The sequence below is a fragment of the Primulina eburnea genome, chromosome 18, assembly GCF_022965805.1.
Source record: "Primulina eburnea isolate SZY01 chromosome 18, ASM2296580v1, whole genome shotgun sequence".
NCBI lineage: Eukaryota > Viridiplantae > Streptophyta > Magnoliopsida > Lamiales > Gesneriaceae > Primulina > Primulina eburnea.
Window position 1 is genome coordinate 19,983,345 of NC_133118.1, and position 144,179 is coordinate 20,127,523.

Here is a 144,179-nt window from a genome sequence, read left to right on the forward strand (position 1 = left end):
TGGCATAGTTTGCAGCAGTCCTTAGGTACGACATTACACCTGAGTACTGCTTATCATCCTCAGACAGACGGACAGTCAGAACGGACTATCCAGACTCTAGAGGATATGTTGAGAGCCATCGTGCTAGATTTTGGCATTGGTTGGCAAGATTCTCTACCTCTTTGCGAATTTTCTTACAATAACAGCTATCAGACGAGCATCGAAATGGCACCGTTTGAAGCTTTATATGGCAAGAAGTGCAGATCTCCGCTATATTGGGATGATATCTCAGAAATACCAGAACTGGGGCCAGATATGATTCGTGACATGACAGAGAAGGTGAAACTCATTCAGAAGAGGATGAAGACAGCACAAGATCGACAAGCTAAGTATGCCAATATCAGACGTAGATCGTTAGTATTCGAGGCAGGAGATAGAGTATTCTTAAAGATTTCTCCATTCAGAGGCGTTGTTCGATATTGCAAACGCGGGAAACTATCTCCTCGATACATTGGTCCTTACGAGATTCTTGAGAAGATTGGCGATCGAGCTTATCGACTTGCACTTCCTCCTTCTCTATCCGGAATACATGACGTGTTCCATGTGTCAATGTTGCGAAGATATATGCCAGATATTTCTCATGTCATTCAACCTGACGAAGCTGAACTTGATCAGACTTTGAGCGTGGAACAACCGATACAGATCCTTGATCGGAAAGAAAAGAAACTCAGAACGAAGAATATTCCACTTGTGAAAGTTCAGTGGAGTCGTCATGGCATCGAGGAAGCGACTTGGGAGACAGAGGCAGGCATGAGACAGAAACACCCCGAGTTATTTATATGATGTAAGTATTTAGTCAGTTTTTGATTTTAATACTGTCTTAAATACTTTGATTGATTTATTCAGTTCGAGGACGAACTTATGTCTTAGAGGGGGAGAAATGTAATGCCCTAGATTGAATATGAATAGACAGAAATTGAGAAATGTAATGCCTGAGATTCTGGTAGATAGTTGAATACGAAACGTAAGAACAGACGGGGCGAAACGATGCGATAAAATATGAAATTTTATTTTGCAAGACCGCACCCGCGGTCTGGCAAGCACCGTACCCGCGGTGCAATGGGCAGAAAGTTAGTAAAATTCCCGTAGCCACACCGCACCCGCGGTAGAATTAGACCGCACCCGCGGTGGTTACATGACCGCACCCGCGGTCGATGCATTATGGAAAATATTGGAACTGCCGTGGGGTGCGCTCCTTAAGTCACCGCACCCGCAGTCATGCGTGGAACTTGAAAAATAAGGACACCTGCTCTTACCATGCAAAGATGATATATGTGTCTTCATTTCACCTATTTCAGATGCTGGAAATCGAGGGAAGCACAGAAAAAGGAACAAGGCTTCTTTCTTATTAAAATTGATTTTGGGCAAGATTTAGCCATCCGATTTTCATTTCAAGTGAAGATTTGGATTCCTCTCATCGTTAGCTACAAAGTGATGTAAGTTTCATTTAATTTCAGCATGGTTCGGATTTTAGATGTTGAGGAAATTGGAATATGATAGTTATATTATGTTCTTGACGTATTGAGAATGATATATTGGTAAATGGATCGAAGAACTGATATCATATGCAAGTTTTATGAATTTCAGCATGTTTAAACGTAAACTGTACCGATTTTGAGTATGGTTTTTTGAATATGATTGGATTATGAGTTGAGGATGTTATAGTGTTGATATTTGTTGAGGTTGGACTGACCGGTATTAAGAATATACGTCGTTATGCCGTCAAAGTCTATACCGAGATTGATTATTGATAGTGTAGGTATTGACTAGAATTATTAATTAATTGTATATTTATTATACATTGCCATTTCAGATTTGATTGACAGAATTGATACCAACTTCGAGACTACAACAAGAAAGGTATAGTACATGTTTTGTTTGGGGAATCACGACTCAAATGAGATCACATTTGAGTTTCCCAACCAAAATCACATACTTGTTTCATTGTTTATATCTAGACATGATTATTATTGTTTATAGATTTGTTTATAGATTTGTATACAAATCTTGCTATGCTTTGTTTACAGATCATGTGGCATTGCATTAGAATGATTATGCTTGTTTACAGATTGTGTATTCATGCATTAAGATAGGACAGTCTGGAGATCAGGCAGACTTCTAGACGTTCGGCGATATCACAGCTTAGGGGAAGATCACCGCCCCTATTGTAGACGCGGATACAGATCAGGCCGAAGTCTAGGAATAAGACGTACAGCACCTCGATTGGGAGGGTAGGTGACAGACAGTGACGTCTTATTCACAACGGGATCCCTAGAGTTCTAGTCGAGTCGCGTCTAGACATGATTAGACTCGCATTGCATGATTATATATGCATGACATTCATATTAGCATGTTTCATGTTTTAGATTGTTTTACTGCATGTATACATGTTTATACTGGGATTTGTTCTCACCGGTTTTCCGGCTGTTGTTATGTCTGTATGTGTGCATAACAACAGGTGGGGCAGGATCTGGGTCGAGACAGAGATGATCGTGTTAGCGTGGAGATCTCGGGCGTAGCAGATGGACCAGTAATTGTCTTTTATTATGTACTGTCTTTTAATACTGGTTAGTTGAGGGCATACAGAATAAGTCATGTATATTATGTTTGTATGTTGTAAATGAAATAAAGATTGATGCTTGTTTAATTACATGTGATTAAATGTAAAAGCGAAAAATTGACCCACGTTTTAGAATAATGATCCATTTAATCCCAAGAAAAAGAATTAGAGCCCGGGTCCCCACAAAGTCCATGGAAATGTGATCCCATTTTCACTCAGGAATGGACAAACTCAGTAATAATCCTCCTGGTTTCTTTCTTTCTGCTTTCACCTGCTGGCAATTCAGACATTTGGAAACAAATTCGGCAATGTCAGTCTTCATTTGTTTCCACCAGAACTGTCTCTTCAAATCGTTATACATCTTTCTGCCACCAGGGTGAATACTGAATCGACTGTTGTGCGCTTCTGACAATATCTGTCGTCTCAAATCTGAAATATTCGGCACAACGAGACGATTATTCACATACAAGACGTTGTCATGTACCTGATATTCTTATCGATGTCCTGTTCTAACCATCGATACTGATTTCTGTACATTCTGATCAACTTTTTGAGCTGCTTTAATTCTCATAATCAGCTCTGGTTCTACTTGCACCATATAAAGTCTCAACGGTCTATAATATGTTTCAAATTTTCTAATCCAGACAAACAGCAGTCTTCTATCAAATTTGAAACACCAATCGTCGATAAAGATAAAGAACATACCTTTCGACTTAGTGCATCAGCTGCTGCATTAGACTTTTCTGGATAGTATTTGATTTCACAATCAAAATCTTTAAGCAAATCAAGCCATCTTCGTTGTCTCATATTCAATTCAGATTGTGAAAACAGATATTTCAAACTCTTATGATCAGAATATATCTTAAACTTCTCCCCGTAAAGATAGTGTCGCCATATCTTTAATGCAAAGACAATGGCTGCCAATTCTAAGTCATGAATTGGATAACGGGTCTCATGTGGTTTAAGCTGTCTTGAGGCATAAGCAATAACATGCCCTCGTTGCATCAGCACACATCCCAATCCTCTGTGAGAAGCGTCGCAATAAACCACAAAATCGCCAGTACCTGACGGAATAGTCAACACCGGGGCACTGGTCAACCTCTTCTTCAACTCCAGAAAACTGGTCTCGCATTCTTCAGACCAAACAAATGGAGCATTCTTTTGAGTCAGCTGAGTAATTGGTTTAGCTATACTCGAGAAATCTTTAATGAAACGGCGTTAATATCCTGCTAAACCCATGAAACTGCGAATTTCAGGTACTGATGTCGGTCTTGGCCAAGAGATCACGGCTTCCACTTTACTGGGATCAACTGATATACCATCTCCAGATATAATATGACCCAGAAATACTACCCGTCTTAGCCAAAACTCACATTTCGACAGTTTAGCATATAATTTCTCAGCTCTTAAAATTCGCAACACAGTTCTTAGATACTCAGCATGCTCACTCATATTCTTTGAATAAATCAAAATATCATCGATGAAAATAATCACAAAATCATCGAGATATTTCTGGAAGATACGGTTCATCAATCCCATGAATACATATGGAGCATTCGTCAAACCAAATGGCATGACAATAAATTCATAGTGTCCATACCCGGTTCGAAATGCTGTCTTTGAGATATCAGAATCTCTGACTCTCAATTGATGATATCCCGATCTCAAATCAATCTTGGAATATACTGAAGAACCCTGCAACTGATCGAATAAATCATCAATACGAGGAAAAGGATATTTATTCTTTACCGTTGCCTTGTTCAGTTGCCGATAGTCGATGCAGAGTCTCATCGAACCATCTTTCTTTCTTACGAATAGTACTGGAGCACCCAAAGGAGAAACACTTGGTCTGATGTACCCCTTGGCTAGTAAATCTTCCAGCTGATCTTTCAATTCTTTCAATTCAACTGGTGCCATTCTGTACAGAGCTCTAGAGATCGGTACTGTACCTGGCATCAGTTCAATGCTGAAGTCTATCTCTCGGACTGGAGGTAATCCCGGAATCTCATCTGGGAAGACGTCAGCAAACTCACGTACCACTGGCAGATCTGCCAATGCTGGACTCGACTTCAGTAAATCTACTGAATATACAAGGAATCCTTCTGCTCCTTTCTGTAACAATCGAGTCATAGATAATACGGATACTAAAGGAATTCTCGATCTAGAACTCTTCCCGTAAAATTTCCACTCTTCAGCCATATCTGGTCTGAATCTCACTATCTTGTGGAAACAATCAACTGTCGCTCTGTACTTGGTCAGCATATCAATACCGATAATACAATCAAAGTCAGACAATCCAAGTACGATGCAATCTAACTCAATCTCATGCCCGTCATACTGTAGCATACAATGTTTAACCGAATTCACGGATATCAAACCCGTCCCCAACGGAGAAGAGACAGACACTACAGTAGCTAACGACTCTATAGGCAATGCATGACTCAATGCAAATCGTTCAGAAATAAATGTGTGTGAAGCACCGGTATCAATCAGTACGTAAGCAGAGTAACCACATAAAGAACAGTTACCTGCCACAACGTCGTCTGGTGCTTCCTGGGCCTGCTCCTCTGTCAAAGCGAAGACTCTGGCCTGCTGTCTAGGAGGCTGACCAACTGTCTGGCTTCCTCCTGGCCTCTGCTGTGACTGAGCTGGCGCTGGCTGGAAGGTATGAACAGCAGCTGATCGTCTCTCAGTCTGTGCTGCTGATCCCGATGACTCGGCCCCCTGAGTTCTCTGCAAACCTCTCTGTGGACACACTTTAGCAAAGTGTCCCGGCTGTTTACAGAAGTTGCAACTACCAGTCACTCCCTGGCATTGCTCAGTAGCATGTCTTCCTCCGCAAGTCTTGCAATAAACTCCAGTGTAACTCTGGCTCTGTCTAGAACCACCAGAGCTGGAAGAACTGCTGCCAGATTTCTTAAATTGCTTTCCTCTGGCTTTCAAAAATTCCTTCTTTCCTCCACTACTGCTGCCACCCTCGAATCTGGGAGGTGGTTGCTGTGATCTTGGTGCTGGAGGCACAAATGAAGCCCCTTTCTGTCTCATCAGACCGGCTTCTGCTCCCTTGGCTCTGTTCAGGGCATCAGTAAAATTATTCGGTCTCCCTGTGTTCACCAATGTGAAAATATCGGGGTTCAAGCCATTGATGAACTGATCAGCAGTAGCTTCCTCGCTATCAGCCACATTTGGAGCAAATTTCAGCAAGGAGGAGAACTTGGATACATATTCTTCTATGTTCATCTGTCCTTGCTTTAGATTGGAAAATTCCGCCCCCTTGTCCTTCCGGTACGACACTGGAAAGAATCGTTGATAAAATTCAGTTCTAAATATATTCCAGGTAATATTCGTACCTCTATGCTCCATGGCTCTCTTTCTCGTAATCCACCGGTCCTTGGCAACGTCGTGTAACTGGTGTCCAATCAATTTCACTCTCTTCTCATCTGTATACTCCAAGGATTCGAACAACATCTCTATATCATCAAGCCAACTCTCGCATTCCACAGCATTCTCGGTTCCTTTCAAGTTCGGCGGATGAAATGATTGAAATCGTTTCAGTAACGTTTCCATTGGAGTCGGTGTGACATCCATTGTAGGATTGGATGTACTTCCCTGTTCTGGTACTCGTCTCGGAGGCATATCTAATAATCAAATAGATTAGTAACAGATACAACAATTCTGTTTCAATCCTCCTCCGATCATCTTACTGCTGATCTAGAATCAGTACTGATCCAATCTCAATAAAACATATTATTATATCAAATCAGATAAGCAAGTAACATGTAATAAGGCAGTAAGACATGCTAGCATTCAAAAGCAGGAAAGAAAACCTCAATCTACCCCGCTCACTAGCCTCTTCTATCTCAATCTAAAGGATATATCGCTCTGATACCACCTGTTGTGGGGACCCGGACGCTAATCATCTTTTAAATCGTCATTGGGACTAATCTAATCAATTATGATAAATAGGGTCTAAATTTTTTTTTTAAAATGCGGAAGGTAATGGAGTCAAACTCCTATACATATCAGTATAAAAGTATAAATCTGATAAAATATACAATCATACATACTCAGGTTCAACAACTACTATCAAGTGTTTAAACCCTAGCTCTAGTCCAAGTCCGGTATCACCACTCTAATCTCGGTCTGTCTTCACCTCTGTGACCCTGTACCTGTCCCACCTGTTGTCATGCACACATACAAACAAGACAACAGTCGGATAACTCCGGTGAGATATAAATATCCCAGTATAAACAATGTATTAAATGCAATCATATAAAACATATATAAAAGCATAAACAAACATCAAACATGTATATAATTTGATTACATGAATCAATGACTCGTGATCTATTCTTATCTTAACTCAAATCTAGGGATCCCAATCTAATTTAGACTTTGGTATTCTGTATCGAGTGTCTGAGATATACGTCGATCTACATCTAAGGCTCTTCGATACACCGTAAGTCTAGAGTCTTATCGGTTCTGAGAAAGACTTGGCGGTTCTGCCCTAGCTAGGCTGATCTGCCCTAGACACGGACTCTGACTCTGTTCTAGGTCAATACCTTAACATATCAATCTTATAATCTGCAAATATCAATGCAATAAAATAAAGTATGTGATTTAGGGAAACTAAAGTCAAACCTAACTCGAGTTGTGCAATCCCGAATCAACATTTATTTATACCTTTCTTGTTGTCGATCTGATACAATCAAAGTCTTGATTCAAAGTCTGTCACTGTTCAATCTGGCAATGACAATACCAATATTCTGTATCAATATTCTAATCAAATCACAATGTCTCTGTTTTATCAAATTCTGACAGTACAACAGTACAATCCTTCGATATCAGTGATACCACACCAGTATATACTAATACCAATAACTTATAATCAACCACTGTACAAATCTGACATCACATCTCAGTCATTTCATTCTGAAAATCATAACAATTCCATATTCAGTCCGTTTCTTAATCTGACTTCGATTCTACGCTGTCTAACATGTCAAGAACAGCATGTATGACGTGTATTCAATTCTAACAACATCATATTTTCAAAACATGTCAAAACGTAATAAAATTTACGTTCAGTTGTAGCCTGCGTTGATAGGAACACAGTACCGAAGTCGGATTTAAAATCTAACGGACGGATTGATCAAAAATCGAATTTTGAAATCAAAAGCACTTTTCTTCCTCGGCTTCGTTTTCTTATTTTCTGAAGAAGATTCGCATGTTTATATATATATATATATACAATTCGCATGCCAAGAGAAACGTGGCAACTTTCCAATTTGCATGTCTCGCGCTCGAGCGGACATACAGTTCCGCCCGGGCGCGGAACTCTCGGCCCTTTCATTTATACAAGCGCGCTCGGGCGGATAAAAACTTCCGCCCGGGCGCGAAGTGTTCGAATTTCTTGTTCACTCATTGGCGCTCGGGCGGACAAAGACTTCCGCCCGGGCGCAACACTTTCGGCCCACATCTTGGCTTTTCATATTTCTTTGTCCAATATAATCTCGGACTGGCCCGACTATAACCACATTAAGTCATAATCAATAATCTCATATTAATCTAATTAAAATCTCGGGCATTACATTAGTGGTGGACCTAATTTTGAAGGAAGGTGTCCATTTGAGCAAGGAGTGGTGTTGGAAGCTTGTAGATTGTCTAACTTCAAGAGTCAAGTTGTTCACAACTTGTTTAGAGCCAAAACATCAATCCTTGTGATTGATAGATAATTTTTCTAAACACACTATGAATGTCATTTCGTGTTTTATTGTATTTGCTACACATTAATACATTGAGGTGCTCGGTTTGTGCATTGAAAAATATTTTGAAAGTTTCGTTGCGCATTTCGGGCACCTTAAACGATCCCTTTCACATGTTTCCATGCCAAATTTCTTAAGCAATTCCTTTGTATATTTAGTCTGACAGATAAAAATACCAGTATCCGGTTCCTTAACTTGCAGACCAAGGAAAAATGTCAGTTCACCCATCATACTCATCTCGAATTTTCCCTGCATTAGCTTGGCAAATTTCTCACATAATTTAGGGTTATTTGACCCAAAAATAATATCATCAACATATAATTGCACAATTAAAATATGATCATTCTTTGTGAATTTGAATAGAGTCTTGTCAAATGATATAATAGTAAAATCATGATCAATTATGAATTTTGAATAAGTTTCATACCAAGCTCTTGGAGATTGTTTAAGACCATATAAGGCTTTGTTCAAATGGTAGACATGATCAGGAGGAGAGTCATTAACAAAACCCGGTGGTTGTTAAACATATACTTATTCCTGCAACTTACCATTTAGAAATGCACTCTTCACATCCATCTGGTAGACTTCAAAATTCTTGAAAGATGCGTAGGCAGGTAACATTCTGATTGCTTCTAGTCTTGCAACTAGGGCATAAGTTTCATCATAATCTATTCATTCTTCTTGCCTATATCCTTGTGCTACAATTCTCGCTTTGTTACGCACAACTGAACCATCTTCGTTCAATTTGTTTCTGAATATCCACTTTGTACCTATAATGGTTTTAGAAACTTGTCTTGGAACTAAGTTCCAGACATTGTTTTGAGTAAATTGATTTAGCTCTTCTTGCGTTGCATTTATCCAGTTAGGATCATCAAGAGATTCATTAGTTTTCTTAGGTTCCAGTTGGGAAACGAAAGCAGAATGAACAAATAAGTTGAATATGTGACTCTGAGTTCTTACCGAATCAGATGGATTACATATCATCAACTCTGGTGGATGTGATTTCTTCCATCTGTATTATGTATTTATTGCATCCATTTCAGCGACTGCTTCAATTGGCAACTGAATATTTTCTTGAGTTTCATTTGTTGTTGTATCAGTTGGTAACTGATTGTTATCATTTTGCTCCACCAACTGATTATCAAGAAAAATTTCTTGTTCAACTGATTGATCCAGCACCTCTGGTTCTGGTGTTTGAAGGATATTTCGATCAATATGAATCTACTTTTCATTATCATCCTCCAAAATGATATATGTAAAGCAATCAATTAGCTCAACTGGATTAGTTGTCTTATCAGTTAGCACAAATTCATCAAAAAATACATGAATAGCCTCTTCTACATTCAAAGTGCATTTGTTAAAAACTCTGTAAGCTTTACTAACTGAAGAATATCCCAGAAATATTTCCTCTGCAGATTTAGCATCAAAAGCTTTTAAATGATTTTTGTCATTGTCAAGAATAAAACATCTGCAGCCGAATATTTTGAAATAAGAAACCACACTTTTGTGTCCATGCCAGATCTCATATGGTGTTTTCAAAGTATTCTTATTAATCATTGATATTTTCTGAGTGTAACATGCAGTGTTTACTGCTTATGCCCAAAACCTTTGAGAAATACCAGAATCAGCAAGCATTGTTCTAACTGCTTCTTTAAGGGACCGATTTCTTCTCTCAGCTACACCATTTTGCTGAGAAGTTCTTGCTGCTGAGAGCTCATGCTTGATTCCAATATTTTCTAAAAATTGTGAAAGATTTTGATTAATGAATTTCGTTCCTCGTTCAGACCTTATTCGATCAATCCTAACTGATTTTTCATTTAATAAGCTTTTTAAAAGTTTAATCAATTGTGAAGCAGTTTGGTATTTGAATTTGAGAAAAATAACCCAAGTATATCTTGAGAAGTCATCCACGACTACTAAGGTGTATTTCATTCCACCTAAGCTCATTACTGGTAGAGGACCTAAGCTGATGACTGGTATAGAACCAAAAAGATCCATATGCAACAGTTCTAACCATCGTGAAGATGATTTACAACCCATGTTTTTATAGTAGATCTTACTTGTTCACCAAACTGACATGCTGATTTATCGTTAGAAAAATCTATTTTGGGCAAACCAGATACAAGATCATGGTTACTCATATATGAAATAGATTTAATGTTTAGGTGGTTCAATCTCTTAAGCCACAACAAGTTTTTAGAAGATTTGAAAGCTTTAAGACAAACTGGTGCATAAGGTTAGTCGGTCCAACTGACTTTGTAGGTATTCCCACAACGATTGCTAGTTAGGATGACCTCATAAGTTGAGTCTCTAACTGAACAAGTGTGTTTGTCAAACTGAACTGAAAATTTATTATTGCATAACTGACTGATGCTAATCAAGTTATACTTCAAATTCTCAACTAATAAAACATCTTTAATAGTAAAGTTACCATGGATAAGCTTACCCTTACCTACAGTTTTACTTTTGGAGTTGTCTCCAAAACTGATGTTTGGACCAGTGTATTTAATCAGTTGGGATAACAAACTTGCATCCCCTGTCATATGACGCGAGCAACCATTGTCCAAATACCATGTTGATTCTTTTTTTTCACCTGTCACCTGCAATCACATACAATATATAATCTTGTTACCCACAACTATTTGGGTCCTAAACTGATTAGTCCTTTAGGAACCCAGACTTGGATTAGTCTAACTGACTTTTCAATTGCTGTGTTCCAGATAGTTTTTCTCGGCTTGTGTGTGCTTGGTGTGTAGTGTGCAGACAGAGCAATATGAGTTTTAGCCTTCTTCAACTGGATATTCAGGCGATATCTTTTCTGAACTATCTTTTTGTTATAGTAATTAGAATAACCATATGAATAGTTCAAGTATTTATTACTGAAACTTTTTGATGAATGACTTTGTGGATCAGTTGAAATTTTTTGGCTATAAATGTAACGCCCCGAAAATTTAAAGGTCCACGCGAACCACATGCATGAAATTATTAAATTCTCCTGTGTTTTAACTAAATGTTTTTATTACATAAATTAATTATGTTGTGTATATTTTAATGTTTAAAATATATTTTTCTACATTGTTGCATTAAAATGTATTTTTAAAGGTTATTCGAGTTGCGATCGAGGAACGGAGACCGGGGGCTGAAAAAATAGAAAATGTTTTTATTAAATAATTTTTTTTGATTATTTAAAATATGGGTGATGCTTTTTCTTATTTTTAAAAATAAGGGGTTTTGAGGTGATTTTATACGTCGGGACGTAAATTTTATCGGTGTTGGTTTTTCAACTAAAATACGAGCTTTTTGGCAACCCGGCTAATAAATTCACAAATTTATTTAAACAAAACTTTGTTAATATTTTATGAAATCCTAATTAAAATTAATGGGCTTAATTTAGTGGCTTAATAGGCATAAAGCCTAGTTAGTAAATTAATTAGTATTTATTAAGCTAAAAACCGACACTTTGCAAAAGAAAACTCACTGCCACCCACTTTTTAAATTCAGAAACTCTCCCCAAAAAGCACACAACACACATGGTGCACACACACCACAAAGAGAAGGAGTTTTCGAAGGGTTCAAGGGGAAGCTAGCCAAGGTTTCGATCCGTTCTTCGTCGTCAACGGTTTTTCGTGCGTATAAAACGCAAAGACACGCCATAATTCTCTTTTTACTCATCTATCACACCATAATATTTATTTAATTTAGTTTTGAATGAAAAACAAGTTGCACCCTTGAACATTTTCGTTCATGCATCTTCATGAATTTTTTTAAAGCTTGATTGTGTTCCAAAACATTATATATATGTGCTAGAAGGGGCTGCCATGATTAGGATATGTTATAGGAATGTTTTGCATGAGTTTAAGGAGTCATAGAACTACAAAAAAAGCCGCAACTGATAATAGAAACAATTCGGGACCGAAATCGAAACGTCTAGATCATGGTGCTCGGTTTAAGGGAATATCGATGCATGGCCTAGCTTGGGTCACAGCTGTGTCTCGGCTAGGGGCTGCAGAGGAGTTCTAGCAAGCTAGGACTCCACCTGAACGAGAGCGGCAAGGGGAACGCGCTAGTGATTGCTGTTGCGCAGATGGCTAAGGGGCTCGGCCTGAGGGCTTGGGCTGGGGTAGGTCAAGTGGTTAGGGTCCTAGGAGAGTGCTTGGGGGGCTGGTTCAAGGGGTGGATTGATGGTTATGTGGCTAGCAACAGAAAACGTGAGGGATGCATCATAGAGTCACGCGCAGGGGGCTTTCTTGATTCAGGTGCTTCGTGAGCGGGGTCCAGGGCTTGGGCTGGTCTGGGCAGGATATGGGCTTGGTCCAGGGGTGGTGAGGGTCGGCTGGGCTCGGGTGTGGCTTGGCTGGAGGTGACCTAGGTTGACTAGGAAATTAATAGCGTGAGTTAGAAAAAAAGGTGCAGATTTTGGTCTCGGTTCTAGAAGGTTTTTGAGCTGGCCAGGGCTGGGTTTTTGGGCTAGGCTTATTCAGTAGGGTCCCTAGGTGGGTTGGCTAGGTTTTGGCTCAAGGTGGCTCGAGTAAATTAGGAGATGGCTCGGTGCATTCAATAAAGGGTCTAAAACGGAAATTAAAAGGCAAAAATACAATCCATGGGTCCACGGGTGCAGATCATGACTTGGAAGGCTAGAATAAATCATAAAAAGGTTATGTTAAAAATTTGGGATCAAAATAACGAGTTTTGGATTTATTCAGGATTTAATCTCCGCACGAAACGTTAATTAACGAGTTAATTGAAACGCCTAGTTTTAGATCTTATAAAATTATTAAAATTAGATTTAAGCCTAAATAATTATTAGAAGTCTATGTTTTTAATTTGGGAATTTTATATTAAGGTTTGGTTTAATTCGGGATTAAAACGCGTTAATACGTCTTATTTAAAGATTAAATTAAAAGTCCTCGTTTTAGGCTAAATAAAAATACGAGAAAATTCATGTAGGCTTAAATAATTATTGGGACATGTTAGAGTCAATGAATTCAAGAAAAATTCAAATTCGAGAATTTTACGTCTAGGGGTAAAACAGTCTTTTTACACCTAAAAATTAGTAAAGGTCATGGCAGTGCCCTAAATGTTGTTTTTATGATATTATGATTATTTTTAAATGTTTATGAAATGTTCATGATTAAACTATGATTTTTAAATGTCTATGAGATTTTTATGAATTAAGGAAGACATTTAAAAGACATGTTGCATGCTTGGTTTCAAAAACAAAATTATATGTAATGCATGATTTTTTTTTTAAAGTGATGAGAATAAGAAACGTTGAAGGAAGTGTAGTTATTGTGACTATTACATGGTTACATTGGAAGATATCGTGAGGGTTATGGTCCAAGTGGGAGCCCGACGATCGTACTTCTATTGTTACCATTGAGGATATGAGGTATGAGGTAAGAATGGGAATATCGTGAGGGGAGAAGGCCCCAGAGGGAGCCATTTATGAAAAATCCTATTTTTCACTGTTTTATGTTGAATGTATTACCTATTACTTGTTACCAAGATTATGGTGTGTTGAGTCTTTAGACTCACTAGGTGTGATGGATGTAGGTGAGGTTAAGGGAGGTCTTGACCGATGATTTGACTGGATTGATGGTACATACAACCCGAGGACCAGCGCTTCTACTTCTTTCGCATTTACGATTTATGACTCATGTTTTTTGTTAAAAATTTTAAGACTATTTATTTATGCTTTTTGAGAGATTTTTGAGAGGTTTAGTATGGGCTATACTTTTCAAACTTATTGCTTTTTAGGTTTGGTAAAACAAGCGACGACTTCATTTTATGACTATTACACTTGATTTTAAAATGTTAGACGGTTGGTATTTTGTTTTAAGGGGTAAAATATTTTATAAAAATATTTTCATATAGTAAATGTGCATGGCCGAAAATTGAGTAAATGTGCATGGCCGAAAATTGAGTGTTTAAAAAAAATTATAGTATTTTTAAAGGAATAAAAAGGGCAGACGTTTCAATAACCAATACCATACCCTCAAGCCTTGCTCTTATTTTCAAAAAATTGTATAACTGGTTTACTTGGCTCTGGTTGTTCTTGTACCATAACCAATTTTACAAAGTGAATGTATTTCCGTTTGTTCTTGTTCAGTTTTGGCTGAGTATCAATGGTGGAATTTTCATCTTAGTTGCTGAATCCTAAACCAGTTTTATCAGTAACTGATTTTTGTTTATCTTGTATTTCAGCTAATGCAACAGATGATTTGTTTCATGCTTTAATAAGATCAGTCTGCTTTGAATTTTCAAGCATCAATTGTTGAATCATTGATTGATTCTTGCTTCTTTCAGCATTGAGCTCAGCAATCTCCCTTTTAAGACTCAACAGATCAACCGATTCATCAATTTCAATTTTATTGTCTGAGGAATCAGTTTTCTTTGCTATGGCCTCAAAAGATAGGGCAAGCTTGTGATACTCATTTACCATGTCATGAAGTGTAGAAATGACTCCATCTTGTGTGAAATAAGTTGAGCTATAAAGTCAAATACCTGTGGACTGGTTGACTCCAATCTTGTGTGGGGACCCGGGCTCTAACTCAATTCTTTCTGGGATTAATTGGATCTTTGTTCGAAAATGTGGGTCATAAAAAAAATTTCTTTTAATATGCAATCGAATGTAGATAAACAAGCACAAGGTTTTTATTTATTTTATCTCCACAAACATAATATACATGTCTTGTCCAATACATATTCAACAAACCAGTATTCGAATACAGTACATGATCAAGAGTACAAACTACTAGTACATCTGCTATGCCCGTGATCACCACACTATATCCATCTCTCATCTCTGTTGCGACCCAGATCCTGCCCTACCTGTTGTTATGCACACATACAGACACAACAACAGCCGGAAACTCCGGTGAGAACAAATCCCAGTATAAAACATGTATATATGCATGTCATGTTATTGACTACAGAATCATAATATATGAATCAGTAATTATGATACATTAGTAAATACAGATAAAGCAATCATGCATATAATCAATAACAATACGTACCATAATCTAGGAAACGTAAATCATATTATTCAAACTCATATCTTGACTCAACTCGTGTCTAACTCTAGGGATCCCGGTGTGAATAAGACGTCACTGTCTATCACCTACCCTCCTAATCGGGGTAACGGTACGTCTTATTCCTAGACTTCAGTCATGTCTGTATCGAGTGTCTACACACGGAGTCGAACTGCTCCATTATGACGATACTACTGAACATCTAGTTTGACAAATCTGTCAATGACTCCTATCTCAAGGCTTAAATACAATTCTATAAACAAGGCATAAACATTCAGAATATAAACATAACCTAGTATGTGATTTTGTTGGGAAACTCAAATTGAATCTCATTTGAGTTGTGTCTCCCCAAACAAAACATGAAATATACCTTTCGTTGTTAAACCTTTATCGGTGTCGAGGTCTCGATGTCGAAACGTGGCAAGATGAATCTGAAATGGCAAGGTTCAATAGATACAAAATCAATCTTCAACTCAATCAATACCTCAACCAATATATATACGTAGCAACACTCATTCTCGGTACATTTCGACGGCATAACGACGTGATCTTGTAATACCAAATCAACTCAAATATCCATACTCCATCTCCATAATTCATAACCACTATCATATACACTTGAAACTCTCAAATTCTGCATAAGCTCAAACATATATATGCTGGAAATTCATAAAAATTGCATATGATAACATTTCTTCGATCCGTTTTCGATTCTATAACATCTATGATCTAAATAACATATATTCACAATCATATCAGAATTTCCCCAACATGTCAACTTCAAAACAGGCTAGAAAGACATAAAAAATATACCCTTTTGAAGCTCTTGGTGCAAGGAACGTAAATCCGAACTCGGAATTAAATTCGGGTAATCAAATCTTGTAAAACTAGAAAGTTAAACTTGAAAGAACTTGCTGAATTCTCTTGGCTTCTCTCGTCACTTTCTGTTCCAAGGGAAGGTAATGAAGACAACACTATATATATCTTGCATGGTAACAAACACATGGCTCCTTCTTTAAATTACACGTCTCGCGCATATGCGCGACATCACTCGCGCATATGCGCGAGACCTACGGGTCTCGGCAATAAAATTCCCAACTCCTCGCGCATATGCGCGCGTTATCTCGCGCTTGTGCGCCAAAGTCTCTGGAGGTGTCGCGCATATGCGCGCCTTATCTCGCGCATGTGCGCCAATGTCTCTGGACGAGTCGCGCATATGCGCGCATTTCTTCGCGCATGTGCGCCGATGCTACTGGAATTGTCATGCATATGCGCGCATTTCTTTGCGCATGTGCGCCAGCTGTTCTGTCTTATTTTAAATATTTTCCCCTCTCACCTTATGTCTTTCCTACTCCTATCTCATTTAGTACTTCCCGTTGCATGTCATGCATACCCATATCTTCCGAGTCTCATATCAATGAAGACTAATAATCTCGAGCCTTACATTTCTCCCCCTCTAAGAAATGATTTCGTCCCCGAAATCACAAATCATTCTAATAATTCAATTATAATAGGCAATATAATCAAACTGAAGAAATACTCACATCACATAAATAACTCGGGATGTTTATGTCTCATATCTGCTTCTGTCTCCCAAGTTGCTTCTTCGATGCCATGACGACTCCACTGGACTTTCACTAATGGAATAGTCTTCGTTCTGAGTTGTTTTTCTTTTCTATCAAGAATTTGTACCGGTTGCTCAACGTAACTCAAAGTCTGATCAAGCTCGGCTTCATCAAGCTGAATGACATGAGAACTATCTGGCATATATCTACGTAACATCGAGACATGAAAAACATCGTGTATCCCCTGTAGAGAAGGAGGAAGAGCAAGTCGATAGGCTCGATCACCAATCTTTTCAAGGATTTCGTAAGGACCTATGTATCTAGGCGAAAGCTTCCAACGTTTACCAAATCGAACAATGTAAGGCCCAGGAATTACAGAATTAATAATCAAGATTATTAATCGTCAGTAACGTGAGACTCGGAAGATATGAGAATGCATGACATGCAATGAGGGAAGAAAAGACATGAGGAAATAGGGTTTGCAAGACCGCACCCGCGCCCTGAACAGGAGTGCACCCGCGGTCATGCAATTGTGGATTTTGGCAAGAAAGGCCGAAGCCACACCGCACCCGCGGTGCAACCAAGACCACACCCGCGGTTGAGTGGCAGAAAGTTGGGGGTTTTTGGAAATGGCAAGACCGAACCCGCGGTGCTAGCCAGAGCGCACCCGCGGTGCTGACACCGCACCCGCGGTACAGAACAGAGCGCACCCGCGGTCTAACGTGTAATGTAAAGAATGAAGCCACGTTTCAAAATTTGCATGCAGTATATATATAGATGATTGACACGTGAAATTCATCAGGAATTCAGTCAGGAGGGCGAAGCTTTGGAGAGAATTTCCTTACGCCTTTTAAAGTTGCGATTGTGAGAAATCCGTCTATCAGAATTCAAATCCGACTTCAGTTCTGTATTCCTCTCGACACGAACTACACAAGGACGTAAGTTTTGTTACGTTTTGAGATGTTTTGAAAATATGATGTTGCTAGAATCGAATATGATTCAGATACGGTATTTCTACTGCTGTAGACATTATAGAATTGAAGTCAGATTAAAGAACAGACTGTTTCTGTAATTGTTATGATTTTCGAAAGATATTGACTGAGATTTTGATATCAGAATTTTGTATTACTGATTTTGAATATACCGATATTGAGATTATGAGTTCCAGTATTATATTTGGGATGTTCAGAATTGACGGGGTTATTCAGACTGTATTGTTATGCCGTCGAAACATCAGTGTTGATTTAGATTGATCAGATATAATATTGATTGAGATTCATGGGTATACTGTTGATTTTGATCAGATTGTATACTGAGTTGAGTATTGATCAGAACAGATTGTGAATTGGGTTATTCACTGACACATTGTATTCGATATTGTCATTTCAGATTAGATATGGACAGATTTGAATACAGGTCATCGTCTTCGTCAGACCGGGACGACAAATGTATAATTCACGTGATATTTGGGAAGATATAACTCAAATCAGATCTTATTTGAGTTTCCCAACTAAATCACATACTAGACTTATTGTTTATTTTTTTTGATATGATTATGATTTGTTTATAGAATTTTATTCGAATCTTTTAAGATAATTATGCATTGGTTACAGATGGTTATGAATTGCATTTGAGATAGGAAAGTTTGACAGAAACAGTCAGATTTCTAGACGTTTGGTGTATCGTTACATAGGAGCAGACACCGTCCTATTGTAGATTATTCGATACAGATATGACCGAAGTCTAGGAATAAGACGTACGTCACCCCGATTGGGAGGGTAGGTGACAGGCAGTGACGTCTTATTCACCCCCGGATCCCTAGAGTTATAGTTGAGTCGAGTCTAGACATGATTTGACTAGAACTGCATGCGTTTATGGATGTGGTTTCATAGACTATGAAACCCGTTTTTATTGCTTTCAGTCATGATAGCATGTTTTTATGATTTGATTGGAGTTGCATGTTTATCAGATTCGAGTTGCATGCTTATTTGATTTGATTTCATAGATTATGAAACCTATTGCTTTTAGTTTTATTCATGATAGAATAATTCATGATTTACTTTGTGTATATACATGCTTACCATGTTTTATACTGGGATTTATTCTCACCGGAGTATCCGGCTGTTGTCTTGTTTTGTATGTGTGCATGAAAACAGGTGGGGCTGGATCGGGGTCAAGAGGATGATGAGAGAAGAAGAGTTAGCGTGGTGATTCCGGACTTACTGTAGATTTGGTTTATTACTTGAACTTAGTAACCGAACCTTAGACTTAGATTGTACAGTATTGTACTTTTATACTGAAATGTATTTTATACTGAGATGTATATTATTTAGATTCCATTACCTTCCGCATTTATATTTTAAAAAGAAAAATTTTTAGACCCTGTTTATCAGAACTGATAATTAAATCCCAACGATAATTAAGAAGATGATTAGCGTCCGGGTCCCCACAACAGGTGGTATCAGAGCCATAGTTCCTTTAGACTAAGATAGTCAGAACTGATAGATCCTTTAGACGGAGATAGTCAGAGTTGATAGATCTTTTAGACTGAGATAGAAGAGAATGAGCGGGGTAGATTGAATTTTCTTTCCTTGCATGTGATTGCTAGCATGATAATTATGTTAATGTTGATTTACATTGTGTGTGCTAGCATGATTTATTGCTTTCCCTATTACATGTTGTTTGTTTTCTGAGTTGATTGCAGCATGTAATTACTAAGCCTGAATCAGAACCGAGTCTGGATCAGAGGTATATGATTAGAGGAGGGCTGAGATAGATTATATAGATTGTGTATTAATTTGTTTGATATTCAGATATACCGCCTCGGAAAATTCCAGAAAGGGGTAGTACTTCTTCTGAACAGTTAGATGCATCAGAAACTCAGATAGAAGTAAAGTTGGCAGAATTTCAGTTATTACAGCCGCCGATTCTGAGTGGTACCGAGACATCCGAAGATTGTCAGAACTGGTTTGATGATATAGAAATACTATTCGATTTACTTGATTGTACAGATGAACAGAGAGTTAAAATGGTGCCTTATCAGCTACGAGAAACCGCCAGGAATTGGTGGATTACCAGTAAAAGAATGTTGGAGCAGAGAGGTACAATGATTTCGTGGGAAATATTCAGAACTGAATTTTATCGAAGATTTTTCTCCGTTTCCTACCGGGAGGACAAAAGAGCAGAATTTGAGAATTTGAGACAAGGCCCATGGAATATTGACGAATATGTGGCTAAATTCTCTACCTTACTGCGTTTTTCTCCTCATTTAGCTGGAAATGATGAAGATATAGTGAATCAGTTCATCAGAGGGTTGAATTCGGAGGTAGTTGCATTGATGAATTTGCAGCGACCTTACCATTTTGCTGATATCTTGAGTAGAGCGAAGAGAGCAGAGGCGAGTCTGATTAGACAATTAACAAGGTTGTGTGTGAAGCAACCCCAGACACAGCAATCCCCTCTCCGAGTTGATCATGGCAGCACGAGTGGAAAGCAAGATTTGCTGAAAGCTCGGAAGAAACCATTTAAGAAACTAGGAAGCGGTTCATCTAGCTCCAGCGTTTCTGGTCCAAGCCATACTGGAGTGTATTACAGGAGTTGCGGAGGGAGACATCCCACCGAGCAATGCCAGGGAGTGACTGGTAGATGTAATATTTGTGGACAGCTGGGACACTTTGCTAAAGTTTGTCCCAGAAGCGTTCCCGAAGATTGTAGGGAACAGAGTTCAATTGAAAACACAGATCCATAATTCACAACAGGTACTATTATTTATGATTATATTGCATATATATTGATATACACTAATGCATTTGTTAAGAATATTTTTGACTGAGTTGTATGGAAATATGTTGTATCTGTTGGGTTTGTATGTACTGTAGTATTGATGTCCTTGTTTGTTGAGGAAATGTTGATATCTGTATATATTGTATACTACAGTAAGATAAGAATGAAATAGAGATAGATTATGATGTACTTGTGTTTTCTGATTTGAACGCATTATTGATATGTATATGCTGAACAAGTACAGACATATTGTAGAATTTTTCCAGAAATGGTAAGAGTCGGATCAGAGATGACTGATCAGTGGAGATACCACGATAAGGATTCTAGATTTAGAATTCCTTTGATATCTGTATTGTATATGACTCGATTAATACAGAAAGGAGAAGATTGAATCCCTATGTATTCAGTAGACCTACTGAAATCGAGCCTAGCATTGACAGATTTGCCAGTGATATATGAGTTGGCTGATATTGCCTAGATAAGAGTTCAGATTTATGTGATCTCAAAAAGATAGACTTCAGAAATTGAATGGAGATTAGGTATGGTTTGTATGTTAGATTCAGTACAGAATGATATTGAATATACAAAATAATAAATACCGAATTGAAAGAGTTGAATATCTGGAGATGGTAGTGAATATTCTGAGAATTAGAATTATTGTATACAGAAACTATTCAGATAAGAATTCCGCTGGAAACAGATTGTATTCAGAGTAGGTGATATCTGAAATTAGTATACAGATTGACTTTGACACAGTTGCGGTTATGATCAGTGACTGAAAGATATGGAGATCATGAATATCAGAAATGTCAGAAATTTATGGTGTCTGATTTGACAGATTATCTCATTCAACTGTTGTTTTGTATCTGCTGGTGTATTGTTATGGTTTTAAATCAGTATTCGTGATATCTTATATTGGTTGGGAGCACATTTTATTTGCAGATAAGATATAGCAGTTGATCAGAATGACATGAAGATATTTACCAAAAATCTTGTTTTATGAGTTCATTGAACTCACTAGATCTGTATAGGTTACTGATATTTTGTATCTGATTTGATATTACTGTTATTTTGAATCCGTATATGATACAGATCGTTGTGAACCGTTGAGAATATCTATAGTTCAATTGTATCAGAGTTAATTGGAGAGGTACAGCTATCAGAAATGTGCTCAGAATGTTCAGAACTTGATTTCGATAATCAGAATAACAGATATGTGATTCTGTGTTTTGTATTATGAATGATTATCTTGTGATATCAGAATGTTTCAGAATTGTTAACATAATTTGATATCGACAGTCAGAACAAAATACCAGGTAGGTATTTCTTCTTTACTTTATGTTATTAACTGATTTGTTTATGTCAGTAGTTCGGATCTGAAATCACAGATAGGGTCAGAAATGCGCTGTAGTGACTTCAGTTGTCATGTTTGTGACTGAGATTGTATGATATTCGAACAGATAGAGTTGATATAGACAGATTAGATCAGTGGTGTCAGAATTTGTACTGAAATGTTGGCAGAAATTTGTACTGATATGTCTAAATCGCTAACAGAAAAGACAGAAAGATAGAAATCAGAAGATTTATTACAGAATTGTATAGTTCTAAATAGAAATGGAAGTACATTTCTATAGCTTTCGTAATGAAATTACCGCCATTTTCTACATATTGTGATATAATATGAGTGTGGTTGATAGAGTGTTCAATCTATACTCTATTAGTTTGAACAAGATGACGTACAAACATGACCAAATGACACAGATCAGTGTCAGAGACATGAGCAGAAAGATCAGAATGCTATAGTAGATTATGTCAGATTGTGATTTTGCTTGAGTTTGTATTCGTGACCGAATATATCATGAACTCTCTCTTAGATTGTTTCACAGATTGGCAGACTGTCAAAACGTACTATCCAGCTATGGAAGATATCCAGAGAGCGGTAGTGCTGGATGTTAGCACTAGTTGACATGAGGTATTGTTACTTTATGGGTAATTGTGTGGTGCTAACTATCAAAAGAGTATTGAGATAGTTACAGATGACGCATTGTATAGTGAGTACTACAGAGTCCTTATAAAGAAGATTCAGAAAGAAATAAAGATAGCTCAGAAATGACAGATTTAAGAGACCAACGTCGGATGATAACGATTGGTAATTGAAGCTGAAGATAGTATATGTCTTTGATAGGAATAAACAGATTTGCTAACAGCAGATGGTCCTGATATGTGACGAGTTGTAGATTGGTTTATATAGACGTTATAGAGCCAGTAATGAGAGATTGATTCTATCAAAAGGACTGGATAAGTATTATGACATTATACTTAGTAAATTTCTATTCTAGATTGGAATCAGATATTTGAGTTTTGGTTTAAACTCTGTTATGCATTTCTTCTGCTATCTCTGAATTGATGGTTATGAGTTCGAGGACGAACTTAGATCTAAGAGGGGGAGAAATGTAAGGCCCAGGAATTACAGAATTAATAATCAAGATTATTAATCGTCAGTAACGTGAGACTCGGAAGATATGAGAATGCATGACATGCAATGAGGGAAGAAAAGACATGAGGAAATAGGGTTTGCAAGACCGCACCCGCGCCCAGAACAGGAGTGCACCGGCGGTTATGCAATTGTGGATTTTGGCAAGAAAGGCCGAAGCCACACCGCACCCGTGGTGCAACCAAGACCGCACCCGCGGTTGAGTGGCAGAAAGTTGGGGGTTTTTGGAAATGGCAAGACCGCACCCGCGGTGCTAGCCAGAGCGTACCCACGGTGCTGACACCGCACCCGCGGTACAGAACAAAGCGCACCCGTGGTCTAACGTGTAATGTAAAGAATGAAGCCACGTTTCAGAATTTGCATGCAGTATATATATAGATGATGGACACGTGAAATTCATCAGGAATTTAGTCAGGAGGGCGAAGCTTTGGAGTGAATTTCCTTACGCCTTTTAAAGTTGCGATTGTGAGAAATCCGTCTATCAGAATTCAAATCCGACTTCAGTTCTGTATTCTTCTCGACACGAACTACACAAGGACGTAAGTTTTGTTACGTTTTGAGATGTTTTGAAAATATGATGTTGCTAGAATCGAATATGATTCAGATACAATATTTATACTGCCGTAGACATTATAGAATTGAAGTCAGATTAAAGAACAGACTGTTTCTGTAATTGTTATGATTTTCGAAAGATATTGACTGAGATTTTGATATCAGAATTGTGTATTATTGATTTTGAATATACCGATATTGAGATTATGAGTTCCAGTATTGTATTTGGGATGTTCAGAATTGACGGGGTTATTCAGACTGTATTGTTATGCCGTCGAAACATCAGTGTTGATTTAGATTGATCAGATATAATATTGATTGAGATTCATGGGTATATTGTTGATTTTGATCAGATTGTATACTGAGTTGAGTATTGATCAGAACAGATTGTGAATTGGGTTATTCACTGACACATTGTATTCGATATTGTCATTTCAGATTGGATATGGACAGATTTGAATACAGGTCATCGTCTTCGTCAGACCGGGACGACAAAGGTATAATTCACGTGATATTTGGGAAGATATAACTCAAATCAGATCTTATTTGAGTTTCCCAACTAAATCACATACTAGACTTATTGTTTAATTTTTTTTTGATATGATTATTATTTGTTTATAGAATAGTATTCGAATCTTTTAAGATAATTATGCATTGGTTACAGATGGTTATGCATTGCATTTGAGATAGGAAAGTTTGACAGAAACAGTCAGACTTCTAGACGTTCGGTGTATCGTTACATAGGAGCAGACACCGTCCTATTGTAGATTATTCGATATAGATATGACCGAAGTCTAGCAATAAGACGTACGTCACCCCGATTGGGAGAGTAGGTGACAGACAGTGACGTCTTATTCACCCCGGGATCCCTAGAGTTATAGTTGAGTCGAGTTTAGACATGATTTGACTAGAACTGCATGCGTTTATGGATGTGGTTTCATAGACTATGAAACCCGTTTTTATTGCTTTCAGTCATGATAGCATGTTTTTATGATTTGATTGGAGTTGCATGTTTATCAGATTCGAGTTGCATGCTTATTTGATTTGATTTCATAGATTATGAAACCTATTGCTTTTAGTTTTATTCATGATAGAATAATTCATGATTTACTTTGTGTATATACATGCTTACCATGTTTTATACTTGGATTTATTCTCACCGGAGTATCCAGCTGTTGTCTTGTTTTGTATGTGTGCATGAAAACAGGTGGGGCTGGATCGGGGTCAAGAGGATGAGGAGAGAAGAAGAGTTAGCGTGGTGATTCCGGACTTACTGTAGATTTGGTTTATTATTTGAACTTAGTAACCGAACCTTAGACTTAGATTGTACAGTATTGTACTTTTATACTGAAATGTATTTTATACTGAGATGTATATTATTTAGATTCCATTACCTTCCGCATTTATATTTTAAAAAGAAAAATTTTTAGACCCTGTTTATCAGAACTGATAATTAAATCCCAACGATAATTAAGAAGATGATTAGCGTCCGGGTCCCCACAAACAACGCCTCTGAAAGGGGAAATATTCAAAAATACTCTGTCTCCCTGCTGAAATACTAACGGTCTACGTCTGATGTTCGCATACTTAGCTTGCCTATCTTGTGCTGTTTTCATTCGCTTCTGAATTATCTTCACCTTTTCTGTCATGTCATGAATCATATCAGGCCCCAATTCTGGTACTTCTGAGATGTCATCCCAATACAGCGGCGATCTGCACTTCTTGCCATATAAAGCTTCAAACGGTGCCATCTCAATGCTTGTTTGATAGCTATTGTTGTACGAGAATTCACAAAGAGCTAGTGAATCTTGCCAACTAGTACCAAAATCTAGTACTACAGCTCTCAGCATATCCTCTAAAGTCTGGATAGTCCGCTCTGACTGCCCGTCTGTCTAGGGATGATAGGCCGTACTCAGATGCAATGTCGTACCTAAAGACTGCTGCAAACTGTGCCAGAAATGAGAAGTAAATCGGGGATCACGATCTGATACGATAGACTTCGGCACCCCATGCAATCGGACCACCTCTCTGATATATATCTCTGCCATCTGATCATGTCGGTACGTCATTCTGTATGGAATAAAGCAAGCTGATTTGGTCAGTCTGTCAATAATGACCCAAATTGCATCACAGCCCCGGGATGATCGAGGTAACTTCGTCACGAAATCCATGGAAATGTGATCCCATTTCCATTCAGGAATAGACAAACTCTGAAGTAGAACTCCGGGCTTCTTTCTCTCGGCTTTCACCTGTTGACAATTCAAGCATTTAGACACAAATTCGGCAATGTCTGATTTCATCTGTTTCCACCAAAACTGTGTCTTCAAGTCATTATACATCTTTCTGCCACCAGGATGGATACTAAACCGACTACAATGTGCTTCTGACAATATCTGCTGTTTCAAATCTGAAATATCTGGCACAACAAGACGGTTATTCACATACAGAACATGATCAAGTACCTGATATTCTGACAAATGCCCTGATCTAATCATCTGAATCGACTTCTGAATATTCTGATCAGTTCTTTGTGCTTCTTTGATTATCATAATCAAATCTGGCTCAACTTGAATCGAAGCAAGGCGTAATGGTCTACTATCTGTATTAAATGTCAATCCAGACAAACAGCAATCTTCAACTAAATTCGAAACACCTATCGTCGATAAGGATAAAGCACATACCTTTCGACTCAAGGCATCCGCTGCTGCATTTGATTTCCCTGGATAGTATTTGATTTCGCAATCGAAATCCTTCGATAAGTCAAGCCATCTACGCTGCCTCATATTCAACTCTGATTGAGAGAATAAATACTTCAGGCTTTTGTGATCAGAATAAATTTCAAATTTTTCGCCATAGAGGTAATGACGCCAAATCTTCAATGCAAATACGATAGCCGCCAATTCAAGATCATGAATTGGGTATCGAGTCTCGTGAGTCTTCAACTGTCTTGAGGCGTATGCGATCACATGTCCTCGCTGCATAAGAACACATCCTAGCCCTCTGTGGGATACGTCACAATACACAACGAAATCACCTGTACCTGAAGGTATCATCAATACAGGAGCACTGGTCAGTCGTTTCTTCAACTTCAAGAAGCTAGACTCACATGCTGCAGACCACACAAAAGGCGTACTCTTTTGGCTTAATTATGTAATTGGCTTTGCTATACTGGAGAAATCTCGGATAAATCGTCGGTAATAGCCTGCTAGACCCGTGAAATTGCGTATCTCTGGCACAAAAATACCATCTCCAGATATGATATGCCCCAAAAACATAATCTGTCTCAGCCAAAACTCGCACTTTGACAATTTAGGATATAATCTCTCATTTCTCAATGTATGTAATACAATTCTTAAGTACTCGGCATGATCAGTCTCGTTTTTCGAATAAACCAGAATATCATCAATGAACACAATAACGAACTCATCTAAATATCTTTGAAAGACACGCTTCATTAATCCCATAAACACCGCTGGTGCATTCGTTAAACCAAAAGGCATGACAATAAATTCGTAATGTCCATACCTGGTTCGAAATGTTGTCTTTGGTATATCAACATCCCGTACTCGCAGCTGGTGATATCCGGATCTCAAATCAATCTTTGAATAGACGGAAGATCCCTGCAACTGGTCAAATAAATCATCGATGCGAGGCAATGGATATTTGTTCTTCACCGTCGCCTTGTTCAGTTGCTGGTAGTCAATGCACAATCTCATCGAACCTTCTTTCTTCCGTAAAAATAGAACTGGTGCACCCCAAGGAGATACGCTCGGTCTGATGTAACCCTTGGCCAACAAATCTTCAAGTTGTGCTTTAAGTTCTTTCAGTTCAATAGGCGCCATTCCATACGGAGCTCGAGATATGGGCGCTGTACCTGGTATAAGATCGATGCTGAAATCTACCTCTCGAACTGGAGGTAACCCTGGAATCTCGTCTGGGAACACATCAACAAACTCACGTACTACTAGCAGATCTGCCAATACTGGGCTCGATTTCAGTAGATCTACTGAATAGATAAGAAACCCCTCTGCTCCTTTTTGCAACAATCTGGTCATAGTCAAAGCAGACACTAATGGAATCCGAGATCTGGAACCCTTCCCGTAGAATTTCCACTCGTCAGTCATCTCTGGTCTGAACCTGACAATCTTCTGGAAACAGTCTACAGTGGCTCGGTACTTGGTTAACATATCAATCCCAACAATACAATCAAAATCAGCTATCCCAAGTACAATACAATCTAAATCAATTTCATGTCCCTCAAACTGTAGTACACAATGTCTAACTGAAGTCACAGATACAAGACCACTTCCCAACAGAGAAGAAATAGACACTATAGTAGCTAAGGACTCAACAGGCAAAGCATGCAATAATGCAAAGCGCTCATAAATGAATGTATGAGATGCACCTGTGTCTATCAAAATATAGGCAGGATAACCGCAAAGAAAACAGTTACCTGCGATCACATCGTCCGGTGCATCTTGAGCTTGCTCCTCTGTCAATGCAAACACCTGAGCCTGTTGTCTGGGAGGCTGGCTCCCTGTCTGGCTACCTCTGGCTCTGGGCTGTGTCTGTGTAGGAGTGGGATGAAAGGAATGGACAGACGAAGCTTGCCTCTCAGGCTGAGCTACTGATGCAGAAGACCCTGCACTCTGAGATCTCTGTAGGCCCCTTTGTGGACACACCCTAGCGAAATGTCCCTGTTGCTTACATATGTTACATCTGCCCATCACACCCTGACACTGCTCGGTGGCATGTCTACCTCCGCAATAACTGCAATACACACCTGTGTACTCGGTACTCTGGCCAGGACCTCTTTGTCGTGACCCGCTGGAGCTCGACGAACTGCTCCCTGATCTTTTAAACTGTTTTCCCTTCGCTTTCAACTGATCTTTTCTTTCACTGCTGCTACCACCGCTCTCAAATCGAGGAGGGGGTTGAACTGAAGGTAGTGGCGGTCTAGGAGTCGGCGCAACATAAGGAATGCTTCGTTGCCTAAGTAATCCAGCTTCCGCTCCTTTGGCGCGATTCAACGCATCAGTAAAGTTGTTAGGTCTACCGGTGTTCACCAAGGTAAAGATGTCTGGATTCAAACCATTTATAAACTGATCTGCAACGGCCTCTTCATTCTCGACAACATGAGGAGCGAATCTGAGCAATGACAAAAATTTAGCAACATACTCCTCGATGTTCAGTTGTCCCTGCCTCAGGTTGGCAAACTCGGCACCCTTGTCCTTTCGGTATGACACTGGGAAGAATCGCTGATAGAACTCAGTCTTGAACACCTTCCAGGTAATCTGTGTGCCACGGTGCTCCAATGCTCTCTTCATAGTGATCCACCAACTCTTTGCTACGTCTTGCAATTGGTGCCCCACTAATTTCACTCGTCGATCATCAGTGTACTCAAGGGATTCGAATAGCATCTCGATATCCTCTAGCCAACTCTCACATTCGACTGCATTTTCTGTGCCTTTCAGTGTCGGTGGTCGGAACGACTGAAACCGTTTAAGCAAAGTCTCCATCGGTGTAGCAGTCACGTCCATCGGATCACCGGATGTACTACCCTGTTCTGGTGCCCGACCTGATGCTGGTTGCGGTACTCGTCGAGGCGGCATATCTGAATATCAAACAAATTAATACACAATCTATACAATCTGTCTCAGCCCTCCTCTGATCATATACCTCTGATCCAGAATCGGTTCTGATTCAGTCTTTACGAGTACATGCTGTAAGTCAATTCAGATAACAATACAACATGTAATAGGGAAAACAATAAATCATGCTAGCACATCATAAAGCAAGGAAGATGACTCGATATACCCCGCTCACTCTATTCTATCCCAGTCTACAGAACCTACGGCTCTGATATCACCTGTTGTGGGGACCCGGGCTCTAACTCAATTCTTTCTGGGATTAATTGGATCTTTGTTCGAAAATGTGGGTCATAAAAAAAATTCTTTTAATATGCAATCGAATGTAGATAAACAAGCACAAGTTTTTTATTTATTTTATCTCCACAAACATAATATACATGTCTTGTCCAATACATATTCGACAAACCAGTATTCAAATACAGTACATGATCAAGAATACAAACTACTAGTACATCTGCTAAGCCCGTGATCACCACGCTATATCCATCTCTCATCTCTGTTGCGACCCAGATCCTTCCCTACCTGTTTTTATGCACACATACAGACACAACAACAGCCGGAAACTCCGGTGAGAACAAATCCCAGTATAAAACATGTATATATGCATGTCATGTTATTGACTACAGAATCATAATATATGAATCAGTAATTATGATACATTATTAAATACAGATAAAGCAATCATGCATATAATCAATAACAATACGTACCATAATCCAGGAAACGTAAATCATATTATTCAAACTCATATCTTGACTCAACTCGTGTCTAACTCTAGGGATCCCGGTGTGAATAAGACGTCACTGTCTGTCACCTACCCTCCCAATCGGGGTAACGGTACGTCTTATTCCTAGACTTCGGTCATGTCTGTATAGAGTGTCTACACAAGGAATCGAACTGCTCCCTTGTGACGATACTACCGAACATCTAGTTTGACAAATCTGTCAATGACTCCTATCTCAAGGCTTAAATACAATTCTATAAACAAGGCATAAACATTCAGAATATAAACATAACCTAGTATGTGATTTTGTTGGGAAACTCAAATTGAATCTCATTTGAGTTGTGTCTCCCCAAACAAAACATGAATTATACCTTTCGTTGTTAAACTTTTATCGGTGTCGAGGTCTCGATGTCGAAACGTGGCAAGATGAATCTGAAATGGCAAGGTTCAATAGATACAAAATCAATCTTCAACTCAATCAATACCTCAACCAATATATATACGTAGCAATACTCATTCTCGGTACATTTCGACGGCATAACGACGTGATCTTGTAATACCAAATCAACTCAAATATCCATACTCCATCTCCATAATTCATAACCACTATCATATACACTTGAAACTCTCAAATTCTGCATAAGCTCAAACATATATATGCTGGAAATTCATAAAAATTGCATATGATAACATTTCTTCGATCCGTTTTCGATTCTATAACATCCATGATCTAAATATCATATATTCACAATCATATCAGAATTTCCCCAACATGTCACCTTCAAAACAGGCTGGAAAGACATAAAAATTACACCCTTCTGAAGCTCTTGATGCAAGGAACGCAAATCCGAAGACGGAATTAAATTCGGGTAATCAAATCTTGTAAAACTAGAAAGTTAAACTTGAAAGAACTTGCTGAATTCTCTTGGCTTCTCTCGGTCACTTTCTGTTCCAAGGGAAGGTAATGAAGACAACACTATATATATCTTGCATGGTAACAAACACATGGCTCCTTCTTTAAATTACACATCTCGCGCATATGCGCGACATCACTTGCGCATATGCGCGAGACCTACGGGTCTCGGCAATAAAATTCCCAACTCCTCGCGCATATGCGCGCGTTATCTCGCGCATGTGCGCCAAAGTCTCTGGAGGTGTCGCGCATATGCGCGCCTTATCTCGCGCATGTGCGCCAATGTCTCTGGACGAGTCGCGCAGATGCGCGCATTTCTTCGCGCATGTGCGCCGATGCTACTGGAATTGTCATGCATATGCGCGCATTTCTTTGCGCATGTGCGCCAGCTGTTCTGTCTTATTTTAAATATTTTCCCCTCTCACCTTATGTCTTTCCTACTCCTATCTCATTTAGTACTTCCCGTTGCATGTCATGCATACCCATATCTTCCGAGTCTCATATCAATGAAGACTAATAATCTCGAGCCTTACATCTTGTGTCATCAGCCATTAGACACTTAAATTCTTCTTCATCATCACTGGAGCAGCTCAAGCTCACAGATTTTGAATCATCACTGTCAGATTCTGCCCATCCTAACTTGCTATCCTCAGCTAAAAGCACTTCACGCTTCTTTCTGTAAGATTTATTGTCAACTTTCGATCTTCTCTTGTGCTCATAGGATTTCTTTCCCTTTTCAGTTTATCCTCGACGGTTCTTCTTAGGCTTTGGACAGTCAGCAATGAAATGACCAGTTTTGCCATAGTTGTAGTGTGGGGACCCGGGCTTTAACTCAATTCTTTTGGGATTTAATTGGATCTTTGTTCGAAAATGTGGGTCAAAAATTTGCTTTTAACATTAAGTCAAATGTATAGATAAAGCATGACATGTCGTCAACTGAAATAAATAACATAATGTACATACATGTCTGTCTAGTACACCCATACACTATTATTCGAATCTCAAATACAAGTAGTTCAAATCTAAACAGAAACTACTGGTAATCTGCTGCTACACCCGGCATCACCACGCTATCAACTCTCTCATCCTCGTCGTGACCCTGATCCTGCCCCACCTGTTGCCATGCACACATACAGACACGACAACAGCCGGATAACTCCGGTGAGAACATATCCCAGTATAAAACATGGATGCATGCAATGTAATAATCATGTACAAAAGCATGACATATGTATCAAGTAACATGAATATAAATCTAAACATGTAGAAGAATACAAATCTGTATTCAACATTCAATCTTGACTCGACTCGTTTCTAATCTAGGGATCCCGGTGTGAATAAGACGGTCTGTCACCTACCCAACCACTCGGGGCAACGGTACGTCTTATTCCTAGACTTCGGTCAACTCTGTATCGAGGGTCTACACATATAGCAAATCTGCTCCTATGCGACGATACACCGAAACGTCTAGTTTTGGCAAATCTGCCAATATCTCCTATCTCAAGACTCGAATATAATTCAATAAACAAACATTACATAATCAATGTAATAACAATCTAGTATGTGATTTAGGGAAACTCGTATCAAATCTGAATCGAGTTGTGCAATCCCGTGACCACATGAATTATACCTTTCTTGTTGCACCGTCTGTGTCGAACCGAAACTCGAATACCAAGTAGCCAATACAAATCTGAAATGGCATAGTCAAGGTGCACTCTATCAATATACATCTCAGACAACTCAATAAACATAGCTGAAATCGGTTTCAATACAATTTGACGGCGTAACGGCGTAATTCTCGGTACCGGTCAACTCAATCTCAACAAAACAATATATACAATAGCCACAACTCATAATCTTCATAATATACTCATCAAAACACAATATAACATGCTCAATTCTTCCAATCAATATCGATATACATGCTGGAAATTCGCAAGGCTCATATACGGTGTCCGAAAATCGATCTGATAACAAATATACGATGCTCGGTATACCAAGAACACATATTTCTAACAACATCATAATTTCCCCAATACATAGATTTCGAACCATGCTGAAAATAATCGAAACTTACGTCCTTAGCTAGCTCTTGTTGCAAGGATCACAAATCTGTACTCGAAATTAAAATCTGATAGCTAGTTGTTGCGTAATCTCAATTCTAACATGAACAACTTTGAAGAAAACAAGAGGGACTCTCGGTGCTCTTTAGCAGCTGAAATGAAGAATGAAGATTCAGCAATTTCGTATATATATACATGCCATGTGTCAAGCCAAGAAAAGGAGGTGGATCTCTCGCATGCAGCACCGCAGGTGCGCTCCTCTTGTACCGCGGGTGCGCTGTGCTCACGGCGAGATCATCAAAAATTGCAACACTTAGACCGCGGGTGCGGTCCTTACATGACCGCGGGTGCGGTCTCACACCGCGGGTGCGGTCGTGCTAGCACCGCGGGTGCGGTGTCTGTTCGCATAATTTCACTAATTTTCTACCACCTACACCGCGGGGGCGGTAGTACTAGCACTGCTGGTGCAGTGTAACTTCGGCCATTCCTTCAAAAATCTCATTTAAACGTCATGCATTCTTACCTCTATGAGTCTAGCACCAATGCCAGTTGATAATTCTCGAGCCTTACATTTCTCCCCCTCTCAGACAAGAGTTCGTCCTCGAACTCATAAGCAAGTAATCATGCAAGTATATACAAAACTGTAAAGTCACAATGGGAAGAAAGACTCACATCATAAGAATAACTCGGGATGCCTCTGTCTCATCTCAGACTCTGTATCCCAAGTTGCTTCCTCGATGCCATGACGACTCCACTGAACTTTCACAAGCGGAATGGTCTTGGTTCTGAGCTTCTTTTCTTTCCGATCAAGAATCTGTATCGGTCTTTCAACGTAGCTCAGAATCAGATCTAACTCGGCTTCGTTAGGCTGAATGACATGAGAATCATCCGGCATGTATCTGCGCAACATCGATACATGAAAAACATCATGTATACCGGACAGTGAAGGAGGAAGAGCAATTCTGTAAGCTCGATCGCCAATCTTCTCAAGGATTTCATACGGACCGACGTATCTAGGAGACAACTTTCCTCGCTTGCCAAATCTGACAACGCCTCGGAAAGGTGAAATCTTCAAAAATACTCTGTCTCCAACTTCGAATACTAACGGTCTGCGTCTGATATTGGCGTACTTCGCCTGCCTATCCTGTGCTGTTTTCATTCTCTTCTGAATGATCTTCACTTTCTCGGTCATCTCACGAATCATATCAGGCCCCAACTCTGGTACCTCAGATATATCATCCCAGTACAACGGAGATCTGCACTTCTTTCCGTATAAAGCTTCGAACGGTGCCATCTCTATGCTCTTCTGATAGCTGTTGTTTTATGAAAACTCACACAACGGCAATGAATCTTGCCAACTAGTACCAAAGTCTAGTACTACAGCTCTCAGCATGTCCTCTAAAGTCTGGATAGTCCGCTCTGACAGTCCGTCCGTTTGGGGGTGATATGCAGTGCTTAGGTGTAAAGTCGTACCCAAAGCCTGCTGCAAGCTATGCCAAAAGTGAGAAGTGAATCGTGGATCACGATCTGATACGATCGACTTCGGCACACCGTATACGATGCTCGGTATACCAAGAACACATATTTCTAACAACATCATAATTTCCCCAATACATAGATTTCGAACCATGCTGAAAATAATCGAAACTTACGTCCTTAGCTAGCTCTTGTTGCAAGGATCAAAAATCTGTACTCGAAATTAAAATCTGATAGCTAGTTGTTGCGTAATCTCAATTCTAACATGAAGAACTTTGAAGAAAACAAGAGGGACTCTCGGTGCTCTTTAGCAGCTGAAATGAAGAATGAAGATTCAGCAATTTCGTATATATATACATGCCATGTGTCAAGCCAAGAAAAGGAGGTGGATCTCTCGCATGCAGCACCGCAGGTGCGCTCCTCTTGTACCGCGGGTGCGCTGTGCTCACGGCGAGATCATCAAAAATTGCAACACTTAGACCGCGGGTGCGGTCCTTACATGACCGCGGGTGCGGTCGTGCTAGCACCGCGGGTGCGGTGTCTGTTCGCATAATTTCACTAATTTTCTACCACCTACACCGCGGGGGCGGTAGTACTAGCACTGCTGGTGCAGTGTAACTTCGGCCATTCCTTCAAAAATCTCATTTAAACGTCATGCATTCTTACATCTATGAGTCTAGCACCAATGCCAGTTGATAATTCTCGAGCCTTACATGTAGCAAGCATTAGGTTCTTCTTTGGAGTAATTTTTCTGATATTGTGTTTGGAAATTTCCTTGATTTCTTCTCATAAATCTTCCAAATTTTTTGACGAATAATGACATTGTGTCATTACTTAACTGTTCAGCGGATTTTTCGACTGAACCAGTTGGTTCCAGTTCGACAACAGTTAAGGCAGTTGTAGCAGCTGATGTAGAAGGTTCCCATTCTCAGTTTGTAGCTCAAACTCGTAGGATTTTAAGTCAGCAAAAAAGTCATGAAGTTCAACCTTGTTCAAGTCCTTTGATTCTCGCATTTCCATGGTCTTAACGTCTCATTCCTTGGGAAGACCTCTAACAACTTTCAGTGTCACCTCTTTATTTGAATACAACTTTCCATGTGCATTCAGTCCATTTACTATGCTGCTGATTCTTTCATCATATTCATGCATGGATTCTCCACTCTTCATCTTGATATTGTCAAACTTTTGAACAGCAACAGATAGCTTGTTCTCTTTGTTTTGCTCATATCCAATGTTGGCTCACTGCAGCTCCGCCTAAAACCTTGCTTATAAAATAAGAATAAACCTTGCTGTACCAAGCTGTTGGAGCGGCCATAAAGAAAGAGCCTTTTTCAGCTTGGGGACTTTCTTTTCTTGTCTTTTCACAATGAATCCAGGGGGTTGCTTTATCTTCTAGAAGATGACCACTGTTGAAGGCAGATTTGATTTGACATCAAGTTGATACACCTTCCATCCTTTTTGAGCAGCCAATGCTAAGATAGCTCTAACTCTTTCTTTTCTTGAAACTGGTGCAAAGGTTTCATTATCATCGACTCAATACTGCTGTGTGTACCCCTTTATCTTCTTGAAGATGACCATTCAGGATCTTCCTATCCTTGAGTTAGAGCTCTATCCTTTAATGGTAGCTATGAGTCATGAGTTAAATGATATAGAGTAGATATCTTCCTTAATGGTATCTTAATAGGGCTCTATATGATTTATAAGGGCTTCAAAGAGAGCTATAAGAGTCTTTAAGGGCATCCCTAATGGTATGAGAGGGTTCTCTCTTCACTCCTGCTCAAGTATTGAAATTCAAACGAAAATCCAGTATCCCGGAGGTGAGTTGGAAGCTGAGGAAGCCCTCGTGCCCGGAGGGGACCCATAGTCTCGCACATTCTATGAGCTTCACCCCTCAGATGTCACTCCCCGTATGCAATATCGGTCAGCCATAGACCCCCAGTTACTGGATCTAATCCTCCACGAAAAGTAAGAAATTCCGCATATTTTGACCAGGTGAAAAATCAGGTTGCTCCCTCGGCAAAACTTGGATAAAGTTGAGCCAAAAGATCGCGATTCAAGATAAATTCGTGAGGAAGCGGTATCTCTTTAGGATCTACTCCAGCATTTATAAATTGGTTAATCATTATAGATTCTACATCTTGAAACCAAGCCAATTTTGGGGCCGCTTTATGATAATGAAACCAACTAGCAAAAAGCATTAATGCTGCAAAGATCAACCGAGATCCAACAGTGAACAGCTGCCAAAAATAAAAACCGCCTGGAAGTCTGAGGACCTTTAAGTACTGTACTCTACCTCCGAACCAGCAGCCTTCGCACCAAGCAATACCGCCCTTGTCCTTTTCCTTTCTCCATTCCGCCTCCTTCTTTGTTTTGTTCCAATAGAGTTTAAGGCAAAGTGGTTCGTATGCCTACTTTACCTACTTGACGAAAGGGAACGCACTTTGTTTCGTTTCCGTGTTTATGGATTGGATCGTTCCTGCCAATGAAATGAACGCGGAGCCCGTTCCGAATGCTTCTCCGATCTGGAAGTTCTCGCGAAGAGAATAAGATGCTGCTCCCCCTCACTCTGTCTTTTATTTTCCGCCTTGCTAATCTTCCCCTATAACGCGAGCCAGGAGGAAGAAACCTAAGAGAAGAGGCTACTGGTACTCAACATATATTACGCTTTAGAGCTCAAGGATATAAGTAATTGATATAGATAATAAGGCTTATGGGATTAGATGGAAGTACTTGTATGTACGAGAGCGTAGCTCCCCCCGCAACGAGGGCTGCCTCTCCCTCTAGTTCACCTCCCGGATATCGGTATGAAGGGGAAAATGAGCCATCAGACCACTTTTCACATTCATACCAGTAGCTGTATCCGGAATGGAGCCACCGTCGATCGAGTATAGAATGTCGTCTCTTCCTTTGTTATAGAGATCGACGAAGAGGCCGCAGCGGTCCTTTTTCTGGTACCTGGGAAACCAAGGCAATGTATTCGATCAGTTGCCGGCTTTATATTTCAGGGCTTATTTACTCCCCCGCAGCCTTCACAGAACTGAATCAGCTTTTCCCAAATTTCCTTTGCAGTTTTGTACAATTATATCTTGTAAAAGTGACTTTATCCAGCGTTTTGTAGAAGATGTCTTTGGCCACGTCGTCCAAGTTGTATTTTCTCTTGTCTTCAGCTATCCATTCTTCTTGGGGTTTTTCAACACGATGTGGTGCCCCATCAATTATCGCTACAGCTGTGTTTGCCTTCAATATCTTCATGGGTCCATCTGTGATAATGTACTACATATCATCGTCTTGTGCAGCTAGATGAGCGTGCATTCTGATTTTCCAATCAACAAAGTCTTCTCTGGAGAACATTCAAATTTTTTTGAATCAAGACATATTGAACAACTTGTATATAGAAATATTCAGGAACAATATTCAACTGCTCTGTTACCACTTTATAGGATCGGTTTAAAGGAAGAAAAATGTTTAGAAAGGGGGGTTGAATAAAAACTTGTGATTTTCAAAACCTTTTCGACTAATGAGTCAGTTTAGTGATAAACTGATACTCAGGAATCTTGTAAACTAAAATACGAAGACACAAGATTTATGGATTTTCGGAGATTTCAAACACTCCTACGTCACCCCTTCTATCTGAAGGATAGGATATCCACTAAAAGACTTTGATCGATACAAATGATTGTATAGACCCACTTCTGTTTTGGACTTAACAATGCGAAACTTAAAATCTTTGTTACAAACTTGTTTACAGTACTCAAAAGAACTAAAGTATGCAACACAACTGATTTCTACAAGATCTAATGTTACAGTTTGTGTTGAAAGCTCGAAGTATAGCCTGAAAGCTATGAATGTATACAATAAGTTTGAGCTTCGATGTTTGCAAAGATTTTGGCAGAGTAACTGAATCGATAGATGTTCAGAGTTCAAGAGTACAAAAGTTCAAGAGTTCTTTTTCAGTTGCTCTTCTCTGCTATTTATAGGCTTCCCTCTAGCGGTAATATTAAATACAATTTGAATCTTTCTATCTGTTTCATGTCACGTCAACTATAACGACCATGGGATATCCCGATCTTGGGCTCCCTCAGGGGCCTTGTCCCATCATGGGTTCCCACTGGGGCCTTTTCCCTCACGGACTTTCCCATGCTTCATTACTCATAGAGCTTCTCTAGCCTAGGCACTAGAGCTTTTACCTTCCCAGGATTCGAACCCAAGACCTCCTGGACATATAGGTCATGGCAAAGCAATCCTTGTACCACCCAAGATCGGGATAGCCCATGGTCTTTACAATAAAGACGCCTTTTTTGTAACTATCATGGGCCATTAGGCTGAATCAACATGGGCCTCGGCCCATACCCACGCACCACTACTGGTCATGGGTCTTTAGGATGGTCCAGCATGGGCCTTAGCCAATGCCCATGTACCGCCACTCATAGAATATCCCACTCCTTAAAATTTGTTTCTTTCGCTTCCCCCAACAATTGAACCCAGGACCTCCAGGCTTACGTACACAGATTCTTAAATTGTGGGTACCAGTTGGGCTGAGGAATGATCGGAGACAATTAAGATGTTAAAAATTTAAAAGCTAAATTTTTATTTTCGTTATGAAAATATTTATTTTAAATAATTTTAAAACTTTAGTAATTTTCATGCATGCCGTTTACATGGAACTTCAAATTTTTTGGACATTACATCAACTTTCTTCTGACAGTCGTACACTGCAGCTTTTCTGACATGCGGCGATCCCACTACTTATTGCAGTCAGATTTTGTCGGTTGTATGTCTTAAGTGATGATGTGTACAGCTGAGGGATCAGCTGATAGAATGTAGTCGATAAACTCTCAACTGTTTGTAGTAACTGATCAGTAAGTTGTCTGCGTAGTTCAGTTGCTGGTTCAGTTGCCTTCAGAAATCTGCATATTATCCTTCAGTTAATGGCAACCGATAGTTTTCATATTTAGATCATTTATTTTTCTTTTATATCAGTTTAGATGCTCATTTTTTCTAACATCTTAAATTCAGTTTCCAACACTTTCCATTTTCTCCAATTTCAGGCAGTTCCTGCAGTTTTTGAGCGAAGATCATTGAGAGTGAGAGAGATTCCATCTCAAGTTGAGAAATGACAAATGAGTCATCCTCTGCGGTTGGCAAGTAGGAACAAAATTGTTCCTCTTCAATTGAATCACTGCTCAGAGTGCACTTTCCTTCATTTCTAATTCCAAGAAGTCTCTACGAAGCATAGCGGTTTGAACATAAGATGCTTCTGTCCATTCCATTATGGAAAGTTCAAGTTTGGCAGCTTCTTTGATCTTTACGGTTTGAATAAGTGAGTCGGAGGTTCTAACCGTTCGAAATTCAACCAATTTTTAAAAAATTTCCATTTTCTGCCGAACCATCTCATTGACTTGTTCGCTTGTCAGCACAATAGAAGTGTGAACATTATTGTATTTTGGTGGATCCTAGATCAAAGCTTCTTCCCCTTTTCTGTAAGATGGAGGATAGGAATAATAGAGAAGGAGGATGTGATCTCAGGTTCAACGATCTTAATCCATTTGAGTTTTGTTGCTTTAATTGCGGGGATCAGAGGAGGAACCAACAGTGTAGAAAGATGCTTGATCATCTTAATTTTTGCAACTTTGGGATTTTTTTAACATTTCTTCTTAAATACTTGTGAGACCGGTACGTCATCCTTCGATTCGTCATTGTAACTGGATTTTGAAACCAACTTTCTTTTAGTGCCCTTGGGAGGCATAGGTGTTTTATTTTGCTAAACAAATTCAATTCCAGACTCTGTTTTGGCAGACAATTTCCTCATCGGTTGGAACATTTTTCTCTATAAAATTTTCAATTGTTCTCCAGATGTATAATTTGGCAATAGAAGTTTGTTTCATGTTGAACCAAGATATTAGTCTATCGCCCAATAAATGACATGAGCCGTTGGTGCTCTTCCGATCAATTTTGCATCCAGCATAATCTGCGTCTGAATATCCTAAAATATTTAAACTTGAATCTTTGGGATACCAAAGACCCATATTAGTAGTACCTATAAGATATTTAAGAATACGTTTAACAGTAGTCTAATGTGATTGCATACTATTGGCTTGAAAACATGCACATAAACAAACTGCAAACATGATGTCTGGCCGGCTAACGATCAGATACAAAAATGAAACAATTGATCCCCGGTACATGGTTGTGTCTGTTGAGATTCCCCCTTAATCTTTGTCCAATTTTATTGATGAGCTCATTGGGACAGCAGCTTTAGAGCATTTCTGTAACGTCCCAAAAATATGAAGGTCCACGTGAACCACATGCATGCAAGTTATTAAATTTCTTTGTTATTTTATTAAATTGTTTTAAAGCATTAAATGCTTGTTTATTTAATTAAATTATGTTTAATTATTTTTATGCATTTTATGCATAATTATTGCATGGTAGAATTTATTTATTTCATTAAATCGTGTTTAACTATTTTATGCATTTTATGCATAATTCATGCATGCTAGAATTTAATTCATGATTTATTTTAAAGTTCACGCATTAGGGTTTCTAGGTGCATTTCACGTTCGAACAAGGATCGGAGACCGTAGAATTTTCAGAGAAACTATTTTATTTAATGATTAATTTTTATTAACTGATATAAGGTGTTTTTAAGGCTACTTTTCAAAAATGGTATTTTTCTGGGTATTTTTACCCGCATGATTTTAATTTTTAACGGTACGCAAATTTTATCGAATCGGGTGACTTTTTAAGGGTTCGGCTAATATTTACAAAATCTTTCCAACACGAAATATTTTTCGGGAGAGTGTTTGGATTTAATGGGCCTACTTTAAAGTTTGTTGAGCTTAAATATCTTTTTAAACCTTTAAAATAAATTTAAGAGCCCATTAGTTGGTTTGTTAACCATTTTTATATTATATAATTTACCCTAAACACACCTTCACCTATACCTAATAGTTTCCACCAGCCGACACCATCGTTTTCAGAACCCCTCCCCTCGGCTTCACCCCCCAGCAGCTGAAAGGAGTGGATTTCTTCACCATTCTTGCAAAGAAAAGTTTCCCCGGTGTCTCCTCCGTCTCGTTTCGTTCATCAACTACCTAAGGCACGCTTTGTATCATTTTTTTTCTGCATCCTACACGTTTTATATGCTGGTGGTTGTATTTATGCATGAAAAGTTTCGATCTATCCTAGTACATGAAGAACCTTTCGATTTTCCATGAAATTATTGTATTATTGTGATGGTTGTTCACGTTTCATATATTTCTGTGCAAGGGGCTGTGGGTTGCTGATGCTAGAGGGTTGAACCATGTCTCGGTTTAAGGAACTTGATGCTAGAGTCGAGTATGAGAGCAGGTAGCCGTCGGGTTCTAGGTGATTTCGCTTCGGCCGAGCTTCGGGCGTGCCAGCGATCATGTGGGTGGCTATGGGTTGTATGGGGCCGTGGTTGTTATTCTTGTGGCTCTAGAGGGATCTGAGGGTGGTCTACTTGAGCTTGGTTAGTGGTTGATTCCATCGGGTTGCTAGGATCGAAACTTGCGAGACAAGGGAATAGGGTCTTCGGTTGCCATGGTGTAAGCGATCATTTCTAGATTGGTTTGCTCGGCAGCTTTATGTGTCGGCTAAGCTTGGTTTAGGAGGTCTCTTAGAGCCTTAAGAATGAGATTAAAATGCTGGACAGGTGGGGAGATTGGAGGGGACCGAAAGGTAATGGGATTGGGGGCCATGTGTTGAAATGGGATTTTAGAAAAGGGGTGGCCGAGAGTTAGTGGAGTTCTGGAAATTTCAGCCGTGTGGTTAGGGGTTAATGACATGGTTTTAAGAACATTTTAGTGTTTTTAAGGATGGTAAAAAGGTTGGGAAAAATTTGGTACAGTTTCGAGTCGATTTGGGTTAAAACCGGGACCTCGGTCCAAGTTTAAAAACGAATCGATTAAATTGTAGTATGGGCTCGAGTTTACGTCTAAGAACGCTTTTTTTGGGACATTTTAAGGAGTTTGGTAAGCTTCGGGTCAATTTTAGAGGTCCAGGGTTGAAACGAGAATTTTTTTGGTTTCCAAGGGCAAAATGGTCATTTTGCACCCGGAGTGAGATTTTGGTCGTAGCAGCGCCCTGAGCACAAATTTATGATGTTTTAAATGTTTATGCATCATGTTCACGATTTTTAAGATTTTATGAAGATATACGCTGCATGCTTGAATTTAAAGAAAATTGCATACGTGCACAATTTTTATAAGTGATGTAATTGATGATGTTTTGAATGATGGGAATTAGTTGTGACTATCGAAGTATATGTAAATGTTTAAGATGTATATGTAAATGATGATGATGATGATGATGATGATGATGATGATGATGATGATGATGATGATGAGGCCTAGGCATAGTGGATAGGTAATCCTGTCACTGATGTCCGACAGCCGCCCGGTACCGCGGTTCTATGTATGATGGATCCATCGTAAATGATGATGTACGATAGTCACCTCTAATGAACTGAATTCACCAATGATGAATGATGAACGATAAACGATGAATGATGAATGATGATTAACGATGAGCTGTTTTGACACGTCATGATTTTACACGACACGTTTATGTTACATTTTTAAAGTTCATGAAAGGTATGTTGAGTATGGTATTTTTCACTGCTGTGTGCTATGTATATGTATTTGCTATTAACGGTGCAGGTGTGTTGAGTCTTTAGACTCACTAGGCGTGTGTGATGCAGGTGAGCTTATTGATGAGGGGACTGAGGTGCGGAATTCTGAGTAAGCAGACCTGGTGCGGTGACACGACCCGAGGACCGCACGTTTTTCGGATAATGATTTTATGAGATTTGAGTAGACACGAGCAGTTTACACGTTTTTATGATACGCTGTTTATTTTCAGGATTTTACTCGTTTATTTTATTTATGAATGATTGTGGGCCGAGTTGGCAATATTTGAAACGGCTATATTTTTACTATCTATTATTTACGATTACTTTTAAATGTCATATTTTTCAGTAGGGTTATATGCATGCAAAATATTTAAATGGTATTTAGAAAATGAGAGCTTTTTAAAAAAAATAAAAAAATCAAACAATTTCCGCACTTTTATTTAAAACGGTAGACGTTTCAGTTGGTATGAGAGCAAGGGTCCTGTATAGGGTTGTGCCGCCGCCAGCTTCTGCAGCTCAGTATTCAAGCCTCAAGTCAGTAAGCTTTTATGTTTTAAGGTTTTAAATGTTTTTAATGATATCACCTGCATGTTTACATGATATACGGTTTTTAGTGATTTACCGTACATGTTTATCTGTCGTTATGTTTTGAGATTAGATGCTTTAAAAAAAATTTATTCATGTTACGACGTGAAATGAAAAATTATATGATTTTCATGCATGATGGCTTTGTGGTGGAATTGAACATGAATAAGAATTTTGCTATTGGGCATTAGGAAAGGTTGGAAATGATTTTTTCTATATTGATTTTTGGGTTAGTAAGTACTGATGTTATACTTGTGGGTCGTAAGTTAAACTTGACAATTATGAATGCTTTTGGTAGCATGTAGGTTTTCTAAGAAAAATATGATGGTTCATGGTTACTAGTTGAATTAATTTTTAGGATTTCATGTAATGAATGACGAATCGAAGACTACGAAGATTTTTGGAAGTATAAAAACGTGGAATTTATTTAGGATGCATGCTCTATATAGTGGGATTTAAGGATTGAATTGCATGAATTGAGAATTTTAAGGACCTAATTGTAATAACCAATAATTGAGGACTTAAGTGCAAAAATAAAATTTAAGGGACTATTTTCAAATTTCCGAATTTTGGGATTAAATTCTGATTTTTGAGAATTTTAAGGTTTAATGAGGCAAAAATCGAAAATTTTATGGGGACCAAAAATGCAAATTTCGAAGAGTTGTAGGGTTAAGAATGTAATTTACGAGAACAATAAGGGCCAAATTGCAAATCTCGAAATTCTGAGAAACATTTGGGATGTTAAATATTTATGGAAATGTAAGATTGGTTATGAGAATTAATTATGGGTTTAATAAGATTAAAATTATTGAAATTTATGATACGGAGAACCTATAAAATAGAATAAGAAACGCCAAGAACTTATGGGTAATTGTTGGATTCTTGAGATTAAGGAAAAATCGGAAAATATTCGAGAAAACTAAGAACTAATTTTACAATTTTAAGAAATTGGGGGATTTGTTTAGCAGTAAGTGAAAAGCGAATGGTTTAATTGGCCGAAATTTTTGATGATTTAGATTTGAAGGAATATTTGGAACCTTGAGATATCTGGGTGATAATGTTATAAGAAATGATATTCAAGGACATTGTAGAATGAGTCAATCTTGGGCTTGAGAATTTAAGTGTTAGTGAAATAATGTTGTGACAAATTAAGAATTTAAAGTGATGGCTATCTAAGGTAAAGTTGATCGGTTAGTTAAGTTATAAGAAAAAATATTCAGTTAGCAAAATTTTGGGAACTTAAGTTTTAATCATGACATTAAGAGTTAAAATTATATCTTTGTTGGAATCTAATATTTCTAGAAATTTGGGTATGATCGATGGTTAGATTACTTGATAGACGCATATAAGAATTGAGGTAGACATCTGATTTTAAGAAGTTTTTGAAAGCCATTAAGGAACATGAGAATAAGTGAATATGTGTGTTGGAGTGATACTATTCATTATTATTTGGGTTGAGTAAGTTTGAATTTCAAGTTTTTGAGATAAGTGTTTATACGGAAATTTTGGGTGAAAAAAAAAAAAGAATGAGTTGTGTTCAACATAGGTTACCAATGGACGAATGTTAAGATTTTTATCGAGTAATCAACCTAAAATCTTGATATTGGAATTCTAGAATTCTAGGGGTTATAAGCAAAGTTGATTACTAGAGTTAGTCCAACATTAACATGGGATAACTTAGTAAGTTTTATACGCTGGAATTAATTAAGCATTGAGGATACATAAGTATGAGACATTCATTCCAATGAGGAAAGTCCAAGGGTCTTAGGCCTCAACCTTATTGTAATTGGGAAGATAATAGTTTAAGCATGTAATTGATGCCAGAAGGGTTTTATTATTAAGATAGAAGATGGATATTGTATATTTTGGGTTTTATGGATTATCACTACTCGAAGTTTAAGATTTGCGACAATTTAATATTTGGGATGTACTTGTAAATAATTAAGTTATGTAAGTTTGGTGCCGTAAGATAAAGATTCGATTCAAGGATCTTAGACTAATAATATTATGGGGTTGAGGTAAGGTTTAACATTTAAGTGTATTACCAAGGGTAGAAGTCAATCGGTAAATTTTGGTGCTAAGGTTTCTTGAGTTGAACTACATAAATGTTAATGTAATAGATTGATGAACAATATGGGCATAGTATAAGAAAAGTAAGGTGCGACAAGTTTGTACACCCATCTCTAGTATGAGAAATTGTGAGATAAGTCAAAATTTGAGGCCATAGTAGAATAAAACTAAGTTACCATAAGTTGTTCTAAGTTACGATTCGCAAACGAGGATTTTGGTAGGCAAACTTAATTAGGATTGAGTAGACATAAGGACACCTTAAGATTTATTATTTCATCAGAGTAGCGCCGCGGAAGCGTGTACTATTGGGATACTAGAACTAAGTTTAAACTTTTCGATTAACAAGGATAAGCGAATTTCGAGGACGAAATTCAATTTAAGGGGAGAAGATTGTAACGTCCCAAAAATATGAAGGTCCACGTGAACCACATGCATGCAAGTTATTAAATTTCTTTGTTATTTTATTAAATTGTTTTAAAGCATTAAATGCTTGTTTATTTCATTAAATTATGTTTAATTATTTTTATGCATTTTATGCATAATTATTGCATGGTAGAATTTATTTATTTCATTAAATCGTGTTTAACTATTTTATGCATTTTATGCATAATTCATGCATGCTAGAATTTAATTCATGATTTATTTTAAAGTTCACGCATTAGGGTTTCTAGGTGCATTTCACGTTCGAACAAGGATCGGAGACCGTAGAATTTTCAGAGAAACTCTTTTATTTAATGATTAATTTTTATTAACTGATATAAGGTGTTTTTAAGGCTACTTTTCAAAAATGGTATTTTTCTGGGTATTTTTACCCGCATGATTTTAATTTTTAACGGTACGCAAATTTTATCGAATCGGGTGACTTTTTAAGGGTTCGGCTAATATTTACAAAATCTTTCCAACACGAAATATTTTTCGGGAGAGTGTTTGGATTTAATGGGCCTACTTTAAAGTTTGTTGAGCTTAAATATCTTTTTAAACCTTTAAAATAAATTTAAGAGCCCATTAGTTGGTTTGTTAACCATTTTTATATTATATAATTTACCCTAAACACACCTTCACCTATACCTAATAGTTTCCACCAGCCGACACCATCGTTTTCAGAACCCCTCCCCTCGGCTTCACCCCCCAGCAGCTGAAAGGAGTGGATTTCTTCACCATTCTTGCAAAGAAAAGTTTCCCCGGTGTCTCCTCCGTCTCGTTTCGTTCATCAACTACCTAAGGCACGCTTTGTATCATTTTTTTTCTGCATCCTACACGTTTTATATGCTGGTGGTTGTATTTATGCATGAAAAGTTTCGATCTATCCTAGTACATGAAGAACCTTTCGATTTTCCATGAAATTATTGTATTATTGTGATGGTTGTTCACGTTTCATATATTTCTGTGCAAGGGGCTGTGGGTTGCTGATGCTAGAGGGTTGAACCATGTCTCGGTTTAAGGAACTTGATGCTAGAGTCGAGTATGAGAGCAGGTAGCCGTCGGGTTCTAGGTGATTTCGCTTCGGCCGAGCTTCGGGCGTGCCAGCGATCATGTGGGTGGCTATGGGTTGTATGGGGCCGTGGTTGTTATTCTTGTGGCTCTAGAGGGATCTGAGGGTGGTCTACTTGAGCTTGGTTAGTGGTTGATTCCATCGGGTTGCTAGGATCGAAACTTGCGAGACAAGGGAATAGGGTCTTCGGTTGCCATGGTGTAAGCGATCATTTCTAGATTGGTTTGCTCGGCAGCTTTATGTGTCGGCTAAGCTTGGTTTAGGAGGTCTCTTAGAGCCTTAAGAATGAGATTAAAATGCTGGACAGGTGGGGAGATTAGAGGGGACCGAAAGGTAATGGGATTGGGGGCCATGTGTTGAAATGGGATTTTAGAAAAGGGGTGGCCGAGAGTTAGTGGAGTTCTGGAAATTTCAGCCGTGTGGTTAGGGGTTAATGACATGGTTTTAAGAACATTTTAGTGTTTTTAAGGATGGTAAAAAGGTTGGGAAAAATTTGGTACAGTTTCGAGTCGATTCGGGTTAAAACCGGGAGCTCGGTCCAAGTTTAAAAACGAATCGATTAAATTGTAGTATGGGCTCGAGTTTACGTCTAAGAACGCTTATAAAAATGTTTTGGGACATTTTAAGGAGTTTGGTAAGCTTCGGGTCAATTTTAGAGGTCCAGGGTTGAAACGAGAATTTTTTTGGTTTCCAAGGGCAAAATGGTCATTTTGCACCCGAAGTGAGATTTTGGTCGTAGCAGCGCCCTGAGCACAAATTTATGATGTTTTAAATGTTTATGCATCATGTTCACGATTTTTAAGATTTTATGAAGATATACGCTGCATGCTTGAATTTAAAGAAAATTGCATACGTGCACAATTTTTATAAGTGATGTAATTGATGATGTTTTGAATGATGGGAATTAGTTGTGACTATCGAAGTATATGTAAATGTTTAAGATGTATATGTAAATGATGATGATGATGATGATGATGATGATGATGATGATGAGGCCTAGGCATAGTGGATAGGTAATCCTGTCACTGATGTCCGACAGCCGCCCGGTACCGCGGTTCTATGTATGATGGATCCATCGTAAATGATGATGTACGATAGTCACCTCTAATGAACTGAATTCACCAATGATGAATGATGAACGATAAACGATGAATGATGAATGATGATTAACGATGAGCTGTTTTGACACGTCATGATTTTACACGACACGTTTATGTTACATTTTTAAAGTTCATGAAAGGTATGTTGAGTATGGTATTTTTCACTGCTGTGTGCTATGTATATGTATTTGTTATTAACGGTGCAGGTGTGTTGAGTCTTTAGACTCACTAGGCGTGTGTGATGCAGGTGAGCTTATTGATGAGGGGACTGAGGTGCGGAATTCTGAGTAAGCAGACCTGGTGCGGTGACACGACCCGAGGACCGCACGTTTTTCGGATAATGATTTTATGAGATTTGAGTAGACACGAGCAGTTTACACGTTTTTATGATACGCTGTTTATTTTCAGGATTTTACTCGTTTATTTTATTTATGCATGATTGTGGGCCGAGTTGGCAATATTTGAAACGGCTATATTTTTACTATCTATTATTTACGATTACTTTTAAATGTCATATTTTTCAGTAGGGTTATATGCATGCAAAATATTTAAATGTTATTTAGAAAATGAGAGCTTTTTAAAAAAAATAAAAAAATCAAACAATTTCCGCACTTTTATTTAAAACGGTAGACGTTTCAATTTCTCCTATCAGACTTCTTTAGCATGTCTCTTGTGTATTTAGCTTGGGTAATGAAGATGTCATTTTCTGAGTGTTTGAATTGCAGTCCTAGAAAGAAGTTTAATTCTCCCATCATGCTCATTTCAAATCGATCATCCATTAACTTGTAGAATCTCTCACACAATTTAGGTTTAGTTGATCCAAATATAATATCATCAACATATTTTTGCAAAACCAATGAATGATCATCTTTTGAAAATCTAAACAGTGTTTTATCAACTGATCCAATCAAGAAGTCATGATCAAGTAAGAATTTTGTTATAGTAGCATATACAATGCCCTTGGTGTTTTTTGTAGTCCATATAATGCTTTATCTGATTTATAGACATAATTAGGATGAGTGTGACTAACGAAGCTACGCATACTTCCTCATTAAGTAAACCATTTAAGAATGCTGACTTAACATCATTTGATATATCTTAAAATCTTTGAATGTCGCAAATGCAAGAAATATTCTAATTGCTTCTAATCTTGCAACAGTGGCAAATGATTCATCAAAGTCAATACATTCCTCTTGTCTATAATCTTTAGCAACTAGTCTGGCTTTGTTTCTAACTATTGAACCGTTCTCATCCATCTTGTTTCTAAACACCCACCTAGTACCAATTATATGAAGATTAGCAGGTCGAGGAACTAAGTGCCAAACTTTGCTTCTTTAAAAGTGATTAAGTTCTTCCTGCATGGAATCTATCTAATTGGTATCATTTAATGCATCACCGATTTTCTTAGGTTTTGAAATGTCTACTATTCGTTTTTCTTAAAATATACTAAAAATATTTTTTTAAACCCTTACTACCATCGGTCGAATTACTCCAATATTTCTATATAATATTTTGCACCCTTTTAAAATAATAAATCCAACTAGTATTTAAAAATCAAAGAAATATTCAAATCGTATAACACTTTACCAAACTTGAAAACTTTATTTGAAAAGTATAGCTCATACAATAACATCTCAAAAACTTCTCATAACATAAATAAAAATTCATAAAATTATCTTTAAAATAATCTTAAAATCATAAATCATAAACTAGTGCGGAAAACTAGCGTCGGTCCTCGGATTATGTGCACGTTCAGTCCAGTCATATCAACCATCAAGACCCCCATCAACATTTTTATCATAATCACCTGCATAAATCACAATTATTGAGTCTAATGACTAAACACACCATAATCTTGATAACAAGTAATGCATATACAGATCACATACAATAGTGAAAATACTTGTACTTAAAATATCGTTTTCATGAAGATGCATAAACTTTAAAAAAAATCATTTTCGTAAACATTTCATGATGCTTAAAATTTAAATAAAAACTTTTTCATAAACATTTCATCAAAATTATCATAAACATTCTCAATATTGTATTCGCCTAGAATAAAAAAAAATGACGTTTTCATTTCGTAAACATTTTCATATACTCATAAACATATTCATATGAACATGCCAAACTTATAACTCAACCTTTTCCTTTTCCTTTTCCTCATTTCATAACATATATCCTTTCATCATGAGCATATACAGTTTTCCTTTTTATTGAATTCAGATCGTTAATTGTGACTTTCCTCATCCTCAAAAAGTCGATGGATCCATCAACATGTAACCACAATACTGGGCGGCGGGGACACCAGAAACACTCTCACCAGTCAAATGGGCCTTGCCCTATCCTCATCGAATGGAAATACAATCGTCGGGCTTCCTCTGGGGCTTTCTCTCATAAATGGGCTCCCTCTTAGGTCTTTTCTCTCACGATATCCCTATTCTTATCCTCATATCCTCAATACTCACAATTAATTCACATTCTCCAATGTTTCACATTTTCATCACTTTATAAAATCATGCATTTAATTTCATTTTCCTTTTAAAAACAAGCATACTACATATCTTTTAACATTATCGTTTATCATACAAATTCTTAATCGTTTAAAATAAACATTTTAACTAATTATAAATCCATAAACATTTAAAATAAAATTTTAGCATCATAAACATTTAAAATAACATTTTGACATATTAAATCACAAACATTTAAAATGAACATTTTGACATAAAAATCTTTAAACATATAAAATTTCATAAACATTTAAATTATTCATTTTAACATATAAAATTCCATAAACAACTATAACTATTGAAAATAATATTATTAGCACATAAAACCGCATTCAGGGCACTGCAATGACGTTTACTAATTTTCAGATGTAAAAATTACCTTTTTGCCCCTATACTTAAAATTTCACGTTTTGGACATTATCTAAATTCCATTGACTCTGACATTCCTTCGAGCAACACCGCACCCAAGCCGCACAAGCCCCTGGCCCGACTATCTCACTCTCGATTTTAGTCCAAACCTCACAATCCGCATAATATTTAGCGTCTCATATGCCAAGAATACAAACGGTCAAATTCACATTGAGTTCAACTGGTCAACTAGTCAGCAGCTCAACTGGTTCAGTGGCTTAACTGGTTGAGTTCAACTGGTCAGCAACTCAACTGTTTCAGCTAAACTTGTCAGCAGGTTAACTGGTTAGGCAGCTCAACTGGTTAAGTCAACTGATGTGCTGAAATCAGTCTTACTGATTTCATTTTGTGCAAAACCAGTACATTCAATGTCATTTATGAGCATCCTTTGACTTTTTAAAATGATCTATAGATCATCATCTTATCTTTCCAAGCATACTGAATCGCTTCATTCCAACAACTGGGCTGAAAGATATGACCAAAATACCGCAACTGATCATAACGGAAAAGTGGTTAATGTTGAATTGCCACCTGGTACCATTGTTACATCTGAGATTAATCAATCGACCGATGGATAAAATGATGTTCATAATTAATAAATGTAATTCACCCAAAAGGAAATGTATATGATCATGTTTATGAGGAAAAGGAAAAGTATATGATGAAATTAAAAGGTTTAAGTTCATGTCAAAGATATTTTATTAAAATTATTTTCACTGTTTCATTAAGTTGTATTCGTATTGCTAGTTACTATGGTTAAGGCTTGCTGAGTCATTAGGCTTACTAAATGTGAATGATGCAGGTGATGATAGTTATTGTTGGAACATTTAATGTTCGCAATCTTGATTTTGACGTTAACAAAACTTGTTATTTAGTTTATAATGATTTTACCTAAGTGCGCAGAAATTTAAACTGACTAGGATTCGAACTAATCAGTTATCGATCAAAAACTGAAAATATCGAAGAATGCAAACTGAAAGTACCAACTGATTAATCGAACTGAACCAATTCAACTGATGAATCGCAAACCAATTCAATTGATTGTCCAGCTGTCACGTGATTCAGCAGAAGACCTTCAGAAGCCCAGCCAGCTGATGAAGAGTTTAACTGATGAAAAACCCAGATGACCAGTTCAACTGAATGAGTGAAATCAATTCAATTGACGAGTCAACTTATTTCACCAGCCCAACTGAAGATCGGTTCTAATGACCAGTTCAGAGCATCATTTAAAACCAATCAGTTGCAGAACTCGACAAGCTTATTCAATGGGATTCAGTTTTGCACAAAGGTACAAAAGCATTTGTACTATCAATAGTACAATAATGAATGTTTCAGCAAAGCTTAAAGACAAAATGTTCCAGAACGGCTGTCGGAAAAGTCGAGACACAAATTTAAAGGAACGTATTCAAGCTGGAACGATCACATGTGATGAGTCTTGATGTACGGTTGCATTGCTGATATAAATACAGACCAAGACCATCAACAAATACATATGAACGAGAGGTGAAAAAAGAGAGAAACGAAAGGCATGCTTATTGCATATTAGCTTACAAAGAAGCAATCCACCCAGTCGATAGAACACTTCAAAGTTATATCAGCTTAATGTAGAAGCTTATTTCCCTCGGTGTGTGAGAACTCCTTTTTTGGTGTTTTCATAGGTCAGTTCTCACACACATACTCACCACCACTCATATATCGTCTTGCACAAGACGTAAAAATTGTGTATGTAGTGTTTGACACATAGACGTTGAACAAGTGTTGGTTGGTAGGTAATGCCTTTGGACTAGACTAAGAGTTAAATTAGGCAGTGGGTAAGTACTAAGCTAGGTGGGTTTGTAAAGGGTGTAGTATAAATCAATTTCTTCTAGTGGATCCTACCCGAGGTGGTAGATGGTGTGACGTAGGAGCAGTTGAAGTCTCCAAACATCCATAAACATATCTTGTGTACCAACTGATTAACCGTATTTTAAACTGGTTTCATTAGTTCAGCTTATATCAGTTCAGTTCTGTCCATAGCTGAACTGATAGAAGCCAGAACTGATTCCCCGCGTTTCAGTTGATCCGTTTACAAAAGTCATTTATTTTTAAAATCTTTCAGTTTTTCTTAACGAATGATTACTTCGAGTGTTTTCCGCTTGGTTTGAAACCTAACTCGATCTAATTCACTAGTGTATACATTCTTATAACACGAAGTATTACAGCTCGTTGAGAATATTGTGTTTGAAGCACCCTCGTAGGGCCCGAACCTATCCATCGGTTATGTTGATATGGGAGGACTTTATGGTTGAACTGACTAGGCTGATGGTGCACTTAACCCGATGACCATTGCAAGTTTTTCCGCACTACTATGATTAGTACTTTAAAGATTTTATTACTTTTTATGCTTATGAGTGGTTTGAGAGGACTTAAGGTGTTTATGATATTTTTGAAAAATGCTAGTCTTAGGTTTCGTTTTATGGTTTACGATTTTATGTTTTAACTGGACTTTTAGATTTTTGAGTAAAATAGTTTGTTGAGTTATTTTAAACGGTACAAGAAATATATATATATATATATATATATATATATATATATATATATAATTTAAAGAAAATGAATAAGAGACATTTCATGTAGTGACCCGTTCCAAAATCACCTACTAATCAGAACTTAAGCATGCAAACTTAACACTAAAAACTGAATCAGGTAAACAGCGGAAAAACAGTAATACAACCCAATCGAAAATCTGTAAGTAAAAATACTTAAACAACCAGATCGAACTAAAAAGATCCAAAACAAATACCAACAACTACAGGTCAACCTCTGCCAGCTCCCTGTCCACTCCCTCCTGGACCGTCCAACCTGAGACCTGCCCCATCGAATAGGGTGTCCAAAACAGAGATAAACCGAGGACGTGAGCATAAAACGCTCAGCACCGAAAGCATGAGTATACAAGACTATGACATGCATGTATGCAAAATGTACTGAATACCAGGATCTGGGTATAACGAAATACTGCTCAGGTAAATGACGTCAAGGTATGTAGCACTCTGCGCCGTCGCACCAGGAGGTGGCTCCCATACCAAAATAAACCTGTGGATATACCGGTGACCTGACCACCGTCGGCCAACGGGGTCCAACCATCCACAACAAACGAGGGCTGAGCACCCTCTCAACAGGCTATCTCAAAGATAATCAGGCCCAATATGATTATGCAAATGCCGCATAATAAACCATGCATCATATGACAGATAATAATGCAACATATAAACATGCAACACATAGTAAAGCATACTCAATCCTGCTATCTCGGATAGTACTTTCGTACCTCAAACCAGTAGATCCTAGCAATCAGCCCTAGAACCAAGCATGCGTCCGTAGTCAGCCCACTGATGCCGCTAGCTCCCAACTAGAGCACAGCTCCGCTACAAAACCAGTAGCTCCTCGCTAGTGCCTGAACCTCGGGAAAAGACTAGAAACCTATCGGAAACGACTAAAACGCTCTGGAACACTCGGAATTGGCGAGTTAGAAATGAAGCCTCGCGCCTCTATTTATAGACAACGATCGGACGATCCGATCCACTTCAGACGCTCCGATCCGTAACACTTCGGACGATCCGAACCCGGTTCGGTCCTTCCGATCCCACCGAAATATAATTAATCCAATAATTAACTCAAATTAGGCATCGGGATACTACATTCTCCCCCTCTAAAAAGGATTTCGTCCGCGAAATCGAGTCTGAAGAATGACAATCTGAACAACAATACATTCAACTTAAGAATGAATTACAACTGAAAATACAACTGAAATTACAATTATAACTGAAAATATTACAACTAGAACAACTCTGGATGCTCTGACCGCATGCGACTCTCTAGTTCCCAAGTAGCTTCTTCAGTACCTCGGCGCTGCCACTGCACTAAGACAAGAGGAATAGTCTTATTCCGCAGTACCTTATCCTTCCGGTCTAAGATCGAAACCGGTCTTTCCACAAAAGACAAATCCGGATTCAGCTGAACTTCTGTCGGATGCAAAACATGAGACTCATCCGCTACGTATCGTCTCAACAAAGACACATGAAACACGTTGTGAACACTAGACAGATACGGTGGCAAAGCTAATCTGTAGGCCAAATCTCCCACGCATTCTAAGATCTCAAAAGGACCAATGAATCTCGGAGATAGCTTACCCTTCAGTCCAAATCTCAGAATCCTCCGGAAAGGTGATACCTTGAGAAACACTTTCTCGCCTGCATCAAAATGAAGAGGTCTGCGCTTGGTGTTCGCATAACTCGCTTGTCGATCCTGAGCGGTCTTAATCCGCTGTTTGATCACAAGAACTTTGTTCATGGCCTGCTGAATCAATTCTGGACCCTCGACCTGTCGTTCTCCGACTTCCTCCCAGAACAGAGGAGTACGACAACGTCGACCATACAATGCTTCAAACGGAGACATACCAATACTCCTATGAAAACTGTTGTTGTATGCAAACTCTATCAGTGGCAGATGATCCTGCCAAGCTGGCCCGAAATCCATCACACAAGATCTCAACATATCCTCAAGAGTACGAATAGTCCTCTCTGACTGACCGTCAGTCTCTGGGTGATATGCAGTACTCAAACTCAAGGTAGTACCCAAAGCTTGCTGAAAGCTGCCCCAAAATCTAGAGGTAAATCGAGGATCTCTGTCACTAACGATACTCACGGGCACACCATGAAACCGTACAATCTCCTGAATGTACAACCGTGCCATCCGATCGAAAGTGAAATCTCTGTTATACGGAAGAAAATGGGCAGACTTGGTAAGCCGATCCACTACCACCCAGATAGCATCTCTATTTCCCACAGACATAGGCAAGTGAGTCACGAAGTCCATCGTGATGTGCTCCCACTTCCACTCCGGAATAGGAAGATTCTGCAACAAACCTCCAGGTCGTCGATACTCAGCCTTCACTTGCTGACAGACTAGGCACTTGGAGACATACTGATAAACATCACGCTTCATACCCTTCCACCAAAATCGAGTCCTCAAATCCTTATACATCTTGTTGCTCCCCGGATGAACACTCAACTTGCTACGATGAGCCTGGGACAAAATCTCCTCCCTCAAAGTGTCATCTTCCGGTACAACAACACGACCAGATAAGCACAAAAGACCCTCGGACTGATAGTGGAATCCAGAAGTATTATCTCCATCAGCCAACCGAGCTAATTTCTGAATCTTAGAATCAGACATCTGAGCATCTCTAATACGAGAATACAAAATTGGCTCAGACAAAATAGTAGCTACACGGATACTCTCTGCTCCCTTCCGATGCTTACAATTGAATCCCATCGAGCAGAAATCCTGAATAATCCCAGATACAGCACCAGTCTGAAGAGCAGACAATCTCACCTTGCGACTAAGAGCATCGGCCGTGAGATTTGCAGATCCTGGATGATACTTGATCTCACAATCATAATCTTTGAGTAGATCCATCCAACGACGCTGACGCATGTTCAACTCGGCCTGAGTGAACAGATACTTCAAACTTTTATGATCAGTGAAAATCTCAAATCTCTCACCATACAGATAATGACGCCAGATTTTCAAAGCAAAAACGATCGCTGCTAATTCCAGATCATGAACAGGATAATTTTCCTCATGAGGCTTCAACTGCCTCGACGCATAAGCAATCACATGCTCATTCTGCATCAAAACACACCCTAGTCCCTGCAAAGAGGCATCGGTGTAAACACTGAAACCACCAGATCCAGACGGTAAAGCCAAAACAGGCGCAGATGTCAAACGTCTGCGAAGTTCCAAGAAACTCTCTTCGCACTCTGATGTCCACTCAAATGAAACATCTTTCCGAGTGAGCTGAGTGAGTGGCTTAGCAATCTGAGAGAAGTTGACAATGAAACGGCGATAATACCCAGCCAATCCTAGAAAACTGCGGATCTCGGCTACTGTCGTCGGACGCGACCAGTTCAATACCGCTTCCACCTTGCTCGGGTCAACTGAAACTCCCTGGCTAGAAATGACATGACCAAGGAATACAACCCTGTCAATCCAAAACTCGCATTTACTCAACTTCGCATAAAGCTGATTCTCGCGAAGTGTCTGTAAAATAATCCTCAAGTGTTGTAGGTGTTCTTGCTGATCATGCGAATAGATTAAGATATCATCTATAAACACCACAACAAACTTATCCATGAAATCCCGAAATACTCGATTCATCAGATCCATAAAAACTGCTGGTGCATTCGTCACCCCAAAAGGCATAACCAAAAACTCATAATGCCCATACCGGGTCCTGAATGCAGTCTTCGATATATCTCCCTGATGAACTCGAAGCTGATGATAACCAGACCTTAAATCAATCTTGGAATACACAGAGGTGCCTTGCAGTTGATCAAATAAATCATCAATCCGTGGCAACGGATACTTATTCTTGATCGTAGCACGATTCAACTGCCGATAATCTATGCAGAGCCGCATAGAACCATCTTTCTTTTTGACAAAAAGAACTGGTGCTCCCCACGGGGACACACTGGGTCGAATATACCCCTTGTCAAGAAGATCCTGCAACTGCTGTTTCAATTCTTGCATTTCCGATGGAGCTAGACGATAAGGAGCTCTAGAGATTGGTGCCGTGCCTGGCACTAAATCGATGCCGAAATCCACTTCCCGAACGGGAGGAAAACCAGGAATCTCCTCGGGAAAAACATCCGGAAAATCGCAAACCACAGGAATGTCACTGACACCGACACTACCTGCGGATGAATCAATAGCATAGATAAGGTAGCCTTCCCCGCCCGACTTTAAAGCACGACAGGCTTTCAGAGCAGAAACCACAGGCATCGGGGGTCGCGCTCCCTCTCCATAGAAAAACCAACTGTCGCCCTCAACTGGACAAAACTGCACGAACTTCTGGTAACAGTCCACAGTAGCTCTAAACACAGTCAGCACATCTATTCCCAGAATGCAATCAAAATCCTCCATCGCAAGAATCATCAAATTAGCAGCTAAAACATTACCCTCAAACTCTAGAGAACAACCCAAAACTAGACGTTTAGCTAGCACCGATTGACCCATCGGTGTGGAAACAGATACCACAACGTCTAAAGAAGTGAAAGGCAACGCATGACGCTTAGCAAATCTCGCACATATGAATGAATGCGATGCACCAGTATCAATGAGAACGTAAGCAGGTAATCCACATAATAAAAACAGACCTGCGATAACTCTCTCGTTCTCCTCAGCAGCCTGATCCTGGTTAAGAGCAAAGACCTGCCCTTGAGTACGCGGTCGGAGGTTAGAACCCTGAGTAGACTGTCCCTGCAGTGGCCTCTGATGAACTGAAGCCTGAGAACCAGATCCTGATCCTCCGCCCGTCTGTGGACAATCTCTCTTCATGTGGCCCATCTCACCGCACCTGTAACAAGCACCCGCAACCTTGCGACAACGCTCCGTCGGATGATCCTTCCCGCAATGCTGACACGGGCCTTTCTTCCTCCCAAAATGGTGAACTCCCCCAGATCCAGAGGAAGAAGAAGTAGATCCAGCCTTTTTAAATGTTTGGGCTCGGGGACCCAAAGAACTAGTAGGACGAGCAGACTGCATGTCTCGACCCCTCAGCAAACTGCCCTCAGCTTGGCGACAACGGTTCACAAGGCCTGTTAGAGTAGGTGCACGTCGAGCCAAGTGTTGGCCGAGTGTTCACAATGAAACTCTATGTATAAGCAGTCTTTATTTTAATAATATTTGAAATTATTATTTTGGCAAATCTTTATCTGTATACCCATGCTAGCTGCATAGATAAAGCCCTTGAATATACGAATAGTAGAAAGAATATGAGATGCTCATATGATGAGTATCATGAAACTCATATTTGTAATACTGTATATTCTAAACGGTTCCTAGTCGATTCAGCCGCCACTAAGAAGGATATAGGCCGCTCGAGTTAGAGACTAGTATCTGCGATGTGAGTACCATGTTTCATTGGTAGGGGACATTGTGATGTCCGAACATGCAGATAGGTGCTCCTTGTAGAGTGCACTGAACAACCCTCCATAAAAGGACTTTCCAAGTGGTTCTCACTTATCGAGTGGAAAAGTCCTGGTTTATGGTTGTACAGAATTAGTCCTTATGACCCGGGACAACATTGAGACTCTATGTGCTAGAATTACACTTTGACTTGTTTACCGACTCTCATGGGGTCATCAGGTGGCAAGGTTGGGTGTTCTGTCGAAACACATAGGAGTCGATGCATTGTAGTCGGGGATTCACCGCTTACCTTCGGGTATGGATATCCTATGTGTTATCATGTGTATGTAGATCGAAATCTCTGGCCAGAGTATGGTTGTAATTATGAAAGGGGTTTCATAGATTACACCATCGATGCAACTACGACATGACACATAGTATCGATTCATTGGACAACTCTCGATAAACCAATGGTTGTCGAATCGATCGGGATATATGAGTTGAAGGGACCGTACTGTACGCTAACCATAATTGAATGGTTCTTGCAGGCACTATCATGTGATACCTAGGGAATCACGTAAGCGATGCTGCTAGGCGTTTAACGTGATTGGTTGGGTACTATCAGACTTGAGTTCTGACGTTCTTACTATCAAGGAGTTGATAAGTAAGAATGGAGCAATTGGGGTATGCTCGAATAAGGACATGTTTAGTCCGAATCACATAGGGATGTGAACCCACGGCTAGTTGTATCAATGAACCATTGAGGGCCACACAAGTACTAGCTTTGTAAATCCCGATGAGAAGTAAAATAGTTCAATGTGTTGAACGGCTTATAAAGGAGTTTATAAGCGTAAGGAAAATTGGAGGTATGACTTCTATAAAGGAGAAAATAGTTCAATGTGTTGAACGGCTTATAAATGTGTTTATAAGTGTAAAGAAAAATAGAAGTATGACTTCTATGAGAGAAATATAAATTTTAATTTATGGAAGTGTTCCTAGATTAGAATTTGGCCAAGTGACTAATGTTTTTGAAAATTGTGATTTTCATAAACATTATTATGGACTAAATTAAATTAATTCAAGTGTTGAATTAATTAAACACTAGTGGGCCTAGTAGAGCCCAAATAATTAAATTAATTCAAGTGTTGGATTAATTAAATAATGTTGAGTCTTGTAGAGCTCAATTAAAATAATTATTTAAACTAGTGGGACTTGAGTAAATTCAAGTAATGTTTAATTAGTCTCAAATATGTTTGAGATAATTAAATTTAGTCCAAAGTTTTTAATTTGATTAAAAACTATATTATATGCATGCATGGGAGGTGAAGGGTTGGAGATTACTTTTGAATAAAATAATGGCATGGCATGCTACTTTTCACTTTTGCTTTTTGCAACACCTAGACAAGGAAATGAATTCATTCTTCCTTCCCTCCCAAGTGAGCTTGGCCGAAATCTCTAGCACCATTTCTCTCCCATTTCTCTTCTTTGTGTTCTTGAATTGTTTAAGAACACACACTTCTCTTTGATAAATCCTCACATTTTTCTAGTGCAAATTGTGAGGGGATTTACCTAGTTGGTGGTGGGCTTAATTTTGGAGTAAGGAGGAGGCTTGAAGATCTTCATCCATTCAAGAGCTTTGTTGCTAGTCAACAAAGTTGGAGCCACAATCAACTTTTTAAAGTTGATAGGTACATTTCTTTAACATCCTTTGTATGGTTTGATTTTTGTAAATATTACACAAGATTTTTCATGGGGTGGCCGAAATTATGCCTCAAAATTTTCGAATTTTTGCTTCCGTTGCGTTTCCGGCCACCGTAACCGGTCCTCTTTCAAGTGGTATCAGAGCTTAGGTTACGGATTTTGTGTAATATTTACGTAATATTATGTTGAGATCGATTTCTAACCGCTTGAGAAATTTTTTTTTGTGCATGTATTGATAGGGCCGAAAATTTTTGAAGAAAACAAAAAAAAAAAAATAATTTTTTGGGCTGCCCGAGGGCTGCCCGAGGGGCTGCCCGAGAATTTCGGGCAGCCGAGGGGCAGCCCAAGGGGCTGCCCGAAATGTCTTTTTAAAATAAAAAAAAATTTTTTTTTGTTGTTGCCGGAATCCGGCGACGGAGCTCCGGCGACGGCGATGACGGCTAGGGTTTCCAAAAGTGTTTTGGTTAATCCAAGTGTCATGGGCCTTGAGATGTTGGGCCATTGGATGGCCAACATAATTTGTGAAATTTAAATGGGCCAAAATATTTTTGGTGTAAAATGGTTTTTGGGCCCTTAAGTTTAAATTTACAATTGTTGCACATATTTTCTCATAAAATAAATAATTGAAGTAGGACTTTAATTATTTATAGTAAATTGTGATTTACAAGAAATTCGATTATAAATAAATTAATTTGAAAGTAGACAAAGGTGTTTGTATACTTTGTTAATTTAATTTATAATTGTGGCGGTTAGTGATTGGATCAAGATATATAATATTGGATCAATTAATTATAGTGATAATTAATTGATGGTGTATGATATGTGATATTATGCATGAAGGATGATCAAAAGCCCAAGCCCAATTTGCTAGGTGTATGCTAGGATATTTGTGTTGAATGATTGTAATAATTATCAATTTATAAAGTGGGCTTGGTTTATGGCCCGTTCCCACCCCCATGAGATGTATCCCTATGTGCCATGGATATTTAATTGTAAATATTAGAATAGGTGAAGATCAAGATTGGAAGATGGTGGCCTTGGTGATTATGAAGATCGAAGACATGTAATATTGGATGCTAATGTAATAATTTAGTTGCATTGCATCCCGTGCATTTACCCTAGGATTGGACCTAGGCCCGTGTTTGGCTCACACGGGCCATTAGTGTTGGGGCAATTGATCATCCTTGTACTGTTTTCTATTTATAATATATGCATGATATGTTATAAATAATGAGTATGTGCGTTATTATTATTATAATAACAAAGTTGCATGAATCCGGCAAACATACGATCAAACATGGCGAGCTTTTAAAATAAAATTAATGATGAGACCTTTCAAAATTAAAACCCCTCATTTTGAATAAGATTCAAAATTAATATCAAGCCCGAAAAGGGGAATTATAAATTTGTTTATAATTTCCTTGTCTTCCATCGACAATGGGTGCATGATGAACGCTACCCGTACTCGGGGCTCGGCTCATATTATTGAGGGGGCCCTGGGTGCCGGAAAGCTGTGACATCCATTGACATGGTGATGTGAACTACGTGGAACTCCCATGATTTCGGCTCATATTATTGAGGGAACTCATGGCGACCGTCCATTAAGGTTCAATATCGATGGGTTAGGCTTGACACGTAAAGATGAACGACGTCATATTATTGGGTCCTAATCAAACGTGAGACAAAAGTATACGTAGAGGGTTGCATGGCGATGCAATTGGAAACTACCTTTTAGGAGTTGTGATGGCCGATATTATTCGGGATCACAATTCGCTAATTGGACCTTACGTACCTACTGAGGAAAGTGTTTCCCGTTTTCACTAGAGGGTAGTGAAAGATGTCAAAACAGTGGGAGTAAAAATTTATAAAGTTAAAGTCCATACTTTATATCTTACCAAATATTTTAAATAGTCATCAACATTTATCTGTTTTTTACTTTTCAGTACAAATCAACAATGTCTTCGATGCGCAATTCGATATCTATAATACTCGACAAACACATATTAACTGGACCTAATTACCTCACTTGGCTAAGAAATTTGAAAATAGTCTTAAATTCGGAAAGGGTAACATATACACTGACTCAGTCGCCCCCTGTTGAGGCTCCGACTGACTGCAATCCTGAGGAATTGCAGGCTTACAAGGAATGGTGTGACCATGACTTGATAGCCAGGTGTTATATGCTGACTTCTATGAACGATGAGCTACAGAGGCGTTTTGAGGGTGCAAAGAATGCTGCTGACATTCATTTGCACCTCAAGGAGCTCTTTGGAGAGCAAACGCGTCCTCTTAGGCATGCAACCGTCAAGGAGCTGATCACTTTGCGCATGCGAGATGGGGCCTCGGTCCATGAGCATGGCCTAAAGGTGATCGGGCTCGTGGACAAGCTCGTTGGCATGGATTTGATCTTGCCTTCGGAGTTGACCACCGACGTGTTGCTGTTATCGCTGCCTAGCTCATTTGATCCTTTTGTGGTGAATTTCAACATGAACAAGATGGAACCGACCCTTGAGGAGTTGGTGAACATGCTTGTTACGTTTGAATCCACCATCAAGAAAGAGAAGTTGGTTCTTTATGTGGGTTCTTCATCTGGTACGAAGATTGATCCACATGGGAAGGGAAAGAAGAGTTCTTTCCAACGTCCCGAGAAGAACGTGCCCCTGTTGAGGCAATCTCCGAACCCTGTTGAGGCAGCCAGACCAGTTAAGGCTGACAAGACTAATGATGTATGTCATCACTGCAAGAAGCCTGGACATTGGAGGCGAAATTGCAAAGAATATCTTGCCCAGAAGTGTTCTGGAAACGGTATGTTCTAGATTTAAGTAAACATTTTAATTAACTCTACTTCTTGGGTATTAGATACCGGTTGTGACTCACATCTCTGTAATGGGTTACAGGTGATGGGAAGAAGTAGGAAGCTTAAGGAAGGTGTGACCTTCTTGAGAATGGGCAATGGAGCAAGAGTTGCTGCCAAGGCTATTGAGGATGTTTACTTATTGTTGAACAATAGTTTAAGTTAATTTTGTGAGATGTTTTGTTTGTACCTAATTTTGTAAAACATTGTTTCCATTTCTATTATGATAAAAATGGATATTCTTGTTTATTTAGCAAAGGTGTTTGCAACATTTACATGAATGAATGTTTAATTGGTACTTGAAAACTTGAAAACGATCTCTATAACTTAAAATTAAAAGATATTCTGCTAAATGTCCATTCAAAGGCAGACACCATATGAGATATGGATGGGTAAGCCTCCCAAATATTCTTATCTTAGAATATGGGAGCCCTGCTTATGTGAAGCAGGTAAGTGGGAGATAAATTGGATTGTTGATCCATTTTATGTTACTTTGTGGGATATCCAAGGAATTAAGATTGGATATCATTTCTATCATCCCCTAGAAACAAAGGTGTTTGTTTCTTGGAATGCAACCTTTTTGGGAAAAGGATTTTCTATTGGATAGAAAAAGGGAGATGATAGAACTCGAAGAGGTTCGAGAGACACCCACAACGATAGAACCCACACCCGAAGAGCCAAGAGAGGAGATACAAGCTCCTAGCAGATACGAGAGAGTCTCGAGACCACCTATGAGGTATGGTCAGCTTCTTGAAGAAGGCCATGATGAGCCTAACCATGGATGTGATCCAAGGACCTTCAAGGAAGCGTTATCTGATGCCGATTCATCCAAGTGACTTGAAGCAATGGAATCTGAGTTGAATTCCATGCATTCGAACCAAGTGTAGGATCTTGTGGATCCACCTGAGGGAACTGTTCCCACAGGAACTTGGGGCGGATGGGAAGGTATTGACCTTCAAGGCGCGATTGGTGGCAAAAGGATGTACTCAAAGACAAGGAGTTGACTTTGAGGAAACCTTTTCCCAATCGCAATGTTCAAGTCCATAAGGATTTTATTAGCCATAGCTGCATAGTATGACTATGAGATATGGCAGATGGATGTCAAGACAAACTTTCTTAAATGGGGATTTTAAGAAAATTATTTACATGTCTAAACCTGAAGGGTTTACATCTATCGGAAGTGAGCATATGGTATGCAAACTTCAGAGATCTATTTATGATCTAAAGCAGGCATCTAGGAGTTGGAACCTCAGATTCGACAGTACAATCAAATAGTTTGATTTACTAAGAATCATGAGAGACCCTGTGTGTATAAGAAGGTCAGTGGGAGTGTTGTGACATTCCCGGTATTTTATGTTGATGACATTCTACTCATTGGGAATGATGTAGGAATGTTGCAATCAACTAAGATATGATTAGCGAGTGAGTTCTCGATGTAGGACTTGGGTGAAGCATCTTTTGTATTGGGATACAGATCTATTGAGAAAGATCGAAAAGATGGCTTGGTATCACCCAGTCCACATACATGATACCATCGTGAAGCGGTTCTCGATGAATGAGTCCGTGAGAGGACGTCTACCTGTGTGTCATGGCGTGTCCATATCCAAGTCTGTCTCCCAAGACAGATGCAGAGATAGTGGCGATGACACGCATTCCGTATACTTCGGAAATTGGTAATATCATGTATGGGATGATATCTACACGTCCTGACGTGGCATTTGCACTATGTGTAGTGAAAGGATATCAATCGAACCCTGGTCTTCCACACCTGAAAGCTGTGAAAGACATCCTCAAGCAGTTGAGAAGGACCAATAAGTTGTTCTTGGTCTATGGGGTAGAGAACTGAAATTGGAAGTCTATACCGACTCTAGCTTCCAAAGCGATATCGATAACTCGAAGTCAACCTCTATTTTGTATTCATGCTCAATGGTGCTGCTGTCTCTTGGAAGAGTTCCAAGCAAGACAATATTACGGATTCCAGCACAGAGGCCGAATACATTGCTGCATCAGATGCAGCAAGAGAGGCTGTTTGGATAAGGAATTTCGTCCAAGAGTTGGGCGTCATTCCTAATGGAGTTGCTCCTGTCCCGGTGTTGTGTGACAACACGGGAGCTTTAGCTCAAGCAAAGGAGACAAGGTCTCATCAGAAATCCAAACTCGTATTGAGAAAGTACCACATCCTCGGAGAGATTGTGGAAAGAAGAGTAGTGTCTATTGACAAAGTCGGCTCCGCAGATTATGTTGTTGATCCACTAGCTAAGCCTTTACCTGGACCATTATTCGACAAGCATCGCGAATCAATGGGTTTTATGCATATAGGTAGTTGGCTCTAGTGCAAGTGGGAGATTGTTAGAGTAGGTGCACGTCGAGCCAAGTGTTGGCCGAGTGTTCACAATGAAACTCTATGTATAAGCAGTCTTTATTTTAATAATATTTGAAATTATTATTTTGGCAAATCTTTATCTGTATACCCATGCTAGCTGCATAGATAAAGCCCTTGAATATACGAATAGTAGAAAGAATATGAGATGCTCATATGATGAGTATCATGAAACTCATATTTGTAATACTGTATATTCTAAACGGTTCCTAGTCGATTCAGCCGCCACTAAGAAGGATATAGGCCGCTCGAGTTAGAGACTAGTATCTGCGATGTGAGTACCATGTTTCATTGGTAGGGGACATTGTGATGTCCGAACATGCAGATAGGTGCTCCTTGTAGAGTGCACTGAACAACCCTCCATAAAAGGACTTTCCAAGTGGTTCTCACTTATCGAGTGGAAAAGTCCTGGTTTATGGTTGTACAGAATTAGTCCTTATGACCCGGGACAACATTGAGACTCTATGTGCTAGAATTACACTTTGACTTGTTTACCGACTCTCATGGGGTCATCAGGTGGCAAGGTTGGGTGTTCTGTCGAAACACATAGGAGTCGATGCATTGTAGTCGGGGATTCACCGCTTACCTTCGGGTATGGATATCCTATGTGTTATCATGTGTATGTAGATCGAAATCTCTGGCCAGAGTATGGTTGTAATTATGAAAGGGGTTTCATAGATTACACCATCGATGCAACTACGACATGACACATAGTATCGATTCTTGGACAACTCTCGATAAACCAATGGTTGTCGAATCGATCGGGATATATGAGTTGAAGGGACCGTACTGTACGCTAACCATAATTGAATGGTTCTTGCAGGCACTATCATGTGATACCTAGGGAATCACGTAAGCGATGCTGCTAGGCGTTTAACGTGATTGGTTGGGTACTATCAGACTTGAGTTCTGACGTTCTTACTATCAAGGAGTTGATAAGTAAGAATGGAGCAATTGGGGTATGCTCGAATAAGGACATGTTTAGTCCGAATCACATAGGGATGTGAACCCACGGCTAGTTGTATCAATGAACCATTGAGGGCCACACAAGTACTAGCTTTGTAAATCCCGATGAGAAGTAAAATAGTTCAATGTGTTGAACGGCTTATAAAGGAGTTTATAAGCGTAAGGAAAATTGGAGGTATGACTTCTATAAAGGAGAAAATAGTTCAATGTGTTGAACGGCTTATAAATGTGTTTATAAGTGTAAAGAAAAATAGAAGTATGACTTCTATGAGAGAAATATAAATTTTAATTTATGGAAGTGTTCCTAGATTAGAATTTGGCCAAGTGACTAATGTTTTTGAAAATTGTGATTTTCATAAACATTATTATGGACTAAATTAAATTAATTCAAGTGTTGAATTAATTAAACACTAGTGGGCCTAGTAGAGCCCAAATAATTAAATTAATTCAAGTGTTGGATTAATTAAATAATGTTGAGTCTTGTAGAGCTCAATTAAAATAATTATTTAAACTAGTGGGACTTGAGTAAATTCAAGTAATGTTTAATTAGTCTCAAATATGTTTGAGATAATTAAATTTAGTCCAAAGTTTTTAATTTGATTAAAAACTATATTATATGCATGCATGGGAGGTGAAGGGTTGGAGATTACTTTTGAATAAAATAATGGCATGGCATGCTACTTTTCACTTTTGCTTTTTGCAACACCTAGACAAGGAAATGAATTCATTCTTCCTTCCCTCCCAAGTGAGCTTGGCCGAAATCTCTAGCACCATTTCTCTCCCATTTCTCTTCTTTGTGTTCTTGAATTGTTTAAGAACACACACTTCTCTTTGATAAATCCTCACATTTTTCTAGTGCAAATTGTGAGGGGATTTACCTAGTTGGTGGTGGGCTTAATTTTGGAGTAAGGAGGAGGCTTGAAGATCTTCATCCATTCAAGAGCTTTGTTGCTAGTCAACAAAGTTGGAGCCACAATCAACTTTTTAAAGTTGATAGGTACATTTCTTTAACATCCTTTGTATGGTTTGATTTTTGTAAATATTACACAAGATTTTTCATGGGGTGGCCGAAATTATGCCTCAAAATTTTCGAATTTTTGCTTCCGTTGCGTTTCCGGCCACCGTAACCGGTCCTCTTTCAAGGCCCTCATACGATGTCGGATCATCGCAGACAACAACTCGATCATAAATCTCCTGATTGAGGCCCTGAAGAAAATGGTTATACTTGGCACTAGCATTGTCACTGACATGCGGTACATACGGAAGCAACTCAAAGAACTTCTGCTGATACTCATCAACAGACAAGCTTCCCTGCTTCAGATTGATCAACTCAATCGCCTTGGTCTGCAGAAGAGCTGGCGGAAAGTAAAGCAGCATGAAATCGGCTCGGAAATCGGCCCAAAGAACTCGACCCTATCGCTGGACTATCGGTGCAGAGGTAGACCTCCACCACTTACGCGCACCACCCTCCAGCAAGAAATCAAGGGTATCCATCTGCTGCTCCGCCGAGCACTGAAAAGTCTTGAAACAGCTCTCCATCCTCTCAAGCCAGTTCTCCGCAACATCCGGAGTCTCACCGCCCGAAAGAGGTTTCGGCCCCATCTGCAAGAACCGATGCATGCTAAAACTCCGAGGCTCATCACGACGGTGATGACGGCGTTCTCGATGCTCTCGGCGACGCTCCCGATCGTCGCTGTCTCCCCAGCGTCCAACGCTACCATGACTACTAGCATCATCGTCATAACCAGACATCTCTTAGCTACAAAAGTTACCAGAGATTAAACCCAAAAAGAACAGTTCTAAATCCCAAAATCTTAATGCATGCTCTGATACCATAAATGTAGTGACCCGTTCCAAAATCACCTACTAATCAGAACTTAAGCATGCAAACTTAACACTAAAAACTGAATCAGGTAAACAGCGGAAAAACAGTAATACAACCCAATCGAAAATCTGTAAGTAAAAATACTTAAACAACCAGATCGAACTAAAAAGATCCAAAACAAATACCAACAACTACAGGTCAACCTCTGCCAGCTCCCTGTCCACTCCCTCCTGGACCGTCCAACCTGAGACCTGCCCCATCGAATAGGGTGTCCAAAACAGAGATAAACCGAGGACGTGAGCATAAAACGCTCAGCACCGAAAGCATGAGTATACAAGACTATGACATGCATGTATGCAAAATGTACTGAATACCAGGATCTGGGTATAACGAAATACTGCTCAGGTAAATGACGTCAAGGTATGTAGCACTCTGCGCCGTCGCACCAGGAGGTGGCTCCCATACCAAAATAAACCTGTGGATATACCGGTGACCTGACCACCGTCAGCCAACGGGGTCCAACCATCCACAACAAACGAGGGCTGAGCACCCTCTCAACAGGCTATCTCAAAGATAATCAGGCCCAATATGATTATGCAAATGCCGCATAATAAACCATGCATCATATGACAGATAATAATGCAACATATAAACATGCAACACATAGTAAAGCATACTCAATCCTGCTATCTCGGATAGTACTTTCGTACCTCAAACCAGTAGATCCTAGCAATCAGCCCTAGAACCAAGCCTGCGTCCGTAGTCAGCCCACTGATGCCGCTAGCTCCCAACTAGAGCACAGCTCCGCTACAAAACCAGTAGCTCCTCGCTAGTGCCTGAACCTCGGGAAAAGACTAGAAACCTATCGGAAACGACTAAAACGCTCTGGAACACTCGGAATTGGCGAGTTAGAAATGAAGCCTCGCGCCTCTATTTATAGACAACGATCGGACGATCCGATCCACTTCGGACGCTCCGATCCGTAACACTTCGGACGATCCGAACCCACTTCGGACGATCCGAACATTGCATGTCTTCCACGTGTCCAGCCACCTGTCTTCGGACGATCCGATCCACTTCGGACGATCCGAACATTGCATGTCTTCCACGTGTCCAGCCACCTGTCTTCGGACGATCCGATCCACTTCGGACGATCCGAACATTGCATGTCTTCCACGTGTCCAGCCACCTGTCTACGGACGATCCGATCCACTTCGGACGATCCGAACCCGGTTCGGTCCTTCCGATCCCACCGAAATATAATTAATCCAATAATTAACTCAAATTAGGCATCGGGATACTACATTTCAGCTAATAAGAAACTACTTATAGTTAATTACAAATTGTCGGATGTAGCAATATCTAATTCAAGAGTTTGTCTAAATACTACTTTTATTCTCATTAAAAATATTTCTACCCCTGTTATATTAGGAACAACGTTTTTCCAAAGGATGTTTCCTATTAATAAAATGAATGAAAAGGGTTTATATACTAATATTAAAAGAAATGTTTTGTTTTTTCCATTCACAATAATACCAGTTTTAAAATCTATCAATATTTTATAAAATAGTTAATAACAAAGAAAATTTTGTTACTTCTGATAGAATCGGTTTGGGGGGAAATCGTTGATTTACAATAGCTCGGTTTTTGAAATATTGAACACTGATGAATTAAATCGAGTTTGGTTTTCAAACAAAACGGAAGACACTCAAAATAATCCTTCATAGAAACCGATTAAACATTTTATAAAGCATTTAAAAAATATTAAAGTTGATTGAGTTAAAATATTTTGGTTGAAGCATTTTATCAAACACTTGGTTTGCAATATTTTGGTATTTGAAGAACACATAAAATGTTTCAGCTATTTATATTTAAAACAAAGGTAATTTTAAGTAAAATCAATAAATAAATAGACACAAATTTGTTTATGGATGTTCAGAGACTTTAAATGATTCTACGTCACCCTTTTTTTCCCTTGTGAAGGATCAACTAAAAGACTTTGATTTATACAACACCTTGTACAAACACATTTCAATTTAAAACTTATTTCTTGCCTAATTGAAACTCCCAGCACACTCTCGATTGTAGGTCGACGCAACCTCACAATCCGCATAATATTTAGCGTCTCCTATGCCAAGACTACAAACACAATCTTTAATGTATTTGTCTGAAGACTCAGTCAACTAAACTTTGAAGTTCAACTCTCAAGTATATGTGTGAGTTATTATGTGTGAGAAATCTATCCTTTACAGTGTACATATCAAATATATCCTCACACAAGGGCATGTGCTCTCAACAAGCTGATTTCGTCATGTTAACTGACCATGCTTTGAATCTTTTCAAAGCCTCTTATTTGATCTTCAAGATGTATTTATAGGCCCCAACAATGATATATACCTTAAACACAAGAATATGACTTTTTTGAAATTTTATGTACTGTTTCTGAAATTGCAACAGTAAAATTCACCTTGATGGACAATTTGTCGAGCCTAAACTAGTCAAGTGGTCAACTATTCAGCAGCTCAACTAGTCCTGCAGCTCAACTTGTTCATCAGCTCAAACGGCCAGCAGCTCATCTGGTTCAGCTCAACTGGTCAGTAGCTCAACTAGTGTGCTAAAATCAGCCTTGCTGTTTTCAGTTTGTGCAGAAGCCGTATATGCATCATCATTTATCAACATCTTAAGCTTTGATTCAAATTTGGAATTCTGAAGATTATTTATAGATCATCGTCTCCTCTTTCCAACTCATACTGAATTGCGTCATTCTAATAACCGAGCTGAGAGATATGGCCAAAATACCGCAACTGCTCATACAAAATTGATTGCTGTTTTTGTGAAATCCATTTGATCATTCAGCGATCAGTTTGACCTAGAAAACATCCGAGTTTGTCCAATTGACGTGCAATACGACTTGTTCCAAATTACTTTTTCTAGTTGGTCAAGTTCGAAGATCTTCATTTGAATCATCTAATTAAGAGACATCATCAAAAACCGAAACTCACGAGAAATTCAGTTTATTTATTGTGTTTACAACTTCACACGTGAATAATATGTTAGAAATACAATAACAAGTTTTGTTAACATCAAAATCAAGATTGCTAACATAAAATGTTCCAGCATTTTTCCCCTTTTTTTGTGAATCAAAAAGTTATATTTTCGAAACATTTTAAGCACAAAATTCTTCCACCACCCCTCAATATTTAAAAATAATCCATCAATTATAATTATAATGAGTTCTCCCCCTATATTTTTGAAAGTTTGAAATTTATAAAACTAGATGAGTGACTAACTAATTTTCTCCATGGCTCATTTTCTGCTGCAGCACATATGCCCTGCCTTCAACGAATAAACAATAGGCTGAAAATTTTATACTGCCGTAATCCTCTACGAGTCTAGTTTTCAAGTCAAAAAATAGTTTGTCATTAGGATATTCAATCAAGGAGAATGTCATTTTTCCCACGGTCACTGCAAGCTGTACGAAAATTCAGTTTTGCATATATATGTTTAAAAAATCTGAAATTTTTGAATTTTAAAGATCAAGATCAGTTTCAATGCCCTTTCAAGAACAACCGCTATGATACCAATTGATAGGATCGGTTTGGAAGAAAATCGTTGAGCTACAATAGCTCAGTTCTTGAAACATTGAACACTGATAAATCTAATCAGGTTTGGTTTTCAAACCAAGCAGAAGGCACACAAATAATCTTTCGTAAAAATCGATTAAATATTTTATAATGCATTTAAAATATATGCCAATTGAATGGGTTAAAATATTTTGGTTGAAGAATTTTATCAAACACTTGGTTTGCAATATTTTGGTATTTTAAGAACACATAAAATGCTTCAACATTGTATCTTTTAAACAGTGGAAATTATCAATAAATACAATAAATAAATAGACACAAATTTGTTTATGGATGTTCAAAGACTTTAAATGATTCTATGTCACCTCTTATTTCCCTTGGGAAGGATAAACTAGAGGACTTTGAGTTATACAAGACCTTGTACAAACACATTGCAACTTGTGACTTATCTCTTGCCTAATAGAAACTCCTATCACACTCTCGATTTTAGTCCACAACCTCACAATCCGCATAATATTTATCGTCTCATATGCCAAGAATACAAACGGTCAAATTCGCTTTGAGTTCAACTGGTCAACTAGTTAGCAGCTCAACTGGTTCAGCGGCTCAACTAGTTGAGTTCAACTTGAAAGCGGACCGGTTACGGTGGCCGGAAGCACAACGGAAGTCAAAAATTTTATTTTTCATGCTAGAAATTTCGGCCACCTCAATGTTTATGTGCAATATTTACAAAACAAACAAAACATACATAGGATGTTTAAAAATTTACCTATCAACTTTAAAAAGTTGATGTTGGCTCCAAATTAGTTGACTAGCAACTAAGCTCTTCTTATGGAAGACAAGTCTACAAGCTCCTCCTTCTTGCTCCTAAATCAAGCCCACCACAAGCTATGCAAACCCCCTCAAGTTTTGCACTAGAAAAACTTGAGGATTTTTCAAAGAGAAGATTTTATTCTCCAAAAATGAAGAACAAAAGGGAAGAAAAATGGGAGAGAAATTTTCTCAAGATTTCGGCCAAGACAAGGTAAGGAATGAGGGAGTGAAGTCTAGACTTGGGTGTGGGAAAAGTGAAAAAGTTTATCCCCATGCCATGCATTATTTTATTAAAAAGTATTCAAAGTCTCTTCACCTCCCAAGCATGCAAACCCTAGCATGTCATGTATATATTATGGTTTTTAACACATTAAAAAACCATGGACTAAATTTTTAATTATCTCAAACATATTTGAGATTAATTAAATACTACTTGAATTTATTCAAGTCTCACTAGTTAAATAATTATTTTAATTGAGCTCTACAAGACTCAATATTATTAATTCAACACTTGAATTATTTTTCAATTATTTGGACTCTACTAGGTCCACTAGTGTTTAATTAATTCAACACTTGAATTAATTTAATTTAGTCCACAATAATGTTTATGAAAATCACAATTTTCAACTACATTATTTACTTGGCCAAATTTTAATCTTAGGAACACTTCCATAAATTAAAATTTATATTTCTCTCTTAGAAGTCATACTTCTATTTTTCTTTACGCTTATAAACACATTTATAAGCCGTTCAACACATTGAACTATTTTACTTCTCATCGTGATTTACAAAGCCAGTACTTGTGTGGCCCTCAATGGTTCATTGATACAACTAGCCGTGGGTTCACATCTCTATGTGATTCGGACTAAACATGTCCTTATTCGAGCACACCCCAATTGCTCCATTCTTACTTATCAACTCCTTGATAGTAAGAACGTCAGAACTCAAGTCTGATAGTACCCAACCAATCACGTTAAACGCCTAACAGCATCGCTTACGTGATTCCCTAGGTATCACATGATAGTGCCTGCAAGAACCATTCAATTATGGTTAGCGTACAGTACGGTCCCTTCAACTCATATATCCCGACCGATTCGACAACTATTGGTTTATCGAGAGTTGTCAATGAATCGATACTATGTGTCATGTTGTAGTTGCATCGATGGTGTAATCTATGAAACTCCTTTCATAATTACCACCATACTCTGATCAGAGATTTCAACCCACACATACATGATAAACACATAGGATATCAATACCCGTAGGTAAGCGGTGAATCTCCGACTACAATGCATCGACTCCTATATGTTTCGTCGTAACACCCAACCTTGCCACCTGATGACCCCATAAGAGTCGGTAAACAAGTCAAAGTGAAACGCTAGCACATAGAGTCTCAATGTTGTCCCAGGTCAAAAGGACTAATGGTGTACAACCATAAACTAGGACTTTCCACTCGATAAGTGAGAACCACTTGGAAAGTCCTTTATAGAGGGTTGTTCAGTGCACTCTATCAGGAGCACCTATCTGCATGCTCGGACATCACAATGTCCCCTACCAATGAAACATGGTACTCACATCGCAGATACTAGTCTCTAACTCGAGCGGCCTATATCCTTCTTAGTGGCGGCTGAATCGACTAGGAACGGTTTAGAATATACAGTATTACAAATATGAGTTTCATGATACTCATCATATGAGTATCTCATATTCTTTCTACTATTTGTATATTCAAGGACTTTATCTATGCAACTAGAATGGGTATAAAGATAAGGATGCGCCAAATTAATAAATGCAAATATTATTAAAATAAAGATCGTTTATACAAAGAGTTTCATCGTGAACAGTCGGCCAACACTTGGCTCAACCTGCACCTACTCTAACAATCTCCCACTTGCACTAGAGCCAACTACCCATATACTTTAGACCCATTGATTCGCGATGCTTCTCGAATGATGGTCCTGGTAAAGGCTTAGTTAGTGGATCAGCAACATTATCTGCGGAGCCGACTTTGTCGATCGACACTTCTCCTCGTTCCACGATCTCTCTGAGGATGTGGTACTTTCTCAATACGTGTTTGGACTTCTGATGAGACCTTGGCTCCTTCGTCTGAGCTATGGCTCAAGTGTTGTCGCACATCACCGGGATAGGAGCAACTCCATTTGGAATGACGCCCAACTCTTGGACGAAATTCCTAATCCAAACAGCCTCCTTTGCTGCAGCCGATGCAGCAATGTATTCTGCCTCAGTGGTGGAATCCGCAGTACTGTCTTGCTTGGAACTCTTCCAAGAGACAGCACCACCATTGAGCATGAATATGAATCCGGAGGTTGACTTCGAGTCATCAACATCGCTTTGGAAGCTAGAGTCGGTATAGCCTTCCAATTTTAGTTCTCCACCCCCATAGACCAAAAACAACTTATTGGTCCTTCTCAAATACTTGAGGATGTCTTTCACAGCTTTCCAGTGTGGAAGACCAGGGTTGGATTGATATCTACTCACTACACTTAGTGCAAATGCCACGTCAGGACGTGTAGATATCATCCCATACATGATACTACCAATAGCCGAAACATACGGAATTTGTGTCTTCGCCGCTATCTCTGCATCAGTCTTTGGAGACATCTACTTGGATAGGGACACGCCATGACACATTGGTAGATGTCCTCTCTTGGACTCATCCATCGAGAACCGCTTCACGATGGTATCAATGTATGTGACTGGGTGAGACCAAGCAATCTTCTTGATCTATCTCTATAGATCTGTATTCCCAATACAAAAGATGCTTCACCCAAGTCCTGCATTGAGAACTTACTTGCTAACCATATCTTTGTTGATTGCAACATTCCTACAGCACTCCCACTGACCTTCTTATACACGCAGGGTTCCTCATGATTCTTAGTAAAACCAAACTCTTTGATTGTACTATCGAATCTGAGGTTCCAGCTCCTCGATGCCTGCTTAAGACCATAAATAGATCTTTGAAGTTTGCATACCATATGCTCACTTCCGATAGATGTAAACCCCTCCGGTTGAGACATGTAAATCTCTTCCTTAATATCCCCATTAAGGAAGGCTGTCTTCACATCCATCTGCCATATCTCATAGTCATACCATGCAGCTATGGCTAGCAATATCCTAATGGACTTGAACATCGCAACTGGAGAAAAAGTTTCCTCATAGTCAACACCTTGCCTTTGAGTATACCCTTTTGCTACCAATCGCGCCTTGAAGGTCAATACCTTCCCATCCGCCCCAAGTTTCCTCTTGTAAATCCATTTACACCCTATGGGAACAGTTCCCTCAGGTGGATCCACAAGATTCCACACTTGGTTCGAATGCATGGAATTCATCTCAGATTCCATTGCTTCAAGCCACTTGGATGAATCGGCATCCGATAACGCTTCCTTGAAGGTCCTTGGATCACATCCAAGATTAGGCTCATCATGGTCCTCTTCAAGAAGCAGACCATACCTCACAGGTGGTCTCGAGACCCTCTCGGATCTTCTAGGAGCTTGTATCTCCTCACTTGGCTTCTCGGGTGTGGGTTCTACAACTGTGGGTGTCTCTCGAACCTCTTCGAGTTCTATCATCTCGCCTTTTCTATCCAATAGAAATTCCTTTTCCAAAAAGGTTGCGTTCCTAGAAACAAACACCTTTGTTTCTTGAGGATGATAGAAATAATTTCCAATGGAATTCCTTGGATATCCCACAAAGTAGCATAAAATGGATCGACTATCCAATTTATCTCCCACTGTCTGCTTCACATAAGCAGGACACCCCCATATTCTAAGATAAGAATATTTGGGAGGCTTACCCATCCATATCTCATATGGTGTCTTGTCAACTGCCTTTGTATGGACATTGTTCAACAACAGTGCCGCTGTTTCAAGCGCATATCCCCAAAAGGATGGCGGCAACTCCGTGAACCCCATCATAGACCGAACCATGTCCATCAAAGTCCGGTTACGACGCTCCGAAACACCATTCAACTGCGGTGTAGCGGGCTGAGTCCACTGCGAGAGAATCCCATTCTCTCTAAGATACTCTTGGAACTCGGCACTCAAGTACTCACCACCTCGATCCGATCGAAGTGTCTTGATGCTTCGTCCCAATTGTTTCTCTACTTCACTTCTGAATTATTTGAACCTTTCAAAGGCTTCAGACTTGTATTTCATCAAATACACATACCCATACCTCGAAAAGTCATCGGTAAAGGTGATGAAGTAGGAATGCCCATGCTTAGTGGTGATGCTAAGCGGACCGCACACATCGGTATGGATCAAATCCAATAACCCTTTGGCTTGCTCCGCATGGCCCTTAAAGGGAATTTTGGTCATCTTTCCTTTTAGACAGGATTCACAAGTCGTGAGAGCATTAATATCGGACATATCAAACATGCCAACTCCCACTAGCTTGTTCATCCTTCTTAGGGAAACATGTCCTAATCGAGCATGCCATAATTGTGCCGAATTAAGAGTATCTTGTTTGCGCTTATTTGTTGTTGTTATCGTTTGGACATTGTTAAGTGGAATATCTTTTAATTTTAAGGTGTAGAGATTGTTTTCAAGTTCACCCGTACCAACTAAACATTCATTCTTGTAAATATTGCAAACACCTTTGCCAAATAAACAAGAAAATCCATCAATATCAAGCATAGAAATGGAAATAATGTTTTTAACCAAGTCTGGTACATACAAAACATCTCTCAAAACAAGCTTAAAATCATTGTTCAATATTAAATAAACATCTCCTACGGCTTTGGCAGCAACCCTTGCTCCATTGCCCATCCTCAGGAAGGTCTCACCCTCTCGGAGCCTCCTACTTCTTCCCATCACCTGCAAATCATTACAGAGATGTGAGCCACAGCCGGTATCTAATACCCAAGAAGTAGAATTAATCGAGATATTTACTTCAATATAGAACATACCCTTGCCAGAACCCTTCTGCGCAAGATATTCCCTGCAGTTACGCCTCCAATGTCAAGGATTCTTGCAGTGATGACAGATGTCAACAGTCTTCTCAGCCTTGGCTGGCGCGGCTGCCACTACGGGACTCGGAGTCTGCCTCTTCAAGGGCTCGCTCTTCTTGGGGCGCTTGAAAGAACGCTTCTTTCCCTTCCCAGGTGGACCGGTCTTCGTGCCAGATGAAGAGCCCACATAAAGAACCGGCTTCTCCTTCTTCATGGTGGACTCAAAGGTCACAAGCATGTTCACCAACTCTTCAAGGCTGGGCTCGAGCTTGTTCATATTGAAGTTCACGACAAAAGGATCGAAAGAGCTAGGCAGCGACAGCAGCAGCACATCAGTGGTCAACTCCGATGGCAAGATCAAATCCATGCCAACAAGCTTGTCCACGAGCCCAATCAACTTTAGGCCATGCTCATGGACCGAAGTCCCATCTCGCATGCGTAAAGTGATGAGCTCCTTTACTGTGGCATGCCTCAAAGGCCGAGTTTGCTCACCGAAGAGCTCCTTGATGTGCATATGAATGTCAGCAGCATTCTTAGCATCCTCGAATCGCTTTTGCAGCTCATCGTTCATCGAAGCCTGCATGTAACACTTGGCCTTCAAGTCATGGTCGCACCAATCCTTGTAGGTTTGCAGTTCCTTGGGACTGCAGTTATTCGGAGCCTCATCAGGGGGCGACTCAGTCAGTGTGTATGCGATTTTCTCCGAGTTCAAGACAATCTTTAGATTTCTTAGCCAAGTGATATAGTTTGGTCCGGTTAGAACGTGTTTTTCGAGAATTACAGAAAACGGGTTGCGAATTGATGACATTGTCAAAGATTTGTACTGAAAAGTAAAACAGATAAATGTTAATGATTATTTCAAAATATTTAATAAGATATAAAGTTTGGACTTTTACTTTATAAATTATCGCTCCCACTGTTTTGACATTTTCACTACCCTCTAGTGAAAACGGGAAACACTTTCCTCAGTAGGTACGTAAGGTCCAATTAGCGAATTGTGATCCCGAATAATATCGGCCATCATAATTCCTAAAAGGTAGTTTCCAATTGCATCGCCATGCAACCCTCTACTTATACTTTTGTCTCACGTTTGATTAGGACCCAATAATATGACGTCGTTCATCTTTACGTGTCAAGCCTAACCCATCGATATTGAACCTTAATGGACGGTCGCCATGAGTTCCCTCAATAATATGGGCCGAAATCATGGGAGTTCCACGTAGTTCACATCACCATGTCAATGGATGTCACAGCTTTCCGGCACCCAGGGCCCCCTCAATAATATGAGCCGAGCCCCGAGTACGGGTAGCGTTCATCATGCATCCATTGTCGATGGAAGACAAGGAAATTATAAACAAATTTACAATTCCCCTTTTCGGACTTGATATTAATTTTGAATCTTATTCAAAATGAGGGTTTTTAATTTTGAAAGGTCTCATCATTAATTTTATTTTAAAAGCTCGCCATGTTTGATCGTATGCTTGCCGGATTCATGCAACTTTGTTATTATAATAATAATAATGCACATACTCATTATTTATAACATATCATGCATATATTATAAATAGAAAACAGTACAAGGATGATCAATTGCCCCAAAACTAATGGCCCGTGTGAGCCAAACACGGGCCTAGGTCCAATCCTAGGGTAAATGCACGGGATGCAATGCAACTAAATTATTACATTAGCATCCAATATTACATGTCTTCGATCTTCATAATCACCAAGGCCACCATCTTCCAATCTTGATCTTCCACTATTCTAATATTTATAATTAAATATCCATGGCACATAGGGATACATCTCATGGGGTGGGAACGGGCCATAAACCAAGCCCACTTTAAATTGATAATTATTACAATCATACAACACAAATATCCTAGCATACACCTAGCAAATTGGGCTTGGGCTTTCGATCATCCTTCATGCATAATATCACATATCATACACCATCAATTAATTATCACTATAATTAATTGATCCAATATTATATATCTTGATCCAATCACTAACCGCCACAATTATAAATTAAATTAACAAAGTATACAAACACCTTTGTCTACTTTCAAATTAATTTATTTATAATCGAATTTCTTGTAAATCACCATTTACTATAAATAATTAAAGTCCTACTTCAATTATTTATTTTATGAGAAAATATGTGCAACAATTGTAAATTTAAACTTAAGGGCCCAAAACTCATTTTTCACAAAAATACTTAGGCCCATTTAAATTTCACAAAATATGTTGACCATCTAATGACCCAACATCTCAAGGCCCATGACAATAAGATTCTCCAAAACACTTTTGGAAACCCTAGCCGTCATCGCCGTCGCCGGAGCTCCGTCGCCGGATCCTGGCCACAACAAAATTTTTTTATTTTTTTTATTTTAAAAGAAACATTTCGGGCAGCCCCTCGGCTGCCCGAAAAAATTTTTTTTTTTTGTTTTTCAAATATTTTCGACCCTTGTATATCTTGAACCAAAAATTTCTCAAGCGGTTAGAAATCGATCTCAACATAATATTATGCAAATACTACACAAAAAACCGTAACCTTAGCTCGGATACCACTTGAAAGCTGACCGGTTACGGTGGCCGGAAGCGCAACGGAAGTCAAAAATTTTATTTTTCATGCTAGAAATTTCGGCCACCTCAATGTTTATGTGCAATATTTACAAAACAAACAAAACATACATAGGATGTTTAAAAATTTACCTATCAACTTTAAAAAGTTGATGTTGGCTCCAACTTAGTTGACTAGCAACTAAGCTCTTCTTATGGAAGACAAGTCTACAAGATCCTCCTCCTTGCTCCTAAATCAAGCCCACCACAAGCTATGCAAAACCCCTCAAGTTTTGCACTAGAAAAACTTGAGGATTTTTCAAAGAGAAGATTTTATTCTCCAAAAATGAAGAACAAAAGGGAAGAAAAATGGGAGAGAAATTTTCTCAAGATTTCGGCCAAGACAAGGTAAGGAATGAGGGAGTGAAGTCTAGACTTGGGTGTGGGAAAAGTGAAAAGTTGATCCCCATGCCATGCATTATTTTATTAAAAAGTATTCAAAGTCTCTTCACCTCCCAAGCATGCAAACCCTAGCATGTCATGTATATAATATGGTTTTTAACACATTAAAAAACCATGGACTAAATTTTTAATTATCTCAAACATATTTGAGATTAATTAAATACTACTTGAATTTATTCAAGTCCCACTAGTTAAATAATTATTTTAATTGAGCTCTACAAGACTCAATATTATTAATTCAACACTTGAATTATTTTTCAATTATTTGGACTCTACTAGGTCCACTAGTGTTTAATTAATTCAACACTTGAATTAATTTAATTTAGTCCACAATAATGTTTATGAAAATCACAATTTTCAACTACATTATTTACTTGGCCAAATTTTAATCTTAGGAACACTTCCATAAATTAAAATTTATATTTCTCTCTTAGAAGTCATACTTCTATTTTTCTTTACGCTTATAAACACATTTATAAGCCGTTCAACACATTGAACTATTTTACTTCTCATCGGGATTTACAAAGCCAGTACTTGTGTGGCCCTCAATGGTTCATTGATACAACTAGCCGTGGGTTCACATCTCTATGTGATTCGGACTAAACATGTCCTTATTCGAGCATACTCCAATTGCTCCATTCTTACTTATCAACTCCTTAATAGTAAGAACGTCAGAACTCAAGTCTGATAGTACCCAACCAATCACGTTAAACGCCTAGCAGCATCGCTTACGTGATTCCCTAGGTATCACATGATAGTGCCTGCAAGAACCATTCAATTATGGTTAGCGTACAGTACGGTCCCTTCAACTCATATATCCCGACCGATTCGACAACTATTGGTTTATCGAGAGTTGTCAATGAATCGATACTATGTGTCATGTTGTGGTTGCATCGATGGTGTAATCTATGAAACACCTTTCATAATTACCACCTTACTCTGATCAGAGATTTCAACCCACACATACATGATAAACACATAGGATATCCATACCCGTAGGTAAGCGGTGAATCCCCGACTACAATGCATCGACTCCTATATGTTTCGCCGTAACACCCAACCTTGCCACCTGATGACCCCATAAGAGTCGGTAAACAAGTCAAAGTGAAACGCTAGCACATAGAGTCTCAATGTTGTCCCGGGTCAAAAGGACTAATGGTGTACAACCATAAACTAGGACTTTTCCACTCGATAAGTGAGAACCACTTGGAAAGTCCTTTATAGAGGGTTGTTCAGTGCACTCTACCAGGAGCACCTATCTGCATGCTCGGACATCACAATGTCCCCTACTAATGAAACATGGTACTCATATCGCAGATACTAGTCTCTAACTCGAGCGGCCTATATCCTTCTTAGTGGCGGCTGAATCGACTAGGAACGGTTTAGAATATACAGTATTACAAATCTGAGTTTCATGATACTCATCATATGAGTATCTCATATTCTTTCTACTATTTGTATATTCAAGGACTTTATCTATGCAACTAGCATGGGTATAAAGATAAAGATGCGCCAAATTAATAAATGCAAATATTATTAAAATAAAGATCGTTTATACAAAGAGTTTCATCGTGAACAGTCGACCAACACTTGGCTCAACGTGCACCTACTCTAACACAACTGGTTCAGCTAAACTTGTCAGCAGGTTAACTGGTTAGGCAGCTCAACTGGTTAAGTCAACTGATGTGCTGAAATCAGTCTTACTGATTTCATTTTGTGCATAACCAGTACATTCAATGTCCTTAATGAGCATCTTAAGCTTCAATTCAGACTTTGACTTTTTAAAATGATTTGTAGATCATCATCTTATCTTTCAAAGCATACTGAATCGCTTCATTCCAACAACTGGGCTGAACGATATGACCAAAATACCGCAACTGATCATAACGGAAAAGTGGTTAATGTTGAATTGCCGCCTGGTACCATTGTTACATCTGAGATTGATCAATCGACCGATGGATGAAATGATGTTCATAATTAATAAATGTAATTCACCCAAAAGGAAATGTATATGATCATGTTTATGAGGAAAAGGAAAAGTATATGATGAAATTAATAGGTTTAAGTTCATGTATTCATGTCAAATATATTTTATTAAAATTATTTTCACTGTTTCATTAAGTTGTATTCGTATTGCTAGTTACTATGGTTAAGGCTTGCTGAGTCATTAAGCTCACTAGATGTGAATGATGCAGGTGATGATGGTTATTGTTGGAACATTTAATGTTCGCAATCCTGATTTTGACGTTAACAAAACTTGTTATTTTGTTTATAATGATTTTACCTAAGTGCGCAGAAATTTAAACTGACTAGGATTCGAACTAATCAGTTATCGAGCAAAAACTGAAACTATCGAAGAATGCAAACTGAAAGTACCAACTGATTAATCGAACTGAACCAATTCTACTGATTAATCGCAAACCAATTCAATTGATTGTCCAGCTGTCACGTGATTCAGCAGAAGACCTTCAGAAGCCCGGCCAGCTGATGAAGAGTTCAACTGATGAAAAACCCAGATGACCAGTTCAACTGAATGAGTGAAATCAATTCAACTGACGAGTCATCTTATTTCACCAGCCCAACTGAAGATCGGTTCAAATGACCAGTTCAGAGCATCTTTTAAAACCAATCAGTTGCAGAACTCGACAAGCTTATTCAATAGGATCCAGTTTTGCACAAAGGTACAAAAGCATTTGTACTATCAATAGTACAATAATGAATGTTGCAGCAAAGCTTAAAGACAAAATGTTCTAGAACGGCTGTCGGAAAAGTCGAGACACAAATTTCAAGGAACGTATTCAAGCTGCAACGATCACATGTGATGATTCTTCATGTACGGTTGCATTGCTGCTTTAAATACAGACCAAAACCATCAACAAATACATATGAACGAGAGGTGAAAAAAAGAGAGAAAAGAAAGGCATGCTTATTGCATATTAGCTTACAAAGAACCAATCAACCTAGTCGAGAGAACACTTCAAAGTTATATCAGCTTAATGTAGAAGCTTATTTCCCTCGGTGTGTGAGAACTACTTTTGGGTTGTTTTCAGAGATCAGTTCTCACACACTCACCAGCACTCATATACCGTCTTGCACAAGACGTAAAACTTGTGTATCTAGTGTTTGACACATAGACGTTGAACAAGTTTTGGTTGGAAGGTAATGCCTTCGGACTAGACTAAGAGTTAAATTAGGCAGTGGGTAAGTCCTAAGCTAGGTGGGTTTATACAGGGTGTTGTATAAATCAATTTCTTCAAGTGGATCCTACCCGAGTTGGTAGAAGGGTGACGTAGGAGCAGCTGAAGTCTCCAAACATCCATAAACATATCTTGTGTACTAACTGATTAACCGTATTTTAAACTGGCTTCATCACTTCAGCTGATATCAGTTCAATGCTGTCCATAGCTGAACTGATAGAAGCCAGAACTGATTCCCCGCGTTTCAGTCGATTCGTTTACAAAAGTCATTTGTTTTTAAAATCTTTCAGTTTTTTTTAACGAATGATTACTTCGAGTGTTTTCCGCTTGGTTTGAAACCTAACTCGATCTAATTCACTAGTGTATACATTCTTATAACACGAACTATTACAGCTCGTTGAGAATATTGTGTTTGAAGCACCCTCGTAGGTGCCCGAACCGATCCATCGGTTATGTTGATATGGGAGGACTTTATGGTTGAACTGACTAGGCTGATGGTGCACTTAACCCGATGACAATTGCTAGTTTTTCCGCACTACTATGATTATTCCGTACTTTAAAGATTTTATTAATTTTTGTGCTTATGAGTGGTTTGAGAGGACTTAAGGTGTTTATGCTATTTTTGAAAAATCCTAGTCTTAGGTTTCGTTTTATGGTTTACGATTTTATGTTTTAACTGGACTTTTGGATTTTTGAGTAAAATAGTTGGTTGAGTTATTTTAAATGGTACAATAAATATATATATATATATATATATATATATATATATATAATTTAAAAAAACGAATAAGAGACATTTCAGCTAATAAGTAACTACTTATAGTTAATTACAAGTTGTCGGATGTAGCAATATCTAATTCAAGAGTTTGTTTAAATACTACTTTTATTCTCATTAAAAATATTTCTACCCCTGTTATATTAGGAACAACTTTTTTCCAAATGATGTTTCCTATTAATAAAATTAATGAAAAGGGTTTATATAATAATATTAAAAGAAAGTTTTGTTTTTTCCATTCACAATAATACCAGTTTCAAAATCTATCAATATTTTATAAAATAGTTAATAACAAAGAAAATTTTGTTACTTCTGATAGAATCGGTTTGGGGGGAAATTGTTGATTTACAATAGCTCGGTTCTTGAAATATTGAACATTGATGAATTAAATCGAGTTTGGTTTTCAAACAAAACGGAAGACACTCAAAATAATCTTTCATAGAAACAATTAAACATTTTATAAAGCGTTTAAAATATATTAAAGTTGATTGAGTTAAAATATTTTGGTTGAAACATTTTATCAAACACTTGGTTTGCAATATTTTGGTATTTGAAGAACACATAAAATGTTTCAGCTATTTATATTTAAAACAAAGGAAATTATAAGTAAAAGCAATAAATAAATAGACACAAATTTGTTTATGGATGTTCAGAGACTTTAAATGATTCTACGTCACCCCTTTTTCCCTTGTGAAGTGTGACGAACCGTACTTTTTACTACTTAAAATTTGCGGAAAAATTTAAAAAACTTCTTAAATATAAACATCCATGCGGTCGTCAACTCATCGTTCATAAAATATCTTTGAAATCACCCATCACCAATAAAAATTTTTGCTATAAGAAAAGCTTGCTCAAAACATCTCGCATCAAAACATAAAATCAGAGTATCAATATTTTCATGCTTAAAATCTTAAAATAACGTGGGCGGTCCTCGGGTCTAGCCTTTTGCTTAGTCCAAGCCTGCTCCTTGATCCTCACCCCTCGCCTCATCATGATCATCCTCACCTGCATCGATCAAGTCTAGTGAGTCTAAAGACTCAACACGTATAAACTAGAATAACAAGTAATACATAATAAAATCGCATGCAACTTTAAAATGGAACATACATACTTGAAATTTGAGCTAGCATACATACATAGACGTGCCATAACGTGAAAGATTTCATAAACATGCTTACATACTTGAACATACTTAAACATACATAGCTTCATCATTTTGCGTAGAGGATGTTTCAAAGCAAGTGACCCATACATAATAAACGCCTGATCAGACTAAACCACAATACTGGGCTGACAGGGACGTATCCACTGCCACATACATGATATCCCCGTTCATAATTTAACGGGCTGATTGGTCCCCGATCTTAATTTAACGCTTTACAATCACGATCTAAATCCGTTCATAATTTAACGGGCGGATTGGTCCCCGTTCATAATTTAACTCTTCCCAATCCGAAACATAATTTGGTCACAAGACATTTAGCATACCTCAAAAACTTGAAATATTTTCTTTTGCACGTCAACATACTTACTTGGCGTTGAAGGATTCATTGGGTTTCACTTGGGGCCGCTACTGCACATACTAACATGAATTTTAAATACTTAACTTGCATGTCTTAGACGTAGGTACTCCAGCTCACCACCAAAGTGAATAAGTAGTTTTTGACATTCTAGTTCGCTCCGGACTTGACCTCGTTTAATCATCGTACTAAACTATGACATAAACCACAAAACAAATCCTATATTTTTACATAAATAAATTTCAACCATAGTGCTAAACCATGATATAGAACCCCGAAGCAAATCCTAAAAAAAATAATAATTTTTTTTTAAAAAAGGGGTACACTAACCCGGGGTCCGTGTACGGGTCCGGGTAGGCACTGGAATTTCGTATTTTTGAAGGAAAACGGACACAGACCCTGTGTAGGGGTCCGGGAAGGGGTTTGGGTAGGCACTGGACTGGCAAACTCACTAAAATTCTCTAACTTATTCATTCACCCTTTCAATCCAAGCCTAAGGACCATGAACCAACACCTCAAGACTCGTCCAAGGATGTTATTACATTGATTCAAACCCATACAAGCACCCCGAACGTTCCCAAACATGGACAAGTAACTTTAATACAACAATAACCCGCAATTCGGCATCGTTTCACTTCCTACGACTTCTATTACATCCCAAGCCAATCCCGACCCGAACGAACCACCAAATAACACCTAAATACATCTCATAACATATCTAAATGCAGTAGCACAAGCCCTTCGATGCCCAACTAAGCCTGCAACAAATAACTTCAAGAACATATCACTAACATAATTTTCAGGAAACGCAATTTGAGCAGTCCCACGAAAACGGTCATAACTAACTCAATTTTTATCCAAATATTTTGAATTTTATATCAAATCGAAGGTATCGAACAATTCTACAATTTTTACGTTGAAATTTTTCTCAGAATCATGACCGAAAAGTCATAGTTTTAAAAATTATAGAAAAAACGAGTTTTCAGATCTAAAATTATCTCAAAACCGATCCGAACCGTTTTCCGCTCAAATGACGAACTTCACACATATATTTTTACGCATAAACAACGCAAAACATAATATGACATGTTCGATGCAGCAAAAGAAAGATTATACGTGCCTTTTGATGATAAAATTTACCGAAACGGCGATACCGGCGCGGGAACTGAGGGAGGATTGATCCGGGACGACCGTGGCGCTAAAATTCTTGAATAAAACCATCGCAAATTCGCTGGGAATTATAGGGGGAAGTGGGGCGGCTGCTAGGGTTATTTGGAACCTAGGTTTTGCTCTCTCAAAATAATAAAAATCTGAATTAAAACTTGTGTGTGTGTGTTAGCCGATATTAGTGTGTGAAAAGTGTGTGTGTGTGTGGCGTGAGTTAGTGGTGTGATTTAGGGATAATAAATTGTTTAATAATAAATTAACCACTAATTAAAAGTTAGTTTAACACTAGCTCCTCAATTCCTTAGAAATAAAATACATACTAATTTTTAAATAAACTCCTTAATTAAAATAACACACTAAAAATGCTAATTTTAAAAGTTTAAAATAATCAAATCACCTAGTGATAAAATTAGACTTTTAAAAATACTAAAACTAAATAAATCATTCAAAATACCCCTTCCTAACTTAAAATAAAATTACCGCATTTTAAAATTGCCAAAAATCATCATCGTTATTTTCCTCGATCCCGCCTCGGATAATCGCCTGAAACATGAAACTCGAAAAAAACATAATAACGTGCATCACATAAACATGAATAATTTAAAGTAATGTATTTTCATAAATCATGTATTGCTAAAATCAATTTATATTTAGTTAAATGATTTAATAATTATATAAATGCATGGGTTATACGTGTACTGAATTTGGGCACTACATGAAGGATTAACTAGAAGACTTTGATTTATGCAACACCTTGTACAAACACATTTCAACTTAAAACTTATTTATTGCCTAATTGAAACTCCTAGCACACTCTTGATTGTACGTCGCAACCTCACAATCCACATAATATTTAGCGTCTTCTATGCCAAGACTACAAACACAATCTTTAATGTATTTGTCTGAAGACTCAGTCAACTAAACTTTGAAGTTCAACTCTCAAGTATATGTGTGAGTTATTGTGTGTGAGAAATTTATCCTTTACAGTGTACATATCAAATATATCCTCACACAAGGGCATGTGCTCTCAACAAGCTGATTTCGTCATGTTAACTGACCATGCTTTGAATCTTTTTCAAAGCCTCTTATTTGATCTTCAAGATGTATTTATAGGCCCCAACAATGATAAATACCTTAGACACAAGAATATGACTTCTTGGAAATTTTATGTACTATTTCTGAAATTGCAACAGTAAAATTCACCTTGATGGACAATTTCTCGAGCCTAAACTAGTCAAGTGGTCAACTATTCAGCAGCTCAACTAGTCCTGCAGCTCAACTTGTTTAGCAGCTCAAATGGCCAGCAGCTCAACTGGTTCAGCTCAACTGATCAGTAGCTCAACAGTGTGCTAAAATCAGCCTTGCTGTTTTCGGTTTGTGCAGAAGTAGCATATGCATCATCATTTATCAGCATCTTAAGCTTCGATTCAAATTTGAACATCTGAAGATTATTTATAGATCATCGTCTCCTCTTTTCAACTCATACTGAATTGCGTCATTCTAATAACCGAGCTGAGAGATATGACCAAAATACCGCAACTGCTCATACACAACTGATTGCTGTTTTTGTGCAATCCATTTGATCATTCAGCGATTAGTTTGACCTAGAAAACATCTGAGTTTGTCCAATTGACGTGAAATACGACTTGTTCCAAATTATTTTTTGTAGTTGGTCAAGTTCAAAGATCTTCATTTGAATCATCTAATTAAGAGACATCATCAAAAACCGAAACTCACGAGAAATTCAGTTTATTTATTGTGTTTACAACTTCACACGTGAATAATATATTAGAAATACAATAACAAGTTTCATCAAAATCAAGATTGCTAACATGAAATGTTCCAACATTTTTCCCCTTTTTTGTGAATCAAAAAGTTATATTTCAAAACATTTTAAGCACAAAATTCTTCCACCACCCCTCAATATTTAAAAATAATCCATCAATTATAATTATAATGAGTTCTCCCCCTATATTTTTGAAAGTTTGAAATTTATAAAACTAGAGGAGTGACTAACTAATTTTCTCCATGGATCATTTTCTGCTGCAGCACATATGCCCTGCCTTCAACGATAAACAGCTTTTTATCGTGCATAAATAGGCTGAAAATTTTATACTGCTGTAATCCTCTACGAGTCTAGTTTGCAACACAAAAAACAGTTTGTCATTAGGATATTCAATCAAGGAGAATGTAATTTTTCCCACGGTCACTGCAAGCTGTACGAAAATTCAGTTTTGCAGATATATGTTTAAAAAATTTGAAATTTTTGAATTTTAAAGATCAAGATCAGTTTCAATGCCCTTTCAAGAACAACCGCTCTTATATCAATTGATAGGATCGGTTTGGGGGAAAATCATTGAGCTACAATAGCTCTGTTCTTGAAATATTGAACACTGATAAATCAAATCAGGTTCGGTTTTCAAACCAAGCGGAAGACACAAAAATAATTTTTCGTAAAAATCGATTAAATATTTTATAAGCATTTAAAATATATACAAATTGAATGAGTTAAAATATTTTGGTTGAAGAATTTTATCAAACACTTGATTTGCAATATTTTGGTATTTTAAGAATACATAAAATGCTTCAATATTGTATCTTTTAAACAGTTGAAATTATCAGTAAATATAATAAATAAATAGACACAAATTTGTTTATGGATGTTCAAAGACTTTAAATGATTCTATGTCACCCCTTATTTCTCTTGGGAAGGATCAACTAGAAGACTTTGAGTTATACAAGACCTTGTACAAACACATTTCAATTTGAGACTTATCTCTTGCCTAATAGAAACTCCTATCACACTCTCGATTTTAGTCCACAACCTCAAAATCCGCATAATATTTAGCGTCTCATATGCCAAGATACAAACGGTCAAATTCGCTTTGAGTTCAACTGGTCAACTAGTCAGCAGCTCAACTGGTTCAGCGGCTCAACTAGTTGAGTTCAACTGGTCAGCAACTCAACTGGTTCAGCTAAACTTGTCAGCAGGTTAACTGGTTAGGCAGCTCAACTGGTTAAGTCAGCTGATGTGCTGAAATAAGTCTTACTGATTTCATTTTGTGCAAAACCAGTACATTCAATGTCATTTATGAGCATCTTAAGCTTCAATTTAGATTTTGACTTTTTAAAATGATTTGTAGATCATCATCTTATCTTTCCAAGCATACTGAATCGCTTCATTCCAACATCTGGGCTGAACGATATGACCAAAATACCGCAACTGATCATACCCAACTGATTGCTATTTTTGTGCAATAATTTTAGTCATTCAGCGATCTGTTTGACATAGATAACATACGATTTTTCCCAACTGACATGAGAGATTACTTGTTCCAATATTAATTTTCAGATCAGTCGAGTTGGTGGATTGTCATTTGACTCATCTAGCTGAGAGATATCATCAAAAGTCCGAAGCTCGCTATAAATCCCGTTTGGCTAAATTCAGTTTCAGTTTTCTTCTTGTTTTTGCAACTTCACACGTGAGTAATATGTTATAAATACAATAACAAGTTTTTTTAACATCAAAATCAAGATTGTGAATATGAAATGTTCCAACAACTTCATTAAAAGATGAAATTCTTTTTAAAAATATTAGAGAAGAAATTAATTATGAAAAAATTCAAGAAAAAATAAAATTATTTCAGAAAATATATCTAAAGAGATATGAGCAGGGGTTCCTAATGCTTTTTGGAATATGAAAAAACATCAAGTAAGTCTTCATTATACCGATGATTTTACTGATGATAAAATTCCTACTAAAGGAGGCCAATTGCTATGGGGCTTAGACTTTTAAAATATCATAAAGAAGAAATAGATAACCTTCTTAAAAATATATTAATTACACGAAGTAATAGTCCTTGGAATTGGCCAGCATTTTATGTAGAAAATGTAGCTGAATTAGAAATAGGGCTCCTAGACTTGTTATAAATTATAAACCACTTAAAAAGTCATTAAAATGGATAAAACATCTAATACTGAATAAAAAATATTTATTAAACAGATTATTAAAAGAAAAATATCTCATTTGATTAAAAATCAAGTTTTTGTCAATTTTTTTTTAAAAGAAGAAGATAAATATAAAACAGCTTTTACAGTTCCATTTAGTCATCATGAATAGAATGTTATGTCATTTGGATTAAAAAAATGATCAAATGGAGTTTCAAAATATTATAAATGAAATCTATAATCCATATATAGATTATATCATAATTTATATAGATGGTCTTCTTATTTATTATGATACTATAGATCAACATTTTAAAGATCTTAATATATTTATTCAAGCCATTAAAAGAGCGGGCTTAGCAGTCATTAATAAAACGGTAAAACTTTTTAAAACTAAAATAAAATTCTTAGGCCATTATATTGAAAATGGAATAATGATTCCAATAGAAGAGCAATTGTTTTTACTGATAAATTTTCTAATAAAATCACTGATTTATATCAATTACAAAGATTTATTGGCAGTCTTAATAATATAGAGATTTTTATAAAGATCTCGCTCAAAAATATAAATTATTATTTCAAAGGTTGAAGAAAAATCCTGAACCACATACTAATAGTCATACTTTAGCAATACAAAAAATAGAAGAAAGAGTTAAAGAAATTCCATGTTCAGCTATTGCTAATCCTGAAGCATTTAAGATAGTTGTAATAGACATTTCTGAAAGTGGATAACGAGGATTTCTAAAAAAAAATGAATAATGATTGAAAAGATATTCTTGTTAGATATACATCAAGAATAAGGAATAATACTCCAAAAAATTATTCTATTAAATTCTTTCTATTGTTAAATGTATCACTAAATTTGAAATTGATCTTTTTTTAAAAAAATTATTACGAGATGATTGCAAATCAACAAAAGATATTCTTTTAAAAAATGTAAAAATTGTAGCATCTAAACAGATTTTTGCTAGATGACAAACTATATTAGCAGGTTTTGATCTCGATATTATAAATATATCTGAAAAAACTAATTCTTTACCAGATTTTCTAACCAGAGAATACAAGGATCCAACCTGGAAGGCTGTCTTAAAAAGACAAACAATGGGGAAAAATGTAGCGCCCTTACCCAAGCCACTACTAAACAGATTAATAAACATGCAACATTAACTTAATAACAACAATTAAACAGCGAAAACCAAATACTTAATCATCTTACAACCCAAATGAAAAAAAAACAATAACAGCAGTCTTAAACATTAATACAACCACAACGAAAACATAATTCTGAATGAGAAAACGATAAACCACAGAAAACCTCCAGTGGATCACCACCGAAAACACAACTGCTCTAGCCACTGCCCTGGTCATCCGAACCGTCCAACCTAAGATCTGCCCCATGGAATGGGGTGCCCAAGATGAAAAAAAAGGATGTGATCGACAATCGCTTAATACGAGAATATACGAGTATACAAACTGATATGATGCATGTGAAATGCATTATGCTCGGATATCAAGGATCAAGTCAAGAATCTCATGCTTAGTCTAGAGGCGCATGAGTGTGTAGTCTCTGATCTGCCCTAGGCATGTTTTGGCTCCTACACTCATCATCAAGACGTGGACCTACACTGTCCAGGTCATCAAAGCCTCCGGGTACCAACGGACACTGTAGCTCTCGATGCCCCATCGTCCACAATACAGAATAGGGCTGAACGGCCCCAACAAACGAGGTATATCTCAAAAGATATTAGTCTCAACATGATATGTCATGCATAATATGCCAAAGTAGTAAAACATGTATCATGCAACAAATAAATATGCATCATATAAATGTGTATATTATGTTGGATATCTCAGTCAGTACATCACGTACCTCACTAAAACAATCGACAGAAAGCTCTGAACCTAGACAATACCAATATAATGAAATCACTATCAAACTAGATCAAACATGCTACAAGTTCTCCTTAATGATCCTTAAATCACTATTTAAGGCTTTAGGATTATACCTGCGTCCGTCGTCAGCCCACTAATGATGTCTCGATCTCAGTTCACCCTAACTTCCCGAAACCAAAGTGTACTGGAAACTGGATAGAAAACCTAAGTTATATTGCTAGAACTCTCTCTAAAGAATGCGTTGTAGGAAATAAAAGAATTCAGCTTCCATTTATAGATTGAATCCGGACTATTTCAGAAAATACGAATCAATCTTATATGCCACGTGTCAGAATCTCATTTGTCTAGTTGGATTTCTCAAGAAAATGTAATCTGAAGTATATCGGGTTATCCATTTAAAATTCTGTGGATCCCAACAGCTTGATCCCGAATTATCAATTCCTTAATAATACTTAAATAACAACTTTTTAATTATCTCTTAATTAATACTTCATTCAAAACACGTAATAAAAATCTCCTAAATAAACCTATGACTAATAAAAGAGTTAATACAGAAAAGAATAATATTCATTTGACAGAGGATAAATTTGATCCTATTACAGAATTTGCAGATGATAATACTTTCTATGATATCCAATACTATCATAATGCAATATTTGCATTAAAGTGTTCTAAAGAAGAACTTAAGTATCCATTTATACTTTCTGGATACTTAAATTGTTTTCATGTTGATAATCAACTAAAATGTCTGTCATCTATTCATATAGCTCGAAGCTATTTAAATAAATATTTACTTTTAATTTATGGAAGAAAAACAAGATATTATTTTGAAACAATTCTAGTTGAAACTAGATTTGCTGAAATTCAACATATGGATCGAGCTAGAGACTGTGCATTTTCTAAAATGAGTATTGAAAAGGTAATACCAGCTGCTAATTGGGATTTGCCTTTAGGACAAGCTCGACAATTAAATACTTTTCATGTTATGCCTAATATGTATCATTATCATGATTATATTCAGGCATGTTATAATATCCTTATATATGAACATTCTAAAAAAAACATTCACGATGGATTAAAATTCAACTAGATGATAATAATCAATTGTTACCCACCTGATTTAAAACTGTTGAGGATCGAAGTTGAGTTTAGAGGGAGGGGGGTGAATAAACTCTACTCGTTTTTCGTTCTGATGAGGTACTAAAATCCTGTTAAGGATAGTAGTTGATCTTGTGCGAATAATTTCACCTGATTACAGTAAAACGTGCGGAAACAATCTGATGAAGTAGTTGGAAAAACAATAAAGCAGTAGACAACAGTTGTTTATGGAAGTTCGAAGATAAACTCTTCTACATCTCCCCTTCTTCTGTTTCCAGAAGGTATAACTAAAAGACTTTGGATATTACAGTACAACACTTGTACACACCCACTTCAGAAGGACTTACACCTCAGCCTACTGAAACTCTTAGTTTCTCAACTCACAAAAATGCGAAACACAAAGTTCTGAAAAGACTCTTTTCAGATTACAGACTCTTCTGATAAAGTATACGTAATGTAAAGATTGTGAAGAGTGTAAGAATTAGTAGCACATGATGATCTTTAGAAGATCAGATACAAGCTATGAAGCGTGTGCTACTTTTCTTTGTGTTGAACTTTTAAATGCTCAAGGAATTCTGATATTCGACTGATAAGACAGTAGCTTTGTTCCTTGAAAATGATATTATGCGAAGTGTCGTGTCGAACAAGGATTTAATCCAAGTATATATAATCGACTGAGTTCAACGTTCACAATCAGAGAAGTCTTCAGATAACTGATACAATCAGCTTTATTACCGAAACAAGTTCTTGCAGAAAAGCTATAAAACAATCAGTCTTGTTTTATACTTAATTGGGTAATATGCATTAAATGACTCCGTATAGTATTTAATGCTGCAATTAATACTAGTACTAGGAACTCTTTAACGGTAACAATTAAGATAGCAATGTTAGAAAACATTCTCTACTGGTTTGTATTGTTATCCCTTTTCTACTGGTTTAGTTTTACTAGAGCAGCAGCTACTGATAAGCTATTCTGTTGATCTGGTCTGCTGGTCTACTGGTTTTAGTTAACATCGCCACAATAAAATTCATGTCTAACAATTTCCCCCTTTGTGGTGATGCCAAAACCTAAACAGTAGAAAGTCGTTAAGTAAATCAGATAATTATTTAAACAAACGGATAATGTTAATAACGCATTAAAGTAAACAAATCAATCGGTTCCAATGTCCCTGTAAATTATTTCTTCATTTTGAGGTTCTTGATCTCTTCTGTTAGAAGGTTCAGCCTCATCTTTTGTTTGCCTAGCTTCTGCTTGATCTCCTCTATCTTCCCCCATTTTGGCATCAGCGGCCACCACATGGGTAAAGAGATCATTCAGTCTGCCGGAAATATTTTGAATGCCATCGGTTAGCATCTCCAGATACGGGGTATGAGAAGAGATGCGATTATCTAAGGAAGTGATAGATTGATTTTGAGAGTCAATCTTGGCATCCAAAAGTTCCACAGAAGTAGACAGTGATCGAAAGATATCATCATGCTCAGTGATTCGAGTGAGTATATCATTTTGAGCAAGCATGATGGCGTTGTGAGTTCTTGATATAGCTGATCTGAAAACGGAGGCTTCAGCATACATCTTGTCCGAGGTCTCCTTAGTGAGATAGATGTATTTCCCCATTCGCTCTTGGAAAGATTTAGCACCACTGAATTCCGCAAGGTTTTCACAAGACATACGTTTAACTAACTCAGAGATGTTGTTGAGGTCGGTTTGTAGACACTGAATCTGATGTTCGAGGTTGAATGCATCTGATTCCGGGGAAGGGGTTCGTTCAAGAATACGTTGTTTGATCTCAGAAAGACGAGAATTCGTCGCAGTCAAAACAGGGAGGGAGACAGTCAACGCAGTAGAAACAGGAGGAGCAGCCATCAATGCAGTAGGAGGAGTAGGGTCTGCTGTGCTTTCTGCTGGAATTGCAGAAACAGTAGGTTCAACAGAAACCAGAGGAAGAGTAATATCTTCAGTAGGAATGGCCAAGTCAGAGGCCAAAGCTTCTTCCATTGGTGCAATAGTAGCCTGTGAATCTGAAGGTGCTTCAGTAGAAGGTGCAGAAGGCTGTTCCAGAAGAACGTTCATTTCTGCTTGATGATCAGCAGAAAACATCTTTAAATTCGGCAGTAAAGAAGTAGCATCTGGTTCTGCTAATTGTTGCCCTGGGGTAGGAGAATCAGGGGGTGGCAACGAAGTAGACGGTGCTGCTTCTTGAGTAGTGGAAACAGTAGGGACAATTGATTCAATGACTTCCTCAACTGAAGCCAGTTCATGCACGGACAATAGTGATGAGGACTGAATGGGCCTAGCCGGAGATGAAGGAGTACTAAGAGCAGAAGCCTTTGGGGAGGCTGTAGTCCTTTCCTCAACTGTCTGATTCTGTTGAAAGATCGGGACAAGACCAACATGATAGACAATAGGCTCTCCAAAGCCTTGTTCTTGAGCAAGAAGTTGCTCACTCATCTGCTTGAACCTGTCAGATAGAATCATAATAACATTTTGATCCTGAACAGCAGTAGGAACAACATGATCAAAATTCGATTGAAGAACTTTCAGAACTGATTCTAATTTCTGACATTTCAGCTGATCGAGGATAAAATTTCTTCTTCGCAGGGCCTCGATGACATTTTTTGTTTTTGCCAGCCGAAAAGTCTTTCTTTCTGCGTTCATTATCTTGCTATAATTCCCTTTTGTTTTGAAGTAATCAAAAGAATTGAATAGTCGGACAGTATGCCATTCATCAAAGAATTTTATGTCATCGTTTGCAGAGGTCTCAATCTCTGCTAGATGAAGATCAACGCCGGTAGTGACAGTGGTTTTGTGACTAAAAACAGGTGGTTCTTCCACCATTTTCCCTTTGCCTTTGTCAGTAGATGAAATAGGCGCAATAGGTCGGACAGCAAAAGACCCGCTTGCTGGTTCCCGAATAACGATTCCAGATGTTGGCTTAAAAGCAGTAGCAGTAGAAGGTGCTGAAATGGACGCAGTAGCGTGTGCAGTCGAAGAAGCAGGTGATCGAGCAGAAGGAACCGCTTCTGGAAAGACCTGTCAAATAGGTACTTTCTCAATTTCAGACAGTGTTGCTGTCTTTTTAATCTTAAGAATGGTGCGCGGTTTCTTCTTGGCTGGGGTTGGCACTACTGGTTGAACAGCAGCAGCAGACTCTTCTGATGCTGTTTTATCGGAATCCGTCGAAATAATCAATCGTTTCTTAGAAATTTTCTTTTGAGGTTTGGGAGCCTCAGAAGCAGTTTCCCCAATTTCCTTCTTCATCGCAACAAACTCTGCCACGGTTGGCTTAGGCCTTAGAGCCAATACATTTGCTGCATCAATCATGGTAACGGAAGTAGCATCGAGATTACTGGTAGATGCGAAACCAGCATCCTTGAGCAAAACACTGATCTGAACAGCGAAACCAGAACTCTTCCGAATAACCATATCCTTCATAATTCTGAAAATAAAATGACTCCAGTCCCCCTTAATCCCCTTGGTGATGGCAGTTATTACTTGAACTTTCTCCTTCATCAACTTGTCGAAGGTGCCAGCCTTGATCAAAATAGCTTTAGCCACAATATCGGCCAAAATCTGATACTCTATTTTGAGCAATTTCTTGTGGCAGGAAGGAGACACTTCTTCTCCAGATGCTGAGAAAGTGCTGAGTGCAACAGACATATCTGTCTTGGAAATATCAGAGAGTTCAGACGTACCCGAAAGGGGAAGGAGGAAGGTTGCTCCTAGATGTGCGGCATCAATGGAGATAGAAGCATCTCCTTGAGTATGAACTATCCTTCCTTCATGCACTGTTGCTTTGGCGTAAAATACCAGGAGAGCATTTTTGTAGATAACTGCTGGTGCTTCCAGGAATTTCCGGAGTCCCGATTTCTCAGTATCCTGAAACATTTTCAAGAGATTCTCATCCTTGATGTTGAGAACCGAAGCAAAGTTAACTTGATAAGCGTTAAGAGTGTAAGCTCCAGCCATTTCTGTATGCAGATGAGATCAGACAAATTTTGCCGTAGTTAGTGATGATATAGAGAAAGCAGTAGCTGAATAGCGATAGTTATGAAACAGTAAAGGTGAAAATGTGAAATATGAAATAGATATACAGCCGTCAAAAAAACATAAAGACACGTGTCAGTATGTTCTTGGTTGAGTGTTTGAAAATTTTTGCAGAAACTGTCAGAAAGACGAATGATTTTGAAAATTTTGAAAAAGAGCGGGCTGTCCAGACGGTTACTAAAAGAAATCAGAAAAGGATTTGTCATTTTATGATAACGTCTGCTGGAAATTTCAGGGTGCTGAAATATGCGAGCACTTTGTCAAAACCAGCAGACTTGTAGTTTTATCGAAAAGACAAACATCCTATCTGTTTTCTGAAAAGGTGTCAAACTCTGAGTCTAACTAAGATACTGTTCCCCTCGATAAATGCAATTAATAAGTAGTCATAATTGCGACAAGTGACGCTTGGCCATCTCTCAATCTGAGCCGTAGAAAATGAACAGTCGCAATCTTGCGATTCACAAGAGTCTTTGTTCCCTCTATAAATACCTGCAAAGCTTGAACGAAGTTAAACAAAAACAATGAAAACTCAAGTAAAAAGAGAGTTAGAGTTTGATTCAGGAGATGAAGCAAAATTGTCCATAGAGAAGTTTGAGGGTATCATAAATTTCGTAATGATCCTTGAAATACACTCCTTGAGTTGTAGTTTCCACAGTCAAGCAGATCTTTTGCTTCGATTGAGTTTGAAATATAGCATCGATTTCTTCCAGAAGCATGCTAATGCAATAAGAGAGTGCTGGTGGATTGATGATGCTGAAATCCTCTCTGATGCCCTGTAAGGCATCTAAAAATTACATTAGTGCTGGCAAGACCTAAGCTTGCTAGATTCTTTCTAGGCCTTTCTCTTCGAAGAAGACCATCTTTTTCCTGTTGAAGTACTTTGCAAGCAAATGTCAGAAAGCTCCTTATTACAGAAGACAAGCACTACATGTAACGCTACTGGTTAAATAGCAAAGAAGATCTACTGTTTTTACTTTTGCATCGTGTAAAGTACTGAAATGATTTCTAATAAAATTCCAGTTTGCTTATCTGACTTTTCTCTTCTGCTTTTCTGCGAATATCTTACTGTTAGTTCAATGCGATAACAAACAAGTAATAATAGAAGTTTAACTAAGATATTAGAAAATATTCAAGTTAAATCTATTAAACCAAGAAAATTACGAAAGTAAGAAAACTTATTTTCTGGTAAGGGTTTCGTGAAGATGTCTGCTGTTTGTTGATCAGTAGAAACATATTCCAGACGAATGTTCTTCTTCTGCACATGATCTCTAATAAAGTGATGTCTGATGTCTATGTGATTCGTTCAGGAATGAAGTACTGGATTTTGTGTGATTGCAATTGCACTGGTATTGTCACAGAAAATAGGTGATTCGGAGGCCTGAATCCCATAGTCTCTTAACTGTTGTTGAATCCACAGTATCTGAGAGCAGCAGCTTCCAGCAGCCAGATATTCTGCTTCTGCAGTAGATGTGGCTATGGAAGTCTTTTTCTTGCTAAACCAGGATATCAGCCTATCACCAAGAAATTGACAAAAACCACTTGTGCTTTTTCGGTCTAGTTTTCAACCTGCATAATCAGCATCTGAATATCCAATAAGATTTAACGATGAATCATTGGGATACCATAAGCCGACGTTTTGAGTTCCTTTCAAGTACTTCAAAATACGTTTAGCAGCAATATAATGAGATTGTTTGGGGTTAGATTGAAATCTAGCAAAAATGCAAACAACAAACATGATATCTGGTCTACTGGCAGTTAAACATAATAATGAACCAATAAGACCTCGATACTGAGTTACCTCTACAGGAATACCACTTTCATCTTTATCAAGCTTAATAGATGAGCTCATTGGAGTAGAAGCAGCAGAGCATGCTTCCATTCCAAACTTTTTCAGAAGCTCCTTGGTGTACTTGGCTTGATTTATAAAGATTCCAGTCTCTGATTGCTTAATCTGTAATCCTAGGAAGAATGTTAATTCTCCCATCATACTCATTTCAAATTTATCCTGCATCAATTTTCCAAACTTTGCACATAATTTGGGGTTAGTTGACCCAAAAATAATATCATCAACATATATCTGTACTAAAAGAATGTGCTTATTCTTGAATAAAGTAAATAAAGTTTTATCTACTGCTCCGATGGTAAAATCATGATCAATAAGAAATTGTGATAGAGTGTCATACCAAGCTCTAGGTGCCTGTTTTAGACCATATAGTGCTTTGTGTAATTTAAATACATGATACGGAGAGAAATGATCGATAAAACCTGGAGGTTGTTCGACGTATACTTCTTCTTGTAAAAGACCATTAATCTGTTTTGAGTGTAACAAGCAGTATTGATAGCTTCAGCCCAGAAGCGCTGAAAAATGTCTGCATCTGCTAGCATTGTTCTAGCTGCTTCTTTTAGAGTTCTATTTCTCCTCTCAGCTACTCCGTTTTGTTGAGGAGTTCTGGCAGCTGAATATTCATGATGAATCCCCTGCTCATTCAAATATAACTCAAGATACTTGTTAGTGAATTCAGTGCCCCGATCACTTCTGATTTTAATGATGGTAGTAGATTTTTCATTTTGAATCCTTTTCAGAAGCTTGATCAAGAGACTACTGGTTTGATCTTTTCCTGCGAGAAAGATTACCCAAGTGAATCTAGAAAAATCATCAATAACAACGAGAGTATATTTCATTCCCCCTAAGCTCATGATGGGGATAGGACCAAATAGATCCATATGCAGTAGTTCCAGACATCTTGAAGTTGATTTGCTATCTTTTGTCTTGAAACTGGATCTTATCTGTTTCCCAAGCTGACAAGCAGAACAAACATGATTTTTAAATAAATTAATGTCAGGTAATCCATCGACTATATTCTGCTTCTTGAGATAATTGATTGACTTGAAATTCAGATGATTCAGTTTCTTGTGCCATAGCCAGTGTTTATTGCTAAGAGAAGCAACTAAGCATGTAGGAGTATTGACATGATTTGAGTTCCAAGAGACTCTGTAAGTATTGCCTTCTCTCTTTCCGGTTAACACAGTAGTTTCAGCAGAATCTCTAACTATACATGAATGCTTTTGAAAAGCCACAGAATACCCATTATCACATAGTTGACTAATGCTGATTAGATTGTAACAAAGATTGTCAACTAATAACACATCATTAATAGTTATATTACCATGGATAATCTTACCCTTACCCATGGTTTTACCTTTTGAGTTGTCTCCAAAAGTTATCTTTGGTCCAGTACAGCTCACTATCTCGAAAAGTAGGTTTCTTTGTCCAGTCATGTGTGTGGAACATCCACTGTCCAGATACCATGTAAAGTTACTGATTTCTGCTTCCTTCTGCTGTTCCTGCAAACACAAATTTTAGTAACTGGTACCCAAATCTATTTGGGTCCAAGCCTTATCAGTCCTTTGGGAACCCACATTTGTACAATTCTTGGTGACTTTGTACTTCGGGTATCCAAAGATGTGTTTGCAACAGAAGGTCTGTTATTTCTAACAGTATGTATACCAAAATGTTGTTCTTCCCTTCTGTTTCTGTTTTCCAGTCTGTATCTCTTTTGAACAGGTTTAGAGTTGTAGTACTGGTAGTTTTTAACCTTCATAGGATGTTGTCTTCCAGAGTTGAATTCTTTTCTGAATCTAGAACTTTGGTCAACTTTTTCCTTAGGTTTAACGTAACCCAGACCATAGTGCATTCTTCTGTTTGTCAGATTCACATTCCTTTCAACTGAAGCAGTAGGTACTTCTGGTTCCTGTACCACACTGGATTTCACAAAGTGAATGTATTTCCCTTTGCACATATCCAGTGTTGGCTTAGTATTCGTTTAAGAAGTGCCTTCATTATACAAAAACCGAGACCACTCCTATCTCCTGACTGTTTTTGTAATTCTTGCATCTTTTCCAATGAAACAGAAGACTTGTTCCAAGCATTTACCAGTAGCGACAACTTCTGGTTTTCAGAAAGCACCTTCTGGTAATCTGCTTTGGCTCTTTCATTCTCAGTTATTAATTTACTCATCTTAACTTGTAAATCATTGCAGCTGTCCTGAGTCAGATGACTCAGAACTAGAGTCCGCCCACTTAGATTTGCTTTCTTCGACAATCATCGCTTTTCGATCTCTTCTGGACTTTTTGTCATTTCTCTTGTGATCCTTTCTCTTTTGATCATCCTTCTTTGGTTAAGGACAATCTGCAATGAAGTGACCTATCTTTCCACAGTTGAAGCATCCCATATCACCAGATGGTGAATCTTTCTTGAAGTTGCGATTGGGACCCTGATAGGTTCGATGGTTCTTCTTCATGAACCTGGAGAATTTCTTTACAAATAAGGACATAGCATCACTACTGATTTGTTCAGCATTCTTCTCCATTGTATTATCAATGATCACAATTGGTAATGCCTGAGGTACAACTGTAGAAGAGGTAGAGGCAGTAGCAGTAAAAGCAGTAGCAGTAGCAGCAAGAGCCTTGGTGGGTAGGCTTGAAGGCTCTTCTCCACTTCTCACTTCCAATTCGAACTCGTAGGCCTTCAGATCTGCAAATAAGTCGTGCAGTTCCAACTTGTTCAAGTCTTTGGATACTCTCATAGCCATTGTTTTAACATCTCATTCTCTGGGTAAGGCTCTCATCACTTTGAGGGCTATTTCTCTGTTGCTATGCTCTTTACCCAGAGCAGCTAACTCATTGACCAAGCTACTGAATCTTTCATCAAACTCATTTAGAGTTTCACCAGCTCTCATTTTCAGATTTTCAAACTTCTGCATTGCTACAGACAGTTTATTTTCTTTTGTTTGCTCATTTCATTCACATATCTGGATGAGCTTTTCCCAAATATCCTTTGCAGTAGAACACATTTTAATCTTGCTGAAAGTGTTCTTGTCGAGAGTTTTATACAATATATCCTTCGCCACATTATCAAGATTGGCCTTTTTCTTATCTTCACTGGTCCATTCACTTCTTGATTTTTCGACCATCTGTGGTGCACCGTCAGTAACAGCAACAGCTGTGTTAGGCTTTAAGATTTTCAGTGGACCATCTGTGATGACATACCACATGTCATCATCTTGTGCTGCAAGATGAGCTTGCATTCTTATCTTCCAGTCGTCAAAATCTTCCTTAGAGAACATAGGGATCTTGCTGAAGTGTGCCGTTTGTTGTAGTTTTTCACAAACAAGAATAACCTGCTCTGATACCAATTGTTGAGGATCGAAGTTGAGTTTATAGGGGGGTGAATAAACTCTACTCGTTTTTCGTTCTGATGAGGTACTAAAATCCTGTTAAGGATAGTAGTTGATCTTGCGCGAATACTTTCACCTGATTACAGTAAAACGTGCGGAAACAATCTGATGAAGTAGTTGGAAAAAAAATAAAGCAGTAGACAGCAGTTGTTTATGGAAGTTCGAAGATAAACTCTTCTACGTCTCCCCTTCTTCTGTTTCCAGAAGGTATAACTAAAAAACTTTGGATATTACAGTACACACTTGTACACACCCACTTCAGAAGGACTTACACCTCAGCCTACTGAAACTCTTAGTTTCTCAACTCACAAAAATGCGAAACACAAAGTTCTGAAAAGACTCTTTTCAGATTACAGACTCTTCTGATAAAGTATAAGTGATGTAAAGATTGTGAAGAGTGTAAGAATTAGTAGCACAGGATGATCTTTAGAAGATCAGATACAAGCTATGAAGCGTGTGCTACTTTTCTTTGTGTTGAACTTTTAAATGCTCAAGGAATTCTGATATTCGACTGATAAGAGAGTTTATTTGTTCCTTGAAAATGATATTATGCGAAGTGTCGTGTCGAACAAGGATTTAATCCAAGTATATATAATCGACTGAGTTCAACGTTCACAATCAGAGAAGTCTTCAGATAACTGATACAATCAGCTTTATTACCGAAACAAGTTCTTGCAGAAAAGCTATAAAACAATCAGTCTTGTTTTATACTTAATTGGGTAATATGCATTAAATGACTCCGTATAGTATTTAATGCTGCAATTAATACTAGTACTAGGAACTCTTTAACGGTAACAATTAAGATAGCAACGTTAGAAAACTGGTTTGTATTGTTATCCCTTTTCTACTGGTTTAGTTTTACTAGAGCAGCAGCTACTGATAAGCTATTCTGTTGATCTGGTCTGCTGGTCTACTGGTTTTAGTTAACATCGCCACAATAAAATTCATGTCTAACAAAAACATTTTTCTTTATATGATTATTAATGCCTATTATATTACCTCGAAATAATAAAATTATTAGGAAAAAATTTCAACAAGAAAATACTCAACTTGAAGCACTTCCCGCTATATTACAATTTTCCATTAACTATAATGTTCTCAAGATCATCAAATGAGAATACGGTCTAACGACCAAATAAGAGAAAAATGTCAATTAAATTTCACTCCTATTATTCTTGCTCGAAAAATTCTAATCAAATTGTGGGGAAAAGAAGATTTCTTCTCCAAAAGAAAAACATATGATCGCCATGAAATAATTGTAATTGGACATGCAAAAGAGGTGATGAAAAATTTAAATTCAGAAACTCCTACACATACTCTGCTCCCAAAAGAACTATTCAAATAAATAGACTGTAATGCATGAACTAAATATCGCATTTTATTGATTTAGTAATGTGATATTACTAAATAATTAACTATTTTTAAATAATGAAATATGACATATCTTTGTCATTTGAAGTCCAAATGATTTGAAATTTGGATATAACGTAGAAAATTCAAAAACATAGTAGTTTCATGCTTTGAGTTTTGGAAAATTTTATCGTTTCACTGGCCCGATGAGTTATAACGATGTTAAAAATGTTAAATATTATATTATTTGATTTTATTAATATAATATAATATAATATAAAAAAAGAAAAATTTGAAACTTACGTGAAAGTTCATTTATCTACAGAGAGAAAGCAGATAGGTGAGAGAATAAAAGAAAATATGGTTTTCGGATTTTCTTTTCGATATTGTGATTTAACGGTTTATTCAATCGACGAACCGACTTCAGTTCTGGGATCGTTGACACGAGGTCTTCGATTTTATGTATAAATTTTATAGTTTTGGTGATGTTTGTAATTCGTCGATTTCTAGAATAAATCCGATAAATTGTTAAATCATACAGAAATTGAAGATTGTTGTGGGGACCCGGACGCTAATCCATTCCTTAATAAACAGGGTCTAAAAATTTTTCTTTTAAATGCAAAGCGGAAACGTAATGTAATTAAATCAAATTACATATTAACCATGAACATACAAATCTGATGTTATCTACAATAATCCAACTAGGTTCAACTACATCTCAGTGCTGAATCCTAAGTTGCTTCGGAAGCCCGGATCTCCACGCTATCTAGTCCAGCCTCGTTCTCTTCTTGACCCTGGTCCTATCCCCTGTTGCCATGCACACATACAAACAAGACAACAGCCGGATAACTCCGGTGAGATATAAATATCCCAGTATAAATCATGTATACATGCAATAATATAAATCATATAAGAGCGTATAACAAAAATCATATCCTATATCAACATCATGATATAAATCAATAACAAGAATAAAACATATTCTAAACATGTACCCTAATCAGGAACCTAATTCAACATCTAGAATAAATCCTATTCTAGGCATGTACCAATATCAGGAACATAACTCAATATCAAGAATAATTCCTATTCTAAACATGTACCAATATCAGGAACATAATCAATCTCAAGAATAACTTCTATTCTAAACATGTACCAATCTCAGGAACATAATCAATATCAAGAATAATTCCTATTCTAGATATGTACCAAATTCAGGAACATAAATCAGTATTAATCAATACCATAATATATAACTGTCACTCAATCCAGTGACTCTACTTTTTAGACTAGACTCAATCCTAGTCTAGGGATCCCGGTTTCCAGATGTGGTATTCCTATATCGAATTCCGTAAAGGATGGAACCATCATTTCTATTACTCGATATAACCATGGCCCTGGTATTCCTATATCGAATTCCGTAATAGAAGAATTCCAATACCCTTTACTCGATATAATCAAATATGGTGTTCCTATATCGAATTCCGTAATAGATTCCATTACTCGATATAACCATACATCCAGTGTCCTGACCTAACCGTCATGGACTGTAGCTCTATTGCTAGCATCCTATCTGGTGACATTGTGCAATGTGCCGTGGCGATACCACCACTATCCGGCACTTCTGTCACAAGATAACTCATCTAACACCTGTTATCTAATATCAAGAGAACAAGTATATCAATCAACTTAATGCAAATATCAATGCAATAAGTAAAGTATGTGATTTAGGGAAACTCGAGTCAAACCTCCCTCGAGTTGTGCAATCCCAACTCAACATTAATTTATACCTTTATCTTCTCGCTCAGAAGAAGAAGAAGTCCCGACTCTGTCTCGGTCCATTCCCAATCTGGTAATAACAATTGAATAGGTATAATATCAATACACAATTCAATTCAATACCTGTTCTGATTAATACTCAAATCAAAACACATAATCTGATCAATGTCAATCTACATACGGTATCACAATCCAATCTAAATCAATACCGAATCTAATCAATTTCAATCAACTGATGTTTTGACGGCATACCAATACTGTCTCAATAACCCCGTCAATCCAAACATCACAAATATAATACCAGAATTCATAATCAATATCGATACCAGTCATAATCTCAATAACCATACATATCTGATATGAATTCTCAGTCAAATCGACTCCAAAAATCATAACAATTACATACACAGTCCGTTCTTTAATCTGACTTCGATTCTATGATGTCTAACATGACAAGAACATCATATACGAATCCTATTCAATTCTGACAATAGTCTAATTTCAAAACATGTCAAAACGTAGCAAAACTTACGTCCAGTTGTAGCCTACGTTGATAGGAGTTCAATACTGAAGTCGGATTCAAAATCAGACGGACGGATTTCTCAGAAAAGGCGTAAGGATTTTCCAGAGCTATCCCCAGACCCTTTTCTCGATTTCTTACCTTCTGAAGAAAGCTTTGCATGTATATATATATATATATATACCCCGCGCATGCAAGAAAACAAGTGGCTCGATATACATTCAGCACGCGTCGCGCTCGGGCGGTAATAGATTTCCGCCCGGGCGCGAGCTCGGCGCTCGGGCGGTTAAAACCTACCGCCCGGGCGCGGAAGGTTCTGTCTCGCACCAACATATTTGGCGCTCGGGCGGTCAAAAACTACCGCCCGGGCGCCACCTTCTCTGCCCGAACATTACCTTCTTGAACATTGGCGCTCGAGCGGTCATTTTCTACCGCTCGGGCGCCACTACTTCTGTCCAAGCATTACACCCGTCACGTAAAATCTCATTTCGTGTCCCGATTAATCCTTTCGTAATCATATCAAATTATAATTCAATAATTACCGATTACTGGGATTAATTTTCCGGGCATTACAATTGTTGAGCAGTGTATGATTTTAAAAAAGAAGAGAATAATATAGTGGTGTTATTTTGAATTATTCTCAATTTATTATAATTATGAATTTTAGTCATTAGTTTGAAATTGGAGAGTTTTTTGTTAGTTGTTAGTAATTCTAATTATATATTCGGAGTCTGCAAAATATAGGCTACATGTTGATATAAAGTTTTTGTAGTTTAACAGATGTTGTAAAATAGGCTATTATTTGAAGTTAATTTAATAGGGTTTATTTGATATTAGTATTGTAAGGCCCGAGATGTTATTAGTTTTTGTGAGACCCCGAAAATAAAATAGTATTGATGGTATTTTTGTAATTAATTAGGATTGGAATGGAATTAAAAAGAGTTATTGAGGACCAAATAGCAAATAGTTAAGACTTCAAGGGCTAAAGTGCAATTATGGGAATTGAATATGACACTTGTCTTTTCCATGTTTCTGGAGATATATAAGATTCATTTCCTTCATTGTATATCAGCAAGAACCGAGGAAAAGCTACAGAGATTTGTCAAAATCCTTCGTACAATAGAATTGTGATTTTGGTTGATCCGTTTATTCGATTTTCGATCCAGACACAGTACCGTACTCCTCTCATCAACAGCTACAACTTGACGTAAGTTTTATTGAGTTCTGTTATCATTTGAAATTATGATATTGGAGAAATTATTATTTGATCATTATTATGTGTTCTGGGAATACTACATATTATAGAATCGAAACCGGATTGAAGAACAGACTGATTATGGAATTGTTATGATTTTTTGATTATATTGATTGAAAACCGGACAGATTTAGATTATGAATGAATTACAGATTGTATCGGATATGAGTTATGATTTGTAATTGATGTCTGTTGATATGGTATTGACGGGGATACTGAGATTGTGCCGTTATGCCGTGATTTGAATTAAATCCAGATTAATCAGATTCAGTGTTGAATTGAGAATAGAATATTGATATTAGTATTCCCGATATGTCCTTTCAGATTTACAAAGACAGTCTTGAGTTCAGAACTGAGATTGCTTCAGACCGTAAATACGAACGAAAGGTATAAGTCAATGTGGTATTGGGAGATCGACTTGAATCGGTTTAGAATTGAGTTTCCCTAAATCACATAATTTATTTTATTGCATTGATATTGCCTTGATTGGATTGATGTACTTGTTCTCTTGATTTACAGATAGCAGGTATTACAAGAGTAATCTTATGACAGAAGTTCCTGGTAGTGGCGGGATCGCCACGGGCACACTGCACGATGTCCTAAGATAGTGTATTGGCAATAGTACCATAGTCTGTCACCAGGAGATGGGCTATCGATGTGGATAGAATTAGAGATTTTTCTATTACTGGTGATCGGTACCGTATCGATGTGGATAGAATATAACTTCTTCTATTACTGATTATCGATGTCATATCGATGTGGATAGAATCGGAGTTTCTTCTATTACTGGTGATCGATACTATACCGCCGATGTGGATAGAATCGGAGCTTCTTCTATTACTGGTGATCGATACTATATCGACGTGGATAGAACTGGAGTCTTTTCTATTACTGTTGGTTGATATAGTAATGCCAACATCTGGAAACCGGGATCCCTAGACTAGGATTGAGTCTAGTTTTAATTGTAGAGTTACGAGCATTGTCGACAGTCTGTGATTGATTATGTTTCAGATTTTGATACATATTGCTGTTACCTGTTACATGCTGTATATTTGTTTATATGATTACATGTTTCGTTGATTTATACTGGGATTTATTCTCACCGGAGTTATCCGGCTGTTGTCTTGTCTGTATGTGTACATGACAACAGGTGGGACATGTTCAGGGTTGAGGAGATGAAGTAAGATCGTGATTAGAGTGGCGGCTCTGGACTTGGATTAGAGATAGGGTTGGATACTTGATATTAGCTGTTAAACCTTAATCAAATGTATGTGGTACAGGATTAGTACTTTTATATACTGAGATGTATATATGTTTTATGTCACTACGTTCCGCAGTCTTTTAAAAAAAAATTTAGACCATGTTTTATAATTGATTAATTAGTCCCAATGATGATTAAGAACTTGATTAGCATCCGGGTCCCCACAACAGGTGGTATCAGAGCGATAGATCCTTGAGACTGAGATAGGAGCTAGTGAGCAGGGTAGATTGAGGTTTTATTTCCTGCTTTTGATTGCTAGCATGAATTCCTGTTTTAATACATGTTTACCTGAAATATCTGATTTTGATATGGTATTGTGTATTATTTGGAATGGATCAGCTGTAAGATGATCGGAGAAAGATTGAAACTGGTATGTTGTGGGGACCCGGGCTCTAACTCAATTCTTTTGGGATTTAATTGGATCTTTGTTCGAAAATGTGGGTCAAAAATTTGCCTTTAACATTAATTCAAATGTATAAATTAAAGTATAACATGTCTTTAAATGAAATAAACAACATAATGTACATACAAGTCTGTCTAGTACAACCATACTCTAGTGTTTAGATACCAACTACAACCATAAGTGATACAAGTCCAGTAAGAAACAATAGAAATCTTCAACGTCCGAGATCTCCACGCTATCATCAATCTCTCATCTAGCTCGAGACCCAGATCCTGCCCCACCTGTTGCCATGCACACATACAGAAACGACAACAGCCGGATAACTCCGGTGAGAACATATCCCAGTATAAAACATGGATGAATGCAATGTAAAAATCGTATACCAATGCATAGCATATGTATCAAGTAACATGAATGTAAATCTAAACTTGTAGAAGAATACAACTCTGTATTCAACATTTAAATCTTGACTCGACTCATTTCTAATCTAGGGATCCCGGTGTGAATAAGACGGTCTGTCACCTACCCAACCACTCGGGGCAACGATACGTCTTATTCCTAGACTTCGGTCAACTCTGTATCGAGGGTCTGCACATAGAGTAAATCTACTCCTATGCGTCGATACACCGAAACGTCTAGTTTTGGCCAATCTGCCAATATCTCCTATCTCAGGACTCGAATATAAATCAATAAACAAAACATTACATAATCAATGTAATAACAATCTAGTATGTGATTTAGGGAAACTCGTATCAAATCTGAATCGAGTTGTGCAATCCCGTGACCACATGAATTATACCTTTCTTGTCGCACTGTCTGTCGAGATCTCGAATCAAATGTCAAACCTGTCACTTCAAATCTGAAATGGCAATGTAGATATACCTTCTATCAATATAGAACACAACCAACTCATATACAAACAATATTTGATTTCGATATAGTTGAACGGCATAACGGTGTAGTCTCGTGATACCGATAACTCAATAATAACATGCTAATTCCAAATCAACTCCCAATATCATCAAAACATCAATACTTATACTGAAATCTGCATAATCTCCCCATAATACATGCTGGAAATCGAAACAATAGCATATTATGTCCGAAATTCGATCTGATAACGAATATAGCACACTCAACATATCAAGAACACATATTCCAACTCAAATCGGAATTTCCCCAACATGAATATTTCGAGACATGCTGAAATGTAATAACACTTACATCCTTGAATAGCAAATGATGAGAGTAGTTCAAAACCGACGTCGAATCTAAAATCGGTTGGCTAAATTTTGCACAATCTTGCCTTGAAGCTTGAAGAACAATTGCTTCTCTCGGTTCTTACTGATGAAGAAATGAAGAAATGAAGTGTCAATGCAACATATATATATATATATATCATGCCATGTGTCAAGTTGAGAAACAAAGGTGGCACTTTGCATGCAGCACCGCGGGTGCGGCAGCTCAAGAGCGCGGGTGCGTTGTGCTTTCGGCAAGTTCATCTAAAAGTGTAGCACTTAGACCGCGGGTGCGGTCCTTGCATGACCGCGGGTGCGGTCTCACCACCGCGGGTGCGATCTTGTTAGCACCGCGGGTGCGGTCTTGCTTCGCACAAATTCACCAACTTTCTGTCACATACACCGCGGGTGCGGTAGTCTTAACACCACAGGTGTAGTGTGGCTTCGGCCCTGCTTGTTCAACATACTCATTTTTATGACATGCATTCTCCTCTTCAAATCTAACATCAATGACAGCTGATAATTCTCGAGCCTTACATTTCTCCCCCTCTAAGAAATGATTTCGTCCTCGAAATCGCATGCCATTCTACTAATGCAAGCATATACAGAAACAGTAAAATCAAACTAGCAAAATACTTACATCAACTGAATAGCTCGGGATGCCTTTGTCTCATCTCAGACTCTGTCTCCCAAGTTGCTTCTTCGATGCCGTGACGACTCCATTGAACCTTCACAAGCGGAATGGTCTTGGTTCTGAGTTGTTTTTCTTTCCGATCAAGAATCTGTATCGGTCTTTCCACATAGCTCAGAGTATGATCTAACTCGGCTTCGTCAGGCTGAATGACATGAGAATCATCCGGCATGTATCTGCGCAACATCGATACATGAAAAACGTCATGTATACCGGACAGTGAAGGAGGAAGAGCAAGTCTGTAAGATCGATCGCCAATCTTCTCAAGAATCTCATACGGACCGACGTATCTAGGAGACAACTTTCCTCGCTTGCAAAATCTGACAACGCCTCTGAAAGGTGAAATCTTCAAAAATACTCTGTCTCCCTGCTCAAATACCAACGGTCTGCGTCTGACATTGGCGTATTTCGCTTGCCTATCTTGTGCCGTCTTCATTCGCTTCTGAATAATCTTCACTTTCTCGTTCATCTCACGAATCATCTCAGGCCCCAACTCTGGTACCTCTGAAATATCATCCCAGTACAACGGAGATCTGCACTTCTTTCCGTATAAAGCTTCGAACAGTGCCATCTCAATGCTAGTCTGGTAGCTGTTGTTGTATGAAAACTCACACAACGGTAATGAATCTTGCCAACTAGTACCAAAATCTAGTACTACAGCTCTCAGCATGTCCTCTAAAGTCTGGATAGTCCGCTCTGACTGTCCGTCTGTCTGGGGATGATAAGCAGTGCTCAGGTGTAAAGTCGTACCCAAAGCCTGCTGCAAGCTGTGCCAAAAGTGAGAAGTAAATCGTGGATCACGATCTGATACGATCGACTTCGGCACACCGTGCAATCTAACGATCTCTCTGACATATAACTCTGCCATCTGATCGTGGCGATAGGTCATTCTGTACAGAATGAAGCAAGCTGATTTGGTCAGTCTATCAATGATGACCCAAATCGAATCACAGCCCCGGGATGATCGAGGTAACTTCGTCACGAAATCCATGGAAATGTGGTCCCATTTCCATTCAGGAACAGACAAACTCTGAAGTAAACCTCCGGGCTTCTTTCTTTCTGCCTTCACCTGCTGGCAATTCAGGCACTTAGACACAAATTCTGCAATGTCTGTCTTCATCTGCTTCCACCAGAATTGCGTCTTCAAATCATTGTACATCTTCTTGCCACCAGGATGAATGCTGAACCGACTACAGTGTGCCTCTGACATGATCTGTCGTCTCAAATCTGAAATCTCTGGCACTACTAAGCGGTTATTCACATACAGAATAGAATCTCTAACCTGATATTCTGAGATATGACCAGCTCTGACCCTATCAATCGATCTCTGAACGCTCGGATCAGTTCTCTGCGCTTCTTGGATCCTCAAAATCAAGTTTGGCTCAATCTGAATCGCAGCAAGTCGCAACAGTCTACTCTCTGTATCAAATGTCAACCCAGACAAGCAACAATCCTCTACTAAATTCGATACACCTACAGTCGACAAGGAAAGAGCACATACCTTTCGACTCAATACGTCTGCCGCTGCATTCGACTTTCCTTGATGGTATTTGATCTCGCAATCAAAATCTTTCAGCAGATCAAGCCATCGTCGCTGCCTCATGTTCAACTCTGACTGAGAAAAGAGATACTTCAGGCTCTTATGATCGGAATAGATCTCAAATTTCTCGCCATACAGATAATGACGCCAGATCTTCAATGCAAATACGATCGCTGCTAACTCCAGATCATGAATCGGATAGCGGGTCTCGTGTGGCTTCAGCTGTCTAGAGGCGTACGCTATCACATGCCCTCGCTGAATAAGAACACATCCTAACCCTCTGTGAGATGCATCACAATATACAACGAACTCACCTGTACCGGTAGGAATCGTCAAGACAGGCGCACTAGTCAGCCTCTTCTTCAGCTCAACGAAACTGCTCTCACACTCTTCTGACCACACAAATGGCATATTCTTCTGTGTCAACTGGGTGATAGGCTTCGCTATACTGGAGAAATCTCGGATAAAACGTCGATAATACCCGGCTAGACCCATGAAACTGCGTATCTCAGGCACCGAAGTCGGTCTCGGCCAACTGATTACAGCCTCAACTTTACTCGGATCTACCGCAATACCATCTCCAGATATAATTTGACCCAAAAAGACAACCTGTCTCAGCCAAAATTCGCACTTGGACAGTTTGGCATACAACTGCTCATTTCTCAAAGTCTTCAATACAATCCTCAGATGATCTGCATGCTCAGTCAGACTCTTCGAATACACCAAAATATCATCAATGAACACAATCACAAATTCATCTAAATATCTCTGAAAAATGCGGTTCATCAAACTCATAAACACCGTTGGTGCATTCGTCAAACCGAAAGGCATAACAATAAACTCGTAATGTCCATACCTGGTTCGGAATGCATTCTTCGGAATATCAATGTCTCTAACTCTGAACTGATGATGCCCTGATCTCAAATCAATCTTCGAGTAAATAGAAGATCCCTGTAACTGATCAAACAAATCATCGATGCGAGGCAACGGATACTTGTTCTTCACTGTCGCCTTGTTCAATTGCCTATAATCAATACACAATCGCATCGAACCATCTTTCTTTCGAACGAAAAGCACCGGAGCACCCCAAGGAGATACACTGGGTCTGATATATCCCTTGGACAAAAGATCCTCCAACTGTGCTTTCAACTCTTTCAGCTCTATCGGTGCCATCCTATATGGAGCTCTCGAGATAGGAACACTGCCTGGCACAAGATCAATGCTGAAATCAACCTCTCGAACTGGAGGCAACCCTGGAATCTCATCTGGGAATACATCTGCAAACTCGCAAACCATTGGCAGATCTGCTAATGCTGGGTTCGACTTCAGTAGATCTACTGAATATACAAGAAAGCCCTCTGCTCCTCTCTGAAGCAATCTACTCATAGTCAGAGCAGATACTAAGGGAATCCGAGATCTGGAAACCTTTCCGTAGAATTTCCATTCATCTGTCATTTCGGGTATGAATCTGACAATCTTGTGGAAACAATCTACAGTGGCCCTGTACTTGGTCAACATGTCTATACCAACTATACAATCAAAATCAGCTAAGCCAAGTACTACACAATCAAGATCGATCTCATGCCCTTCAAACTGAAGCATACAATGTCTAACAGTAGTCACAGATATCAAACCACTCCCCAACGGAGAAGCTATAGACACTACCGTAGACATCGGCTCAACAGGCAATGAATGTCTCAATGCAAAATGTTCAGATATAAATGTATGAGATGCACCTGTGTCAATCAACACATATGCAGGATAACCGCAAAGAAAACAGTTACCTGCAATGACGTCATCTGGCGCCTCCTGCGCCTGCTCCTCTGTCAGGGCAAAAACACGTGCCTGCTGTCTGGGAGGCTGACTCACAGTCTGACTACCTCCTGGTCTCTGCTGGGTCTGTGTAGAGGGTGGCTGAAAGGAGTGTACAGAAGATGTCTGTCTCTCCATCTGTGGCGCTGGTGCTGATGATCCTGTGCTCTGGAATCGTTGTGCACCTCTCTGGGGACAAACTCTGGCGAAGTGTCCCTGTTGCCTACAGATGTTGCAGCGTCCCAGAACTCCTTGACACTGCTCCGTGGCATGTCGCCCTCCGCACGAACCACAGTATGCGCCACTATAATCTGACCCCTGACCTCTCTGTCGAGATCCACTCGAACTCGATGAACTGCTCCCAGATTTCTTAAATTGCTTGCCCTTAGCCTTCAGAAATTCCTTCTTACCACTACCACTAGCTCCACTGTCAAAACGAGGAGGAGGTGGTGGAAACTGTACGGTCGTGGACTGTGGCGGTCTCTGCCCCTGAACACCGTAAGAAGCTCCTCGCTGCCTGATCAAGCCAGCCTCTGCTCCCTTCGCTCGGTTCAGTGCCTCTGAAAAGGTGTTAGGCCGTCCCGTATTCACCAAAGTAAAGACATCCGGATTCAATCCGTTGATGAACTGATCGGCCACTGCCTCGTCGTTCCCGGCCACATGCGGTGCAAATCGTAGCAATGCAGAAAATTTAGCAACATACTCCTCGATTTTCTACTGTCCCTGTCTCAGATTCGCAAATTCAGCTCCTTTATCTTTCCGGTAGGAGACGGGGAAGAAGCGCTGATAGAATTCATCCTTGAAAACTTTCCACGTAATATCAATGCCTCGGTGCTCCAAGGCTCTCTTCGTAGTCAACCACCAGCTCTTGGCAACCTCTTGCATCTGATGCCCTATCAGTTTCACACGTCGCTCATCAGTATAGGCCAAAGACTCAAATAACATCTCGATATCATCAAGCCAGCTCTCGCACTCTACTGCACTCTCTGTGCCCTTCAGGGTAGGCGGATGGAAAGACTGAAATCTCTTCAATAAGGTCTCCATCGGCGTAGCAGTAACATCCATCTGTGCACCGGATGTGCTACCTTGCTCTGGCTGTGGCACTCGTCTAGGCGGCATAAATCTTATTATCAAACTGATTAGTACACAATCAATATCATCTGTCTCAGCCCTCCTCTGATCATAGGCTCTGATCGAGAATCGGTTCTGATTCAGGCTTGACAAGTATATGCTGTAAATCAATTCAGATACAATACAACATATAATAGGGAAAGCAGTAAATCATGCTAGCATCTCAAAAGCAAGGAAGATGACTCGATCTACCCCGCTCAATCTATTCTATCTCAGTCTACAGACCCTACGGCTCTGATACCACCTGTTGTGGGGATCCGGGCTCTAACTCAATTCTTTTGGGATTTAATTGGATCTTTGTGCGAAAATGTGGGTCAAAAATTTGCCTTTAACATTAATTCAAATGTATAAATTAAAGCATAACATGTCTTTAAATGAAATAAACAACATAATGTACATACAAGTCTGTCTAGTACAACCATACTCTAGTGTTTAGATACCAACTACAACCATAAGTGATACAAGTCCAGTAAGAAACACTAGAAATCTTCAACGCCCGAGATCTCCACGCTATCATCAATCTCTCATCTAGCTCGAGACCCAGATCCTGCCCCACCTGTTGCCATGCACACATACAGACACGACAACAGCCGGATAACTCCGGTGAGAACATATCCTAGTATAAAACATGGATGAATGCAATGTAAAAATCATATACCAATGCATAGCATATGTATCAAGTAACATGAATGTAAATCTAAACATGTAGAAGAATACAACTCTGTATTCAACATTTAAATCTTGACTCGACTCATTTCTAATCTAGGGATCCCGGTGTGAATAAGACGGTCTGTCACCTACCCAACCACTCGGGGCAACGGTACGTCTTATTCCTAGACTTCGGTCAACTCTGTATCGAGGGTCTGCACATAGAGTAAATCTACTCCTATGCGTCGATACACCGAAACGTCTAGTTTTGGCCAATCTGCCAATATCTCCTATCTCAGGACTCGAATATAAATCAATAAACAAAACATTACATAATCAATGTAATAACAATCTAGTATGTGATTTAGGGAAACTCGTATCAAATCTGGATCGAGTTGTGCAATCCCGTGACCACATGAATTATACCTTTCTTGTCGCACTGTCTGTCGAGATCTCGAATCAAATGTCAAACCTGTCACTTCAAATCTGAAATGGCAATGTAGATATACCTTCTATCAATATAGAACACAACCAACTCATATACAAACAATACTTGATTTCGATATAGATGAACGGCATAACGGCGTAGTCTCGTGATACCGATAACTCAATAATAACATGCTAATTCCAAATCATCTCCCAATATCATCAAAACATCAATACTTATACTGAAATCTGCATAATCTCCCCATAATACATGCTGGAAATCGAAACAATAGCATATTATGTCCTAAATTCGATCTGATAACGAATATAGCACACTCAACATATCAAGAACACATATTCCAACTCAAATCGGAATTTCCCCAACATGAATATTTCGAGACATGCTGAAATGTAATAACACTTACATCCTTGAATAGCAAATGATGAGAGTAGTTCAAAACCGACGTCGAATCTAAAATCGGTTGGCTAAATTTTGCACAATCTTGCCTTGAAGCTTGAAGAACAATTGCTTCTCTCGGTTCTTACTGATGAAGAAATGAAGAAATGAAGTGTCAATGCAACATATATATATATCATGCCATGTGTCAAGTTGAGAAACAAAGGTGGAACTTTGCATGCAGCACTGTGGGTGCGGCAGCTCAAGAGCGCGGGTGCGCTGTGCTTTCGAAAAGTTCATCTAAAAGTGTAGCACTTAGACCGCGGGTGCGGTCCTTGCATGACCGCGGGTGCGGTCTCACCACCGCGGGTGCGGTCTTGTTAGCACCGCGGGTGCGGTCTTGCTTCGCACAAATTCACCAACTTTCTGTCACATACACCGCGGGTGCGGTAGTCTTAACACCGCAGGTGCAGTGTGGCTTCGGCCCTGCTTGTTCAACATACTCATTTTTATGACATGCATTCTCCTCTTCAAATCTAACATCAATGACAGCTGATAATTCTCGAGCCTTACATATGTGGTATTTGGAATTACTATTCTCCTTGATTATCATATATTCCTCCGAGAAGAAGACCAGAACAGGGAAATACATCGAATCCTCCCATGGATGTGACAGCTACTCACATGGAGAAATTGTTGAAAAGGTTTCAGTCATTCCATCCACCGACTTTGAAGGGAACGGAGAATTCCATGGAATGTGAGAGTTGGTTGAACGATATTGAAATGATGTTCGAATCTTTGGAGTATACTGATGAGAAGAGGGTTAAACTGATCGGACACCAGTTGCATGACGTTGCCAAAAAATGGTGGATCACGACTTAACGGGCATTGGAACAACGAGGTACGGCCATTACCTGGAATGTGTTTAAGGCTGAATTCTACCAAAGGTTCTTTCCAGCAACGTATAGGAAGGACAAGGGAGCCGAGTTTGCAAACTTGAGACAGGGCCAGTTAAACATTGAGGAATATGTGGCTAAGTTCTCTACACTGCTCCGATTTGCTCCCCACGTAGCTGAACATGATGAGGCCTTTGCGGACCAGTTCATAAATGGCCTAAATCCTGAAATCTTTACCTTGGTGAATACCGGGAGGCCAAACAACTTTACTGATGCCTTGAACCGAGCCAAGGGAGCTGATGTGACCAACCCTGACCCGTAACGATAAAATACACAGCGGAAATTTAAAATTTTCTTTAAAATATGGAAGGAGTTTCAAAATAAATTTCATAAAATGTTTACAAAATAAATACATGATCATTCAAATGATATACAAAATACCAAATAATCATTCTTATGATCATGTCCCAAAATGATACAAAATAGTCTTCCTTCCAACGGTGTATGCATATGACCCCCATCCACGATCACTGCCCTGATCTGTCACTCTTAACTGCATCACATGAAAATAACTGAAATGAGAATAAATCTCAGCAAGTGGAACTCTACATAGCAATGATATAAAGTATACTCTGTAAAACATGACATTGAAATCATAAATACCATGAACTCTGAAACATGAATACTGTAGCAATTGTTAGAGTAGGTGCACGTCGAGCCAAGTGTTGGCCGACTGTTCACGATGAAACTCTTTGTATAAACGATCTTTATTTTAATAATATTTGAATTTATTAATTTGGCGCATCTTTATCTTTATACCCATGCTAGTTGCATAGATAAAGTACTTGAATATACAAATAGTAGAAAGAATATGAGATGCTCATATGATGAGTATCATGAAACTCATATTTGGAATACTGTATATTCTAAACCGTTCCTAGTCAATTCAGCCGCCACTAAGAAGGATAAAGGCCGCTCGAGTTAGAGGCTAGTATCTGCGATGTGAGTACCATGTTTCATTGGTAGGGGACATTGTGATGTCCGAACATGCAGATAGGTGCTCCTTGTAGAGTGCACTGAACAACCCTCCATAAAAGGACTTTCCAAGTGGTTCTCACTTATCGAGTGGAAAAGTCCTGGTTTATGGTTGTACAGAATTAGTCCTTATGACCCGGGACAACATTGAGACTCTATGTGCTAGAATTACACTTTGACTTGTTTACCGACTCTCATGGGGTCATCAGGTGGCAAGGTTGGGTGTTCTGTCGAAACACATAGGAGTCGATGCATTGTAGTCGGGGATTCACCGCTTACCTACGGGTATGGATATCCTATGTGTTTTTCATGTATGTGTGGGTTGAAATCTCTGATCAGAGTATGGTGGTAATTATGAAAGGGGTTTCATTGATTACACCATCGATGTAACCACAACATGACACATAGTATCGATAAATTGACAACTCTCGATAAACCAATAGTTGTCGAATCGGTCGGGATATATGAGTTGAAGGGACCGTACTGTACGCTAACCATAATTGATTGGTTCTTGCAGGCACTATCATGTGATACCTAGGGAATCACGTAAGCGATGCTGCTAGGCGTTTAACGTGATTGGTTGGGTACTATCAGACTTGAGTTCTGACGTTCTTGTTATCAAAGTGTTGATAAGTAAGAATGGGGCAATTGGGGTATGCTCGTATAAGGACATGTTTAGTCCGAATCACATGGAGATGTGAACCCACGGCTAGTTGTATCAATGAACCATTGAGGGCCACACAAGTATTAACTTTGTAAATCCCGAAGAGAAGTAAAATTAGTTCAATGTGTTGAACGGCTTATAAATGTGTTTATAAGCGTAAAGAAAAATAGAAGTGTGACTTCTATGAGAGAAATATAAATTTTAATTTATGGAAGTGTTCCTAGATTAAAATTGGGCCAATCGAATAATGTATTTGAAAATTGTGATTTTCATAAACATTATTATGGACTAAATTAAATTAAGTCAAGTGTTGAACTAATTATACACTAGTGGACCTAGTAGAGTCTAAATAATTAAAATAATTCAAGTGTTGAATTAATTAAATTATATTGAGTCTTGTAGAGCTCAATTAAATAATTATTTAACTAGTGGGACTTGAATAAATTCAAGTAGTATTTAATTAATCTCAAATGTGTTTGAGATAATTAAAATTTAGTCTATGGTTTTTAATGTGTTAAAAACCATATAATATATGTGAGACATGCTAGGGTTTGCATGCTTGGGAGGTGAAAGGTTGTGAATACTTTTTATTAAAAAATTCAAAAGCATGCAACTTTTGAGAGACAACTTTTCACAACAACCTAGGCTAGTCTCCCACACACCACACTCTCACCTTGGCCGAAAAATTGAAGGAGTTTTTCTCTCATTTTTCTCTCATCTTGTGTTCTTAATTTTCTTGGAGAATACTCACTTCTTTTTGATAAATCTTCAAATATTTCTAGTGCAATATTTGAAGGGGTTTACATTGTTAGTGGTGGGCTTCATTCTTGAAGAGGAGGGAAGCTTGTAGATCTTTCTTGCCTTAGAAGAGCTTAGTTGCTAGTCAACTAAGTTGGAGCCATTATCAACTTTGTGAAGTTGATAGGTAATCTCTTAAACATCCTATGTATGTTTTTGTTTTTGTAAATATTACACAAAACAATTTCTTAAAAGGGGGCCGAAATTTAGTGCTTAAAAATTGAAATTTTTGCTTCCGTTGCGTTTCCGGCCTCCGTAACCGGTCCGCTTTCAAGTGGTATCAGAGCTAAGGTTACGGTTTTTGTGTAATATTTGCATAATATTATGTTGAGATCGATTTCTAACCGTTTGAGAATTTTTGTGCATACTATACTCAAGGACCGAAAATTTTGAAGAACAAAAAAAAAAAAAAATATTTTTCCGGGCAGCCCCTAGGCTGCCCGAAAAATTTCGGGCAGCCGAGGGGCAGCCCAAGGGGCTGCCCGAAATACTGTTTTTAAAATTAAAAAAAAAAATTGTTGTGGCCGGAATCCGGCGACGGAGCTCCGGCGATGGCGATGACGACTAGGGTTTCCAAAAGTGTTTTGGTGAATCTTAGTTTCATGGGCCTTGAGATGTTGGGCCATTGGATGGACAACATAATTTGTGAAATTTAAATGGGCCAAAATATTTTTGGTGGAAAATGATTTTTGGGCCCTTAAGTTTAAATTTACAATTGTTGCACATATTTTCTCATAAAATAAATAATTGAAGTGGGACTTTAATTATTTATAGTAAATGGTGATTTACAAGAAATTCGATTATAAATAAATTAATTTGAAAGTAGACAAAGGTGTTTGTATACTTTGTTAATTTAATTTATAAATGTGGCGGTTAGTGATTGGATCAAGATATATAATATTGGATGAATTAATTATAGTGATAATTAATTGATGGTGTATGATATGTGATATTTTGCATGAAGGATGATCGAAAGCCCAAGCCCAATTTGCTAGGTGTATGCTAGGATATTTGTGTTGTATGATTGTAATAATTATCAATTTAAAGTGGGCTTGGTTTATGGCCCGTTCCCACCCCATGAGATGTATCCCTATGTGCCATGGATATTTAATTGTAAATATTAGAATAGTGGAAGATCAAGATTGGAAGATGGTGGCCTTGGTGATTATGAAGATCGAAGACATGTAATATTGGATGCTAATGTAATAATTTAGTTGCGTTGCATCCCGTGCATTTACCCTAGGATTGGACCTAGGCCCGTGTTTGGCTCACACGGGCCATTAGTTTTGGGGCAATTGATCATCCTTGTACTGTTTTCTATTTATAATATATGCATGATATGTTATAAATAATGAGTATGTGCGTTATTATTATTATAATAACAAAGTTGCATGAATCCGGCAAACATACGATCAAACATGGCGAGCTTTTAAAATAAAATTAATGATGAGACCTTTCAAAATTAAAAACCCTCATTTTGAATAAGATTCAAAATTAATATCAAGTCCGAAAAGGGGAATTATAAATTTGTTTATAATTTCCTTGTCTTCCATCGACAATGGATGCATGATGAACGCTACCCGTACTCGGGGCTCGGCTCATATTATTGAGGGGGCCCTGGGTGCCGGAAAGCTGTGACATCCATTGACATGGTGATGTGAACTACGTGGAACTCCCATGATTTCGGCTCATATTATTGAGGGAACTCATGGCGACCGTCCATTAAGGTTCAATATCGATGGGTTAGGCTTGACACGTAAAGATGAACGACGTCATATTATTGGGTCCTAATCAAACGTGAGACAAAAGTATACGTAGAGGGTTGCATTGCGATGCAATTGGAAACTACCTTTTAGGAATTGTGATGGCCGATATTATTCGGGATCACAATTCGCTAATTGGACCTTACGTACCTACTGAGGAAAGTGTTTCCCGTTTTCACTAGAGGGTAATGAAAATGTCAAAATAGTGGGAGCGATAATTTATAAAGTAAAAGTCCTAACTTTATATCTTATTAAATATTTTAAATAGTCATTAAAATTTATCTGTTTTACTTTTCAGTACAAATCTTTGACAATGTCATCAATTCGCAACCCGTTTTCCGTCATTCTCGAAAAACACATTCTAACCGGACCAAACTATATCACTTGGCTAAGAAATCTAAAGATTGTCTTGAACTCGGAGAAAATCGCATACACACTGACTGAGTCGCCCCCTGATGAGGCTCCGACTAACTGCAGTCCCGAGGAACTGCAGACCTACAAGGATTGGTGCGACCATGACTTGAAGGCCAAGTGTTACATGCAGGCTTCGATGAACGATGAGCTGCAAAGGCGATTCGAGGATGCTAAGAATGCTGCTGACATTCATATGCACCTCAAGGAGCTCTTCGGTGAGCAGACTCGGCCTTTGAGGCATGCCACAGTAAAGGAGCTCATCACTTTACGCATGCGAGATGGGACTTCGGTCCATGAGCATGGCCTAAAGTTGATTGGGCTCGTGGATAAGCTCGTAGGCATGGATTTGATCTTGCCATCGGAGTTGACCACGGATGTGCTGCTGCTGTCGCTGCCTAGCTCTTTCGATCCTTTTGTCGTGAACTTCAATATGAACAAGCTCGAGCCCAGCCTTGAAGAGTTGGTGAACATGCTTGTGACCTTTGAGTCCACAATCAAAAAGGAGAAGCAGGTTCTTTATGTGGGCTCTTCATCTGGCACGAAGACCGGTCCACCTGGGAAAGGAAAGAAGCGTTCTTTCAAGCGCCCCAAGAAGAGCGAGCCCTTGAAGAGGCAGACTCCGAGTCCCGTAGTGGCAGCCGCGCCAGCCAAGGCTGAGAAGACAGTTGACATCTGTCATCACTGCAAGAAGCCTGGACATTGGAGGCGTAACTGCAGGGAATATCTTGCCCAGAAGGGTTCTGGCAAAGGTATGTTTTACATTGAAGTAAATATCTCCATTAACTCTACTTCTTGGGTATTGGATACCGGCTGTGGCTCACATCTCTGTAATGATTTGCAGGTGATGGAAAGAAGTAGGAAGCTAAGAGAAGGTGAGACCTTCTTGAGGATGGGCAATGGAGCAAGGGTTGCTGCCAAGGCTGTGGGAGATGTTTATTTATGTTTAAACAATGATTTTAAGTTGGTTTTGAGAGATGTTTTATTTGTACCAGACTTGATTAAAAACATTATTTCCATTCCTATGCTTGATATTAATGGATTTTCTTGTTTATTTGGCAAAGGTGTTTGCAATATTTACAAGAATGAATGTTTAGTTGGTACCGGTGAACTTGAAAACAATCTCTACACCTTAAAATTAAAAGATATTCCACTTAACAATGTCCAAACGATAACAACAACAAATAAGCGCAAACAAGATACTCTTAATTCGGCACAATTATGGCATGCTCGATTAGGTCATATTTCCCTAAGAAGGATGAACAAGCTAGTGGGAGTTGGCATGTTTGATATGTCCGATATTAATGCTCTCACGACTTGTGAATCCTGTCTAAAAGGAAAGATGACCAAAATTCCCTTTAAGGGCCATGCGGAGCGAGCCAAAGGGTTATTGGATTTGATCCATACCGATGTGTGCGGTCCGCTTAGCATCACCACTAAGCATGGATATTCCTACTTCATCACCTTTACCGATGACTTTTCAAGGTATGGGTATGTGTATTTTATGAAATACAAGTCTGAAGCCTTTGAAAGGTTCAAAGAATTCAGAAGTGAAGTAGAGAAACAATTGGGACGAAGCATCAAGACACTTTGATCGGATCGAGGTGGTGAGTACTTGAGTGCCAGAGTTCCAAGAGTATCTTAGAGAGAATGGGATTCTCTCACAGTGGACTCCGCCCGCTACACCGCAGTTGAATGGTGTTTCGGAGCGTCGTAACCGGACTTTGATGGACATGGTTCGGTCTATGATGGGGTTCACGGAGTTGCCGCCATCCTTTTGGGGATATGCGCTTGAAACAGCGGCACTGTTGTTGAACAATGTCCATACAAAGGCAGTTGACAAGACTCCATATGAGATATGGATGGGTAAGCCTCCCAAGTATTCTTATCTTAGAATATGGGGGTGTCCTGCTTATGTGAAGCAGACAGTGGGAGATAAATTGGATAGTCGATCCATTTTATGCTACTTTGTGGGATATCCAAGAAATTCCATTGGATATTATTTCTATCATCCCCAAGAAACAAAGGTGTTTGTTTCTAGGAACGCAACCTTTTTGGAAAAGGAATTTCTATTGGATAGAAAAGGCGAGATGATAGAACTCGAAGAGGTTCGAGAGACACCCACAGTTGTAGAACCCACACCCAATGAGCTAAGTGAGGAGATACAAGCTCCTAGGAGATCCGAGAGGATCTCGAGACCACCTGTGAGGTATGGTCTGCTTCTTGAAGAGGGCCATGATGAGCCTAATCTTGGATGTGATCCAAGGACCTTCAAGGAAGCGTTATCGGATGCCGATTCATCCAAATTGCTTGAAGCAATGGAATCTGAGATGAATTCCATGCATTCGAACCAAGTGTGGAATCTTGTGGATCCACCTGAGGGAACTGTTCCCATAGGGTGTAAATGGATTTACAAGAGGAAACTTGGGGCGGATGGGAAGGTATTGACCTTCAAGGCACGATTGGTAGCAAAAGGGTATACTCAAAGGCAAGGTGTTGACTATGAGGAAACCTTTTCTCCAGTTGCGATGTTCAAGTCCATTAGGATATTGCTAGCCATAGCTGCATGGTATGACTATGAGATATGGCAGATGGATGTAAAGACGGCTTTCCTTAATGGGGATATTAAGGAAGAAATTTACATGTCTCAACTTGAAGGGTTTACATCCATCGGAAGTGAGCATATGGTATGCAAACTTGAAAGATCTATTTATGGTCTTAAGCAGGCATCGAGGAGCTGGAACCTAAGATTCGATAGTACAATCAAAGAGTTTGGTTTTACTAAGAATCCTGAGGAACCCTGTGTGTATAAGAAGGTCAGTGGGAGTGCTGTGACATTCCTTGTTCTTTATGTTGATGACATTCTACTCATTGGGAATGATGTAGGAATGTTGCAATCAACAAAGATATGGTTAGCAAGTAAGTTCTCAATGCAGGACTTGGGTGAAGCATCTTTTGTATTGGGAATACAGATCTATAGAGATAGATCAAGAAGATTGCTTGGTCTCACCCAGTCCACATACATTGATACCATCGTGAAGCGGTTCTCGATGTATGAGTCCAAGAGAGGACATCTACCAATGTGTCATGGCGTGTCCCTATCCAAGTCTATGTCTCCCAAGACTGATGCAGAGATAGCGGCGATGACACGAATTCCGTATGCTTCGGCTATTGGTAGTATCATGTATGAGATGATATCTACACGTCCTGACGTGGCATTTTCACTAAGTGTAGTGAGTAGATATCAATCCAACCCTGGTCTTCCACACTGGAAAGCTGTGAAAGACATCCTCAAGTATTTGAGAAGGACCAATAAGTTGTTTTTGGTCTATGGGGGTGGAGAACTAAAATTGGAAGGCTATACCGACTCTAGCTTCCAAAGCGATGTTGATGACTCGAAGTCAACCTCCGGATTCATATTCATGCTCAATGGTGGTGCTGTCTCTTGGAAGAGTTCCAAGCAAGACAGTACTGCAGATTCCACCACTGAGGCAGAATACATTGCTGCATCGGCTGCAGCAAAGGAGGCTGTTTGGATTAGGAATTTCGTCCAAGAGTTGGGCGTCATTCCAAATGGAGTTGCTCCTATCCCGGTGATGTGCGACAACACGGGAGCCATAGCTCAGGCGAAGGAGCCAAGGTCTCATCAGAAGTCCAAACACGTATTGAGAAAGTACCACATCCTCAGAGAGATCGTGGAACGAGGAGAAGTGTCGATCGACAAAGTCGGCTCCGCAGATAATGTTGCCGATCCACTAACTAAGCCTTTACCAGGACCATCATTCGAGAAGCATCGCGAATCAATGGGTCTTAAGTATATGGGTAGTTGGCTCTAGTGCAAGTGGGAGATTGTTAGAGTAGGTGCACGTCGAGCCAAGTGTTGGCCGACTGTTCACGATGAAACTCTTTGTATAAACGACCTTTATTTTAATAATATTTGAATTTATTAATTTGGCGCATCTTTATCTTTATACCCATGCTAGTTGCATAGATAAAGTCCTTGAATATAAAATAGTAGAAAGAATATGAGATGCTCATATGATGAGTATCATGAAACTCATATTTGGAATACTGTATATTCTAAACCGTTCCTAGTCGATTCAGCCGCCACTAAGAAGGATAAAGGCCGCTCGAGTTAGAGACTAGTATCTGCGATGTGAGTACCATGTTTCATTGGTAGGGGACATTGTGATGTCCGAACATGCAGATAGGTGCTCCTTGTAGAGTGCACTGAACAACCCTCCATAAAAAGACTTTCCAAGTGGTTCTCACTTATCGAGTGGAAAAGTCCTGGTTTATGGTTGTACAGAATTAGTCCTTATGACCCGGGACAACATTGAGACTCTATGTGCTAGAATTACACTTTGACTTGTTTACCGACTCTCATGGGGTCATCAGGTGGCAAGGTTGGGTGTTCTGTCGAAACACATAGGAGTCGATGCATTGTAGTCGGGGATTCACCGCTTACCTACGGGTATGGATATCCTATGTGTTTTTCATGTATGTGTGGGTTGAAATCTCTGATCAGAGTATGGTGGTAATTATGAAAGGGGTTTCATTGATTACACCATCGATGCAACCACAACATGACACATAGTATCGATTCATTGACAACTCTCGATAAACCAATAGTTGTCGAATCGGTCGGGATATATGAGTTGAAGGGACCGTACTGTACGCTAACCATAATTGATTGGTTCTTGCAGGCACTATCATGTGATACCTAGGGAATCACGTAAGCGATGCTGCTAGGCGTTTAACGTGATTGGTTGGGTACTATCAGACTTGAGTTCTGACGTTCTTGTTATCAAAGTGTTGATAAGTAAGAATGGGGCAATTGGGGTATGCTCGTATAAGGACATGTTTAGTCCGAATCACATGGAGATGTGAACCCACGGCTAGTTATATCAATGAACCATTGAGGGCCACACAAGTATTAACTTTGTAAATCATGAAGAGAAGTAAAATTAGTTCAATGTGTTGAACGGCTTATAAATGTGTTTATAAGCGTAAAGAAAAATAGAAGTGTGACTTCTATGAGAGAAATATAAATTTTAATTTATGGAAGTGTTCCTAGATTAAAATTGGGCCAAGCGAATAATGTAGTTGAAAATTGTGATTTTCATAAACATTATTATGGACTAAATTAAATTAATTCAAGTGTTGAATTAATTATACACTAGTGGACCTAGTAGAGTCTAAATAATTAAAATAATTCAAGTGTTGAATTAATTAAATTATATTGAGTCTTGTAGAGCTCAATTAAATAATTATTTAACTAGTGGGACTTGAATAAATTCAAGTAGTATTTAATTAATCTCAAATGTGTTTGAGATAATTAAAATTTAGTCTATGGTTTTTAATGTGTTAAAAATCATATAATATATGTGAGACATGCTAGGGTTTGCATGCTTGGGAGGTGAAAGGTTGTGAATAATTTTTATTAAAAAATTCAAAAGCATGCAACTTTTGAGAGACAACTTTTCACAACAACCTAGGCTAGTCTCCCACACTCCACACTCTCACCTTGGCCGAAAAATTGAAGGAGTTTTTCTCTCATTTTTCTCTCATCTTGTGTTCTTCATTTTCTTGGAGAATACTCACTTCTTTTTGATAAATCTTCAAATATTTCTAGTGCAATATTTGAAGGGGTTTACATTGTTAGTGGTGGGCTTCATTCTTGAAGAGGAGGGAAGCTTGTAGATCTTTCTTGCCTTAGAAGAGCTTAGTTGCTAGTCAACTAAGTTGGAGCCATTATCAACTTTGTGAAGTTGATAGGTAATCTCTTAAACATCCTATGTATGTTTTTGTTTTTGTAAATATTACACAAAACAATTTCTTAAAAGGGGGCCGAAATTTAGTGCTTAAAAATTGAAATTTTTGCTTCCGTTGTGTTTCCGGCCTCCGTAACCGGTCCGCTTTCAGCAATAACATAGCAATAACATAGCAATACGATGGTATTCTCTTTTCTATGGTTGGATTGATATCAATGGTATCTATGACTGTGGTTGCAAATATCCCATCGATATAAATCGATAACTGTGAGGGGATAAAAGCCTATGGTTGTTGATCAACTAATTGCATGCAATGCTCTGACTATGATTCAATCAATCCAATAAAACATTTGAATGCTCAATAGCATTTAACAATCACTTTGGAAATCATATCTTTTGTCTTGTATTCCCTTTGAACAATAATGAGACAAACAATGCCTCCAATAGATAATCAATGGAATCAATACATAACAATGAATCAATTGAAGGGAATAACACTTTAAAACCTTTGAAATACAATACATATATCAATCATGTGAGCAAAGGGATGAAATTCCACTTAAAAACCAATAGAACACCTCCAAACTAACTCTTGGTACACCACCTACAACAATAATCCATAAATAACACCAATATCAACTCTAAATCCACAAATACAAGTCAAATATTCCATTAAACCAACAATAACAACACCCTATAACAACTCATTTCCAAAACCAAGATAGAATCGCACCAAAAACTTACCTAAGCTTCCTAGCACCAAGGAGAACGTCGATCTCAAGTCGAAAATCGAACTAGATCCAAGAATCGAAGATAGGAAGCAAAAGAAAATGGAGAAAACCCTTGGAAATGAGAGGAAATCTCGAAATGAAGGGGAAGATAAGGTAGAAATGAAGTCAACTCAATCAAAAAGGTACTAAATAACTCGCCCATACCTCCACCGCGGGTGCGCTGCCACAAGCACCGCGGGTGCGCTAAGCTCACGGCAATCCAAACAATTCCTGAACCACTAACACCGCGGGTGCGGTGCTGCAATTACCGCGGGTGCGGTCTCCACCGCGGGTGCGGTCCTTGCACTGCCGCGGGTGCGGTGATGCCACGGCCTTCCAAAACCAAAATGATGAATAGTACACCGCGGGGGCACTCCTCTAAGAGCGCGGGTGCACTCAAGCCACGGCAATGAACAGCACTCAACCAAAAAAAATCGAACCGAAACACTGAAACGAACAACCAACAACATCTAATACCTCAAGATAACAATAACCAATAATACTATGGCCCAAAACACAACTCTAAACATCTAAATCATAACCGAAATAACAAGTAAAGCTTAAACCGTACCGTACACCGGGCTCGGCTATTACAATCTCCCCTCCTTAGAGGAATTTCTTCCGCGAAATTGACGTCACTGCACGAACAACTCAGGATACTTCTCTCTCATCTCAATCTCTGGTTCCCACGTAGCCTCCTCGATCAAATGGTTCCTCCAAAGGACTTTAACGATGCCGATCTCTTTGTTCCTCAGAACTCTAACTGTGCGATCCAAAATCTGGACCGGAATCTCTTGGTACGTCAAATTCGGCGTCAAGTCCAATGGCTCGTGGTGAAGAACATGGGAAGGATCTGCAATATACTTCCTGAGCATCGATACGTGAAACACATTATGGACTCTGTCATGATCGGGCGGTAGGGCTAATCTGTAGGCTCGGTCACCAACTCTGTCCAATATCTCGAATGGACCAATGAATCTCGGACTCAACTTGCCCTTCTTGCCAAATCTCATCACACCCTTGAGAGGTGCTATCTTCAGAAATACATGATCGCCTACCTCGAACTACAAAGGTCTACGACGAACATCTGCATAGCTCTTCTGCCTCGACTGAGCAGTCTTCATCCTCTCTCTGATAACTGCAACAACATCGGCAGTCTGCTGGACCAACTCGGGACCCAACATCTTCCTCTCACCAACCTCATCCCAAAACAAAAGAGATCTACACTTCCTGCCATAAAGAGCCTCATACGGTGCCATGCCAATCGTCGCCTGGTAACTGTTGTTGTACGTGAACTCCACAAGAGGCAATTTAGAATCCCAGCTACCAGAATAATCAATAGTACAAGCTCTGAGCATATCCTCAAGAATCTGAATGACTCTCTCTGACTGACCGTCGCTCTGAGGGTGATAAGCTGTACTGAAAGCTAATCGAGAACCCATAGCTCTATGCAAACTCTTCCAGAACTCTGATGTAAACCTGGGGTCACGATCAGACACAATCGACACCGGCACACCATGAAGTCTAACAATCTCTGCTATGTAGTCCTCGGCATACTGATTCATGGAGTACGTCGTCTTGACTGGAAGAAAATGAGCTGACTTGGTCAATCTATCAACGATAACCCAAATGGAATTGAAACCTCTCTGCGTCCTGGGCAGACCAGTCACGAAATCCATAGTGATATGCTCCCACTTCCACTGAGGAATCGGCAAAGAAAGCAATGTCCCAGCAGGTCTCTGATGCTCAATCTTCACCTGCTGACAAGTAAGGCACTAAGAAATGAACAAAGCAATATCTCTTTTCATACCTGGCCACCAATAGAGCCGACGAAGATCCTGATACATCTTCGTGCTGCCTGGATGAATAGAATATGGCGCTGTATGAGCCTCTGTCAAGACGTCTCTACGAATATCATCGCCAGTAGGAACACAAATACGGCCTCTGAAAGTCACCAAACCATCACCATTCAAACCAAACTCTGAATTTCCTCTAACCTCAGCTCTAGATCTCAACTCTGTCAACTGAACATCAGTCGACTGCTCTCTACGGATCCTGTCCGTCAATGTAGATCGAATAACCAACGCTGAAAGACGAGCAATGGTACCTGGAATCACCAGATCAATCTCCTCTCTCTGCAAATCCATCAACAATGGCCTCTGAATGAAAGAACTCAATGAAGCACTCGACTTGCGGCTCAAAGCATCAGCCACAACATTCGCTTTTCCCGGATGGTAACTGATAGTCACATCATAATCCTTGACAAGCTCTAACCACCTCCTCTATCGCATGTTGAGCTCTTTCTGGGAAAACAGATACTTCAAACTCTTGTGGTCTGTGAAGATCTTACACTTTTCGCCATACAGATAATGTCTCCAAATCTTCAGGGCGAAAACCACAGCTGCTAGCTCCAAATCGTGCGTCGGATAATTCTTCTCATAATCTTTCAACTGGCGAGAAGCATAGGCAATGACCTTACCTCGCTGCATCAGCACTGCACCAAGGCCTCTCTTCGACGCATCGGTATAGACAACAAAATCCTCAGAACCACTGGGCAATGAAAGAACAGGAGCTGTCGTCAATCTATCCTTCAGCTCTTGGAATGCTCTCTTGCAATCAATGGACCACTCGAACTTCACAGTCTTCCTCGTCAGATTGGACAATGGCAGGGCAATCTTGGAAAAATCTGAAATGAAACGACGATAGTAACCCGCCAAACCAAGGAAACTGCGTACCTCAGAAACAGTAGTAGGAATAGGCCAACTCTGAATCGCCTCTATCTTCAATGGATCAACAGCAATGCCATCCCTCGAAACAACATGGCCTAAAAAAGAAATCTGATCCAGCCAAAACTCACACTTCTTCAACTTGGCGAATAGCCTCTTCTCTCGCAACAACTCAAGAACAACTCTGAGATGCTCTGCATGAAGCTCTCTGGTCTTGGAATAGATCAAGATATCATCGATGAAGACAATGACAAAGCTATCCAGATAAGGCTTGAACACATGGTTCATCAGATCCATGAAGACTGAAGGGGCATTGGTCAAACCAAAAGACATAACCATAAACTCATAGTGACCGTACCTGGTCCGGAACGCTGTCTTAGGGATATCGGACTCCCTAACCTTCAACTGATAGTAGCCAGACCGAAGATCAATCTTCGAGAATACAGTAGCACCATGGAGCTGATCAAACAAATCATCTATCCGAGGCAACGGATACCTGTTCTTGACAGTCACTTTGTTAAGCTCCTTGTAGTCGATACACAGTCGCAAAGAACCATCCTTCTTCTTGACAAACAGAACCGGAGCTCCCCAAGGCGAAGAACTCGGACGAATAAAACCCTTGTCTAAAAGATCCTGCTACTGAGTCTTCAACTCCTTCATCTCAGTAGGGGCCATCCTGTACGGAGCCTTAGAAATAGGAACCGTACCTGGAGCTAAATCGATCACAAACTCAACATCTCTATCCGGCGGCAAACCCTGAACATCATCCTCAAACACATCAGCAAACTCCCTCACAACATCGATATCATCTAAATTCAACTTAATCAGTCTATCAACATCCACAATAGAAGCTAGAAATACATCACAACCTCTACACATCAACCTCTCAGCCTCAAGACAAGAAATAAAAGGAAGGACCAGCGAAGTACCTGAGCTGGCGAGAACTCCTCCCTGGCCATCATCTGCAAAAGCTACTGTCTTAGCAACACAATCGATAACTGCACGGTAAGTCGAAAGCCAATCCATGCCAAGAATAACATCAAAGGCAACCATAGGGATAACAATCAAATCAGCGAAGACAACTCGCTCCTCAATACGAATAGGGCACGCATACACAATCGATGTCGGGCACAACACGTCCCCAGAAGGAAAAATAACACTAAGCTGAAGGGGAAGAACAGAAGGAACTATACCCAACGATCTCAAAAACAAATCAGACATAAAAGAATGAGTAGCACCAGTATCTACCAAAGTCGTAGCTACTCTGCCTGAAATCAAAATAGTACTAGAGATCAATGAAGAATCATGATTAATACCTTCCTTGGTCATCGAAAAGATACGACCCTGCACCTTCCCTTGGCTCGCTCCTCTCGGACAATCTCTGGCAACGTGGCCTGCCGTGCCACAACGGTAACAAGTATGAGTGCCATATCTGCACTCTCCTCGATGATGCTTGCCACACTTAGGACACAGTGGCTTCTCGGGATCAACTGGAATTGGCGGTGGTCTAGGACTCGGCTCCATCTTGCCCTTGCCCTTGAAACGATCCCTGCCCCTCTGATTAGAATTCTGGCCTTTCTGAGCAACAGCTTGATGCCTCTCCTGCCTCTCTTTGGTGATGTCCTTCTCGTCCTGCTCGGCCAACAATGCCTTGGACACAATCTCCTTGAAAGTAACGGCCTTGGACATATTGATATCCCGTCGAATCTCCGCTCTAAGGCCTCGAATGAAATGAGCGCCTTTATCTTTGTCATTGGAAGCAATGTAAGGAGCAAACAAGCAACCCTCCTCAAACTTGAGAATATACTCACCAACATCCAAGCTCCCCTGTCGAAGCTCCAAGAACTTCGTAACCTTCCTCGCTCTAAGGGCATCTGGAAAATACTTGTCGTAGAACAGGTCAGTGAACTCTGACCACTTCAGTGTCGCAACATCAACTCCAACTTTCGTGGCATTCCACCAGATACGTGCAGCTTTAACCAACATGAACATTGCACAACTGATCCTGTCTTTGTCCTCATACTGGAGATGGTCGAAGATAGCTTCAAGCGCCTTGACCTACTCGACAGCAACTAAAGGATCGGTGCTACCTGCGAATTCCGGTGGATCCATATTCTTGAAAGCAGAAAAGACGGCATCAGTGCCAACAGCCTGAGCAACCTGACCTCTCACTTGGCCTCTACCCTGTCCTGCTCCTTGCAATCGGAGTAACTGCTGAATCTGATCGCTATGAACTTTGGCCTGCTCCTTAAGCAACTTGCCGAACTCGTCGACAACTCTCGAGGAAGAACTATCCTCACCCTCTGCCGCCTTACGCTTAGGAGGCATACTCTACAATTGCTCACAAGACACAAATCAATATATAACAATGGATAGATGTAAGAAAACATACCCGGACAGTTGAAAGTAGACGAAGTCATATGCATTGGTCCGAAGAAAACCTCGCTCTGATACCACTAAATGTGACACCCTGACCCGTAACGGTAAAATACACAGCGGAAATTTAAAATTTTCTTTAAAATATGGAAGGAGTTTCAAAATACATTTCATAAAATATTTACAAAATAAATACATGATCATTCAAATGATATACAAAATACCAAATAATCATTCTTATGATCATGTCCCAAAATGATACAAAATAGTCTTCCTTCCAACGGTGTATGCATATGACCCCCATCCACGATCACTGCCCTGATCTGTCACTCTTAACTGCATCACATGAAAATAACTGAAATGAGAATAAATCTCAGCAAGTGGAACTCTACATAGCAATGATATAAAGTATACTCTGTAAAACATGACTTTGAAATCATAAATACCATCAACTCTGAAACATGAATACTGTAGCAATAACATAGCAATAACATAGCAATACGATGGTATTCTCTTTTCTATGGTTGGATTGATATCAATAGTATCTATGACTTTGGTTGCAAATATCCCATCGATATAAATCGATAACTGTGAGGGGATAAAAGCCTATGGTTGGTGATCAACTAATTGCATGCAATGCTCTGACTATGATTCAATCAATCCAATAAAACATTTGAATGCTCAATAGCATTTAACAATCACTTTGGAAATCATATCTTTTGTCTTGTATTCCCTTTGAACAATAATGAGACATACAATGCCTCCAATAGATAATCAATGGAATCAATACATAACAATGAATCAATTGAAGGGAATAACACTTTAAAACCTTGGAAATACAATACATATATCAATCATGTGAGCAAAGGGATGAAACTCCACTTACAAACCAATAGAACACCTCCAAACTAACTCTTGGTACACCACCTACAACAATAATCCATAAATAACACCAATATCAACTCTAAATCCACAAATACAAGTCAAATATTCCATTAAACCAACAATAACAACACCCTATAACAACTCATTTCCAAAACCAAGATAGAATCGCACCAAAAACTTACCTAAGCTTCCTAGCACCAAGGAGAACGTCGATCTCAAGTCGAAAATCGAACTAGATCCAAGAATCGAAGATAGGAAGCAAAAGAAAATGGAGAAAACCCTTGGAAATGAGAGGAAATCTCGAAATGAAGGGGAAGATAAGGTAGAAATGAAGTCAACTCAATCAAAAAGGTACTAAATAACTCGCCCATACCTCCACCGCGGGTGCGCTGCCACAAGCACCGCGGGTGCGCTAAGCTCACGGCAATCCAAACAATTCCTGAACCACTAACACCGCGGGTGCGGTGCTGCAATTACCGCGGGTGCGGTCTCCACCGCGGGTGCGGTCCTTGCACTGCCGCGGGTGCGGTGATGCCACGGCCTTCCAAAACCAAAATGATGAATAGTACACCGCGGGGGCACTCCTCTAAGAGCGCGGGTGCACTCAAGCCACGGCAATGAACAGCACTCAACCAACAAAAATCGAACCGAAACACTGAAACGAACAACCAACAACATCTAATACCTAAAGATAACAATAGCCAATAATACTATGGCCCAAAACACAACTCTAAACATCTAAATCATAACCCAAATAACAAGTAAAGCTTAAACTGTACCGTACACCGGGCTCGGCTATTACAGCTGAAGCCGGTCTGATGAGACAGAAAGAGGCTTCGTTTTTGCCTCCAGCACCGAGATCACAGATGCCTCCACCAGCTCCTCGATTTGAGAGCGGCAGTGGTAGTAGGAGGAAAGACTTCCTGAAAGCTAAAGGGAAGAAATTCAAGAAAGCTGGAAGTAGCTCATCTAGTTCGAGTGGCTCTAGACAGACTGGTCAGGGTCAGAGTTATACAGGACTATACTGTAGTACTTGTGGAGGGAAGCATTCCACAGAGCAGTGCCGAGGAGTGTTTGGCAACTGCCGCATTTGTAAACAGCACGGACACTTTGCCCTAGTGTGTCCACAGCGAGGTGCCCAGGGATCCAGGCCGCTGAGTCATCTGGATCAGTGGCTCAGACAGGAAGATGATCTTCTGCCGTTCATTCCTTTCAGCCAGGACCATCTACTCAGTCACAGCAGAGGCCAGGAGGGAGCCAGACAGCGAGCCAGCCTCCTAGACAGCAGGCCCGACTATTTGATTTGACTGAAGAGCAGGCACAGGATGCACCTGATGATGTCGTGGCAGGTAACTGTTTTATTTCTGGTTATCCTACATATGTATTGATTGATACTGGTGCATCCCATACATTTATATCTGAGCGATTTGCTTTGATGCATTCTTTGCCTGTGGAGTCATTGTCTGCAGTAGTGTCTGTTTGTTCTCCGTTAGGGACATGTTTGATGTCAGTGAAATCTGTGAAATCTTGTATACTGAAGTACGATGGGCATACAATTAAGTTAGACTGTTTTTTGCTTGGTTTATCTGACTTTGATTGCATTATCGGTATCGATATGTTGACCAAGTACCGAGCTACAGTTGATTGTTTCCAAAAGATAGTGAGATTCAGACCTGAGATGGCTGAGGAGTGTAAATTTTATGGTAAGGGTTCTCGTGCCAGAATTCCTTTGATATCTGCTATAAATATGAATCGATTATTTCAGAAAGGAGCGGATGGATTCCTGGTATATTCAGTTGATTTACTGAAATCGAGCCCATCATAGGCGGACTTGCCAGTGGTGTGTGAGTTTGCTGATGTCTTTCCAGATGAGATTCCTTGATTACCTCCGATTCGAGAAATAGACTTCAGCATTGAGTTAATGCTAGGAACAGTTCCGATTTCGAGGGCTTCGTACAGGATGGCACCGATTGAGTTGAAAGAACAGTTGGAGGATTTACTGGCCAAGGGGTATATCAGACCGAGTGTATCTCCTTGGGGTGCTCCATTACTGTTCGTGAGGAAGAAAGACGGGTCGATGAGACTTTGTATCGACTACCGGCAACTGAACAAGGCAATGGTAAAGAATAAATATCCATTGCCTCGTATTGATGATTTATTTGATCAGTTGCAGGGTTCTTCGATGTATTCCAAGATCGATCTGAGATCTGGATACCATCAACTGAGAGTCAGGGATTCTGATATCTCAAAGACAGCATTCAGAACCAGGTATGGACATTATGAGTTTATTGTCATGCCTTTTGGGTTAACGAATGCACTGGCGGTATTTATGGGATTGATGAACCGCGTCTTTCAGAAATATTTGGATGATTTTGTTATCATATAATTGATGATATATTGATTTATTCAAAGAATATGATGGAGCATGCTGATCAGCTGAGGACTGTGTTGAGAATTTTGAGGGCGGAGAAACTATACGCTAAATTGTCGAAATGCGAGTTCTGGTTGAAACAGGTAGTATTTCTGGGTCATATTATATCCGGAGACAGGATATCAGTTGATCCCAGTAAGGTTGAGGCACTGATTTCGTGTCCGAGATCGACATCTGTACCAGAGATACGCAATTTTATGGTTTTGGCAGGATATTAACGCCGATTCATTAAAGATTTTTCCAGTATTGCCAAACCGATTACACAGTTGACTCAGAAAAATGCTCCGTTTGTTTGGTCTAAGGAATGTGAGACCAGTTTTCTCGAATTGAAGAAGAGATTAACCAGTGCGCCTGTGTTGACGATTCCTTCAGGTACTGATGACTTTGTTGTGTATTGTGATGCATCTCACTGCGGATTGGGTTGTGTTTTTATGCAGCGGGGGCATGTGATTGCTTATGCCTCGAGACAACTGAAACCACATGAATCTTGTTATCCAATTCATGATCTCGAATTGGCAGCCATCGTCTTTGCATTGAAGATATGGCGATATTATTTATATGGTGAGAATTTTGAGATCTACTCTGATCACAAAAGCTTCAAATATCTGTTTTCACAGTCCGAATTGAATATGAGACAGCGAAGATGGCTTGATTTGCTTAAAGATTTCGATTGTGAAATCAAATACTACCCAGGAAAATCTAATGCAACAGCTGATGCACTGAGTCGAAAGGTATGTTATTTATCCTTATCGACTATGGGTGTTTCGAATTTGATTGAAAACTGTTGTTTGTCTGGATTAGTATTTGAGACAGATTGGAGACCTATGAGATTATATAATATTCAAGCTGAACCAGAGCTGATTTTGAGAATTAAAGCAGCTCAGAAAGTTGATCAGAATATACAGAAATCGATTGCGATGGTCAGAGCTGGACATCGATCGGAATATCAGGTTCAAAATTGTATTTTGTATGTGAATAATCGCCTTGTTGTGCCGAATGTTCCGGATTTAAGACAACGAATACTGACAGAAGCGCACAACAGTCGTTTTAGCATTCATCCTGGTGGCATGAAAATGTATAATGATTTGAAGACACAGTATTGGTGGAAACAAATGAAGACTGATGTTGCAGAATTTGTTTCAAAGTGTCTGAATTGCCAACAGGTGAAGGCTGAAAGAAAGAAACCTGGAGGACTGTTACAGAGTTTGTCCATTCCTGAATGGAAATGGGATCACATTTCCATGGATTTTGTGACACAGTTGCCAAGTTCCTCCTGAGGGTGTGATGCGATTTGGGTGGTAATTGATCGACTGACCAAATCTGCATGTTTGATTCCATACAAAATGACGTACAGATATGATCAGATGGCCGATATCTATGTCAAAGAAGTGGTTAGATTGCACAGAGTGCCAAAGTCGATTGTTTCAGACCGTGATCCTCGGTTTACTTCACACTTCTGGCAGAGCCTACAGCAAGCTCTCGGTACAAAGTTACATCTGAGTGCCGCATATCATCCACAGACTGACGGACAGTCAGAACGGACGATTCAAACATTGGAAGTTATGCTGAGAGCTGTAGTGCTTGATTTTAGCACTAATTGGCAAGATGCATTGCCTCTTTGTGAGTTTTCGTATAACAACAGCTATAAAAAGAATATTGAGATGGTACCATTCGAAGTGTTGTACGGAAAGAAGTGTCGATCCCCTCTTTATTGGGATGATATCTCTGAAGTTCCTGAGACTGGACCTGATAGGATCAGAGATATGACTGAAAAAGTGAAATTGATTCAGAAGAAAATGAAGTCAGCCCAGGACAGACAAGCCAAATATGCCCACCTTCGACGACGACCGTTGGTATTTGAGGCAGGAGACCGAGTGTTCTCGAAGATTTCTCCTTTCAGAAGTGTTGTCCGATTTGGGAAGAAAGGGAAGTTGTCTCCACGATACGTCGGTCCTTATGAGATCCTTGAAATGATAGGAGATCGTGCCTATCGATTAGCAATGCCGCCTTCATTATCTGGAATACATGATGTTTTTCATGTATCTATGCTGCGGAAATATCTCCCTGATGATTCACATATTATCCAACCAGACGAGGCCGCACTTGATGAATCTCTGAGTTATGTCAAAAAACCGGTCCGGATTATCGATCGTAAGGAAAAACAACTTAGAACGAAGATGATTCCTCTGGTGAAAGTTCAATGGACTCGTCATGGCATTGAAGAAGCTACTTGAGAGACTGAATCAGACATGAGACAAGAATTTCCAGCACTATTTCACTGATGTAAGTTTCTATTCAGTTTTGATTATAAGGCCCGAGATGTTATCATTTTTTGTGAGACCCCGAAAATAAAATAGTATTGATGCTATTTTTGTAATTAATTAGGATTGAAATAGAATTAAAAAGAGTTATTGAGGACCAAATAGCAAATAGTTAAGACTTCAAGGGGTAAAGTGCAATTATGGGAATTGAATATGACACTTGTCTTTGCCATGTTGCTGGAGATATATAAGATTCATTTCCTTCATTGTATATCAGCAAGAACCGAGGAAAAGCTACAGAGATTTGTCAAAATCCTTCGTAAAATTGAATTGTGATTTTGGTTGATCCGTTTATCCGATTTTCGATCCGGACACAGTACCGTACTCCTCTCATCAACAGCTACAATTGGACATAAGTTTTATTGAGTTCTGTTATCATTTGAAATTATGATATTGGAGAAATTATTATTTGATCATTATTATGTGTTCTGGGAATACTAAACATCATAGAATCGAAACCGGATTGAAGAACAGACTGATTATGGAATTTTTATGATTTTCTGATTATATTGATTGAAAACCGGACAGATTTGGATTATGAATGAATTACAGATTGTATCGGATATGAGTTATGATTTGTAATTGATGTCTGTTGATATGGTATTGACGGGGATACTGAGATTGTGCCGTTATGCCGTGATTTGAATTAAATCCAGATTAATCAGATTCAGTGTTGAATTGAGAATAGAATATTGATATTAGTATTCCCGATATGTCCTTTCAGATTTACAAAGACAGTCTTGAGTTGTAATGTCCGGAAATTTAATCCTAATAATCTGTAATTATTGAATTATAATTTGATATGATTATGAGAGGATTAATCGGGACACGAAATAAGAATACGTGTGAAAATTTATGTGCGAGAGCCGAAGGTCTCGCGCATATGCGCGAAGAGTAGGTGCGCATATGCGCGAGTAAGACAGTAGCCCATGATGCAAGACAGTAGCATCGGCGCACATGCGCGACTTTATGCGCGCACATGCGCGAGCAATCCAAAAAGGTTGGCGCAAATGCGCAACTTGGATTCGCGCACATGCGCGACACAACCCGAGAGTTGTGAAGAATTATATGCGCCGATCAGGGGCGCGCATATGCGCGAGGCGAGGTGCCAGTCACGCGCCGAGACTTAGTGTCTCGCACATATGCGCCGATAGATGTCGCACATATGCGCGAGACGTGCCAACGAAAGATGCGAGCCACTTTGCTGGATGCATGCGGGTGTATATATATATATATATATGTATGTTTAACCGTATAATCCCTCAGAATATTAGAAAAGTTGGAGAAACTTTGTTAAAAATCCTTGTGCCTTTATATTTCAATCCGTCCGTCTGATTTTGAATCCGACTTCAATATCGAGTTCCTAGAAACGTAGGCTACAACTGGACATAAGTTTTACTACGTTTTGACATGCTTTGAAATTATAATATTGTCAGAATTGAATGGAACTCATATATGTTGTTCTTGACATATTAGACATCATAGAATCGAAGTTAGATTAAGAAACAGACTGATTATGGAATTGTTATGAATTTTTAGAGTATATTGATTAATACCAGACAGATTTGAATTGTGATTGGATTACGGATTGTATTGGATATGGGTTATGGATTGTAACGGTGATATGAGGATATGGTATTGATGGGGATATTGAAATTGTACCGTTATGCCGTTGATTTTGAATTAAATCAAGATTGATCAGATTGTTATTGATTTGAAAGGTATATTGACATGAGATTATTGATATTGTCATTGCCAGACAGACTGTGAATTCAGGACTTCGACTGAGCCAGAAACCGACGAAAGAAAGGTATAAGTCAATGTGGTAGTGGGAGATCGACTTGAGTCGGTGTAGACTTGAGTTTCCCTAAATCACATACTTTACTTTATTGCATTGATATTTGCATTGATTTGATTGATGTACTTGTTCTCTTGAATTATAGATAACAGGTAGTAGATGAGTAATCTAGTGGCAGAAGTTCCTGATAGTGGTGGGATCGCCACGAGAACATTGCACGATGTCACAAGATAGTATAGAAATCTTGGGACGGAAGTGCCTGATAGTGGCGGGATCGCCATGGGCACATTGCACGATGTGTCAAGATAAGGATTTTAGCGATAGAGCTACAGTCCATGACGGTTAGGTCAGGACACCAGATGTTTGGTTATATCGAGTAAATAGAATTGGAATTCTTCTATTACGGAATTCGATATAGGAACACCATATTTGGTTATATCGAGTAATAGGATCAGACTTCCTACTATTACGGAATTCGATATAGGAACTCCACATTTGGAAACCGGGATCCCTAGACTAGGATTGAGTCTAGTCTGAAACGTGGAGTCACGTATATGTTTGACAGTTTAATGATTGATTATGTTTCAGATTTTGATACATAATGCTGTTACCTGTTACATGCTTTACATTTGTTTATATGATTGCATGTTTCGTTGATTTATACTTGGATTTTATTCTCACCGGAGTCATCCGGCTG